Here is a 142,734-nt window from a genome sequence, read left to right as displayed (position 1 = left end):
ATAACGCTGGCTCTATTATTCTCCTTGTAGACTTAAAAAAAAATACCCATATCCAGAGGGAGGAAGTGACTTGCCCACAGTCACCCAGGTACAAGACTCGGCTTTCTGATGCCAGCGAATCCATTGTATAAACGTCTTGGTGGGCCACACCCAACACAGTTAGTGACTGGATGGAAGAAGAGATGGACAGACTATGAGCTATCATCAGCAGGCTTTCTTCACGTTGACATCCAGTCTGGTGTGTTTCTGGAATGTGTAAAACCAGGACGATTTTCCAGAGTCTGCTAAATCATAGCATAAGAGTTCCTGCCTCGTATAAACGGTTACAGGAATGACACGAGACCACTGTGTCAAAAGTGGCTGGTTGGGAGCTGGCCCCTTCTCTTCCTATCTCTCTACCCCACCCCCACCCTCCAACGTCAACATGAAAATTCACCCCCAAAACAGCCCTCTCCTCAATGATAGCGTTACGGATTGCAGAAGCACATTCCCACGCGTTGTCTCACTTGATCTGCATTGACTTGGAGCACCTGCAGAGACTGGGGGCCCAGGAGGGGAGTGCGGTCCCCCACCTCAGCCTCACGCTCCTCCCTCCACTGTGCACACAGAATTCTGCCTCGTTAGCATTGGAAGCCAGGCTTCAGCTAGCACCTGGCCTGCACAGTCTGCAGGGCTTGGTCTCCCTTCTTTTCCTCTGGAGTCCCTGGTTTGGGGCTGAAGCCAGGGCTCTTCCAGAAATATTTTTTTCCTGGATCCCTGAGCCAGGTCAAGGGTCTGATATGGTTGTTATTGTTGTTGTTTGTGCCTCAGACAAATGCTAGGGCAGGAAGTTAGAAATTAGCCTGTGTGTGTGAGAGGGGCCCAAGGCAAATAAGGTCCCAGCAGGAGCTCCGAAGCTCACCTTGGAAGCAGCCCAGGATTGCGCAGTACAAAGTCTCGCCCATACTCTGGCAAATTTCCTGGTGGTCTCAGCCCTTCCCCTTAGGAAAGCTTCCCAAGGAGGATCCTCTCTCCTCAGCACCCAATGGGTTACCTGGCCTGATAACACTGGGCCTCCTCTCCCCCCACCCCGCCCCAGGCAGGCACCCTAGGGGCAGTTCCTCTGCGCAGCGCCAGGTGGGCTCCCCAGTCTGACAGCACTGAGTAGTGAAACCTTGGGAGGAGTTCCATCTGATTCACACCCAGCAAACCCTTTGTCCTGGCGAAGGAGGAGGAGGAGAAGAAGGAGAAACAACTGAAGAACTGGACCCCTTTCCCTTACAATCGCCAGTTGTCTGAATACAGACCATACGCTCAGCTCTCTGCCCTCTGCCGAGCCGCCCGTCTGGCCTGCCAGGTGCCTTCTCTCTGTTCAACCGTGCAACCTTGCTTTCCCTCACTCTGAGCGACTGGGCTCCCGCCCTCAGGTTCTGTCGGGAGAAGGGTCCATCCGTTCACCCCATCAAAGCTTGCAGCCTTCCTGACCACTCCTGTCTCACCTCTGACTTCTTTCTTGTGTGAAGACCAGAGCCTGTTCCACCCATCTCCACTAGCAAAAGCACGGGGCAAGTGAGGCCGCTCTGTGCTCTGTCCGTGGCTGAGGCGACAGGGAATGGGCAGGTGCCTCTGGGAGAGGAATCTCCCAACAATCCGGCTGGCTCACCCCCCTGCATCCCGAATGACCGGGAGAGAGTCCAGCACAAACAAGAGATGCTTAGTAAGTCCGTGTTGAACAGATGAGAAGAGGGAGGGGAGGCAGAGAGACAGAAATGTTCTGGTTGATCATGCATTTCACTGGCTGCAAAATACGTGACTTGCACATATATTATCATCTAAAAGCCAGCAGAGCTGAACTTTCCATCATACCCTTTGTGTTAGAATCAGTGGCTTTAAAATACTCTTTGCAGGCAGTGCAATGAACAAACCCACAAGAAGTGCTAAAATGTTCAGTTTTTTTTAGGAATTCACTCAACACTTTACCTCAATGGGAGACATCCCCCTAGTGAATGGGTGGATCTAGGCTGGAGCATTGCCATTTGCTGCTGCCACCAATTAGAGAGATTTGGGCTTGCAATCACCAAGTGGATTAAGCCCTGGCTGGATCTGGCCGGCAACATGCAGGAAATACAGGGGACCGAGGAACATGCTAAAAGATGTCAGGGAATGCAGTCAGCAAAACTCACCCGAGGGGAGTTTTGTAAGACGAATGAGCACTTTTCTCTTTGGAAAAAAAATTGCTTGTAGAATTAAAGGGGCCCGCCCAGCACCGTGGCACAGTAAGTTAATCCTCTGCCTGCGGTGCTGGCATCCCATATGGACACTGGTTCGAGTCCCAGCTGCTCCTCTTCCAATCCAGCTCTCTGCTATGGCCTAGAAAAGCAGTAGAAGTTGGCCCAAGTCCTTGGGCCCCTGCACCAGCGTGGGAGACCTGGAAGAAGCTCCTGGCTCCTGGCTTTGGATCAGCTCAGCTCTGGCCATTGCAGCCATTTGGGAAGTGAAACAGCGGATGGAAGACCTCTCTCTCTGGCTCTGTAACTCTGTCTCCCAAATAAATAAATAAATAAATAAAATCTTTAAAGCAATTAAAGGGGAGACCCTAATACGGTTCTCAAGAGCATGTAAACAAATGGTGATGTTTGGATCTCATTTGGATCCCATGAAACCACGTGTTTTCAAGATGGGGGAGGGTGGAGGACAATCACTCCCAAGGGGGCAAAAGTGGCTTCTTGGAGAAAGGAAGAATCTTAGCAATTACCATTGTATGTGGTCTGTCAAGGTCTACATAAAGCAACGCACGCTGGCGCCTCATAGTCACAGGGCATTAGTCCCGGGTCCCCCTGCCACACACATGCAGAGACTCAAATCTCTGATACAAATAGGGCATGTGCACACCCTTCCGCATGCCTTAACTCATCTCTACACTGCTTACAACAGCCACCATGGTGTAAGTGCTGTGTAGACAGCTGGTGTACTGCACTGCTCAGGGAACAATGACAAAGGAGGAAAGCCTGCCTAGGGCCAGTAGAGACACAACTTTTTTTATCCCACATATTTCTGCGCACAGCTGGTTGAGTTCATTGTGGTTGGCCGATGTGCGACGGATGGGGAACCCGCGGACACTGAGAGCCGAGTCCAGTGTATCTGTGGTTTTAAAATTCCCCAGGGGGAGGCAAAATTATAATGGGGACAATGTCTCAGAGGGTCTCCAAATGGAGACCAGGTTGGCAAAAGGTTTGGAAACACTGAAGGAGAGCACACAAGCTGTGAACTATACACAAGAGACAACACCTAGCAGGTATCCGATGAGACGATGCAAATTTCTTAGGGGTGCTCATCGTGCGGTGCTATGTTTTCACAGAGCCCCTATCTTTCAGGGTTGACTTCTGACATATTTACAGTCGAAGGAGACAGCAGGGGAGAGATGCAGGCAGGGACAGAGCAGCCAAGAAAGGGACAGAGAGAGGGCCGTCGGCATTTCTCAGAGCGACAGGTCTCGCTCTTTTTGTCTTGCAGGGCCCGCCTTTCCTTGGCCAACAGCTGTTAACCACTGGCTCATGAGTCAGATTTAGCCCTGTGTGTGTTTTACTTAACTCCCACATTGTTATAGAAACCAATGATTTATTTAAAATTTTTAAAGATTAATTTTACTTATTTGGAACTCAGAATTACAGAGAGCCAGGGAGACACACAGAGAGAGAGAGACAGAGAGAGAGACAGAGACAGAGAGATCTTCCACCCTCTGGTTTATTTCCCCAAAAGGCCACAGTGGGCCAGACCGAAGCCAGGAGCTTCATCCGGGTCTCCCATGTGGATGGCAAGGGCCCAAGCCCTTGGGCCATCTTCTGCTGAATTCTCAGATGCATTAGCAGGGAGCTGGATCTGAAGTGGCGCAGCCAGGACTCAACAGCTGGGACTGGAACCTGTGCTCCTATGGAATGCCAGTGTAGCAGGCAGTGGCTTAACCCACTGCGCCACAATGCCAGCCCCAAGCCAACATTTTAAAATGAGAGATTTCATGTAAAATTCCCCATTCCTGGCATCTGGAGGAAGCAGGCTTTCCAGAACCCAGACTGAGCCCTCAACAGAGGCTTGTTTCTTCTGCTCACCGTAGCCGAGCCGGCTCCTCTTGGACACACCCACACTCACACTTGGCTCTGCCTCTGACCTCTCTCCTCCCCGTCTTCCCATGATGGTGAACTCCTGGGCGGGGCAGAGCTGGGCCATGTTGTCCCATTGAGCCCTCAAATCGCTCCCAAACTGGCGGGCAGATGCTGCTGCTGTCTATTTCATGGATGGGCACACTGAGGCTCAGAGAGGGGGTCTGGCCTTTCTGACCTCAAAGCCTGTTTTTTTTGTTTTTTGTTTTTTGTTTTTTGTTTTTTTGACAGGCAGAGTGGTTTACCGTTGGTTCACCCTCCAATGGCCGCCACGGCCGGCGCACCGCGCTGATCCGAAGCCAGGAGCCAGGAGCCAGGTGCTTCTCCTGGTCTCCCATGGGGGTGCAGGGCCCAAGCACTTGGGCCATCCTCCACTGCACTCCTGGGCCACAGCAGAGAGCTGGCCTGGAAGAGGAGCAACCAGGACAGAATCTGGCGCCCCGACCGGGACTAGAACCCGGTATGCCAGAGCCACAGGTGAAGGATTAGCCTATTGAGCCACGGCACCAGCCATAAAGCCTGTGTTTTCATTGTCCTACTGGCTGCTGTCTCCTAAGGTAGCCCCAACAGGCAGGCTCATGGCTCCCACACTGTGGGACAGACTTGATCTAAGCAGCGGGAGCCAGAAGCCACCCCAGCCCTCCCAGGGGCCTGGTCTCGGTCTGAATGGCTCCTTGGCAGAGGCCGTACCTACCGTAGTCAGCACACCGAGTGAATCTCTCTACAGGGAAGTACTCAGGTAGAATAACCTGAAATAAATAATAATCTAAAGGGAAACTGGCATATTTTATATATAAGCTGAAGTTTGCATCATCAAACCAAAGCATTCCACCTCACAGTGTGTACTATTCCATGAACGCAGGGACTGGCATTGTGGCTCAGCAGGGTAAGGGTCTCTTGTGACCCTGGCATCCCATATCAGAGCATCATTTTGGGTCCTGGCTGCTCCACTTCCGATCCAGCTCCCTGCTAATGCATCTAGGAATTCAGCAGAAGATGGCCCAAGTGCTTGGGCCCCTGTCACCTACATGGTAGACCCAGATGGAGCTCCTGGCTCCTGGCTTTGATCTGGTCCAGCCCTGGCTGTTGCAATGATTTGGGGAGTGAACCAGCAGACGGAAGCTCTCCTTCCCCCCACCCCATCTCTCTCTCTCTCTCTCTCTCTCTCTCTGTCACTATGCCTGTCAAATAAATAAATCTAAAAAATGTGAACACAAATAATAGCTCCAAGTGGTCACATAAAGTGACAGAATTGAAGATACCCTAACCCTCATTCCATGTTTTCACCCTCAGTGATTTCTTTTTTAAAAGATTTATTTATTTATTTGAAAGTCAGAGTTACACAGAGAGAGAAGGAGGAGCAGAGAGAGAGAGAGAGGTCTTCCATCCACTGGTGCACTCTCCAATTGGCTGCTACAGCTGGAGCTGTGCCGATCCGAAGCCAGGAACTTCTTCCGGGTCTCCCACGTGGATGCAGGGGCCTAAGGACTTGGACCATCCTCTACTGCTTTCCCAGGCCATAGCAGAGAGCTGGATCAGAAGTGGAGCAACCAGGACTCGACCCAGTGCCTATATGGGATGCTGGCACTGCAGGAGGCAGCTTTACCTGCTACGCCACAGTGCCACCCCGCCCCAAACACCGCAGTATACAGGACTCCAGGGGCTGTAGACATGGGGTTCTTCAAAAAGTCGACGGAAATGCATATGAAAAAAAAACTGTGCATGGATTTCAAAAGCTCTTTGCACCAAAATTACCCCATCTTTTAATTCCATTTTTCTGTGGACTTTTTGAAGTCTGCTTGTGAACTTCACCCAAAGTGACCTTGAATGAGTCCAGACTTTGAAGGGCTTATATTCTCAAAGCCAGAGCTTGTAGCTGAGTCTGGGTGTACCATGGTCAAAGGCTAACAGGAAGCCCTCACAATAATTTCCACATAAAATAAATATTTTTAAAGGATACATGATAACAATGTGCTAATTTGGGGCCAACATAGGTTACTAAGATCTCATCAAGAATGACAGCAATTGTTTAGAACTTAGACCAACAACAAGCATTCATTGGGGTGGAATTCTTGATGGTTGCATTGTGTGCAGTGGCATTTCAGATTGATTAAAAAAAAAAAGCAAACTGACTTCTAGTGGATTTGAGAATGGCGCTAAATTCTCTGTTGACTGGCTCCTTATTGCCCCAACTGGGTGGATGCTCCCACAGCCCCAATCTTGGCACCCCACTGTTGCCCACGGGCCCCCCACCCCTCCATCCTTGTCCTCTTGTGGCTGAGCCCTGCTGTGGCCCCACCTCCCTTCCGCCCTGAGCCAGAGCAGCCCCAGGACCCTGGGCTGTGAGGGTCCAGGGGAGCAGTGGAGGAGGGGAAAACCCGAAACATGGCGGGAGAAAAGTCCCCGGAAGTCCCTGCTCTGCGGCTTCACCCCCCAGCCTCAGTTTCCCCATCTGCCAGCTGAGGTCGAGCCAGCAAAGCAGAGGAGCTGGGAGAAGCAAGGGCGATCATCGGTGCGGAAGCCTGGGGAGGCTCCTCCGTGGAGGAGCTTCAGAAAAACCACCCGGGTCTGAAGCGCATTTACCGAGGTAAAAATAGCTGCCGCTTAGAATCGCTGGCTGTGCATCTGCCGCTTTGCATAGATTATCTCATTTAATGTCACCCTCATCAGAATTCCGCGAGGTTCACGCTGCCGGCCCCGTTTTAATGAGAAAAATGAGAAGCATGGACTTGCTCAAGGCATTACAGCCCAGCCAGGTTTCCAGCCTGGACCCTGGACATTCCCGGGGTCACCGGAGCTAAAGAAAGGACAGCTTCCTGCTGCTCGCCGAGGGGGGACAGGGGGACACACGAGCAAGGCGAGCAAGGCGGGCCGGGCTGCCCTGATGGAACGCGGGCTGTAGAACTCTTAGCAGGGAGCTGCCAGGAGTTTCAAGAGAGGGCGGGAAAGGGCGTGCCGCTTGCTTCTAAGCGACCTGGTGAGAGGGGGACCCAAGTGACCAGGCAGCCGGGCAGCTCCTCCTGCAAGGAAGAAGCCACCGTGGGCTCCAAGCCCCCAGGGCGATGGCCCAAGCCCTGGAGGAGGCATAGCGACAGGAGGACCTGCCTGCATCCCTGTGAGATTTTTGGAAACCCAGAGAGGAGAAAGGACTTGCTTAAAGCTAGGCAGCTCAAAGGCCAGCTGGGGGTGCTTCCGCCGCGCGTCGCTGCCCCGAGAGCAGCGGGAAGACCCAGGGTCCGAGTCGCTCCCGCGGGAGCCTCCGACTCCGGTCTCCCACCGCTGCAGTGGGGGACTCTGCAGTCTCTGCCTACCACGAATTCTATTCTGGGTGCCGGCTGTGCAATTAGCATACATCTGAATACATTTGTCATCTTGAACAGGAAATAGAGATGCGCGTGAGAAGCGGCTGAAAGCCGCGTGAAGGAGAGAAGCTGCGTGGCATCCTTCTGTGGGCGGCGCCTCGTGTCCGTCTCTGCCCACGGAGCCAGTCCTCCTCGCTGCCATCTGCCAGCCTCAGCCCCAGGTGAGGGCGGGCGGCTTCTTTCCCTTGCGCCTCCCTGGACAGACTGTGGGTACCCTCCCTCCACACCCCATCCCCCAGCGCTCCAACAACCCCAGAGGAGAGCTGTCTCGGGGTTCTTGCTTGGTCCAAATATTCTAGAAAGTTCTCCCAACATGGCAGGTGCGTTGACACTCTGCTTGGAACAACTACACCCAGCCTCCAATGAGCCTTCTAGACTCCCAAGGCTATTGGGGGTGATTTTGAGTTTCCTTTTAGCTTTGGGCTGTGTCTCAAGGGTTCACCCAGCTCACTCACTATTCTCTCCAGCAAAACGAGGACACTGTTGCTACCCCAGTGCTAGGTCAGTGGTTAGTGAAAGCTGCAAAGGATTGTCCACAGAGCCCCAAACTATCCCACGTGAGCTCCCTGACACAAGTCAGACACAGCCCCCTGGAGCTCTGGGTCCCTCCGGCCTGCCTATGCTGTGATGGTTAAATCAAAACAACCCCCACCCGCAGTCTAGGTGCTCCCTGCCTTTTTCCCATTCTGGACACTGGGTGGATAGCTCACTCCCCCAAAAGACCACGAGTCCAAGCTGCTGTGTGTCATAGATTTGTAGCTGGTGTTTGAGTGATGGAGGGTACACATCGCATCCTACAACCCCAGCGGCAAGCCACTAGTACCCAGCAAGCTACCTGCCATTTGCCCATCGCGGGGACCTCTGACTGGCCCCACTCACACTTGGGCACTGGCTTATTGCCCCATTCCCCCATCCCCACCTCTGCCACCTCTTTATGGATAGAGCTCCACCCCAGACTGGCTGAGCCACAGCTCAGTAAAGACAAGCGAGTGAGAAATAACTGGTGGTTGTGAGCAGTGGTGACTTGATGGGGAAGGGGCGTGGGTCGTCACCCAGCACCAGCTGACTACTTTACTCATATCCCAGCCTGCGCCCAGTGCACAAAGCCACTCCCCACCAGCTCTGCTCAGCTGAAGTCCGGTCTCAGCTTGCATACCTCCAGCGATGGAGAGCTCACTACTGCATAAAGCTGCCCGAGCCCTCCCCAGACAGTTAGGACCTAATTCATGCTCCACCCTCTTCTCTGACCTCACAAAATGACCCCACCCTGGGGGCTGAAGCAGCGATGATGTCCCTACCTTCTGTGTCCTCAGACCTCAGCTGTTCCTGTAGCACACAGCCCCCCGTGCCTTCACGTCTTTGCTTGTTCCCTTGCCAATTTCCTCCGCAAATGCAGGGGCTGCACCTGACCTCCATCCCCAAGGAGTGTGGCCAGACCCCACGTCCTGGGGGCTCCAGCTGGCTCAGTTCCCCAGAAAACAGCTGGGGAGAAACAGATGGACCTGGGGACAGACCCTGGCCCTGCCATCACAGCTGTGTCTCCCAGGCCCGGGCTGCTTCACTTCTTGAGACCTCAATGTAAAAATGAGAACACCAGTGGCTTCCACTGCACCAGCCGCGTGCCTCGCCAGCGCCTACCTCGCAGAAAGCCCGGAATCACAGTCACGCACTCACAAGAGTGTCTACTCCCGGCACCTGTTGATCTCCCTGTCACCTACACTTCTTAAAGGATGCCTTTAAAGTTCTTTTAATTGTACGAAGACACACAAATAATACAAGAGAGGACAAAGAAGAAAGAAAATCTGATCACGTGGAGACAATGCTGTTAAAATATTAGCTAATGCCCTCTGGACAGGGGCAAATGCCACACACACACACACAACTTGACCTTGAGGGAAGCAGCACAGCCGGAGGGGACGGAGTGGTTTGTGGGCAGACTAACAACGCTGGCTGGCACGTGACCCTGGGTCAGCAACTTCACGCCTCAGCACCCAGCTGCATCTTTGGGATGGGAAGGGATTTTGTTCAGAAAACAGCTTTCACGCACAAAGGAGGCATGCCAGGGCTGTGCAGACGCATCAAACCCTAGGTTGTACAGAATCCCTGTGCGTACAGCATTGTCTCCTGTGCATACATACCAGTGATACAGGTGATTTAGAAATCAGGCATAGAGGGCCGGCTCTGTGGCATAGCAGGTTAAAACCCTGGCCTGAAGCACCAGCATTCCATATGGGCGCTGGTTCTAGTCCCAGCTGCTCCTCTTCGATCCAGCTCTCTGCTGTGGTCTGGGAAAGCAGTAGAAGATGGCTCAAGTCCTTGGGCCCCTGCACCCACGTGGGAGACCCGGAAGAAGCTTCTGGCTCTTGGCTTCGGATCGGTGCAGCTCCAGCTGTTGCGGCCATCTGGGGAGTGAACCAAAGGATGGAAGACCTCTCTCTCTGTCTCTACCTCTCTCTGTAACTATGTCTTAAAGAAAGAAAGAAAGAAAAAAAGAAAGAAACAAAGAAACCAGGCACAGAAAGAGACTAACAATCATAACTAGTAATAAAATAGAACAATGCTAACAACATAGTATAGCAACATGTATTTAAAACACGAATTGCTTGTCTCTGGCATTGATCATTTAATATTTGCGGACTGGGGTTGGCCACAGGTAACTCAAACTGCAGAAAGCAAAACTGCGGATGGTTGGGACTGCTATGCCAGACAAGGTTCCCATGCAAAGTGTACAACTCGGTGGCTGGTAGTATAATTGGAGAGTTGTGTGTCCATCAATGCAGTCTATCCCAGGACCCCTCCCCACACACACTCTCCCACCTCGCCTTCACCCTCTCTCTATCCCCCATGCCTATACAGCCAGCAGCCTACTTCCTGTTTCTACTGGCTGCCCTGTTCCGGTCTTTCACAGAAATGGGATCCTATAGGCTTTTGTGTCTTCTCCTTTTCTTAACACCATGCTTTCAAGGTCCACCCATGTTGCCTGAGTGGATTCTTCTTATGTAAAAAAAAAAAAAAACCTGGGTTTTTAAAAAGAGATTTACTTATTTATTGGACAGGCAGAGTATCAGAAAGAGAGAGAGAGAGGGAGACAGAGAATCTTCCATTTGCTGGTTCACTCTCCAAATCACTTTAATAACCCGTTGCTGCGCCAGTGAGAAGCCACGAGCCAGGAACTCCAGCCTTGTATCCCACATGGGTGCAGGGGCCCCAGCACTTGCGCCATCTTTTGCTGCTTTCCCAGGCATATTAGCAGGGAGCTGGGTTCAAGTGGAACAGCCAAGACTTGAACCAGCTCAACCTGGGACACAGGTGTGGCAAGAAGTGGCTTAACCAGCACCAGCCCCAGAACCGGAATTTTTTGTAACTTCCCACGCCCACTCTCACGGAGAGTTGAGCTGGTTTTGCTTTCTCAGTTTCCCCGTTTTTGGGGAGCTTTCTGTGATCCAGACCAAGGAGAATGGACAAGGAAGAGACGAGGGAGGAAGGCCGGGCGTCTGTCTGGGCTCCAGGAGCAGAGGAGGACACGGCGTGATCAGCAGAGGCTGGGACTGAGGCTTCCTGAGGGCCTGGTGAGGGAGCTGCGGTGCAGTCAGCGAGGCTGCCAGAGGCTGGAGGGAAAACAGGGCCAATGAGTGTCCGATGGGCAGGCATTGGATCCCCTTCCGTGCCTGCGGGTGGTGGTTGTGAAATTCAGGATCCCCTTCTTATTACTCAGGCCCTGGGCTGCATGTCCCTGGAAGCAATTGCTTGCTTCGCTTGGCCTAGCCTGGACTCCCTGAGGGTTCCTGGGCAAGTTGGCCAACAGACCCCTGCAGGGTTTGGAGCGGTCAGGGCTTGTGGCGGTGACCCTGCCAGCCACTACTGGGCAGGTGCGTAGTGAAGGCCATTTGCCTCGCATCCTTTCTCACTGAATCCTCACAAGAGAGCAGGCCCATTCTGCAGATGGGAAAACCAAGGCTCTTTCAGTGGGGATGTCAGGAGTTCCTGGAAAGGATGCGTACTGCTCCTTTGCATTGCTCTGGCCACAGACTAAGTGTAAATGGTCCCGACTCTTCTCTCCAACCTGGCTGAGGCCATTTCACATGTTACCGTGTTTCTTTGGCTTTTATAATAATCCAGAATGATAAAGCTCTTAGAAGAAAAGGCAGAGGGAAAGTCTGATGATGTTCGATTTGGCCATGATTTCTTGACCGTGAGCAAACAGGCCAAAAGCAACAGGCAACAAAAGTGAAACAAGGTAACTTGGATTCCATCAAAACAGAAAACTTGTATACAGCAAAAGGCAATCAACGGGGTGGAAGGGCAACCTACAGAATGGGAGAAGGTATTTGCATTTCATATAAGGACTTAAAACCCAGAGTATATAAATAACCCCTACAATTCAACAACAAAAATATAACAAACAAGCAGGGGCCGGCGCGGTAGTGTAGTGGGTGAAGGAGCCTTGGATGAAGTTCAGGCTCCTGGCTTTGGCCTGACCCAGCCCTGGTCATTACAGCCATTACGAGAGTGAACCAGCGGATGGAAGACCTCTCTCTCTCTCCCTCTCTCTCTCTCTCTGCCTTTCCTTCTCTCTCTGTGGGACTCTGACTTTCAAATAAACAAATAAATCTTTAAAAAACATAGTGGAATTTCAAAAAGCCATTTGTATAGCTGTGTCCATGGCAGCATTAAGTACGACAGCAACCCAAATGCCCATCGGTGGATGAATGGACGCCCAAAATGTGGCCCACACATAGAATGCATCAGGATTCAGCCTGCAGGAGGGAGGAGAGGCAGCCAGTTAGCCTAGCACATGGGAGCTTTCTGTCTGTCTGTCTGTCTATTTCTGCCTTGTAAATAAGTAAAATTTTTAGTAACAGAAATTCAGATGCATGCTATCACATGAGCAGACCATGCGGACATGAAGTGAGGAGGAATGGGCCACTCACAGAAGGACCAAGACCATTGCAATTCCCTTCCTCCGAGCTTCCTGGAGGAGTGAGATTCGTGGAGACAGAGCATAGGATGGGGCTGCCAGGGGGCAGGGCTCGGGGGACCACGGGGAGCTGTTACTTGGTGGGCACAGTTTCAGTTCTGCAAGATGGAAATGGTTGGTGGCCGTGGTTAGGTAACGACGCGACTGCACCCAGCGCCACCCGGAGTCCTTGCTGTTTGTTCAATGGTTGCTGTGGTGGCCGGCAGCCAGCAGAGCGCGTGCAGAGCAGAGGCTCGGGGAGGGGAGGAGCCCTGTCCCCCAGTCGCTGCAGCTGGCACTGGCACCCGTGCCGCAGGCACTGATGGGACAGTCCCGGAGGCTGTGCCTTCCCGCTCTTTGTGTGGGCGGCACCCGAAATTCATGGGGGCAGCATGTTTTGCTTCAAGGTTGCAGAATCGCTGGTGTATTTAGCAAGCGGGGAGGGCAACAGCAGGAAGGAAGCCGACTGAACAAACATCCTGGCTGTGGTCAGAAGACCGTGAGCTTTCTGCACATCCAGGCTTTCTCGCTGGCCACGTGCGGATCCGCAGCAATCAGGCCGGTTTCCCTGGTTGGAAAAATACTCATCAAATGCAGCACAGGGCCTGGGGGAACTCAGCCTGTGGATACCAAGAAGGGCTCGGCCGCAGAGTAAGGTGTCTTTGGCTCTGTGGCTGCACACATCCTCCCAGCTCTGTGCTCGCAGCAGAGCGCAGCCCTGGATGGTAAGGATGGCAAGTGTTCGGGAGACGGACCGCAGGCTGCATGGGGTTCTGAGGCCGTGGTTTGCTGATGCCTGATAAAGCGCCTGGCCAGAGCCAGCAGCACACAGGGCGGCCTTGTGATGCCCCCCCCCCACACACACACACCACCAGGCCACGAGCGCTTGTGCTATCTGGGTCCCTCTCATGCTAAGGGATTTGTGTCAGCCCTGGAAGTTTTATATTTTGCATGTGAAAAGGGCTTTATTGTTTCTTTTGTGACTTATTTATTTATTTGGCAGGGAGATTAGAGAATGAGAGAGAGAGAGAGAGAGAGAGAGAATCTTCCATCCACTGGTTCCCTTCCCAAATAGCTGCTAATGGCTGGGCTGAAGCCAGGAGCCAGGAGCCAGAAGCTTCATCATGGTCTCCCATGAGAGTGACAAGGGCCTAAACACTCAGGTCATTTCCTGCTGCTTTTCCCAGGCCATTAGCAGGGAGCTGGATCAGAAGTAGAACAGCCGGGACTGGAACCGATGCCCATGCGGGAGGCCAGCATCACAGGTGGCTGCTTTACCTACTGTGCTACAACACCAGCCTCCTATTTTGTGACTTCTTAAGCATACATTGAAATCATTGGGGGAGGTTCTTTAAAAGTATTGTGGACCCAGACACTGTGGCAGAGTGCCTGGCTGGTGGATCGGAGCCCAGCCCCTCCCTCCTCATGGTTTTCCTTCCGGTGGGTATAACTGTGTGTCAGCCTTCTTCGGGCCGATGTAACAACACTCACGGTGTGAGTGACTCAAACAGGTGTCGGCATGGCCAGTTTCTAGAGGGACCTGCGTTTCTGGTTTGTAGGCAGCCATTCCACTGTGAGAGAGCGAGCGAGAGTGAGTGAGCTGGTGTCATCTCAGGTAAGGACACTAACCGTGTTGCACCAGGCGCTCTCTGCTGACCTCACTTAACTTGAACTCAAGGCTCCACCTTCAAAGTGAGAGTTAGGTTTCCACAGGAGTCTTTGGGGAATGACGTCAACAGCCAGTCCGTAATTGACCTGAAATGGGACTACGGGGCTGTAAAGTACCTCTGCTGGCAGCTTACAGGCCAGGGCCTTGGGGAAGGCTGGGCCCCCCCTGGCATGTATCCAAGCAGTCACAGCACTTGTTCTGTCCTCAGGCCCCTGATCTGCAAAACGGGGAGAATTCTAGTTTCTGATTCGCTGGGCTGTGTTGGCATGCGTGGCAAGCATTCAGCAGGGGATGTGGCAGGTGGTGAGCACTAGAGAACTGTCAATAATGCTGAAGGTGGTGATGGTGATGATGAGAGTGATGATGGTGGTGATGGGGGTGATGGGGATGGTGAGGATGAGGGTGATGGTGGTGATGGTGGTGAGGATGAGAGTGATGGTGATGGTGAGGGGGAGGATGATAGTGGTGATGGTGAGAATGAAGATGAGGATGGTGGTGATGGTGGTGATGGTGATGGTGAGAGTGATGATGGTGGTGATGGGGATGATGGTGATGGGGATGGTGAGGATGAGGGTGATGGTGGTGATGATGAGAGTGATGGTGATGGTGGTGATGGTGAGAATGAAGATGAGGATGGTGCTGAGGGTGAGGGTGGGGATGATGGTGGTGAAAATGAGGATGATGGTGAGGATGGTGATGGTGGTGGTGAGGATGGTGATGAGGAGGAAGAGAGGGATGAGGATGATGGTGGTGGTGATGGTGGTGATGGTGATGATGATGGTGATAGTGAGGAGGAAGAAGAGGATGATGATGGTGATGGCAAACGCTATGCTTTGAGTGTTTTAGTCTCTTCCAAAATTCATGTTGAAACCTCATCCCCAGCAGTCCTGAAAGGAAAGGCCTTTGGGAAGTGGCTGAGTCATGAGGGATTTGTCCCCGTGCACAGGACCCGGTGCCCTTATAAAAGGACTTCACGGAGCGAGGTGGTCTGGGTCCCCTTTTTGGCTCTTCTGTCCCTTCCAGCATGTCAGGACACAGAGTTCCTCCCCTCTGGGGAACAGAGCAGTAAAATGCCATCCCAGAGGCAGAGACATGAGCCTGCCGACACCTTGATGTTGAACTTCCCAACGTCTTGCACTATGAGAAATAAATTCCTATCGTCTCTAAGTTATCTAGGGTCTGTGGCCTTTTATCAGGGTGGCATGAATGGACTAAAAGGGTGGTGATAGTGTCGATGGTGACACGGAGACTCTGGTGGTGATGGGGACATTGATAAGTCGGTGATGTGAGCGTGATCTTGTAAGGAAGACACAGAGAGTGACTGGATGACCCCAGTACCGGGGGCCTTCCAGCTGAGCACGAGTCCTTCCCATTGCCAAGGTACACAAGACTCCCCCAAAGACGCAGATGCTGGCATCTCTGAGTGGGAACACCGAGAGCAAAGCCCTTCTTCTGCACTGTGGGCACCCATCTTTTCTATTCAGACTCTTCTCCCAGATGGACCAATGCTGAGGCTCCAGGTGCTTCCAAAGCTGTGACAGCAACTGGATGTCTTGGAGTTAGCATCAGGCCTCACAGGACTGAGAGCCCAGGCCTCCAGGAGACTCCCTCCACATCGGAGGCCAGCAGCACCCAGAGGGACCATGCACGCCGCTGACCAGCTGGTTCCCGCAAGCCCCTTGGGGTCCATCATTTCCCTAGAGTGACACACAGAGCTCACTGCAGGAACTATGCTCACGATTGCAGTTTTGCTATGAAAGATCCAGAGGAGGATCAGCCCAGGGAAGAGACAGGCGCAGCACAGTCTGAAGAGGGGGATGCTCTCTACGGATCCGGGCACATCACCAGGCTCAATGGTAGAGATATAATTGATTAAATTTCGTTGCCTTGTGTTTGAGCGTGGTCTGCATTGGTTTTCACTCCTTTGTTGTTCATTCTGGTGATCAGTCCCCATCCGGAAGCTACCTAGGGGCCCCGCTATAGGGTCACCTCATTAGCAGAACAAAGGCACACTTCAAACTCAGAAAACTCCAAAGGATTTTGCAGTTCTGTGCCAGGGATGGGAACAAAGAGAAGACATAGCAGGCCTCCCTTGAGCAAATGTCTTTCCCTCCTCCAAGCCTTGCCTGCATTCTCAGGCTCTGCACCTGTTTTCAACGTGGGAGACCTCTTCTCCTTGGCAATGACCTCTGGAAGAGTTGACCTCGTGTCTCCGCCATATATGACTTCGTTCTGCTCATCTCTAGATAACAAAGGCCCTTCTTAAAGCTTTTTCTGACCTACAGCCTCAGTTTCACATCTGAACCCTACTTCCTGGGCCAAGGCCGGAGCCCCTCACCTACTTATCTTGTCTAATGGATCAGCCCGGAGTCTCTCTTCTCACCTGGCCACCTCAGACCCCTTGCTATGGTTTATCGGTTTCTCCCGAGTGAAATTGCTTGCACATTTCCAACACCGCCATTTGCTCGTTGGATGACCTTGAACAAATCCACCTCAAGTCCAGATTTCCTGGACTATATATAGAATATATATATATATGTATATGTATATATATATGTGTGTGTATATATATATATGTGTATATATATGTGTGTGTATATATATATATATATATATATGTAAATGAGCAAAGTAATCCTGCATTAGTTAGGGTTAGTCTGGGCTTTGCTGGGGTCATGAATATACCCTGACATAGCAGGACTAACAGTGGCTCCCAGCCTGACCCCCAGCACTGCTGGAACTCACGGTCTCCGAGGTCCCCAGGGCAGGGCAAGGAAAGGGACAGAGGAGGCACACTGGCTGTCATTGGCCTTGGGCCGGGAGTGACCCACAATGCGCAGGCTACCAGCCAGAAGCTATCACACGGCTCCCACACCTGCAAGGATTGCTGGGTGATGTGTACTGCTATCCGGCAAGCATCAGCAGGCCACTGCACAGGGCCTGGGACTCAGCGAGTAGTCGGGAAATTCAAGAGAGTGCATGTGACTAAGAACTCCAGCCGCGGAACGGGTAATTGCAGAGAGCCTTAGCGGGATGTGGCAAGTTCTTTGGTGCTGATGAGAGAAGTGGCTTCCTTGCTCCCAGGATGGACAGGTCCCAGGGTTCTGGTTGCTCGGGACACTCGGGTTGGGCTGAGCTAAGAGCTGCAGAGACAGCAAGGGTCGGGGAGCCCTCACATCAAAGCCAGAAACAGAGCTTATCCCAAATACCTCCAGCCTTCGACCAGAAAGGCCAGAGGTCAACCTCTGTCCAATGAGGAGCCATCCCTCTCTGCTTTCTGGCAAAGCGTAGTTAACGCAGTTGTGCGTGAGTTGGTTGGTGGGACGGAGTGTGAGACAGGTGCAGAAGATTCTATTATCATCCCCACTATCCAGGTGGGGAAACTGAGGCACAGAATGGTGGGAATCCTGGGCCACAGCTAGTACATGGCAGGGGCAGGACTCGAATCCAGGTCTGCCACACTCCATGGCCTAAACTCTGGGCCACTGGATTACCTCTTGGGATCCAGTAGGATCCTTGCTGTCTCCCAGCAGTGAGTACACTCCCCACACACAGAGAATCCTTGCCTCTGAGGCTGTGTGGGGGTTAAAGTTGTTTATCCAAAAGACTTTTTTTTAAAAAAATTTTATTTTATTTATTTGAGAGATAGAGTTATAGACAGTGAGAGGGAGAGACAGAGAGAAAGATCTTCCATCCATTGGTTCACTCCCCAAATGGCCACAACGGCTGGAGCTGTGCCGATCCAAAGCCAGGAGTCAGGAGCGGGAGCCAGGAGCTTCTTCTGGGTCTCCCACGTGGGTGCAAGGGCCCAAGCACTTGTGGCATCTTCTACTGCTTTCCCAGGCCATAGCAGAGAGCTGGTTTGGAAGAGGAGCAGCCGGGACTAGAACCGGTACCCATATGGGATGCCAATGCTGCAGGCAGAAGATTAACCTACTGCGCCACCACGCCAGCCCCTATCCAAAAGACTTAAAGTACTCCTGTTTACAAAGTATGCGCTGTGTCTGAGGACCTGGCCCAGTTCTGGGGCTCAGGAGGTAAAGCCGACAGAAGGAGTCTGGCATCAGGCAGTCTGACATCAGCCGTGAGGATAGGCAGGAAGGAGCCTGGAAGGGGACGCAGTCCAAGAGAGGAAAGTTCGACAAAGAGCTGAGACTGTCCGAGTGAGCGGGGGCCAGAGTCAGCAGACCAAGACAGGGAGGTAGAGGCAGGTGCTGGGCTTAGTGGGTGAGCAGCCCCCAGCCCACAGCGTGGTACCAGCTCCCTGCAAATGCACCCGAGAAAGCAATGGAAGATGGCCCAAGTGCTTGGGCCCCTGCACCCATGTGGGAGACCCGGAGAAAGCTCCTGGCTCCCGGCTTCAGCCTAGTCAAATCCTGGCTGTTGTGTTCATGTGGGGAGTGAACCAGAGATCGGAAGATCCTCTCTCTCTGTGTCCCTCTGCCTTTTAAATAAATAACAAAATAAATCTTTAGAAAATTAAAATATAAAGTTACACACAGAGAGGAGGAGGCAGCACTGGCCTGCTCGGGCTCAGCAGGGCACCTGCAGGTCACCTCTCGTCCCTGTCCCCTGAAGTAGCCAGGTGAGAGCTTTCCACAGGCTCCCGCCACAAAGGAAGGCTCATCACACACATGCAGATATGCTAATCCACCTGACTTGGTCACTGCATAATGAATGCATACACACATTGAGCCACAGCATGGTGCCCCGCAAATGTGCAATTATTAGGCGCCGCTTAGAAAAACTTAAAGAAAAAGAAAATTGCAGAGTTCCAAATGCGAAGTTTCTATGGCCTAAGGTTACAGGGGACAGAGATGGCAGGAGCTGCAAAAGGACAGTCCAGGGAGACCCGAGCACAAAGTTTTGGGGGTCCGAGTTGGCAGAGAGAAGAGGGGACTCTGGGCAGCACAGAGCAAGGCTCTGAGTGCGGTGGCAGGGGTCCCAGAGCTGGGCAGAGGTCCTGGAGCTGAGCAGGGCTCGGGGGCGCAGGCCCTGGCCAAGAGTTTGCCCTGGACCCCAAGAAAAGCCCTGGAGGCTGCAAGCTGATTCATGCTCTGACCGAGGGACCGCAGCTGCATATGGGGACACATTTCAGAGACTCTGCTGGTGAGAGAGGACAGTGGCCCCGGGCTGGGGACAGCCTGGGGGATGGGGAGTAGGAGGCAGCTTCGGGCTGGGTCCAGCAGAGCGGACCCGGCAGGCGTGGCTGTGGCTGGGTGGGAAAGGGTGGCCTGGGAAACGTGGCAGGTGCTACCCCTGTGGGCCCCAGAACAGCTTCGCAAGGCTCACTCGCTGTGCAAACCAAGGCTTAACTGGAGTTGTTATAAAACCCCAAAGAGGAGAAGACAGACTCAGCAGGGCCTGGAAACCCTGTCCCAGCCCTACTACCGGCCACACAACCCCCAACAACTCACCTCACCTCCCTGGACAGAAACACCCACAGCTCACGGGATGGTGCAGGTAAGGACAGGGCCAGCTCCCGTTGGTTGGGTTTAAATCACCCCATGTCCCAGCTGCAGTGCCTGGAGCCTGGACCACACATGGCAGATTCTGTGTCCTGTGCTCAACACATGATCACGTTAATCCCCCCAACATGCTGGACCAGCCTTGTGGTGTCAGAGGTTACAGCAGCGCTTACGATGCCGGTTTCCCGTATGAGCACCGGTTCAAGCCCCAGTTACTCCACTTCTGAGCCAGCTCCCTGCTCGTGGGTCTGGGAAAGCAGAGGAAAGTGGTTTAAGTACCTGGGCCCCTACCACGCATGTGGGAGACCGAAAAGGAGCCTCCCCTAGCCGGCCCTGCTGGACTATGCCACGTCATGGGGCAGAGAGGAAGCAGGAGGGTCCTGGGGAGAGCTCCTAGCAGAGCGTGGAGCCCCGGGGACAGCCGCGACAGGGGTCAGACCAGATCCCAGCCAGGATTTGGAGAAGTCCCCAGCAGCAGGAGGGGAGGCTGCAGGTACCGTAGGGTGTGTGGCCTGGGGGCTGGAGGACCAGAGGCTCAGAGAGGGCTTGCTCAGAGTTAGGGCAGACAGGGACTGGACCGGGGTGGGTGGGGAGCTTCTTCTGGTGGTTCCAGGCCCCCTGTGACTGCCTGCTCTGTGTCCTCCAGGGAATGCCCTTGGGGGCCAGTCCCGTCAGCCTGTGAGCTGCGCCCACCACTCCCCCCACCAGAGAGCCTGGATGCGCAGGGCTCTCTCCGTGTGCTGCAGAGCCAGGCAGCGGATGGCTCCATCTGAGTGTGGTCCCGCTCCGGCCCCCCACCCCAGGGAGGGGCAGGTATTGTGGTATTTCAGCCAGAGCAAAGCCTGGACAGATGATGGCTGATATTTATGGAAGAAGGGAAATGAGCGCTCAGAGGCAGTAGCTTCGAGACCTTCCAATGGGAGGTGGCCGGGGGTCGGGGGCAGGCTGCCTGTCGCATTACCTGGTGCTGGCCTAAAGGCTAGGGCTTGAGGAGAGGCTGCAAGGCCAGCGGCCCTGACCACCTGCCCGGGGTCAGGGCTACTGATCCAGTCTTTCCGACAGTGTGGTCTGGTGTTGCTTTATTCCCCAGCTTAAAACAGCTTTCTTTAAACCCAGCTGCCATTAGAGGCCTCTGCACTCTGCTTGCATTGCTCTCAGATCCTAAAGTCTTAGTGCAAAGGGAGGTGAGGCCTTGGCGAGGAAGAAATGGGAGGAGTTCGCGTCATCCGCCAGGGCTGCTGCTGCCATTATTGCCACAAGGTGTCGCTGTGGTGCACTGGTCCTGCACAGCCCCGTGGACCCGTCTATGGAGGCAATTTCATAAATGCACCCTGGCTGGGAAGACCCTTCCCACATGTCCGCCCCCTTGGAGCACAGCCCTAGATGCAGCTCTTCCTTCTCAAGCACCATCCCGACCCAGGGAACACGGCACAGCTCTCCCCATGAACCCAGACTCTCTCCCTTACCAATGAATCATCTTTGGGGGTTCCTAGCAGACCCAGGTCAAGGACATCCCAATGACATTTCCTAATTTTAACCCAGACAGTATGCATTGCAAGGTTCCAATATCTTCCTTCCCAGAAAACCCTCATATATTTTGTTGCCAGAAAGGAATTGACTAAAGCCTAATGTTGCTAAATCTTCCCATTCGTTTTCAGTAGAAGCCATAAGCACTTATTTTTATATGGCATTTCCAGACCTTTTCATCACAAACCTGTCAATTACCAAAAGCAAGATTCATAAATCATTTGTTTAATTTCTGTCATCCATGCAACACCATACTTTTATATATAAGGGTACTTTAAAAAAGTGGTGGAAAATGATTTTTAAAAATAAATTTATTTATTTACTCAAAAGGCAGAGTGACAGAGAGGGAGAGACAGAGAGAGAAGAGAGCTCTTCCAGCTGCTGGTTCACTCCCCAAATGGCTGCAATGGCCAGGGCTGGGCCAGGCTGAAGCCAGGAGCCAAGAACTTCATCCAGGTCTCCCATGAAGGTGCAAGGACCCAAGCACTCGGGCCATCCTTTGCTGCTCTCCCAGGGAACTGGATTGGAAGTGGAGCAGCTGGGACTCAAATCGGCTCCTACATGAGACATTGGCATCGCAGGTGGTAGCTTTACCCACTCTGCCCCAATGATAGCCATGAAAATGAAATTTAAAAATAAGTTGATTTTTGTGCCAAAAAAAAATTGAAATGCATGTATATGAGGAGTCTTCAAAAAGTTCATGGAAACTGCATACCATGTAGAAAGTAGGCATGAATTTCAAAATCTTTTACATCAAAATAAGCTTATCTTCTAATTGCATTTCCCAGAAACTTTCTGGAAATTCCCTTGTATACTTGGGGCGTGTATGTGTGTATGTACACTTTTGGCAAAATTTGAAATGAATTTTTTTTTCCTGTTATCAACCAAAAAGTACCAAATGGCTCTGTGGCAGCCAGAACATGATATTTCCAGCTGAACATAAACACTGCTGGATGCTCACAGAATATAAACTGAGCCCCAGAGGTTCGGCCCAGCCCAGGCCCTGCTGCAGCTGCCTTGGAGCACAGAGACAAAGCCGATCTGTGGCCACGTGCCACGCTAGGAGTGTGGATGGCGCTGCTATGCGTTAAAATAAAACACACGAAAGCCCCCGGGAAAAAATGCAAGGAGAGATCCAATAGATTCCCGCGCTGCTTTCGCTCTTGGACAATATCCAGCCCACACCTTGCTTTCTTAATCCCACCTTAGAATCCCCCAGGGCAACCCCCTACTTCCCAAGAAACCGTCCTGAGCCTGCCACACCCTCTCACAGCGCCCCCCTGTGGTGCCTTGTGGCCAAAAACTCCATAATCTTTAAACAACAACAAATCTCATTCCACCCGCCCCCGGGGCTATCAGGGGTCCCAGCCTCTGATGCTTTCCATCATTAGGGCTTCCAGAAAGCCAAAGCCACCCCCTGACCATGCCAGACACAGGAGCACCCATCCCGGGCCAGAACTGAATCCACCTTGCTCGCGCTGGGAGGGTCCGGCTGAGGGCTGGTGGGATTCAGTTTGGAGCTGGGCTGGGGTAGAATCAGAGGAACACATGCTTTTCCTAAGTGTGAGATGTGAGGCAGAATTAGCGGGTGGGCAAAGAGATGTTTGAGATACCTGGGCCAGAGGTTCAGCTTAGAATTTTTGACAAGAGCTCCAGAGGGAAGTATGTTTGGAAATCCGCTAAAATTTTTTTTTTTTCAAAAGCTTCCTGTTCACTGAGGAAAAAAGTATCTCCCCAAATACCTGGCCAGTGAACTTGGCTAATAAATGCAAATAGGCAGCTGGGACGGGACGTGTCTATACGGGACTGAGTACCGTGACAGCCTGAACTGTCCGCCAGCGGCCCCTCTCCCCTGCCCGGTGCCAGTGGCTGCCTTTCCCTGCTGGTATTTCTGCACGTGTCTGCCTCTGGTTTGTGAGCTACTTGATAGCAGACAACCAATCCTCAGTGTCTCTGCTTTTGCAATGTCCAGGCCACTGTCTGAAGAGAGGGGAATAAGGGTGCAAGGTCTTCGAGCGGCTGGAATAGCAACGCCATGGGTAGGATGCTGTCTTCCCCAAGCCCTGAGCTCCCTGTTCTGGGAAGTGGCTTCGTCCACTTTGTGGACCTGAGGCTGGGCACTGTATAGACTCACTCCTGGTTCTGGAGGTTCAGGAGCATGGTGCCAGCATCCTGATGGGGGTCCCCTGGCCATGTCACAACATGACACGGTAGAGAGGCTGGAAGGGAGCTGGTCCCTTACAGAAGGTGCCAGGACACTGGGTGGCCTCCCTTTATAACAAACTGTCCTTGAGAGAGCTCATGCACCCCGAGACCCCAGCATTAACCCCTTCTGTGAGTGCTGCCCCCATGATCTCACCACCTTCCACTGGGCTCCACCTCTTTAAGGTTCCACCAGCTCGACAACACCACGCAGGACACCAACCGTCCTTAGCCACAGCAAGAGTCTTTGCCGATGACCAGCTGAGGTCATCAGAGTGGCCTTAACCATTGTGATGGTATCCTTATAAATGGGGAGGGGGGATCAGGACACAGAGAAGCATGGACAGAGAGAAGAGATGTGAAGACAGGGAGCTGAGAAGCGGGGAACAGGTTCTCCACACCACTCTCAGAGGGAACCTGTCCCATCCACACCTCGATCATGCAATCCCAGCCTCCAGAACTGTGGGGCAAGAGCTGTCCCCTGTTTAAGCCACCCAGCTGGTGGCATTTTGTTACACCATCCTAGAAACCAATTTAGAGAGAACACAGACACGAGAAGAAACATTAAAGGATGCATGAGCTCATTTAATTATTCTTTCTTTCGTTATGCAACTATGAGGGTGCTTTTAAAAGTGTGGGGGAATAGGATTAAAAAATAAGTTTTGGGGTCTGTGTTGTGGAGTAGCAGGTTAAGCCATCACCTGTGACTCAGGCATCCCATACAGGTGCTGGTTCGTGTCCCAGCTGCTCCACTTCCTGTCCAGCTCCCTGCTAATGTGCCTGGGAAGGCAGTAGAAGATGGCCCATGTGGTTGGGTCCCTGCATCCATGTAGGAGACCTGGAATAAGCTCCTGGCTGCTGGCTGCTGGCTGCTGACTCCTGGCTTTAGCCTAGCCCAGCCCCGACCATTGCAGCCAATTGGGGAATAAACCAGAGGACAGCAGATTTCTTTCTGTCTTTCTTTCTCTCTATGTAACTCTGACTTTCAACTAAATAAATTAATCTTTTTTAAAAAGATAAGTTTATTATGTTGCAAAAGTATTTTGAAATCCATGCATAATTTTTTCTTTATTTTTTTTAAAGATTTATTTTATTTATTTGAAAGAACTAGAGAGAGAGGTAGAAATGGCAAGAGAGTCGGCTGGCACTGAGGCTCACTAGGCTAATCCTCCACCTGCAGCGCCGGCACACCGGGTTCTGTCCCAGTTGCTCCTCTTCCAGTCCAGCTCTCTGCTGTGGCCCGAGAAGGCAGTAGAGGATGGCCTAGGTCCTTGGGCCCTGCACCCGCAGGGGAGACCAGGAGGAAGCACCTGGCTCCTGGCTTCGGATCAGCGCAGCGCACCGGCCATAACGGCCATTTGGGGAGTGAACCAACGGAAGGAAGACATTTCTCTCTGTCTCTGTCTCTGTCTCTGTCTCTGTCTCTCTCTCTCTCACTGTCTAACTCTGCCTGTCAAAAGAAAAAAAAAAAAAAAAAAGAGGTGGCAAGAGAGGCCTTCCATCCGATGGTTTACTCCCTAATTGGCCACAATGGCCGAAGCTGTGCCAATCCGAAGCCAGGAGCCAGGAGCTTCTTCCGGGTCTCCCACGTGGATGCAGGGGCCCAAGCACTTGGGCCATCTGCTACTGCTTTCCCAGGCCACAGCAGAGAGCTGGATCAGAAGTGGAGCAGCCGGGACTCGAACCTGGTGCCCATACGGGATGCCAGCACTGCAGGCTGGGGCTTTAACCTGCTGTGCCCCAGTACCAGCCCCCATACTTTTTTTTAATAATACACATTTGTCATGAGTTTTTGAAGACCCCTCATGCACATACATAGGGAAATTTTTAGCACCAAAATAAACTGAGGTTTTCATTGCATTTTCCAGGAACTTTCTGAAGTAGCCTTATTTTACTGAGCACCTGCTCAGCCCTGTGCAAGGCAACGGTCACAGCGTGCATCCAGCTTCCTGTCATCCTGCCAATGGTTTGTCCTCAGAGCTGTCCCAACTCGCTCCCCTTCCCTTGCCTTCGATGCTCTTAACTTGTCACATCCAAACATCCAACGAACCAGCTCTTCCCCACGCCCCTGGATGCTCCTCCACCTCCCCACCCCCAGAGATTCCGATTGGCACTATCTTGTGAAAACAATCCAGGTGGCTCCAAATGTGTGGCCCAAGGCTGCGACCCTACAATCCGAGACCTGATCTTTAGTAACAATAATAGAAGCTGGCGCTGTGATGCAGTGGGTTAAGCCCCAGCCTGCAGCGCCGGCCTCCCCTATGGGCCCACTCCTTCTCTACACTGCATCCTACCCTGCTTGCTGTTCTCTCTCCCTAAGAACCCCTTCCTCCCCGGCCCGGTACCTGCGCTCATCCCACCCAGGCAGCGGCTTTACCCGCTACGCCACAGTGCTGACCCTGCTGCTGGCTTTGACCGCTCTCACTGGCTCACCCAAGGGGATGTCTTGAGTAAGAGCCCACGCTGCTTGCAGCCCCAGCTCAATATTTGGATGCATCCCAGCCTTAGCACGTCTCACAGGGCAGGGGGCACAGAGGGGCAGCTCCCGCCCAAGGATGGAAGCAGTGGCCCTGCTGGCCTGATGCAGGTAGAGACAGCGGTAGGGTTCCCTCAACCTCAGACGTGAGGCCAGGGAGCCTGCGTCCAGGTCCCAGTTCTGCCTCTCAGAAGCTGGACAACCTGGGACAAGTGCCTAACCTCTCTGTGAGGGGCTCAGTTTTCCTATAAGCAAATTAGGGATGCTGTTTGAGATGAGCACCTGTCTCGAAGGGTTGTGGTGGGGAGTTCATGAGTTGATACCAACAACGTGCCTGCAATGGAGCCTGGCTGGCGAGGTCAGTACTGCGCACTTGGTCATTCCTCTCGCGGGGATGGACACACAGGGTCCGGCTGTGATGACCTCCACCTCTCCGCCTCAAAGCCTTGCTATCCCCAGTTCCTGGCTCTCTGCTGTGCTCCGCCAACGAGGAGCCTGCCCGGGAGGCCAGGCAAGGGGGGAGAATGGGGGCTGTGTCCCCAAGTTCTCCACTGCAGGGTGCTAAGGGTGGTTGCCTCCCTGCCTCAAAAGTGAGGGGATTGAGTACGTTCAGAACTTCTGAGTTTGGCCATGCAAAGGAGCAGGGGTGGAGGCAGTGGGAAGGGGAGCGGATTTCTCTCCCAAATCCCCATCACACTTTGCCCACTTCTCTAACTTCTCTACACTGCCTCCTACCCTGCTTGCTCTTCTCTCTCCCTAAGAACCCCTTCCTCCCCCACCCAGTAACCCCTACTCATCCCCCCCAGCATTAGATGCCCCATCCCCAGTCTCCACCAGGTCTTAGGTAGAGCAATATAATCAATACCCCCTTCTAGAACCCCCCAAGCATCAACAGACCAAGTACAGAACCTGAGTGTTTAGTAAAGAGAGCAGCCCCCTAGCTACCAAAGAGACAGAGCAGAGGGTGGGGTGTCATGTAATTTTTGCATATGGTAATAGCAGAATATTCAGCCTGATAAAACACTGCTTAGCGTTATAAAGTATGCATGCCCGTAACCTCACTCAGTAACCCTGGGAGCGGGCATTTCTTGCATGTTTGCACTCCTACGAGGCACCCTCCCGAGTTTCACCTACATCACCGTGTTGAACGTGATGGCAAGGCTGGGGAGCAGATGTCATTCTTGAACAGACACCGAAGCAGACTCCGGGAGGGAGTGTGATTTCTGCCTGCTGATCAAGTGGGTCCCACCCCCCAGATCCGCTGCACTGCAAAGTGAAAGGCTCACACCCAGCGATGCCGGCATGAAAGGATTCCTGCCCAACACCCTATGCGCTCAGCCACTACGCCGCCAGAGAAGAGGCATCGTTTGAAAGCACAGAAGGAAGTCAAGTACCCAGGGAATGTGTGTCCAGGCAGCCGGGCAAGGCCAACAGCGAGGAACGGAGCAGCTTGGGAAAGCATATAGGCAGGGCTGGGGAAATGCAGTGTCGATCGTGTTCCTGGGTCAGGGGAAGCCAATGCTCTTCAAATGATCTCCATTCATTTGTGGTAATGCCATTAGAAAGCCCATTAGCTCTTAACAGAAGATCATGACAATTAATTAAAATTAATTAGGGAGAAAAAAACGCTCAAGAGTAGCCAAGGAAATGTTGGAGAAATAGATTAAGGGGGGGAGTGCACATTGCTCATTTGCACCTCCAGGGGTTATTTATTGAGCACCTACTACATTCCAGGCACTGAGGATACACACACCACCCTTGTCCTCAGGGAGCTTACAGTCTAGAGGCTACTAAACTGTGCTCCAAAACTAAGGGGTTGTATGTAAGTGGTGTGTGTGTGGAGCAGTGCAGACAGACGGAACCAGGCACAGGTGCGTGGCGGGGAGGATAATTAGGAAATCATATTCATGAGGCTATTTATGGAGTGATTTGCATGTGGTCCATCGTTTCATTCCGCAGCAATCTCACGAGTCAGGAACCCGAAGATTCCCACTTTACAAAGAAGGAAACATGAGACCAGAAACGTCAAGAAACATGCCCCAGGCCACACGCCCATGAGAGGCAGAGCAGGGCCCAGAACTGAAGTCTGTGCCCCTCAAGATGGCCCTGTTGGTAGCCACTGCAGACAGCGGTGTGGTAGGACATCCAGGCACCTCAGCTCCATGGGGAAAGGCGTGCTACTCAGGTGACTGTGCTGGGAGCATTATTGGAGTCTGACTGATTAGGTTGTAGAAAAAAAGTTGGAAATTGATTTGATGATTACAGATAAGGCATTGTGGCATAGCAGGTTAAGCTGCTGCTTGCAATACTGGCGTCCCGGATCAGAGCACTGGTTGAAGTTTCGGCTGCTCTGCTTCTGATCAAGTTCCCTCTTAATGCATGTGAGAGGGCAGAAGGTGGTCCAAGTTACTTGGGCATCTGCCACCCAAATGAGAGACCTGTAAGGAGTTCTGGGCTCCAGCTTTGTCCTGGCCCAGCCCCAGCCACTATGGCCATCTGGGGGATGATTTCATAGATGGAAGATCTTCCTCTCTGTGTGTTACTCTGCCTTTAGGGGCCTGGATCAGCAGATGGAAGGTCTGTCTCCCTCTCTCTCTCTGTCTCTCCCTCTCTCTCTCTGTAACTCTTTCAAATAAATAAATTAAAAAATCATTAAAGTAAAAATAAATAAATAAATGTAAGGCAAAAAACATAAAAATAATAGAAAAAATAAAAGGAAATGGAGACAAATGATAAAATGGGAAAATATAATTTGCAAAATGTATGAGAGACAACACTTGATATTCAATGAGCTTGTATGAGTCAGTAAAAAGAAAAGGAATGACCTAATAGAAAATATAGAAGGACAGGAACAAACTATGCTGGAAGGAGAAGTCCAGGAAGGTGTTAGACTGCTTGTCTAATCCAACCCTTCCAAAGTCCCTCCTTCCTGCCAGCTCCTGGGAGAGGTGGCCATATGTGCTCACCTGCTGGCCTGGGACCCATCTGAGCTTCTTTTGGAGACCTAGATGAAGAGGTGAGTCACAGAGCTGTGAGCTGGTGAGGAGTTCAGCTGAAAGGTCATTCCAGCACAAGGCCAGAGTCACTGCCCCCAAGTCAAAGCCATTATAAGGCATGCTATGAGATGAGAGCAGGAAATAATGCAAGTGTCCATCAATGGAAGACTGGACATGAAAAAGTACAGTGCATCCATACATGGGACACCATTCAGTTATTAAAAACACAAATCTGTATGTAGATAAAAATATTGGGGGTATTATTTTAAATATATTGTTTAAAAGTATACTTACAGGGTGTGTGTTTGAGTTTAAGATCCAAATGGCCTAGAATTGAATCCTGAATCCAACCTTACTAGTTGTATGGTTAGGGGAAGGTAGTCAACCTCTCTATGCCTCAGTTCTCTCATCAATGAAGAAGAGTTGTTTTTTCTTTGAATAGTTATTTAAAGGAATATTAAAACATGTAATACTTCAATAACAATGCAAGAAATAACCTAAACACTCGGTACCTATAGCCACCACCACCATCACCATCATTATCATCACCACCAAGGTAACCATCATCACTATCACCACCATCAGCATTGTCACCACCATCATCACTGTCACCACCATCAACATCACTGTCACCACCATCAACATCATCATCACCATCATCATCACCATCACCATCACCATGATCAACATCACCAAAACCATCACCACCACCACCATCATCACCATCACCATCATCACCACCATGATCACCATCACTATCACCATCACCACCACCACCACCACCACCACCATCACCATCATCATCAAAACACCATCACCACCACCATCGTCATCACCATCATCACTATCACCATCACCTCCACCACCACCACCATCATTATCACCATCAACAGCATCACTTTTATCAACAGGGGAAAACACCACCTAGAATGATACACAATAAATTGTTCATTTTCAACATCTCTGACAGAAGCAATTAGGGTGGGAATTGTACTTTAACATTTCACTTCACATTAATGAAGTCTGTTTATTATGGCTGTGTTTTATATTGGAAACAAAAAGCAAGCTATCAGAAAGCTTGCTTTCTGAATAAGTGGAAAATCCTATCAGTAACAAAGGAAAGTGGAACAGATGGACCAAGAGAAATGGAGATAAAGCCTCTGGGGTCCCCAGAGAGGGAGGAATGAAGGGAGTGACTTCTGGGAGCTGGGATGGGTGTTGTGTCACAGCCCATAAAGCACAGCTGTGATTTGTTTCTGAAGCTGTTCTGTGTTCTTAGAAAATGCACTCTCTGCACTTCTTTTTGTTCTTAAGCTAGTTCCAGTAATTTTTTTTTTAATATCTGTTAATCGAATGATCCTAACCAAAACAAGTAGTTGGTAACAAGAAAACATACTCAATCTTACATGAGAAACAAAGAATTGCAAACTGAAACCAAGCTTCCAGTTTCCAGTTGTCACATTTAAAAATAGTTAACAGGCTATTAAGAGTTCACTATCAGAGAGGCAGTAGGAAAGAGTCTATACATTTGGTGTATATACATTTGGTCAACCTTACTCTGTTTATTCTTAGAATAAGAAATTCTACCTTGAAGAACTTTCCCCAAAAAAGTGTTCAATTGGTTCATCAAGAAACAAGTCCCGGGAAGATGACCTCACTGATGTCAATGAGAAAACTAGAAACCACCCAGTTGAATGACTAGAATATCATAAGAGAGAATGGTCCCTTGACCCCCAGCTCCTGGTGTTCATCCCCTTGTGCATGGGTGGGACCTGTAGCTTGCTTCTAGCTAATAGAACACCTCCATATTGAGAGAGCCTCAGTTCTGTGGTTAGACTACAAAAGATTCTGGTTTACCCTTGCTCACAGTGCTCTGCCCTGCTGGCTTTGATGAAGCGAGTGACCATGTTGGAAAGGAGCACATGGAAAGATGCCCGGGCAGCTTCTGGCCAGCAGCCACCAAAGGACTGAGGCCCTTGCTCCAGCAGCTCCAAAGGAACTGAGTTCCTTCAACAACTACGTAAGTGAGCTTGGAGGCGGGTTGTCTTAGTCCATAACACTCCCAGACCGGGTAGGTTATAAAGAGAAACTGGCTCACAGCTCTGGTCCAAGGTTGAGGGCCCAGATCTACTGATGGCCTTCTTGCTGGTAGAATCCCAAAGTAACACAGAGCACCATGGAAAGAGATAGTCTGTGTATCCTCTGGTCTCATCATGCCACCAGCATTCAATCACGAGGGCTCCACCCCAAGGATTTAATCTAATCCAATCACCTCCCCTAGGCCCCAGCTCTGAACATCACAGATTCAATATCTACTCTCTTAGTACCCCACAGTAGGGATTACATTTCAATTGGGGGGCACTCAAGCCATCTGTGTCCAACCACGGCACAGATCGCTCCCCAGTCAAGCCCTCAAATGAGCATTCAGCCCTGGCAGACCCCTAATTCAACCCAGTTTGGCAGAAACCATGACCCACAGAACCTGTGAAACAAGAAACGTGTGTTATTGAAGCCACTAATTTTGTGGCAATTTGTTATACAGAGAGTTAACACAGACACTATTCCATCATTTAAAAAGGCTAACTTCTATCCATTTGTATAAATATCAAAAACCGTCTATGCTATTCTTTAACTGAAAACTAGATAACAGATGGTACTGTGACATGACCCCATTTTTACAAATAAGTACCTCCGATATTTTTACATGTAGCTAAAATCCAGATGATCCACAGATTTAGTTGTTCATAAGGTTTTCTCATGTTCAGGAAACTCACTCCGTGGCAAATGGGATCTCTATTTTTACAAGCTTTATTTCTTTTAAATCAGAAAAAAAGTATTTAAATTAAAAAAAATATATCATGGTTAAAACATCCAGGGACTTAGTAAAATATTCCATCATTGATGGCTGATGTTGCCCAGTGGTCAACCCAACATTTCCATTTCCAGTCCTCTCTCCGTAGCCTCTTTGCACTGAAGGAGCTGAAAGGGTGACACTGCCCCTTTGCAAGTCTTCTTTGCAGCTAGGGGCATCTATGGGGGGTCTGGGCGATGAGACCCAAGCAGGGAGTCTGCTGAGGGAGACATAGTCTCCATCTGACCACATGGAAGGTGCCAGAAAGGCAAATGTAGGTTGGTGAAGGAGGCTCATAGGAGAGGCGTGCGATCCAGCCTGGCAACTTGAAGGCCAAATCTGAGCTTGTCAGGGTGTTTGGTGGAAAGCACAAAGAAAGGCGACGGCACTAAAGCAGAGTAGGCTAAGCCTCCTCCTGCAGTGCCAGCATTCCATATGGGTGCCAGCTACACCACTTCCAATCCAGCTCCCTGCTGATGGCCTGGGAAAGCAACGGAGGATGGCCCAAGTGCTTGGGCCCCTGAGCCCACGTGAGAGACCCAGAAGAAGCTCCTGGCTCCTGGCTTTGGATTGACTCAGCTCTGGCCATTGTGGCCATTTGGGGAGTGAACCAGTAAATGGAAGAAATCTCTCTCTCTCTCTCTCTCCCTCCCTTCCTCCCTCCCTCCCTCTCTCCTTCTCTCCCTCTCTCTGTCTGTAACTCTTCTTCTTAAATAAATAAATCTTTTTTAAAAGATTTATTTATTTATTTGAAAGAGCTACATAGAGAAGGGAGAGGCAGAGAAAGAGAGAGAGAGAGAGAGGTCTTCCATCCAATGGTTCACTCCCCAATTGGCTGCAACGGCCGGAGCTGTGCGAAGAGAAAGGAACTTCTTCCAGGTCTCCCATGCAGATGCAGGGCCCAAGGACTTGGGCCATCTTGTACTGCTTTCCCAGGCCATAGCAGAGAGCTGGATTGGAAGAGGAGCTGCCGGTACTCGAACTGGCACCCATACAAGATGCTGGCACTTCAGGCCAGGGCGTTAACTCACTGCACCACAGCACCGGCCCCAATAAATCTTTAAAAAGAAAAAAGGATGTCTCAATGGAGGAAAGTTGGGTTGCTGCACTCTTGAAGGGTAGCAAATTGGGGATGGGGGGTCATATTATGCACACATGCTACATTTCACCCTTGAATCAGGACACACTCAACTGTAAATGACAGATACTCTGACTCACGATGAGCCAACCACCAGGTGCTTCATTCATTCCTAAGCACAACAGTTGGGAAGCAGGTGTTTCTGGAGTTGGTCCAGGAGCCCTACAAAGTCTGGGTTCTAGGTCCGTTTCTCTTCAGTTCTCTTGGCCTTTCCCTAGTGGTCACAACACAACTAGCTCCATTAGAAGATCAAAAAGAAGAAAGGCAAATCAGAGCAGCAGGAAAAGTCCCTTGTTTCTGTCTTTTCTGTTGCAAGAGTGAATTTCTCCACCCTACTTTCCCATTGGCCAAATTAGGTCACATGGCAATCCCTGGTTGCCTAGGAGGGCAAGAAAGCAAGTGTCTGATTTTGTAGCCATCAAAGGCAAGGCAAAGGGGTTTGGAAACCCTTGTGGGGGACAACACACCTCCTAGACCAGCTTGTATTGCCCAGGTCTTCTTTGGCTGAGCCCTGGGCTCACCTCCTGACCGTTATCTCCAAACTCCTTGCTGGATGGGATTCTAACAAATGACACAGTCACACTATGCCAGGCTCAGCCCAGGGTGACTCCTAGACTGACTTTCCCTTCTTTCCCTTGGTTCTGAGCTCCTCTCTTCCTGGGGTCTCTCGTCCAGGGCTGCCTGTGTCAGTCAGGATGTCACCACCTGCCCTGCGTGTTCTCACCTATCTTGGATGTAGGAGATAGCTAATAGTTCCCACTCTATGTGTCGGTCTGGGCTCTCCAATACTGGAAACAAGGAAATGAAGGGATGAGTTCATTTTGGTACAAAGAAATTGAAATGCATGTATAGGTTCTTCCTTACACGCATTTTCTATGAACTTTGGAAAGACTTTCAAAAAAAAGTCTTTTGGAAATCCCTGCATGACATGTTTTCCACATATTATGAAAAAACATTTGCACCCAAATAAATTCATATTTTATTTCTATTTTTCCACCAATATTTTGAAGAACTCATGTGTGTGTGTGTGTGTGTAGCAAGAGAGGGATTTTATTTTAAGGTCTTGACTCATATGACTGTGGAGAATGACAAGTCCAACATCACAGGGTGTGTGGGCTGGGGACCCAGGAGAGAATCAGTGCTGCAGTCCAGGCCCAAATTCTGCTGGCAGAACTCCTTCTTGCTTGGGGGAGGTCAGTCTTTTTGTTCTATTCAAGTCTTCAACTGATTGGCTAGATCCACCCACAAGAAAAAGGCAAGCTGTTGTACTCAAAATCCACCAACTTAAATGAAAATCTCACCCAGAACGCCCTCACAGAAACATCCAGAACAATGTTTGACCAAACAGCTAGGTACCGCGGCCCGAGCAAGTCCACTCATAGATTCAACAATCGCGTTCAGCTACTTGCTTGCCCTGTGACCTTGGACAGGTCCCTCCCCCTCTCTGTAAGATGGGGCTGGGTTCTCTTGAGGTGATTGTAGGATTAAGGGAGAGGTTGCATAGCAAGCATTCAGGAAATGCTGCACCCCTCTCTCCTCAGCTGTTTTGCAAGACCCTTCCCTGAGAGCATTCTTTCTGGTGATCTCAATTAAGAGAACTAAGAACTGTAGCGTGCCCTTGGTGAGCCCTGGAGCTGTCAGTCATGAGGCCCACGCAGAGGCCCCAAGCAGAGGCCCAGAAGAGCAGTACCATGGAGGCATGAATGACGGAGCATTGGGAATTAGGGACAAGTGGCTGCTCAGGACGAGGAAGATGATGTGCTGGGATAGGCAGAGAGCAGGAGCAGAAGTCATCTGAAGATGGCCGAGGCCCCAGGGGACAGAGCTCTGTGTCTTAGCTGCTATTCCCTGAACACGGACAGTTTGATTTCCAGAAAGTCCCACCCACGTGAGCTGGTTTGGGGCATTTCTGCACCTTGTGATCAGAAGACCTGAGTGTCGGGGCTGGCCCTGTGGTATAGTAGGCTAAGCCTCCACCTGCAGCACAGGTATCCCAGATGGGCACCGGTTCAAATCCCAGCTACTCCCCTTCCTGTCCATGTCCCTGCTAATGCACTTGGGAAAACAGCAGAAGATGACCCAAGTCCTTGAGCCCCTGTACCTACTTGGGAGACCCAGAAGAAACTCCTGGCTCCTGGCTTTGGATCAGCCCCTCTCCAGCCATTGTGGCCATTTGCGGAGTGAACCAGCAGATGGAAGACCTCTCTCTCTGTAACTCTGCCTCTCAAATAAATAAAATGAATCTTAAAAAAGAAGAAGGCCTGAATCCTGAGTCTCTTCCTTTTCCTCTGAGCCACCAGGGAGATGTCCTCCCAGGAAGCATCTCCCCTGTGCGTGCCCTGACTCTCATAGGCCCTTCTTCATCCCACCAGGATGGAGTCCAGGCCCCCAAGCGAGATGTTGCAGGGCTTTTAAGTCCTTAGCCCGCCCCAGCTCCCCATCCCCATCCCCCAGTCATGCCACCACCCCCACATCTCATCAGCCCACTCTCCAGCCCACTAGTTGCTTTCTTTCCTCTCAACACCCCATGTTCACATCCTTCAATGCCTCATCTCTGCTTGGAACACCCCTCCCCACCCTTCCCACGAACAACGCCCTATTTGTGCTACCAGACCTGCTATAAAAATTACCTCCTTCTCCCTCCCCACTCCAGCTGAATCATTCTTTACCCTGAATTCCCACAGAAGAGTCTATTTTGCTAATGGAGTGGATCCAGAAGGCAGAGTGCTTAAAAGCAGAGACCGGGTAGAGCGAATCCCCCAGATCGCCGCGGGGCCCTCTGACGTTCACAGCTTCTGCTTTCTCCTCCGTGACCCGGGAGAAAGCTCTCCCACCCAGCGCCGTGGTGAGAATTGTCAGAGATGACATAGGCAGAAGACGGTAGAGTATCAAACAATCCCATGAGCCACACCAGGGCGGCAATTTCAGAGATGCCGGGGTAGCAGCTAGGAGCGGACTCCCCGGAGTGGCACTGGGACTGGAACCAGCTGCATCCATCTGCAGACTCAGCCCCAAGACCTTCCCCAAGGCCTCTCTCAAGACGTACAGTATACAATGGCCGGAAAATCTGGCACCCACACAGCCCAAGCCAAGCCTCGGCGGCCTCCCCACCAGTCCAGAGCTACCTCGGAGCCCAAGATGGAGACCAGAAATAACAGATGACAACGACGATGGGTTTCCACTGGAACTTTCCACAGACCCTCCCCACACCCCCGGGGGGAAATGTTATTGCCACCGCATATCACTCTGAATCTGCTTTGTTGGTTTCTGGAGTTTTTCTTCCTCAGTGTCAAGCAGTCAGACCGAGCAGTGATTACTCATTCCAAAGAGAGCACGTTCTTTCCCTATTTGGCCTCACAGTGGTTTGGGCTTCCTCAGATTGAGAAACTTCACTTCCTTTGAAAGATGGTTCTTTAAAAAAAAAAGAAAGAAAGGAAGATTTATTTTATTTATTTAAAGGGCAAAGTGGCACAGAAAGGAAGACAGAGAGAAAGAGACCTTCCATCTGCTGGTTCATTCCCCGACATGACCACAATGGCCAGAGCTGGGCAAGGAACCTGGAACTCCACTGAGGTCTTGTGCGTGGGTGACAGGAGCCCAAATGCTTAGGCCATCTTCCGCTGCTTTCTCAGGCACGTTAGCGGGGGCTGAGCAGAAGCGGAGGAGCCAGGATTGGAACCTGCGTGCCGAAGTGGGATGCCGACATTGCAAATGGTGGCCTCACCTGCTGCGCCACGAGGCCACCAGCCCCTTGGTTCTTTTTTTCTTTTTTTAAATTTACCTATTTATTTACTTGAAAGTCAGTTACATACACACACACACACACACACACAGGTCTTCCACCAGATGGTTCACTCCCCAGTTGGCTGCAACGGCCAGAGCTGTGCCAATCCAAAGCCAGGAGCCAGGAGCTTCCTCCAGGTCTCCCATGTGGGTGCAGGGGCCCAAGCACTTGGGCCATCTTCTACTGCTTTCCCAGGCCACAGCACAGAGCTGGATTGGAAGTGGAGCAGCCAGGTCTCAAACCAGCACCCACATAGGATGCCAGCGCTGCAGGCCAGGGCGTTAACTCATTGCGCCACAGCACCAGCCCCAGTCCCTTGGTTCTTAGTACGTATTCGGAGCAAGGAGAGATTTGGGGCAGTAAGATCTCAAAGCCCTCTTAAAGGGTAGGGAATCTCGATTCTGGCCATTTGTGACAATGACAACTCCTCATACGATGAAAGAGCTCAATTAGCTTCCAGAAGTTTCCAGATCTGGTATAGACCAGAAACTTTTAGAGCTGGGAGGGGTGGCAAATGCCATCCTGATCAGTTGCATGGCCAATCATGATTCAAACCCGGTGGGTGAAGGATACCACTACCTTGTCACCAACCTCCTCTGGTCTTCACATTGAGGATGAAGCCATGTACCACCCCATAGCCCCCCACCTCCTGTGCCAACCTTGTCTCTGACCACTGCCTGTCTCCCTCAGACACCTAGCCATGCCCCCCTCCATGCTCCAGGTTCCTTGTGGAGGCCAAACCTGTCCCTACAGCAGGGCATTTGCACTTTGTGTTCCCCACGGTGGCTGTTGCTTCTACCTCACAGGCCTGGCTCAGTTCCAGTATCACACACGCAGAAGAATCTTCCCCAAGGAGCTTCAGCAAAGTTTCACTCCAGGCCATTCTCGGTGACACGGCTGTACCCTGTTTCATGTATCTGGAGCCAGAATGATCTGGCTTGCTTCATCTGCCTCCAACTCAGCAGGTGTTTATCTGGCATAGTCATGGCTGCATCCCAGAGGAGACCCAGGGCCCGACACACACAGACTAGGGGGCTCAGTTAAGTGAATAAACTAACGAATTTCACATTCTGCTTTTAAAAATCTGAACCTCATCCCAACTCTATGTGGCAAGCATCGCCATTGTACCTATATTATAGGCAAAGAAATGGGCTCCAAGAAGCATTCCCCCAGGCCACTTACTTAGTTACAGACTGCTGCGTAACCATCCATCGCCAGCCACGCTGGTTTGCAATAATAGGGTGCATTATTGCCTTCACTTCCTTGGTTGGCTGTGTGGCTGTGCTGTTCCAGCTGAACTCACTCCTTTGGCTGCTGCCTGGTGTCTGCCGTAAGAGCTGGCATGGCATGGGATGGGGTGGGGACATCCTGCTCCATGTGTGTGGCTGTTCAGTTGTCCCAGAACATCATTCCAACAGGGCGACGGCTGCAGAGGCAAGGGCTCTCAAGGCCTGACCTCAGAAGTCACGCAGCATCATTCAATCATAGTGGTCCCAGTGGTCAAAGCAGCAGGGACATAGACCCACCTCCAGGTGGGAGGAGCCTGGGCTGAATTGTCCATCACAGCCTGGGAACTTGGGACCAGCTTGATGGAGCTTCTGACCCCCCACTGGGGACAGACCAGGGCACATGACCATCCAGCAGTGTTAGATGGTTCCAGAAACCATCACAACCCATGACATATTTACCTCTCACTCCATTCCATGTGCGCTGGGAGCTTGGGGGGCTCTGGGGTTCCACTCTGGGATCCCCAGGGATGGAGCAGGTGCTCCCTGGAGGAGTTTTAGTCCCATGGCAGAGAGGAAAAGAACGTGGCTGGAACTCACTGGCCTAGAGCCTCTGTATGGAAGGCACACAAACCATCTCCACCAATGCAGCAGGAGTCCAGCAACTTACAGACACCTCATCCACTTTCTGGAAGGGGCGATAAATCTGTGTGGCCAGTGGCCCCACCCATCACAGACCCTGTTTTTCTTCTTCCTCTCCTCTAAAGAAAATATTTTTAAAAAACATTTATTTATTTATTTATTTGAAAGGCATAGTTGTTACAGAGAGGCAGAGAGAGAGAGAGAGAAAGGTCTTCCATCTGCTGGTTTACTCCCTGGATGGCCGCCAACGGTTAGAGCTGTGCCAATCTGAAGCCAGGAGCCAGGAGCTTCTCCCAGGTCTCCCATGCGGGTACAGGGCCCCAAGGACTTGGGCCATCTTCTACCACTTTCCCAGGCCATAGCAGAGAGCTGGATTGGAAGTGGAGCAGCCAGGTTTTGAACCAGCACCTATATGGGATGCCAATACTGTAGGCAGTGGCTTTACCCACTATGCCACAGCACCAGCCCCTAAAGAAAACATTGTATACTCAGCCCAAAACCCCTCTCATCCCACTCGTACCATTGGTCCAAATGCCGCTCTCCTGTCTGCTGCCTCGGCCCAGAGTCCACCACAGGGACAGAGGTCACTGAAGCCCCCTCTTCTCCAGACATCACTGAGCCTTTTTAGCCACCCCTGCCTACCACCCTGCCATCCCCACTGCTGTTGGCCCCAAGTCGGAATCAAGTCCTTAGAGCCTCCTGTGAGGGATCAGGCTGGCGTGCGATGCCCCCTCCGCCCCTCTCCTGTGCCCTCTGCTCCTCACTGGCAGCCTCGCTGGCAGCCCTGCAGAACCAGTGAGCACTCCCTGGATGCCCAGGCTCTTTGAGTCTCAGTGCCTTTCCCCCCTCCCCCAACTCCTCTAGCTCCTCTCCCTTCTCTCCACCTTGGGCAACGGTGCTTCCTTTTATGATCTGCCTCTAAAGCCACCCCTCAGCATCACATCCAAAGAGAACTGGTTCTCAGACCCCCTGTAGATATCAAACTCTGAGACGCTCAAGTCCCTTACATAGAACGGGACAATATTTGCATAGAACCTATACACTGGCTGGCGCCGGGGCTCAGTAGGCTAATCCTCTGCCTGTGGCTCCGGCACCCCAGGTTCTAGTCCAGGTTGGGGCGCCGGATTCTGTCCAGGTTGCCCCTCTTCCAGGCCAGCTCTCTGCTGTGGCCCGGGAGTGCAGTGGAGGATGGCCCAAGTGCTTGGGCCCCTGCCATCCATGTGGGAGACCTGAATGGAGCTCCTGGCTTCTGGTTTTGGCCCAGCCCAGCCCTGGCTGTTGCAGCCATTTGGGGAATGAACCAGTGAATGAAAGATCTCTCCTTCTCCTAATTCTGCCTTTCAAATAAATAAAATAAATCTTTTTTTTTTTAAAAAAAGGGAAATAATGACAAGAAAAAAGAACCTGTACATATGCAGTACAGACAGTTTTTTTCTGGCATTTTCTATCATCAGCTAGATGGATGGTTAGATCTGCAGACATGGAAACCATGGATCCGGGGGTTCTCTCCTCTCTGGAGACCACTCCTTCCTCTTGGCAGGGTCAGTCTTGCTCTCCACTTCCTCAGATAGCGTTCATTCATTCATTCACTCAGTCAGCGAATGTGTGTTAGGCATGGACAACGTGCCAGGGCTGTTCTAGGCTCTGGGACTCAGGGACGAATCCAGACAGGGTCCTTGCTCCACTGTTGATTATAAAGCAGACGATACACATGCAAACAACATAATTTTTTATTTTATTTTTTTAAGATTTATTTATTTATTTGACAGGTAGAGTTATAGACAGTGAGAGAGAGACAGAAAGGTCCTCTCTCTGCTGGTTCATTCCCCAAATGGCCCCAATGGCCAGAGCTGCACCGATCCAAAGCCAGGAGCCAGGTGCTTCCTCCTGGTCTCCCATGCAGGTGCAGGGGCCATCCTCCACTGCTATCCCAGGCCATAGCAGAGAGCTAGACTGGAAGAACAGCTACCGGGACTAGAACCGGCACCCATATGGGGTGCCGGTGCCACAGGAGGATTAACCTGGTGCACCATGACCCCGGCCCCAAACAAAATAATTACAAAGGACTCTGAGAAAAACACTGGCAAAGCGGGCACTGCTTTAGAGAAGCCCTGGGGAGGGGGGTGATATTCAGGCAGCCATCAGAAGAAGGAAGAGCGTAGCAGTGCAAATGGCCGGTGGTAGGGTTGGCTTGGTCTGTTCCAGGAACAGGGAGGAAGGCACTGTGGTTGAGGAACGTGGAAGGAGGTAGACAGCAGTGGGAGATGGGATCAAAGAGATAGGTCTTGAATATCACTCTCAGCAACGATGAGAAGCTTGGACTATTTTTTAAAGATTTTGTTTATTGGCTGACTTATCTAAAGGCAGCATCACAGAGAGGAAGAACCATCTGTAACTTCACTCCCTGAATGCCCGCAACAGTCAGGGCTGGGCCAGGCCACAGCCAGGAACAAGGCGCCCCATCCAGGTCTCCCCCACGGGTGGCAGGGACCCAAGTACTGGGGCCATCATCTGCTGCCTCCCAGCATGCGTGTCAGCAGGAAAGAGAGATGAGCCTCAGTCCTAGGCACTCTGATACAGGACAGGGATGTCCCAAGGGTCAGCTTAACCCATTGCACCTTACCGCCCACCGTGGGGGCTTGGATTTTAGAAAAGGAAGTGGTGAGAGGGTTGGAAGCAGAGAGGCGGGAAGGCAATGCTATGATACTCACTTCTTAGAGACGACTTGGGCTGCTTTTTGAGTCACAGATGAGCAAGAGGGGAACCAGGACGGCCAGGCTGGGGCTCTGGTCATTTCAAGATGACAGTGACTTGAATGCAGAATCCACATACCAGATCCCCACCTGCCTCCTGTGTCCTGGGCTGCTGCCCCAAGCGTACCAAGTCCCTGGCCACCCTGCCCTCCCAGCACCCTCCACTGAGACCTGCGCCGTTCCTGCAGGAGATGGAGTCTTTTCTACTGAGCCTCTGTTTTCTCGTCTGGAAGGTGGGTGTTAGTTTCCCTGCCTAAAAAGCCTCTCTTCCCAAGGCCCCTGCCCTTATTTCTTTCCTCTCTCTTCATCCTTTCCTTCAAGCAGAACAAATACACTCTAGGGGAATTTTTTGGAAGTATTAATGATACTTGGGCTGATCTGAAGCCAGGAGCCAGGAGCTTCTTCCAGGTCTCCCACGCAGGTGCAGGGGCCCACAGACTTGGGCCATCTTCTACTGCTTTCCCAGGCCATAGCAGGGAGCTGGATCAGAAGTGGAGTAGCCGGGACTTGAACCGGTGTCCATATGGAATGCCGGCACTGCAGGTGGCGGCTTTACCGACTACCCAGCAACGCTGGCCCCTGGTTCACTTCCTAAAAGCCTGCAATGGCTGGGACTGGGCCAGGGTGAAGCCAGGAGCCAGGAAGGCAGCCCCGGTCTCCCCCAGGTGGTGACAGGGACCCAAATACTTGAGACCTCACCGCTGCCTCCAGGGGTCCACATCAGAAGGACACTGGAGCCAGCAGCCTCAGCAGGGAATCAAACCCAGGTGTTGTGCTGTGAGACTCCGGGGTCCCACCCTCCAGGCTAAAATCGGCTCTCTGGTTTTAATTAATAACCCCTAGACTAATTGATTTTTGTCCCCTGATCCTTTGTGTTTCTAGATTTCAGATCCCAGAATTGTCTAGACTTTCACCCCACTTCCAGCCTGGGGACCCAAGGCTAGGACAGCCTGGTCTCAGGTGGTCTAGCACCGGGACCCCCACCCCCAGGGCAGGATCTCCAACGCGCGGGGTGGGGCGGGGGGGGGGCGGGGGGGTGTCACCACCGGGAGTCTCCTTCCCACCCAGACCACACTGGCGGACACTCAGTCTCAGGCTCCCCAGTCGAGGGGGCTCAGGCATCACAGCCAGGATGGAGGGGGAAGGCTAGGGAGGGAGGGCGCAGCGTGAAGGAAAGAAAGCCAGAAAGCCGATGTCACCGGCAGAGGAGAACTGGGGTCAGTGTGGGAGACGAAGGCTGGAAAACGGAGGGGAAGGGGGGGGGGGAGGGGAAGGAGACGGAGATCGGAGTGCGGGAGGGAGGGAGGGAGGGAGGGACCTAGGGACGGAGGAAAGGAGGGAGGGAAGAGGGAAGGGAAGGAGTGTTGGAGAGCGAGGAGGAGCGAACCGGGGGCGGAGACGAGGAAGTGGGTGCGAGGCGCGGGGCGCGGGCCGTGCGCGCCGCCCGCTCCATCCCTGCCCGGAGCGCAGCCGGCGCGGGCGCGGGGCCGAGGCGAGCCCGGCGCGGAGCCCCCGCCCGCGGCCGCAGCACCAGGTAAGGCGGTTGCCGCCTCCCTGTGGGGGCCTCGGCTCGCGGTGGGGACTGGGACGGGCGCTGGTGGGGCCGTCCGGGGCGGCCGCTCCCGGGTCCCCGGCGGCCGTCGTGGCTCCGACCCCCGGGTTCAAACACCCTCCGGGCTGTGCCTGACCTTGGGGCAGGTGCCTCCGGCTGCCAACCTCAGTTTCCTTCTCCGAGGTTGTGCCTGCGCGGCCGGGTTAGCTTTGCGCCCCCTCCGACCACGTAGGTGGAGCTCGGTTTGGAGAGTCCCTGGCTCGTCCCCGCGCCTGGGAGGTGGCATTTCCCCGGGGCGCTGTGCTTGTCGTGGGCAAGGGGTGACTTTGTGCCTAAGGCGAGCCGGTGGAGAGCCCGGGGGTGGCGGGCAGGGCGCTTCCAGTTTCTCAGGGGACCGCCGGCCTTCACCCTCGGCGAATGGGACTAGGTGGCACGCGGGCCGGGCAGGGGGTCTTCCCCGGGGCGTGGTGAGAGGGATTGGCCCTCGGGGTGAGAGGGGGCAGTGGCCTCTTAAGTAGTGCGGTGACCTTGAACCTTTCCGCCCCCCCCCCCCCAAGCCAGCCGTGGGAGTGGGAGGCGCTCGAAAAAGTGACTGCGCTGTGGTAGCCCTCTGGGCACCTGCGGAACCCTGAGTCGGGGGAACTCATTTGCATGTGCCAGGTCCCCTCCTTCTCCTTGGTCAGAGATGGCCAATGGGTGAGGCCGGATGGGGGCCCAGGGGAGCAGGAGCCCCACCCCTCGGCCCAGACACATCCGGAGGCCCCACTGCTTCTCAGGTGACGGTGTGCATCGGGCAAGACTCTGGGTTCAGTTTCTCAGAGCCTGTTTGTAATGGGAAGCTATGAATTCCGACTAGCAATGAGTTCTGCTACCGGGAGTTCATCAAAGGCAATTGGATGGATTGGGTTTCTTGACATCGCTCACCCTAGGATATCAGGTGAATTGAATACAGTGAGAAAATAAGCTTCCCTCCCGTTCCTGCTCTGTGCGAGCCGGACACTCCGTGCCTTGGGTCTACAATATTGGCTGCAGTCCTCATGACGGTCCTGGGAACCCGGTGCCATCAAACCCCAATTTACAGATGAGGGCACTGAGGCTTATAGAGCTAAGTCGTTTCCATGTGGCCACTCTGAAAAAAATAATACTACTAATGCTGGGGCTGGACCTAGGTCTGCCAGCCTCCAGGGTGCTTCCAGCACCACCACCCAGGCCCCAAACTGTGGCAGCGTAAGGTGCATGCCACAGGGCACCTGGCGTGGGCCGGTCAGCCTGGCTTCTCGTCCCTCGTGTAACAGGAAGAGCTGCTACGTGATCCCTGGGGGAGGAGGGGAGTGCACCTGCGGGTTGGGGTCGTTTGCCAGGTGACTGATTCCCCCGGGGCCCGGGAGGCAAGAAGGTCATTCTTCCATGCTACACGGGGAGCAGATACCAGGCTGACCCACCCACACCCCCAAACCCCAGCCCACCAGCTTCTTTCCTTCCTGCATCCCCTTGTCCCCATCGTGCTCATCTCCATTCATCTCAGCCTCCGCCGGCTCTCCTGGTGCTTAGGTGGGCACTTTCTGCCCTCCACCCTCGGGCGGATGACGGGCCGAGCTGACCCAGGCAGCCCACAGCTCTGTGGGGGAAACTTGACAGCTGTGGTTCACCAGTGCCTCAAAGAAGGGAAAACAACATTAAGTTCCAATCCCAAGGACTTAGATGAGCCTTGGGAAAGAGGTCCCTGATGATGGGGAAAAGGGAGTCCCAGCGGGCCAGAGAGGTTCCTTTGCCAAAAACGCTTTAAAAGACGGGGAGTCCATCCAAAGGAACAAAGGTCCTTTCAAAGGCCAAGATCTTCCCAGTCCCCGAGGGCTGGAGCACGCCTGGTTGGCCGGTAATGGGGGCGGCCGTGCGCCCACTGCAAATGGGGAGTTTTTAACCAACAGGGAATGCGTTTGAATGCATGCAGATTCATGGCGCAGTCCCAGCTGCAAGAACTTAGGAAAAAAGACTAGAAGGAAGCGGACTGAGGCACGTGAGCAAGGTTTGCCCACAAGCGCTGGGAGTAGGGGAGATTGATTGGTTTCCTGTTTATTATGGGGGACTTTTCCGTAGTCTTTAATAACTAGCAGACACAAAGCTTTCTGGCTTCCAGTGCTGTGATTTTGTGGAGAGTGAAGAGAAGGGTCCCTGGCTGGGACAGTAAATGGATGTGCAGCTCCGAGGGTCTCTGGGAGACCGAGTTGTCTCTGAAACAGCGCCCTATGTGTGTACCAGATTGGATGTTTCAGTCTTGTTTCCTATCTCATCCCCTGCAATTCTGCAACACCCTTTGTCCCATCGCCAGTTTGCTACTACAGATCTGAAGAACGTGCTTCCTCTGTTAGAAATATCCCAAGGTGCCCCAATCCTGAGTGAGTCGTGTCCAGAACTTTGGACTGGCACGCATGGCCCACCCAGTGTGGGTTCTGCCCAGCTGCTACACCCCACCCCCATCCCCTGCTGGTCCATCTAGCCATCTACACCCAGTGGGCTGCATAAGCCAGGTGCCTGCGCACGCCTGAGGCTGAGCCCTTGCCATCTCTCCTGCCTGTGTTGCCTTCTTTTTGCTTAGCAACCTCCTTCTCACTCAGCTTTCAAGATTCCATTCAAGCCGGGCCTCCTTGGGACCCGTGATGTGCAGGCATGCTCCTTCCCCAGGACTCCTCGGAGAAGGGGACAATAGGATTGGCTCCCCCCTGCCTCCCCCTGCCAGCACCCAGATCAAGGCAGCCACGTACCTACTTATCAACAGCAGGGCTGCCTCTGTGTTGAGGCCTGGCAGGCCCCTAGAGGGTGATGCAAAATTACTAATGCCAAGAAAATCCGACATTTGTTGCATTCTTCCTATGTGCTGGTGCCCACCCGAGGAGGATAGCACCACCAGCATCCCCACTTGCAGAGAGGTAGACTAGAGTCGGATACATTCAGCCTCTCACCCAACGTCACACAGCTTTCAAATCCAGGCCACCTGAATCCACAGCCTATGCTCCTCACCTGAGTCGGGGAGAGCCGACAGAGTGAATCAGCCAGTATTTAAGTGCTCATCAGAGAGACCCTGTGAGAAGAAATGAGTCTCTGTGAGCACTGGCTCCATGGTGACATTGATGGGCAAAGGTTTGTGCCAGATGCTAGGGACCCAGATACCTAAGTGCCACCTTCACAGGGAACTCGCAGGCAGCGGGCGGGGGGGGGGGGGATGGAGGGGGTGTTGGGGTCTAGTGCAGCACTGCCCACGATGCACGGCCTGCCTCCCCATCCTCAGAGCATCATCCTGTCCCCGCGTGTCCATTGCACAGGCTTGAGAAAGCCTGAATTGGAGGAGAAGGGCTTTCCTGGTCAGGGGGCAGCTCTTAGGTGGCATCCGCAGGTGTTTCCCGAGGGCCTCCCATGGGCTGGGCGCTTTGAGCCCGGATGGGCTGCCCGGCCTCCCTGCTTGCCGACCATCAACCTTCACGGAACCATGATACTGTCAGATGCACCCATGGTTTTCAGTCTTTTCCCAGAGCTGTGCCTCCAGCCCCACTGTCTAATTTCAGAGCATTTCCCTCCTCCCCAAAAGAAACCCGCAGACAGGAGCTGTCCCTGCCTCCCCACTCGAGGCTGGCCAAACTGTCTTATTCTGGATATTCTCTGTAAACGGGATCCTGCAATATGCGGCCTTTGCTGATCATCTTCCGACCCCTCGCTGACTGTTTGCAAGGCGCAAGCATGGCTCGTGATGTCTGGATAACGCGGCGTGTATAGGAGATGCGGTAGCACTGTTCCCTTAACTCTTAGGTCCTCCCTGGGCACTTGGGTTCTTTCCACTTTCTGGCTATGAGGCATAGCGCTGCTGTGAGCGTTTGTGTACAGGCTTTTTTTGGGAAGCATATCTTTTCCTTTCTCCCGGGTAGTTACCTAGGAGAGAATTAGTAGGTCATATGGTAATGCGGTGTTTCACTCTTTGAGGACTTGCCAGATTTTCTCCCCAAGTGGTTGCACAGTTTTTATATTCACAGCAGCCAGCGTGCAAGGGATCCAGCTTCTGCAAAGGCCTCACTGATGCCATCCTGGCAAGGGTGAAGTGGCATCGTCCGGGTTTTGACTTGTGCACCTGCAGTGATGGGTAGTGAACTTGGACCCTGTGGTGTGATTGTGTGTGTCTTTGGAGGACTGTGCCTTCCTATCAGGATCCCCTATTTAAACTTCCTTCCTTAGGCTGAAATGCAAATGAGGCCCCGCCCCATGGGGCACCCCAACTTTGTCTCCCCCCCCACCCCGTCTCCCCTGCTGTGGGCCACTGGTCTGGAGCAGCCTCCAGTGCTTGCGCTCACCATCTCCTCTGCCTGGATCCCTTGCATCGGAGCTCCAGCTTGGGTCAGCCTCAGAGAGGCCCCCTCCCTCTTCCCACTTCCACAGGCCTCCCCCCAGGCCTGCTCCAATGAATCTCAACATTTCCTTTGATTTTTTTTTTTTTTTTTTGTCTTTCCTGATAAGATGTTGAAAACCTGGGCTCCAGGTATGATACTTGTGTGGCCCTGGGCAAGTCACTTCCTTTCTCTTGGCCTCAGCTGCTCCATCCGAAAACCAGAGTGGGGCGTTGGCGTGCATTGAGGCTGTGGGCCAGCATTGCTCTGGGAAGGTAATCTTCTCAGCCCTTCTCTGAGTGTCAGAGCTCTTCATTTGCGTAGTCAGTCATTCAACAAACATTCCCCAAGGTCCTGTTTGTGCTAAGTCTGGGGCAGTGTGCTGAAGACACAGACATGGATAAATGTAGCACCTGCCAAAGGAGTCCAGAGGGGTGCAGGCCTGGCACCATTGCAGTGAGAGAGGGGTGGCTGGAGCCACATCGGTCATGGATTAGAGCAGGCAGCGTGGCCAGTTATCACCAACCCCTGGAGCTGGTGGCAGCTTTGGCTCGACACTCAACCTGCAGAAGCACCAAGAACTGGACAGCTTGGCCACTTTCCGCTCCAGAATCGCCCAGTTTTCCTGGTAGAATCATCTTCCAACCACCAAACCCCCTCTGAGGATCAGAGCTATTCATTCAGTCATTCAACAAACAGTTTCCAGGATCCTTTTGGTGCCCAGTCTGAGGACACAGAGACAGACAAATCTAACCCCTTGTGGAAGGATTCCAGTGAGTGACGAAGGTGTCCCCCTGCGGTGGGACAGCGCAGCCCCTCAGCTGCGTGGGGAGACCCCGCGCCCCGTGCAATTCGCAGAGTCGGCTTTGCAGGGGAACGGGAGAGCAGCAGGTGGAAGAGCATGCGCAGAGACGCAGAGCGAGCGGCAGCACCGCCCTGCGTGCTCAGAGCATTGGCAACACTTGGGCTTCGCCTGAGGTCCCGGGCAGCGGCAGGAGGCCCTGGAGAAGCAGCAGGGCACAGATCCTGAGCAGCCTCCCGGCCAAGCCCAGGCATCTGGGCTTTGTCCTGCAGACTGCGGGAGCCGCAGCGGGATTGGGAGCTGAGGACAGAGGCCATCGGTTTGCATTTTCTGAAATGCTCTTTCTGCACAAAGGAGAGTGGGACTGGAGAGAGGGGGGGGAGAGAGAGAGAGAGAGCAGGAAACTAATCATGGTGCCCTGGCTCTTGTTCCTTGCTGGGACAGGGCTGAAGGCCAGAGCGCTGCAGCTGGAGAGAAGGGAACAGGTTCAAAAGCTGCTTGGGAGGTAAAGCCAGCTGAGGAGTGGATGTCACGGAAACAGCTGATGGCAGCCTCCTGGGCTCCCTGCGACCGTACAGGAGGCACAGGGCTGCAGGCAGCTGGAGTTTGTGTACAGCGCTTTCTAGGTGGCTGGAGGCAGGGGAATCGAGGCAGCAAGAGACAGTGGTCCATTCCCAGTGATGTGGATGGGGAAGGGCAACAGAGGTGCAAGGAGCAAGGGCGAGACTGCTGGGAGGAAGGCAGGGGAAACAGAGGCTGCCGGGGGTCGGGGCAGTGATGTTTGGCTTTGGGGAGCCAGGAGCGAGGGTCCTGGCTGCGAGGCCACTGATTTTGCTTCCAGATGCAGAGCGGGCAGCACCCCCAAGGAAGCCCACGGCCAGGGTTGGACAGCTGCTCCCAAGTCTTTATCAGCTCCCTGGGCCCACGGTCTATCTTGGGGTTGGGGTGGAGGTCCCTACAGGCAGGGGTGAGTTCTTGGGTCTCAGTTGGCTCTTTGGAAGCCCTGCCATCCACAGCCCCTGCATCACAGTGCCTGCTGGCTAGTTCGGTGAGGTCCACGGGGGAGACCCCAGTTGGTGGGACTCACCCCTGAACTCCAGCACAGATTCTGTTCCTTTAACAAACAGAGCCCTTGGGTGAATGCTGCTTCCTTCTGAAGCTTTATTAGATGGCTGTGTTTCTTTTCCATTCAGTTTTTCAGCGAGGTTCAAAAGTACACGACACAAAGGCACACAGAGAAAGGCCTCGCGCCACCCTGGTCCCCACCTGCCCAATCTCTCTCCCGCCAACCAACACAAGAGGGCCACTTTATTGGTTTGTGGTCACTTATCCTCACGCCAAGATGAGTGGAAGTGTGCAGTAGCACACCCTGTATCCTTGGGGGATAGGTTCCGAGACCCCCGTAGTGTGCCGGAAAGTGCAGAGTGTACCAAACCCTGAAATACCCAATGCTTTTCCTATACGTATGATGAAGTTCAATTTATACACTAGGCACAGTAAGAGATTAACAATAATAACTAATAATAACATAGAGCAATTATGAGAATAGACTGCAATAGTAGTTACATGAGTAGGACCTCCCTCCCTCCCTGTCTCTCAAAATGTGTCACTAAGCTAGCCTCACTTCTTGTGTGATGGGGTGAAATGGAGAGAGCCCCAGAGGCACTGCCAGGTAGCTTTGGGCTACTATGAAAGGGTTCCTTGAACACAAGCCCTATACTGTACTATACTATACTATACTATACTATACTATACTATAGACCTATACTATACTATAGACCTATACTATACTATAATCTATAATATAATATAATTATACTATACTATAATATAGACCTGATAGCTGAGAAGGCGCCTAAGTGGCTGATAGGTGGGTAATGTATACAGCATGGAAACGCTGGACAGTAGGAGGACTCATAGGCCAGGTAGGGCAGAACAGGACAGTGCAGAAGTTCTTAATGCTACTCACAACATTGCACAATTTAACACTTATGAATGATTTAGTTCTGGAATTTTCTGTTTGACATTTTTTGAATTTTCCGTGTGTGTGTGTGTGTGTAATGTACTTTCCTAGTTTTGACACAAAAAGGAGCATATTAGACACACTGCTCTGTTCCTTTCATATTGTTTTCTAGTCATCATAGAATTAATTTTTGAGGGGCTGGTGTTTTGGTACAGTGGGTTAAGCCACCACTGGCAATGCAGGCATCTCATATCGGGGTGCCAGGTCTACTCCCGGCGGCTCCACTTCTGATCCAGCTCCCTGCTAATGCCCCTGGGAAGGCAGTGGAAGATGGCTCTGGTACTTGCGCCTCTGCTACCCATGTGAAAGACCCAGATGGAGTTCCTGGCTCCTGACTTCAGCCTAGCCCAACCCCAGCTGTTACAGATATTTGGGGAGTGAACCAGTGGATAAGAAAGATCTCTTCCTCTCTCTGTCTCTCCCTCTCTGACACTTTGTCTTTCAGATAAATAAATAAATCTTTAAAAGACAGAATTAACTCTCAATGTAGAACATTTTGAATAACGAAATATGCAAAGACAACGACAATAACCAATACCAGTAGCCAAAGAAAATCACAGTATTCTTCCTTTCTGGGCATAAATTTTAGCTGTTGTTTAGTTGTTGTTTAGGAACTCACAGTTAACAATCATTCTCTGCATACAATTTGAATCCTGCTGTTTCTTTGACCTACATATAGGCATTTCCCAGTTATTGCCTCATAGTTTCCAAACTGTGATAGTAACAGCTATTCTAATTCCTGTGACACAGTCTACTCAATGACTCTGCTAGTTTTGAACATGGAAGGGCCATTTGTGGGGCCGGCGTTGTGGTGTAGCTGGTAAAGCCATTGCCTTTGACACTGGTATCCCACATGGAGGCCAGTTCATGTCCTAGCTGCTCCACTTCCAATCCAGTTCCCTGTTAATGCACCTGGGAAAGCAGCAGCAGATGGCCCAAGTGCTTGGGCCCCTGCCACCAATGTGGGAGGCCCAGAAGAAGCTCTTGGCTCATGGCTTCAGCCTTGCCTAATCCAGCCACTATGGCCATCCAGTGAGTGAATCAGTGGTTAGAAGATTCTCTCTCTCTCTCTCTCTCTCTCCCCCACTCTCCCTCCCTCCCTCTTTCTCTATAACTCTGCCTTTCAAATGAATAAATAAATCTTCATTAAAAAATAAAAAGTAATTTGCAACATCCAACTGTTGTCAAGACCACAGTTAAACCTGCAGCTTATTGTGTACTTGGAATTGGGCTGGGTGAGCACTGGACAGCCAGGCATCTGGTATAGAAGCTGAGAAGCCATGCTTTAGTTCTCCAGTGTGTGGACCAGGTAGTCCAGGTGTAGCATGGGAACAGGAGAGCTCCTAATAGCACAGCTGAAAGAGAGGGCATGGGCAGGGTCCTGGAGGGGGAAGCCGCAGAGCTCGACAGAGCGGGTGGAGGAGGCAGGTGCATGGTCTGGGTGCCCTGAGTGCGCATGCATCAAGAATGTGCGGTGTTTTCGCTCACTGAGTATGGACTCAGCAGTAAGTGCTGGGGCTTCACTCACAGCAGTCAGATAATCTGCTGGGGGACTTTTGTCATTGAGGGATCTAGTGTGGAAAGGCATCAAGCCACTGCTCAGCCACCAAGAGCAGCGGGTGCAGGGACAGAATGTGACCCCCTGGTTGGCTTCGGAAGTGCCCTGCTTTTAACCCCCGTATTCTTCTCAACACCTTGTGAGGGTGGGATTCTGGCCCCCACCTTGCAGGAGGGGGCATTGGGGTCGGAAGCAAAATCTCTTGTCCAAACTACAGGCTGAGATGAGAGTCGCGATGAGGGACAAGCTAGTTGTGGAAGGACAAGCGCTGGCCAGTGGAAAGAATTCCAGAGAGTGGTTTTGAGGGCTGACAAGGTTGAAATTGTTTGCTCGCTGAAGCAGAGTGAAGGCGAAAAGCATTCAAAGCAGCTAAAGAGGGAGGCAGCAAGGACATGGGCAGAGTTGTCCAAACTCAGAAGGGCTCTGGGAGAAGCCGGGGAGGCGGGATTTCCCGGGAGCAGAAGGGAGGTTGAAGCCAGCGCTCACTGTGGGGAGAAGTGGGATCCTGCTGGTGCAGAGGGGTTCGTGCAGACTCCCCGGGGGAGTCCCAGTCTTGTTAAGCCGCTCTGTTATTGATGTTCAAAGGATCCACAGCAGCAGGGAAAAGCATGCAAGGAGAGCTTCCATTCCTTTTTGCCGGCCAGTCTCAAGTGTTCAACTTTTTCCCAATGATCTTTCATCCATTTCCCACCACCACCTGTATTTTTGTTCATCCAGATGAGGACTTTAAAGTGAGCTTAGGGCAGCATGCACTGTGCCAGGAAGAGTTCAGTGTTGATTTCTGATGGATAAGCATACGACGACTTTTCCTGAGCGTGTGCTCAAATCAGGATGCACACAAGGTCCAGGTCGTGTTTGGATGCCCCGTCCCTGGAAGGACCCTTTTCAAGCTTCCAGAGAGCATGAACGCTGCACTAAAAGGATTTTGTCTTTTCTGTTCACAGACTGAGCAGAACCTTGGCGATCAGGTGTTTCTGTAACTTCACATTGCTTTTCTCCTTCTTCTTCTTTTTTTTTAAAGACTTGTCAATTTCTTTATTTGAAAGACAGAGTGAGAGTGAGAGTGAGAGTGAGAGTGAGAGTGAGAGTGAGAGCAAGAGAGATCTTTCACCCACTGGTTCACTCCCCAAATGGCCACAACAGCCAGGGCTGGGCCAGGCCACAGCCAGGAGTCCACAGCTCCATCTTGGTCTCCCCCATGAGTGGTGGGGGACCAGTATTGGGGACCATCTTCCACTGCCTTTGCAGGTGCATTGGCAGGATGCTGGACTGGAAGCAGAGCAGCCAGGACTCAGACCCAGCATCCCAAGCAGCAGCTCAACCACAACACCAGCCTGACAGTGCTTTCCTAAGGTTCCTGACTTTTATTAGCCTCCTGAGCACCTCCCTCAAGGTGACAAACTCTGATGCTTCAGCGGCTGGGCAGAGCACAGCACTGCCCACTGTTGTTTCCTAGTGGGTCCATGCCTATGCAGAGAGGGGCTCCTAGCACTGAGCCCCAGTGCGAAGGCGGCAGGAGAGATGTGGAACAGGACGCTTTTTTCTAAGATTTATTTATTTATTTGAAAGTCAGAGTTACACAGAGAGAGAGGAGAGGCAGACAAAGAGAGAGGTCTTCCATCTGATGGTTCACTCCCCAGATGGCCGCAATGGCTGGAGCTGCACTGATCTGAAGTCAGGAGCTAGGAGCTTTCTCCAGGTCTCCCACGCAGGTGCAGGGGCCCAAGGACTTGGGCCATCTTCTACTGATTTCCCAGGCCACAGCAGAGAGCTGGGTCAGAAGTGGAGCAGGCCGGCGCCGCGGCTCACTAGGCTAATCCTCTGCCTAGCGGCGCCGGCACACCGGGTTCTAGTCCCGGTCGGGGCACCGATCCTGTCCCGGTTGCCCCTCTTCCAGTCCAGCTCTCTGCTGTGGCCAGGGAGTGCAGTGGAGGATGGCCCAAGCGCTTGGGCCCTGCACCCTATGGGAGACCAGGAGAAGCACCTGGCTCCTGCCATTGGATCAGCGCGGTGCGCCGGCCACAGCGCGCCGGCCGCGGCGGCCATTGGAGGGTGAACCAACGGCAAAGGAAGACCTTTCTCTCTGTTTCTCTCTCTCTCACTATCTACTCTGCCTGTCAAAAAATAAAAATGAATAAATAAATAAATAAAAAGAAAGGGAGTGACTTCCCCATCTGAGGAGGCAATCGAGGAGAGGTAGCTTGGCCATGGATCTGGAATGCTGGACAAGTGTTACAGCATCCTCAGTGGCCACTGGGTTGTTTCCGTTCCTCCATGCTACTAGTAGATGACCCAGAGAGACCTCACACCCCTCCTCTCTCAGTCTCTCTGTCTCCCTCTCTCTCACTTTCTCCTTGGGCCATCAGTGTGCTGGAGAGCATTGCAACATCCAGGCTGCAAGCCAATCATCTGCCTGAGGCAGAACCCCAAGACCCTTGAGCCCACTGGGGACCATTTGAGGGTCTGCACCATTCAGATCGCTGCTTAGTCCTCCCCTCCACCAGTGGCCAAAGACCTACCATGTGGGGACAGCCGAAACCTCTGGCCGACGTACAGCCATGTGGGCTGGCTCAGGATGCCCTTTGCCCAGCCCTGTGTGGGCCTGGGCCTGGAGCAATGCTTGTCAATGCCTCCCCTACGTGCCGCGTTGGGCAAACAGAGGATCCCTGCCCTGTGGAAATTGCCCTCTCCCGTGGGGGGCGGGGGGCAACAGAGTGGCTCAGGGGATGGTAAGGACTGGTACAGTAGGTGCCGTGCAGGAAGTATAGGAGTGACAAGGACGTTTAACCAGGGCTGCCTACTGTTGCGAGATCTAGTTGGGGCTGGGGTGATGCTTTGGGGAACTGATAGGGCCCCTGTGGCCAGAAGCTCATGAGCAGGAGGCAGAGAAGTTGAAAATTCCTACTGGAAAGGCCACCAGGGGTTGTGTGGAAGGCCGCCTGAGAAGAGGGACGTGCAAGCAGGACACTCGGGAGACAGCTCCTCCCCGGTCTACACGGCCTGTGTCTGTGCCATCCTCTGCTGGGAGGGCGTGGCCACACCTATCCCCAGCATGGGCTCCCAGCTCTGGAAACAGCCCACCACCTCCCAGCCGCCCTCCGCCCTGTGTCCTCTGCCTCCTAACCCAAACACAGTCCATCTGGCACCCCCGGCACTCAGGCTGTTGCAACTCGGGTTTGCCTGGCGCATCCACTGCCTCTCCCAAAACCTGGTGACCTCGGGTGGCTTCTGACACAGGAGAGCTGGTTTGCCCAAGAGGAATCCATAGAGTAGCAGTGGGATGGTGTGGGCCATTTACCGCGGAGCCGCGATGTGCCCAGCCCCACCATCCTTTGCGGTGGCTGTCTGTGTGCTCAGCGCTGCGTGCTCACTGGATGTGACAGCCCTGGAGGGACAGATAAACAGTCTCTGAGAGGTCTGACAGCTGCCAAGAAGTGCACAGACCCAGGTTGGCCGGGGATGAGAAAAAAACTCCCTCCAGGTGGGGGCAGGCAGCTGTGGGGGTCCCGAGATGGATTCGGGTGGTCCATGACAACGGCTTCCGGTAGGCATGCAATCAGGCCGTGGCAACACACCCCATCCAGTTCTCTTCCGTGCCTTATTCTTTGTGGCCGAGAGAAAGCACGAGCCAATGTGAACCCCTGGGTATCACTGGCCCGGCGCAGGCCAGCTCCCCTTGTAACCAGGAGAGGGTCAGCGGGGAGCCACGCACAATCGTCTTTGTGTGAGGTCTGTGATGTTTCGGGAGCCGGTTTGAAGGAACGGGATCCCGGCGGCTGTTGTGATGATCACACAGTTCCTTGGGCAATAGATTCATCCACTTGAAAGAAAAATACATTTTAAAAAATAGTCTGGGACTGGTATTATGGTTGTCAAAGCTCACGCATGGGGTTTTGGAAATACAGGAGGCGACAGAGAGAGAGAAAGAGAGACAGAGAGAGAAAGAGAGAGAGACAGAGAGAGAAAAATCTCAGGAACTAAAAGCCGAAAGGGCTAGGCTCTTCGTGACTCTGACCAGCTGTGTGACACCAGCGGAGATCCTTGGCCTCTCTGTGCCCTGTTGGCAGAGTGGACGCTGGTGACTGCCCTGATGGCTCCCCAGAGCTCTCCCACAAACCTCAGATGCAGGTGATGGGCAGGATAAAACAGCCTTAGACAGTGGAGGAGGACAGAGAGGGTCTCAGAAGTACCCAGCAGGTCTAAATGATGCCAGCCAGCTCAGCTGTTTGCTATTGTGTAAGTATTTATTTATTTATTTATTTATTTGAAAGGCAGAGAAACAGACTCAGAAAGACAGAGAGACAGATCTCCCACCCTCAGATTCCCTCCCCAAATGTCTGCAGCAGCCCGAGCTGAGCCAGGCTGAAGCCAGGAGACCAGAACTCAAATGTGGGTCTCCCGAGGAGGGGTCAGGGATCCAAATACATAAGCCATCACCTGCTGCCTCCCAGGGTGTGCATTAGCAGGAAGCTAGATTGGACAGTGGAGCCAGCGGGGACTCGAATCAGGCACTGTGCCAAGTGCCTGCCCCAGCGCTGTTCTCGTTGAGGTGACCCAGCCCAGCGGTGGACATGCCCGTGAAGAAAATCAAGCTGTACCTTGCTGACAGAGCAAATCGTTCAAGGGCAGAGCGAGGAGGAGAGAGAGGAAGGAAGGCGTCGGTGTGGGCAGCTGGGTGTCCAGGTCATCGGGTAGCAGGGGAGGCGACAGTGATGGCAATTAGCATGGTGCTGATCAAAGTGACAGCGATGATGATGATGGTGATGAGACTGCGTGGAGGACCGGAAGGCTGTTCAGCATGGAGAAGAGCAGGCGGCAGCGGACATGGAGCTGTAGGGGACTGCCGGGACAAAGGGACTTAAACCTTGTTCTGCAGGGCTCAGCACTTTTCAAAAACCACACACACACACACACACACAGTCCCAGATCTAAAATGCAGAAAGCAAACTGCCAAATTCCCCTTGATAGATGCCCAGCTGGCCACGCACAAAGGTCGCAGCATGCCAGTGGAGGGGAGCAGCAGCTGGTGACATGACAATGGTGTCTGCACAAATCCTATTTTGTGGGGTATTTCCACGCTTGTATTAGTTTGCAGTGGCCACAGCCTCCTAAAGGAAGCGTGTGCAGGGCTCTGTAACTGTGGGTAAATGGCTGTGGCTGCTGGGTAAGTGCTATGGAAGAGAGTGAGTCCCCCAGCAATGGAGGCATGCAAGGAGAGCTGGTGGCTGCCTCTCCAGTGCGCTGTAGAAGGGATTCCTGAACACTGGGGGACTGCTCTGTTTCCCTTCTACCCAGAGCTCTCCTATGCCATTATCTGAGTCAGTACGCGTTCAGCCAATCCAGTGAGTCTTCATCCATCCCCAGTTAAGCGCCTGTCAGGGAGCAAGACGGTGCCTTCTCGCTCCTGACCCTCATGGAGCTCATATACCAATGGGGAGAGACAGTGAAGAAATAGAGAAACAAGAAATAAGGCAGGAAAAAAAATGTGCTCCATAGAAAGGAGACTGAGTGGAGGGGCTGTGATACCTGCAAATCGTGCAGCTTTGCTGGGTGGGCGGGGGCAAGGGGGTGTCAAGGTCTGCCCCTTTGCAGAGCGGATCATTGCATGGAGGTTTGAATGCCTGGCTCAGTGGGCTAGGACAGCAGCACCTCCAGCACATCCCCTACCCCCAAGATACATCAGTCGCCGTCCCCCCAGCAGCCCTTAGCTATCTATCATCTATCTAGCTATGTGAGGTATCCCCAAGAAGCTTATGGAAGATGCACATTGCCAAAATACTAGGCATGGATTTCAAAACTTTTTGCATCCATTTTTGTTTGTTTGTTTTTGTTTTCACCATAAAGAGATAATAAGTGGGGACCAGCACTGTGGTGCGGTGGGTTAGGCCACTGCTCGCATCCCTGGCAGTCCGTGAGAGTGCTGATTCGAGTCCACGCTGGCTGCTCCACTGCCCACCCAGCTTCCTGCTAATGCACTGGGAAGGCAGCAGAAGATGACCCCAAGTGCTTGGATCCCTTGCCACCTTTGTGGGAAACCCAGATGGAGTTCCTGGCTCGTGGCTTTGGGCTGGCCCAGCCCCAGCTGTTACAGCCATTTGGGGAGTGAGCCTGTGGATGGACGATATTTCTCTCTCTCTCTATCTTTCTGTCTGTCAATCTGCCTTTCAAATATATAATTTTTTTAAATTTTTTGTTTATTTATTTACTTGAAAGTGTTACAGAGAAGGAAAGACAGAGGCAGAATGAAAGACCTTCCATCCTCAAATGGCTTCAGTGGCTGGGGCTGGGCCAGGCCGAGCCAGGAGCCAGGAGCTTCAGCTGGGTCTCCCATGGAGGTGCAGGGGCCCAGGCATTTGGGCCATCTCCTGCTTCTTTCCCAGGCCATTAGAGGGGCACTGGATCAGAAGCAGAGCAGCTGAGACACGAACCCAGTGCACAAATGGGATGCTGGCATTGCAGGAGGCAGTTTTACTTGCTACACCACAGCCCAGCACCAAATAAATAAATCTTTTTATATAATAAATAAATCTTTAATAAAAAGATTTATTTATTTATTTATTTATTTATTTGAAAGGCATAGTTACAGAGGCAGAGGCACAGAGAGAGAGAGGTCTTCCATCCACTGGTTCACTCCCCAAATGGCTGAGGCTTGACCAGCTGAAGTCAGGAGCCAGGAGCTTCGTTAGGATCTCTTCACTGGGTGCAGGGGCCCAAGGACTTGGACCACCTTCTACTGCCTTCCCAGACCATGGCAGAGAGCTGGATTGGAAGTGGAGCAGCCGGGACTAGAACCAGTGCCCATATGGGATGCAGGCATTTCAAGCAGAGGCTTAACCTGCCATGCCACAGCGCCGGCCCCTAAATAAATAAATCTTGGGAAAAAAAAAAAGAAAGAAAAGAAACAATGAATGTTTGAGAAGAGAGATATGTTTACCCAGATCTGAATGCTATACAATGTGTATGGATATTGAAATATCACATGGTTAATTTTCATGGCAGTCAAATATAAAACTAGATGAGCATAGCTTGGGATTCCATTTTCCACTAACTTTCTGGAGCACATGTGGATGCGTCGTGTGCATTTCAGGGGCAGAAGGCCCCGGCCAGTTGATGGATTGGCCGTTGGGGCATCAGGGGGCTGCATCAGTGCTTAGCCCGAGCACACGAATGTCAGGCTGGGGAGCAGCGAGGCGAGCTGGGGGTTCCCCCTCAGCCCTGTTCTTCATGGCTTAGCAGTGCCTGGTGCCCCCCATATGCAGAACACACTTGTCCGTAGAGACAGAAGCAGGTGGTGGTGGCCAGGACTTAGGGCTGGGAGGAACAGGGAACACCTGCTCGTGGGGACAGGCCTCCTTTGGCAATGGATGAAAATCTTCAGGAAAAAAGAGCTGGTGGTTGTATAACATTGGGGTGGTACAAAATGGCAGAGTTACAGAGAGAGAGGGAGAGAAAGAGAGAGATCTTTTCATCTGCTTGCTCACTCCCCAGATGGCTGCAATGGCCTGGAACAGGCTGAAGCCAGGAGCCAGGAACTCCATCTGGGTCTCCCATGTGGGTGGCAGAGTCCCAGCACTCAGGCCATCCTCCACTGCTTTCCTAAGTGCATTAGCAGGGAGCTGGATTGGAAGTGGAGCAGCCGGGACTGGAACCAGCGCTCAGATGGGATTGCAGCGTTGTTGTAGGCAGTGTAACCTGCTGCCCCACAATGCCAGCCCCCCGAGATGCCACTATAAAGTCTATGCTTTACAGTGGCTAATTTTATGGGATGTGAATTTCAGCTCAGTTGAGAAAAAGTGAAAGAGAAATAAAAAGCTTTCTCAGGAACACGAAGAGCACTGGGACATCCTCATGAGATGGTGGAGAGACCGGACAAATGGGGTACTCCCCTCCCTCCAGCACCAGGAGGCGGTGCTGGAGCCCCAACAGGCTCCATGGCTCCTGGGTGCGTATGCAGTCACAGCCTCTGGAACCAGGCCAAGTTCAAAGTGTTCCCTGCCTCTTCACTAAGTGTGCAGGCTTGGACAAACGACTTGCTTCTCCGAACCTCAGTTTCACAATCTGCCAAGTGGGAATAGCAGCCATCATCTCTGCCGCCACCGGAGCCTGGCACACAGTAGGTACCTGGACAATGGGCGTGGTCAGTGTCCTAGCATCAGGCCCAGGTTTTCTGCTCCCTCTCTCTGACGCCAGGGCGTTGACAGCCATCATAGTAAAGTGTCGCCTTGGCTGCCAGCCTCCCGCTGGGCTGGAGGAAATCCATCTCCGAGATGCAGAGGCCCTTCCCAACCTGAGCCAACAGCAGCAGTTCCAGAACCCACCCCACGGTCGAGCCCTGGATGTATTCACCTTCAGCCTGTGCCGGGTGGGGGGTCCCACCTACAGGGCAAGAGGCTCTTAGGGACAGAAGCAAAAGCATGCAGGGCTTTGGGCCCTCCATGGCTCGGAAGAAATGAAAGAATGTGAGCAGCGCTGCTGGGGGCTGAGCCCTTTCTCCCTAGCGAACAGCCTCCAGCGAGCTCTCTTCCAGCTGTTCAGGCTTTGAACCAATGCCCAACCCGCTAAGAGGAATAAGTTAGAGATTGGCTACCGTGGAGATGCAGGACGGTTCTCGCGTGGGAAGAAGTGGCGTGTTGCTGCACACGCGCAGACAACAGCCCCATCCCTTATTTTAAAATATGTGGGGACTCTGGAGGCAGACAGACCTGGGTTCAAATCCTGACCTTTCTTCTCCCTGGTTCTGAGACTCCGGGCAAGGTCTGTAAATTTTCAGAGCCTCGGTTTCTGCACTTCAGAATGGCGGGGAGAAGCATCCGCTGTCCTCACAAAATCGTGGGAAAGCTGACGCAGGCAGCATGCTCAGAGCCCCAGACCCGCCGTGCAGTCAGCATGTGATGTGCGCTGGTTCGTAGTCGCGGTATCCGCATTAGCGTGAACTAGCTGGGACCGGGAGTCATGGGTTCCCACACCTGCTGCCTGTTACCTTCTTTGTGCTCCCTGATGGTGGCTGCCTGCCAGGAGCTGATGTGATTGATCCTCCTGGCCTGCTCCCGGGCGATCTTGAAGATGCGGTAGTAGGTGACACACATGATCAGCAGAGGCAGGTAGAAGGTGACCAGGCCGTCCACCAACCCATACACCTCATTGACCTGGAATTTGCACTTGGGGCTGGTGTGGTGGCCCTCGCTGGTCGTGTTCCTGCTGTTCCAGCCCAGGTGGATGGACAGGAAGGACAGGGTGATGGAGATGACCCAGATGGAGACCAGCGAGATGGTGACCCGGCCAGGGGTGACGAGCACAGGGTACCGCAGCGGGTCCGTGACGGCGCAGTACCGGTCGATGCTGATCATGAAGAGGTTGAGGATGGAGGCCGTGCACAGCATCACGTCCAGGCTGATGTAGATATTGCAGAAGACCTTGCCGAAGCTCCACCTGCAGGACAGCTGGTAGATGGCCGAGAAGGGGAGCACCAGGAGGCTGAGGAGCAGGTCGGTGATGGCCAGAGACACGATGAAGCAACTGGTCAGGCTGCGGAGGTGGCCATTCAAGCCCACGGCCAGGCACAAGACCGCACTGCCCCCAGGCTAGTCTGATTGCAAAAGCAGTGAGGAGAGAGTGCTGAGTCCTGTGAACCATGAAGGGACTTGTGGACCGAGCAGACCAAGCGCCGGTGCCAGCCGGGAGCCCATTCCCACCACGTGGCTCCGTCCCACAGGTGGCCACTCCTTTGTGTGCTGTCTTTCCTCCCAGCACACCCCGCTCCTTCCCTTCATCCAGCAAACCACGTGGCTAGCAGACTTTGAGTAGGTGAAACCCATTCAGGATGCAAAGATTGGTCAGGCCCCAAAGGGAACGTGGCGAGAAAGAAATCCCCCTGCACCCATGACCTGGCTATGTCAGTGCTCCCTGGAGGTGGCCACCAATGCCCTGTCCGAGCCAGAGCTGCACCCCTGGGGTCACGTGGAGTTGGTCCACACACAGGTGCTTGTTCCTCTTTCCGAGTGGCACTGGACACACCCCAGAGCCCTCCCGCATCACCCTTGACTGTAACGTTCTGTTCTGCCTGGTGCAGTTTTGCTCTCCCTCCAGACTCTGCCGGTGCAAGCTGGGCTGTGGAGAGATGCACAAGACAAATTCTTAGAAATGCAACTGCTTGGGGCCGGCGCTGTGGCCTGCAGTGCCGGCATCCCATATCAGCGCCGGTTCAAGCCCCGGCTGCTCCACTTCTGATCCAGCTCTCTGCTATGGCCTGGGAAAGCAGTAGAAGATGACCCAAGTCCTTGGGCCCCTGCACCTGCTTGGGAAGACCTGGAGGAAGCTCCTGGCTCCTGGCTTTGGATGGGCACAGCTCCGCCTGTTGCGGTCATTTAGGAAGTGAACCAGTGGATGGAAGATATATATCTCTCTCTGCCTCACTGTAACTCTGCCTTTCAAATAAATAAATAAGTCTTAAGAAAGAGAGAGAGAGAGAAGAAGAAGAAGAAGAAGAAGAAGAAGAAGAAGAAGAAGAAGAAGAAGAAGGAGGAGGAGGAGGAGGGGGGAAGGAAGGAAGGAAGGAAGGAAGGAAGGAAGGAAGGAAGGAAGGAAGGAAGGAAGGAATGCAATTGCTGAGACCTTGATGTTCCAGACCAAAATGATGCCACCTGCTACAAATGCATGCATGGCCCACAGGGCTCGTTCCTCCTCCCAGGCCCCATGGACTCCAGACACCTGCCCACAGACCTCACTACACATCTCCTGACCCTGTCCGAACTGGCTTTTCCATGTGTCTCCCCAGCCCCTCAGTTTGTCTGGGCTCCTGAGTGAAGAGAGAGAGAAGTCTCTGACTGCGGCCATCAGTGTTTCTTCCCGGGGAGGCTGGGGGTCATTCAGGTGTGACCATGGAACCTAAGCCACCTTGGTCAGCACCTGTGGCAGGGCATCTGCAGGGGCTCGGAAGCGCGTCTCCTTGAAGAACATTAAGGGGCAGCATCCAAATTGCTCCCAGCTCCCTAGGCCCACTTGGGACAGCTCCGCAGGGGTTGATGCCGGACAGCTTTCGGGTGCCCTTGGCACGCGGGTGTCTGGGACGTTGGAAGCGGCTCACTTGAGAGGAGTCCTGAGAATTCACGGTGCATGGAAATGAGGATCTGCCTTCCAGCCATCCAGGGACATCAGTGCCTTGGTATTCACAGTCATGTCTGGGGGTGGACAGCAGTGTCCCTGGGGGGGTCCCACCACACCCCCACCTCCTGATGTGCAGCAGGAGCACAGGTACCCTGGAGTTCTCTTGCTGCCTGCCGGTCACATGACCTTCCTCTCAACCGCCCCCTGCACCTGCCAGAGGCTTCCTGGGTTACAACCCACGCCTCCCTCCTCCAAGCTTTTGCCGAGCTGTTCTCGATTGGGAGTCTGTTAGCTCCCCTCCCCCATTTTCATGTAGTTCCCTGCCACTTTCCCATCGAACACAACTCACACGGCACCTCCAGGAGAGGCCTTCAGAATCTGCAGGGCTGGGTCCCCACCCTCCCCCCGCCCTCCCCCCGCCCCCGCCACCAGTGCACATTTGTGTCTCGGCCACCTTCCCCTTCACCGGACTCCAGCCAAGGGGCAGTGAAACGCACAGCACCCCAGCAGCTCAGTCTTTGTCATCTCCCCCAGCCTGAAGTCAGGGCTCCCAGCCAAGTCCGCCCTACCCTGCCCCCTGCTGCACCCCCAGAACCCACCCTGTGCCAACACCAGGGGTCTTTCATGCCTTACTCTCTGCATGTTCATAGCCACAAAGTGAAGACAGACCCATCATCATCCCCATTTGGCAGAGGAGAAAACCGAGGCTCAGAGGAGCGAAAGGGAAGCGCCTACTGAAGGAGAGGGAATTACCAGAGTCCCTGCGTTCCGCCCCGGGGCTCCCTGCATTCTCCGAGTGTTCCAGCAGAATAGGACTCCAACCTCCCACACCGTGGGGCTGCTGCGCGGCTCGCCGGGAAGGGGCCTCGCACCCCGACTTGCTCGGGGAGGCTGGTGTATTCACCTGCTGCAAGTGAGTGCCTAGAGTCAGCTTTGCCCTCCAGGCCCCCCGAGAAGCCCGGTCAGTTCACCGAGTCCCCCAGACGGCTGGCTGCTGGCGTCCATTCACGTCTCCACATGGCCGGGTTTCGGGACTTGCACCTCTAAAAGGAGCTCCAACTGACTTCCCACAGAAAAGAGAAGGGAAAACTCCTGGGCTGGGATTGCTACAACTCGAGGTCCCCCGGCTGGATGCTCTCTGGGGAGGCCTCGCCCTCGGGAGGGTGGACACGGCGCCTACCAGCGGCGCTACTGGGATGGGACGGTGGGAGGGAGGCTGTGACCAGGGCACGCCCCGTTTTCATTGCTGTCAGGTGGAAAGATGGAAGCAGGGAATTGTATTCCAGATCTCCCTTCAACTCAACTCCCAGGGAGGTCTGTTCTCATGGTGAATCACCAGGGACCCCCAAGGAGTTCACCTGAGGCCCGGGAAACTCAGGACTCTGCCCAGAAAGGATAAAGAACCCCACTTCCTCTCACCCCAAGAAGCATGAGCCTCTGACCAACAGGTGGAGGATGGGAGTGAGAGATGATAGAGAAACTATCCTGGAAGGCTTCCTGGAGTAGGCACCAGAGGTGGGCCAGTGCTTGAAAGAGGAATAAGAGCCCACCAGGCACGGAAGGGAGGGCGTTCCAGGCCATGGAAACAGTGCGTGCAAAGGCTCAGAGTCAGAACAGGCTCTTCTCAGGACTGGGAGGAATTAAATGCCAGGCCACTAAAGGGTACTTATCAGGCAGGAGTCGAGGCTCAAGAGGGAAGACAGGACCAAGTCACAAAGAGCCTAGAATGCCAGGCCGAGGATCTGTGCTAAGAGTACTGAGGCTAGGAGAGGGGAAAGACCAGGGCACAGAGCCTGGCATGGCCAGGTGCATTTAGCCCAGAGTGCACCAGGGCCTTGGCTGCGCCTGCTCCAGAGGACAGCGCCCCAGGCGGCTGCCGTGGGAGGGGCACTGGGGCCTCAGGGCTGGCCAGCTGCCCCCTGTGTGCCTGTGGTGGCTTAGTGAAGATGCCAGGTAGAGGCTCGAAGCCTCCATGGGCCGAGTGGGCTGAGGGGCATTGCCCCCCATGGTACATTCTCCCCAAAGGGCCTCTTCCCAGGCTGCTCAGGCCAAGAGGAGATGATTCGAGAGAAAGCAGTGCATGTGTAACTGAAACATCTGCGGTCAGCCTGCCGGGCGGCGAGAGGAAGTGGCTGGAGCCTGTGTTAATGAATTTCATCTCCTTTCCACCTACGCGCACACGCACACCAGAGAGGGAGAATAGGAGAGGTGGTAGAGCGGCTGTTTAATGTGGGCAGGAAGACAAGATGTCATTTATGTCATACTGTTTTTTCACCCCTCTGTGAGTGATTGAAAAACATTCATCATGAAATGTTGGGGGGAAATAGTGCCACCCTCGCACACCCATTCGGACACCTCTCCAGGCCCCAGGGAGCACATCTTAGGCCTCGGAGGTGGGAGAGCACATGCACCTGCTCACGCATGCAGGCACACGATCCACCCAAACCTCTCCTTCTACACGGAAAACAAGAGGTGTTCACTGGAGGAATGGATGACGGGTGGATGGACGGATGGACAGGTGGATGGATGGATGACGGATGGATGGATGGACAGGTGGATGGATGGATGACGGATGGATGGATGTTTGGACAGGTGGATGGATGACGGATGGATGGATAGATGAACAGATGGATGGACAGGTGGATGGATGGATGGATGGACAGGTGGAGGGATGGATGACGGATGGATGGATGGACAGGTAGATGGATGGATGATGGATGGAAGGATGGATAGATGAACAGATGGAAAGGTAAAGGGATGGATGGATGATGGGTGGATGGATGGATGGACAGGTGGAGGGATAGATGGATGGATGGACAGATGGATGGATGGATGGGTGAAGAGAGGTCCAGTTAGAAAGTCAAGTTGAAGCCTGAATACTGGGCGGGCATTAGAGGCACCAGAGGAATTTGGATTGAGTTTGGATCCTGCTCTGCCCCTTGAGGTATGACATCATATTGACCCCTTGAGTCCTCACCCACCTCGACTTTCCTCTGTGTTAAAAGGGGACAGTGACTCGCTTGTCCTGTGAGGTTGTTGTGAAGACACAGGAGCATTTCACTGAACGCGTGTGTTACTCCAGGACTGCCCCCGTGCAGAGGTGAGCCATCACCTGCTGATGGGCGTTTATTTGCCATGTCCTTTCCTGCCGGCATAGACATCCTGGTCCATGCATCTTCCCATGAGGGTGGTTGCACTGCAATCGGCTGGGTTCCCAAGGGAATTGTGTCTAAGTGCCTAAGTTCCCAAGGGAGTTGTGCCTAAGTGACCAAATGGGGCATCCGTTATGTATTGGGAATTTTTAGAGAAATTAAGGCTTAAGGAGGTTGTGGAGTTCTGTGTAGGGTTATGTATAGAAGGGAAATTCAGAAAGGCGCCATCACACCAAAATGTCACCCAGAGCCGCCTTCCTGACATGAGGGCTTGGGTGTGTGAGGGCTCCAACAGTTGGCCCTTCCTGTATACCTCAAGGAAACTAGGTTTTCTATAAGCCTATAATCACTATGGAAGTTGGAAAGACTGTTCAAAAGAGTGTGTCTTTCTTTTTTATTTCAGAGAGAGAGAGAAAGAGAGCTCCCATCCATCAGCAACTCAATTCACGTCTCCCATATGGATAGTGGGATCCCAACTACAGGCCCACCTTGTGGTTCAGGGCGTTAAACTGTCCCTTGTGATACTGCCATCCCATATGGGTGCTGGTTCCAGTCCCAACTGCTCCACTTCCTTGCTTGTTCACCTGGGAAAGCAGCAGAAGTTGGCCCAAGCGCTTGGGCCCCTGCCACCCACATGGGAGACCCGGAAGAAGCTCCTGGCTCCTGGCTTTGGCCTGGCCCAGCCCTGGCCTTTACGGCCATCTAGGGAGTGAACCAATAGATAGAAGATCTCTCTCTCTCTCTCTCTCTCTCTCTCTCTCTCTCTCTCTCTCTCCCCCTCTCTGTACCTCTGCCTTTCAAATAAATCAATAACCAAAAGGAACTCAATGACTTGAGCCATTACCACCACCTCCTAGGGTCTGCATCAGAATTGAATTAGAATTAGAATTGAACTCAGGTAGTCCAATATGACACAGGAGTCTTAACCTCTAAGCTAAACATCTGCTCCCAAGAGCGTATTTCTTAGATTAGCTGTAATGCTGACAATGATTCCTTCTTATAGGGAAAAAGGGACCATTGGAGGTTGCTCTGCAAGGCAGTGACGTGGCTCTCTAGGGCCATCATTCTGTCCACAGGGTACAGGTTGGAATGAGCTCCACACAAGGTGTTTGTCATCAGCAAAGATAACCAGAATCCTCTAAGAGCCGCACTTTAGGCAGAAATACAACAGAAGTGATTCTTCTTTGGAAACTCCATGAAGCAAGGGACCACATCCCCTCCTCACTGTACCCCAGCACCTGAGACAGCATCTGATATATTGTACTTTTTAAAAAAGATTTATTTATTTATTTGAAAGTCAGAGTTAACAGAGAGAGGGGGGAAGACACAGAGGGAGAGAGAGAGAGAGAGAGAGGTCTTCCATCCACTGGTTCTCTCCCTAGAGGGCCACAATAGCCAGGGCTAGGCCAGGCCAAAGCCAGGAGCCAGGAGCCAGGAGCTTCTTCTGGGTCTCCCACGTGGGTGCAGGGGCCCAAGGACTTGGGTCATCTGCTGCTGCTTTTCCCAGGCCATAGCAGAGAGCTGGATCAGAAGTGGAGCAGCTGGAGCATGACCCGGTGCCCATGTGGGATGTTGGCATGGCAGGCGGCAGATTCACCTGCTACGCCACAAACGCCAGCCCCACAATGTCGATTCTTTCAGAGATATTAAGAGGGCTGGCGTTGTGGTGCAGCAGGTTAAGCAGCCAGAGACACTGGCATACCTTATCAGAGTGCCGGTTCATGTCCTGGCTGTTCCACTTCTGATCCAGCTCCCTGCTAATGTGCCTGGAAAAGCAGTGAATGAGGACCCAAGCGCTTGGGCCCCTGCACCTGCATGGTTAGAGTTCCTGGCTCCTGGCTTGGGCCATTTGGGAAGTAAGCCAGCAGATGAAAGATCTCTCAATCTCTCCTCTCTCTCTATTACTCTGCTTTTAAAAATAAATAAAATAAACCTTAGGGGAAAAAAAGAGAAACATTTGTTGAAGAGAGCAGAGAGAAGAAAGGGGAGGAGAGGGGAACCTAATTAGGTAAGAGGCTGGTTCATTCAGATTTGAACCCCTCAACCCCCGAACACCAGCTAAAATGTCAGCCCCATGCCAAAATGCCTAGACCCGGCTGCTAAAGGAACTCAGACAATTTTGATCAGAAATAGAGATTCTCAAAAAAAATTTTTTTCCCTTGTTGCTACCCCCTCCAAAGTTAATTAAGTGTGGTGGAGAGATTCATGCTGCTTGGGCTATTTATGTAATGAAAAGATCTTCTAAAAATAATACCCAGAGGCTCCGCTTGCTCGCTGGAGGGCCCGGCGGCAGAGCCAGCTGGAGCGGCAGAAGGCGATGGGGAGCCCTGATCCTTGCTCCAACGCGGTCGTTCTGAGTGAGTGACGCTTCTCAGATTCGGCTTTGCACAACTGCCCCAGGCAAGAGCCTGGGCGAGGCTTCATTCACATCCCGCGGGGGGAGGGGGGGCAGCTTGCTCCTGAGCCCCGGGAGTTCTGTCTCTGGATTTCTGCACCCTTAGACCTTGGGGGATGCCTGCCGGCTGCGCTCTGAACATTCTGGAGGGAGGAGCGTGTGGGAGAAGGGCCCCCGGGAACCCGGCAGGGCCTCAGCTTGTCTCTCATCAGGGGTAATCACAGAATGTCATCACCAGGAGGGAAGCCTGGAGGTGACCAGCAGCCCTGATGCAATCACAGGCATGGTGTGCGCAGCTGTGTTAGCAAAGCCGTGTTTGCGGTGGGGCTGCGAGGCAGACAAGTGCGCCCACGGGGGGGATGCAGGAACGGCCCGCCCCTCCCCCACAGACTGCCCCGCCCACGCGCCGTTCGGCACCAGCTGACCACAGGAGCTGCTAAATAAGACCAGCGTGAGTCAGGGCTGCGCTGTGCGCTAGCGCGGGGTGGACGGACCGTGGAGACGCCAGGTGGAGACCCGCAGGCTGAATCTGGCCCTCTGTCTGTGTCTCTGACGCCCGTGAGCGGAGAACGGGCTTCCCATTTGCCTCCTGTACTGAGCGCTTGCAGAACTCCGTGCAAAGCTGAGCCTCGCAGACTCTCACCTGTGGGCAACAATTGCTGGTGTCACCTGAGAACTCGGCGGCGAGGCGCTGTGGAATTCGCCGCGCCGTGTGAAATGAGACACACGGAGCCTGCAGTGTGTTTAGGATGCAAAATGAGGACTCCCGGCATCTATCTATGGCTGCTCCCTCAATTCTCAGACGGGTTTTGTAGGCGGTAATCAGTCTTCCAACATCAACTCGATGACGCTGCCTGCGGTTTTTATTTTAATTTTAGAAGTGGTTTAATTGACATACAATATTTGTACCTATTGATTGGATATGATGTAATTTGATACGTGCACACAGTGTAATGATAAAATCAGGGTAACTCAGTAATTCCAGCTCCCCAAATATTATTTCTATCTGTTGGGGACCGTCAAACTCTTCTCCGCCAGTTATTTGGAAGTGCATAATTAATTGGTGAGGACTATAGTTTTCCTACTGTGCTGCAGAACATTCAAGCCAATTCTCCCACGTCGTTCTATGTCGGTACCCTTTAGCCAAACCTCTGTTTTCCCCCCTCCCTTTCCTAACCTCTGATAACTTCTGTTGGTTTCTATATTTTTAAACTATTCTTAAAATTTCTTTGAAGGAGAGAAAGAGTGTGTGCACAGAGAGTCCTCCAGTTCTCTGGTTCAGTCTCCCAATGCCCACGAGGGCTGGGGCTGGGCCAAGCTGAAGCCCGGAAGCTGGAATTCAATCCGAGTCTCCCATAGGAGTGCCAGGGACCCAGTCACTTGAGCCATCACCACTGCTTTGCGGGATCTGCATTGACAGGAAGCTGGGGTCAGGAGCCAGAGCTGGGACTTAAAACGCAGGTATTCCAGTGTGGGACACATATATCTTAACCACTAGGCTAATTGCCCACTCCTGATTTTTTTAAATAAAGATTTATTTATTTATTTGAAAGGCAGAGTTACAGAGTGTGTGCGGGGTGTGTGTATGTGGGGAGGGGGGAGACAAAGAGAGAGAGATCGATCTTCCATCTGCTGTCCACTCCCCAAATGACCACAACGGCGGGGGCTGGGCCAGGATAAATCAAGGAGCCAGCAGCTCCATCTGGGTTTCCACATGGGTGGCAGTGGCTTAAGTACTTGAGTCATCTTCTGCTGTTTTCTCGGGTACGTTAGCAAGGAGCTGGATCGGAAATGGAGCAGCCAGGACTCTAACATTCATACACTGGCATGGCAAATGGTGGCTTAATTCACCATACCACAATGCCAGCCCCACCACTCCTGGTTTTAATATTTTTAAAACATCAGAGAAAGGGCCAGCACTGTGGCGTACTAGGCTAAACTTCTGCCTGCAGCACCAGCATCCCATATGGGCACCTGTTCAAGTCCTGGCTGCTCCACTTCCCATCCAGCTCTCTGCTATGGCCTGGGAAAGAAGTGGAAGATGGCCCAAGTGCTTGGGCCCCTGCACCTTCGTGAGGGGCCCATGAGAAGTTCCTGGCTCCTGGCTTCGGTCCAACTCCAGCCATTGCAACCATTTGGGGAGTGAACCACTGGATGGAAGATCCCTCTCTCTGTCTCTCCCTTTCTCTATGACTCTGCCTCTCAAATAAATAAACACATCTTTTTAAAAAAAAAATTGGAGAAAATCAAAATAAGAAGATTTTGTGCCATGTGAAGATTGTATGAAATTCGCATGTCCACGTCCACCACTGCGTTCTGCCTGGGGCGCAGCCACGCTCACGCACTTGCGTGTCACTTCACAGTGGCCATAGCACAGGCAGCAGAGGCATTGCTGGCTGCACAGCAGACTGTGTCTGCTCCCGGGCTCTCTTCTGGAAACCTCTGCCGGGCCCCACTGTAGAGTATAGGGACACTGCCTCAACAGCGGCAGGATCTCAGCCTTTGAGGGGGTGAATTTGCATGTGTGTATATTCACTTCTGAATTTTATCATTTACTCATTGTTAAGCATCATCAGATGCTTCATGTCAGCCCGAGGGCCAGCCATGAACAAACAGCTGCAGCCCCTGTTCTCCTGGAGTGTGGGGTCTGTCTAGAAGGTTCTTTATCCACTATAAAACATTCCTGGCCCTTCCAAGTGTTGTCCTACAAGACAAGGTGTTCTTGCCTCTGACATCCTGCCTCTTCTTGTGTACCCTGATTTTGACAGTCTCTCCTAAGGAGGGGTACCCACAGTGGCCTCCACCTGCTGGTGTCCGGGCGGCAGGTCAAGATCTAGAAGGATCCATCTTGAATCAGGCCATGCTCTCGGTCTGGTTTCCCAGTGCTCAATGCTCAACCCTTGCATTTTCAGCTCCTGCTCTCCAGTGACCTCAAAGGAACACCATCAGTCTGGATGCCGGCTATGGAGGAAGACACGGCCACAAGGTCCCATGATCCCTCCCGCATAAAACCAAAGCCACCTCCGGACATGCGCCTCGGTGCCTCAGGCTCTATGCAAAACCTGGAGGGTACAGGCCTACCCCAGACCCAGGAAGAAGCCGGCTCAGCAGGGGACCCTCTCGGGGCTGGAGTTTGAGCCCCAAACTTGGCTTCAAGGCTTTGTCTTGCCCTCTTCTTTATTGAGATCCACGCCAACAAGTTCCAGACGACACTGAGTCAGGGACCGAAGGCCTTCCGAATTCGCACACTTGCCTCGGCTCCACTGGGAGCCCAAAGCCCAGGGGTTGGCATAACTGACACACTGGGAGGCTGGAGGAGAAGGCAGCCAGGGATCGTGGGCTAAGGGAAAGAGCTGGAGGGTCCCAGGATGGAGCCCAATGACACAGCCAATGACACAGCCTCTTCATCTTGCCTGGAATCTACTGCGTTCAAGGTCACCCTCAGTGTGGTCCTCACCGTCCTCATCCTCATCACTGCAGCCGGGAACGTGGTCGTGTGCCTGGCCGTGGGCTTGAACCGCCGCCTCCGCAGCCTGACCAATTGCTTCATCGTGTCTCTGGCCATCACCGACCTGCTCCTCGGCCTCCTGGTGCTCCCCTTCTCGGCCATCTACCAGCTGTCCTGCAGGTGGAGCTTCGGCAAGGTCTTCTGCAATATCTACATCAGCCTGGACGTGATGCTGTGCACGGCCTCCATCCTCAACCTCTTCATGATCAGCATCGACCGGTACTGCGCCGTCACGGACCCGCTGCGGTACCCTGTGCTCGTCACCCCCGGCCGGGTCACCATCTCGCTGGTCTCCATCTGGGTCATCTCCATCACCCTGTCCTTCCTGTCCATCCACCTGGGCTGGAACAGCAGGAACACGACCAGCGAGGGCCACCACACCAGCCCCAAGTGCAAATTCCAGGTCAATGAGGTGTATGGGTTGGTGGACGGCCTGGTCACCTTCTACCTGCCTCTGCTGATCATGTGTGTCACCTACTACCGCATCTTCAAGATCGCCCGGGAGCAGGCCAGGAGGATCAATCACATCAGCTCCTGGCAGGCAGCCACCATCAGGGAGCACAAGGCTACTGTGACGCTGGCAGCCGTGATGGGGGCCTTCATTGTCTGCTGGTTCCCCTACTTCACCGCCTTCGTTTACCGGGGGCTCAAAGGGGATGACGCCATCAACGAGGTGGTGGAAGCCGTTGTTCTGTGGCTGGGCTATGCCAACTCAGCCTTGAACCCCATCCTCTATGCTGCCCTGAACAGAGACTTCCGCAACGCCTACCAGCAGCTCTTCTGCTGCAGGCTGGCCGGACGCGGCTCCCATGAAACGTGTCTGAGGTTTAACAACGCTCTCCTGCCCAAGAGCCAAAGTCAAGAGCCCAGGCGGCAGGAAGAGAAACCCCTCAAGCTCCAGGTGTGGAGTGGGACAGAAGCCACAGCCCCGCAGGGAGCCACAGACAGGTACCAGCCCTCACCGCTGTTTGTACGCAGGACGGAGGCATGGGGGGGTGGTGGTCGTGTGCCCTGAAGGGGCTGTTGTGGGGTTAAACGAGGAACTAGAGCTCGTGGTAGCCTTTATGGAGCACCTGCTGTTATGCGTCTGCTCTCAGCGTGGAAGTGCTCAAGTCAGTGGTGAAGGAGAATGGCTGAGTTGAAGAGGTGGGGCCCAGGGCCAGGCTAAGGGGGTGGGCCATGGTCGGGAGAGCCGCAAAGGCGGGGGCAGCCTCAGCACACCTGTGCTTTGGAAAGAGCGCTCTGGTGGCCCGGGAGGTGTGGACCAGCACAGGGTCAGTCTAGTCTGCAGGGGGCTCTGGTCCATCAGAGAGGGAACGAGAAGGAAAGCCAAATCTGGGAGGCTTAAAAAAGCCATAATAACAGAGGCTTGCACACTCGGATGTTCGAGAGATGCGAGAGGAAGCCCCGGACTCCAGCGCCAAGAGACGTCTGGGCTGACAGTCAGAATGAGGTCTGCAAGACTTCACGGGGGATTAGGGCCAGTGCAGGGTAGTAATGGAAACCACACCAAGGGCCTGAATGTCCCTGGGAAGGCTGGCCATGTGCAGAGGCGGCTGCTGGGCTGGGCTGAAGCTGGCGAGGGCGGTGAAGGCAAGAATGCTCATGGAACACCTGCCACATAGAAGTTGCTCAATAAATGTCACTTTCCTTTCTCTCCACACAGACCATGCCTTTGCCCCCCAGAATGCTGGTTTGTTCATTCATTCATTCCTCTGGTCCATCATTCATTTGCAAACATTTCTCAGATACCCACCACATGCCAGGAACCATGTTAAAAGTCAGGGGTGTAGAAACAGCATCTAGGGTGGTGACTGTGGTGAGAAGATACGGGTAACCTGGGCCTCAGCTCTGAGCAAGGCCCTGCCCCTCCGGGACCTCCGAGTGTTGCCTCTATCTTCATGCAGCCTGCCCTGCTCGCCTCTCAAAGTTGCCTGCAGCTAAGGGGTGTGAACAGGTGCTACAGGCTGAGGAAGAGATGCTCCCCCGCTGGGATACAAATCCTCTCTCCAGCACTGAGTATCAGATGCAAGAAAAAAAACTTGGACAGCACTGCAGATCCACACCCTGGGGCCCTGGGTTCTGCCTAACTGGACCCCGGGGCCTCATATCCCCTGGTCCTCGTAGCTGACCCCAGACCCCCAGCTGTCCTAGGTCTTCCTCCACTGTCTGTCTGGGGTGAGCTCTTGCTCCTGCACGTGGCCTCTTGCCACAGCCTCCTCCCTGGCCTCCCTGCTGCCACACTTCTCACTTCAAAGCCATCCTCCAGGCCAGCCCAAGGTGTTCTTCCCACACACACTTCTAGAACCTTCTACACCCAGTCCTGATGGATGGAATGCCCATCAGTCCACATCCATCCATCATCCCTCACTGAGAAATCAGCCCTGAAGGCAAAGCCAATTTAATTCACAGAGAGAGAGAGAGAGAGAGAGAGAGAGAAGAGAAAAGTACGGGATTATAGATAGAAAGCCATTGACCTGATGCAATTTGGTCCTGCGAAGCACTTTGCGCTGCTCTTCCCTGTTTGGCCAGAGTAAATAAGCAGCCTTTTAACTCTGATCCTTAAGGAAACTCACTCAAGCAGCGCCTGGCAACGTGGCTGACATTCAGGGAGCACGCACTCTTCGCCAGTCCGACGCTCTGACGTGGTTTCTGGGCATTAATCGGGGTGTAAGCCCTCCCACTGCCAGCCCTTGCACCAAGTGCCAAGAGTGCACGAGGGCATGAAGCCTGCACCACTCCCCAGCCCGTTCACCCCTTGCAGCTGCTCTCGTCACCTGCTAAGAAGCAGACTGGTCACGGTGCAGGGCAGCAAGTGCCAAGGTTGGAAGTCCTGCACCCCTGGCGTCCAGAGGGGCCAGGGCATGGGCCCTGGAGGGGAGCACTTGGCAGGTGAGACCTCTGTGCTGAGCTTTCCAGCACAAAGGGAATGACCCATGTGCCAGGGCAGGGCTGGGCTCTGGAGATTAGGGTCTCATTTCAGTCCCAGTGCAGCCCTGTGAAGAAGGGGCTTTGCTTAATCTCCACTTCACAGATGGAAACTGAGGCCCAGGAACCCCCAAGGGACATGGCCACTCAGAAGAGCAGCTCCCCTATGGGCTGCTGCCTGGTGCCAGGGACACCACGAGTCAGCCGTCCCCTTACGCCAGGGATACTGGGAGTCAAGCCCACCATCTCTTCTGACCTCCTTGGCCACTCTGCGGCATGGGGGCTGTGACGAAGCCAAGGCCAGCTGGAGGCAGTGCTCCCTGGGTCACAGGCAGTGGCCACAGAGCCCAGCTGGAACACGGGGTCCATGCATCCGTCTGTCCCCTGCTGTGGTCTGTCCTCCAACCCCCAGTACCAGGGAGACCAAGGGTTTTGGTAGGGAACAATGAGAAGCCAGTTAGGGCACATCACCCCAGGGAGTGAGCGTGTGGACAGGCAGCAGGCCAAGAACAACCAGAGGTTAATTTCCCCTCAGAGGCTGCCACAGAGGTCGGGGCCTCATGGGCCCCTTGATAAGCTGGCTCCTGGCTCTCCGCTGGCTGATAGCACAAAGCTGCTGCTGACCCAGAGCCCTGTCGCTGCCAAGTTTGGGGTGTCTGCCTGAGCCAAGAATTCCAAAGGGAACTGATCCAGCCTGCCCTGGGACAGACGGGGACGGGAGCCCATCAGCCAAGAGGAGGTCCTGGGAGAGAGAGTGGCCAAGCTGGCTGGTCGGTCCTCCTTTCCCTGTGGCCACCCAGCTGCCTCCCCCCACCCCAGTGTGAGGCTCTGTCTGTCCCTTCTTCAGCCCCTCACCCCATCTCAAGTCCCTTAACTGGATCCCATCTGCAAGGTCCCTTTTGGCATGTAAGGTGACATTCTCCGGTGATGAGGTCGTGGACCAATTTGGGGGTGCCTCCTTCCACCCATGTATGAGACTCACGCCCCTGGCCTGGCATGAGAGGCCCTTCATGGGGTGGCCCGTGGGCCCCTGATTACTTCATTTCCTGCCCACACCCACCCTCTGATCCTGCCAGAATAAGCTGCTTGGCGTCTGTTCACTTCAAAGGCATTCGCCAAGGACTTGCAAGACGCAACCCTGTTTAGGGCTCAGCAGTGAGCAGAGCACGCCCTCCCCGCATGGCAGTGTTTTCTAGAACATTTGGTTCCCCAAGGTCGACTCCCAGGCTGGCAGCAGCCCTCCATCAACAAACTGGGCTCTTCCCACAGAGGAAGGCTGCCTAGACTCGAACTTCACCCTGGGACTGACCATCATCTCAGTGCTAGTCCTGTAGATCCCAATGGGGAAACTGAGGCACGAGGAAGCAGGCCAGCTCTCTGAGGCTCAAAGCAAGGTGGGAGTAGAACTCTGTACCTCCAGACCCCTGTGCAGGGCTCTTCAGGTTCTTTTCCCACCCACTCCCTTGCTCCGGGCAAACTCCAGAGGCACCTGGACTACCAGCAGCTTCTCGCTTCTTCATCACTGTAGATGTAGGGGCACCTGCGCCCATGGCCTCCATATTCCCAGACTCCTGAGGGTTGGATCAGAGCTGGGGGAGCCTCCTCTTCCTTCCCTCAGCTCTCCTCCTGCCAAGGGACCAGTGTCGTCCCAATGGACCCCTGGCTCGCCCCTTGCCCCTGCAGCCAGAGAGAGCATCTCCCACACTGACCACACAGCAACTCCTGTTGCTGTGAGAATAAAAGTTCCAATAGAAAGTTCTTATCCCAGCCCCCAAAGCCCTGCATTGCCCGGTTCCTATCAGGGCCCTAACTTCCTCCCAGGCCCCTCTGCTGTGCCGCCCCACGTGGCCTCACCCTGGCCCAGACCCTCTTCTTACCCCTTCAACACATTCTGCCAGTTTAATGGGTTTGCTGTTGGGTCCTGACACTGTGGCAGGCATGGAGCAGGCCCGGGAATATTGCTGAATGCATGAGTGAATTGATGTCTGTACCTGGTCCCCAAGAGCCCTGGGAAGTAAGGCTCAGCAGGGGAAATCCCCGGAGCCCAGTGAGAGCTCCGAGACGCCTGGCTCCCTTCCAAGCTGCGGCGTTACAGGGGGCCTCTCTCCCAACCCAAGCTTCAGGAGCAGAATCCTGAATTCCCACATCATGCATGCTGGGGTGGGAAGAGCCCAACCTGTCCCAACAGGTGAAGCACAGAAAGTGATTGGCAACCAGAGGTGCCCGCTGCCTGGACCATACCTACTGTGTCATCTCGGAGGGGACAAAGCTGGCTCTGACTTGTGCTCCCTGTGCTATCTGGGGAGCTGAGGCCCCTTGAGGCTGCCTGGGCGCTCCTTCCCCGGGGTACTGAAGGGTAGGCAGAGCCTGCAGGAGTCACGGCTCCTCCACTTGCTGGCCACTCCGTCCCAGCTGCAGGTTCCTTCCCTGCAAAGCAGTGCTGCTATCGGCATGTGTGAGAAACGCAGGAACAGGCACAATTCCTGGCATGAGGCGGGGACCTGGACAAATGCAGCTTTTTGTTCTCCACCATCAGGCACCCTCTCTCTCTCTCTCTCTCGCTCACTCTCTCTCTCTCTCATATAAGTTTTATTGAGACATATGTCACGTACTGTACAATTCATCCACTTAAAGTATACGAGGGGACTTCAAAAACATCATGGAAGATGGAATTAAAAGACAAGTTTTTTCCAGTGCAAAAAATGTAAAAATCCAGGCAAATGAGGTTTCTTCAAAACATTCATGGAAATGCATATTATGAAAAAACTATGCGTAGATTTCAATTTTTCATGTCAAAATAATTTTTTAAAATTGTCTTTTCTATAGGATATAGTTTTTTTTTTATCTCTGTGTGTGTTTTAAGATTTATTTACTGGGCCAGCTCTCTGCTGTGGCCTGGGAAGGCAGTGGAGGATGGTCCAAGTGCTTGGGCTCCTGCACTCACGTGAGAGACCTGGAAGAAGCTCCTGGCTCCTGGCTTTGGACTAGCCCAGTCCCAATGGTGACTATTTGGGGAGTAAACCAGCAGATGGAAGATCTCTCTCTGTCTCTCCCTCTCAGTGAACTCTGCTTTTCAAATAAATAAATCTCTAACAAAAACAAGTTTATTTATTTAATGAAAGGCAGATTGAGAGACAGAGAGAGAGAAACTTCCATCCACTGGTTCACTCCCCTAATTCCTAAAACAGCCAGGGCCGGGCAAGATCGAAGCCAGGAGCCCAGAACTCCAGCCGAGTCTCCCACGTGGGTGGCAGGGACACAAGTACTAGGGCCATTATCTGCTGCCTGCCCAGGCACATTAGCAGGGAGCTGGGTCAGAAGTAGAGGAGCCAGAACTCAAACCAGGCACTCTCACATGGGATGCAGGCATCCCAAGCAGTGGCTTAACCCACTGTACCATGATACCTGACCCTACAATAAATAGCTGCTTGACTTCTATTTTTCCATGAGCTTGTCAAAGTCCCCTCATACAATTCAATAGTTTCTAGTACATTCAGAGTTGTAAGGCCATCACCCCAATCCATTGCAGAACATTTTCATTCCCTCCTAGAGAAACCCTGAACCTACACCCTGCACCCTGCGGCTGCCACCTGCCAGTCCCTGCCCGCTCCCCACCCCCAACCTCTGACCTCCCTCCTGTCTGCATCCCTTCGCCTACTCAGGCATTTCATAGGCCACCTGCTCTGTCATGCCTGGCTTCTTTCACTTGGCATAGTGTTTTCAAAGTGCCGCCCTTGTGTTGTGCCTTTTCAGCCTTCGTCTCTTGCTTCCACTCCTCCTGGTCATCTTCTTCCCTGTGCCCCTCCTCACCTCCCCTTCCCCCCACCAACCCGCCCCTCCCAGGCCCTACTCCTCTCCTTCCCCAGGTGCTCGGCTGCCCTTGGCTGTCCTCAGCCTTGGGTGGAGAACTGCAGGTGTGAGGCTGCGCCGCCGTGCACCGCCCAGGGGGGCCTGGAGCGCCCCACTCCTGGGGCCTGCGCCCTGCTCAGCTGCCCAGCCCGGCGGATGGGCTCCATCCGGGAGTTAATCCTCTGTCTTCTGTCTCTCCAGAGTGTTTGGGGAGTGAGCCCTCCCCCGCCCCCACAGGAAGGCAGGGGAAGGAGAGCAGAGAGAGAGGAGGAGGGAAGCCCTTCACAGCCTCAAAAGTCAAGGAGAATAAATCGTGGCCCCCCAGTCACTTGAAAGGTAGAGAACCTCTCCATTATGGGTCTGGGGGTCGCGCTTCAGAAGCCACCTGCAGGCCCCGGCTTGCACCTGTCTGACTCCCCCTGCGCCCCCCAACCTGCACCCCTTCTCCCCAGGAGCCTCCCCAGCCCCTCTGATGCAGATCTGAAGGCCCTGCCTCCCCAAGGGTCCTGGCAGGGAGGGAAGAGACACTGTACCTCAAGGCCACTGCTAGTATTTGTGTGCCCTTAATTGAACAAAAAAGAGGTGAACACACAAAGAAAAGGCCCTTCCTTCAGGGGACCCAACCTCTAGGCACACAACTTGGGGAGCAGAGGTAGGGTTGGGTCTCAGCCCCTCCTCACCCCTTTTCACCTGATACCTTTGTGCAGTGAACAACACGTGCAACCATACAGGGGCTGTGTGGCTTCCTGCCCTGCAAGAGATACTGTGGCTTAAGGCAAGGATCCTCAAGCTTTTTCCACGAAGAGTCAGCCTGTCACTGCCTGAGGCTTTGTGACACTAACTGTGCCTAAATGACTGACAAGGCAAAGAAATCACGCCAAGCCCCCCTCCCCAAACCCCACCTCCTGCTGGGTCGTGTCAAGAATCTCAAGCAAATGAGTCACACAGAGCATGGAGGCAGTGCAGGAAAGTGAGTCCTTGTCACGACCTGAGTTCAGGTGCAAGAGCCGGGGGCCTGGCGAGGATCTGCAGAGAAGCCCCGCCTGGGGTGGGGGTGGGTGGCAGGGAGCCTGGGTGTTTCACACCTCCACCGCAGACAGGCTGTGTGACCTTGAGAAGGTCACATCCCTCTCTGAGTCCCAAGGTCCTCATCTGTAAAAGACAGGACAGCTAAGGATGCTGGCAGCTGGAGAAACACATGGAGTCTGTCTCTGGGTTGTGTGCTTCGGGGCGACGCTGGCGTGCATCAGACTCCAGCAGTGAGCTGTGGCTGGGTCAGGGGCAAGCATGGGGGGGCCTGACACCAGCTGTGTATTGCAGGGTACTCACAGTCCCCAAGGCTGTCCCGCTCCCTTCCTGCCTGGAGACAGGACATGGGCTGGCCCAACTGCCCCAAACTGGCCGACAGTGCTGCAAAGCCACGGTGTGTCTGCCCCTCCTGTATCTGATCCGTGCAGACAGCTTCAGGGTGCAGGGAGAGCCGTGCAGACCAGGCGTCACAGCCCGCGCATGCGTGGGACTCGGCCGCTCCTCGCTGGAGGATGGGCCACGTGTGTTATCATCACCCAGGGAGAGTGGCTGGCCCCAAGGCCGCCCTCTGAGGCAAGCGCCTTCCTGTCTCTGAAGCTCTGGAAAGTGGGGTTGAGCGGGAGGGACCTCCCCTTGCTGGCCAGAGAAGGACCCACTACATGACCGCTGTGGCCCGAGCAAGACCACACCTGGTGGAGGTGCTTGGTTTCCTTCTGCTCAGGAGCTCACGGGTGGTCGGAAAATGTGAATGACCCAGGTAGTGGGCACAATGTCCCTCCAGGAAGCTGGCTCGGCCACTCCCGGCCTGTCGTGCAGGCGGGTCTCTGTCCAGGCCCCCAGTGGAATGCTTCAGCCTACTCCTGGGCTCCCCCCAGGAGAGTCGGGAACCAGCCACAGCCTTTGCCACAGGTCCCCGTGCCCCAGGACTCCAGGTTCAGCTCACTGTAGGTTCAGGGAGATTTGGGGGCTCCCTTGCACCCCCCGAGGGAGAGAGAAAAGGCGTGCAGCCATACCTCCTTTCCTTGCACATCAATGTTCCTTGCAAATGTTGCGTTTTTCCAAAGGGAAGGTGTGTAGCGACTCAGCACAGAGCAAGTCTGCGGGTGATATTTTTCCAAGGAATCAGGTGATGTGAGTGAAAACTTGTAGCAAAGAAGGATTTTTAAATTAAGGCACGATGCTGTTGTACAGTTAGGAGACTTGCGTGCAGACACAACTTTTATAGGCACCGGGAAACCCAGCACCTTGTGTGGCTCCTATAGGGCAGTGGTGTGGCGTCAGGCCCACGCCATCCGAGGTGCACCTGTCCTGGGCAACCTGAGACCCCCACCCACCACCTCTGCTCCCCTGCACGTGCCCCTACCCTGGATGCAGCCCTGTGCTGGGCTTCCAGGAGGGAAGCCTCTGCAGACCACTCCACTCCTCCTCTGCCGACCCCCACCCTTATCTCCAAGCAGGGTTTCCATCCCAAAGGCAGGGACACAGGCAGAGCCCACCCAAGCCCAGCCTCCTGCCCATCCCCCATGGTGCCGCCTCCTCCCTGGATGGTAGGGAATTAGGAACTGCTCTCTTGGGTATTTCCTTTTTAAGGTTTATTTATTTGGAAGGCAGAGTTACAGAGAGAGAGAGAGAGTGCACTTCCATCAGCTGGTTCACTCCCCAAATGGCCACAATGACCACAGCAGGGCCAGGCCAAACCCAGGAGACAGGAACTCTATCCAGGTCTCCCACAAGGGTGCCAGGGGCCCAAGGACTTGGGCCATCTTCCACTGTTTTCTCAGGCACATTAGCAAGCAGCTGGATAGGAAGTGGAGCAGCCGGGATTCGAACCGGCGCCCATATGGGATGCTGGCATCGCAAGAAGCAGCTTAACCTGCTGTGCCACAGTGCCAGCCCCTCTCCTGGGCTCTTGAAATCCAGACAAACTGTGCCTGTCTCTCGCCTTCATCTCTGTCTCTGCCTCATCTGTGGTTGCTGCCCGAGAGGTAGCGAGCAGTGCTGATGTTGACAGGCAAGGGTGAGGGGCTACATCGAACCCTCGCATGTAAAGCACCACCCTGCCTTGCCCCGCCCACCGCACAGGCACCATTGAGTCACCTGGAAATGGTAACCAGCTGGTAACAGCTGAGCCTGGGACAGTCACACCCAGCCTGGGAGCTGGCTGACCTGCGATTTGTATCAAAGGCCTTGCTTCTGGGAAGCCACGTCACCAGCAGGGGCCTCAGGGAGGAGGGGCCACAGGCATTTGAAGATGGGAGTGGGGTGGCTCTGAAGGGACTGAGGGAAAGCCATGTGAGAGGGAAACCCTGTTGCATCCAGAGAGGGTCCACAAAGGCCCCACCCAGGAGACCAGCATTGGCGGTGCAGGCAGCTAAGCTCAGGGATGTGGCGCCTGGCGGGCCTGGGTTGAGCCTCAGCTCTAGTGCTCCCTGCTAGATGACTGCGGGCAAGTGGCAGGCCTCTCCCAGCCTCAGTTGTCCTATAACCCCAGGGCTCTGCAGCCAGGCCGACCTGGGCTCTCTGGACTCCAGGTCCAGCAGCAGAAGGAGGTGTGGAGCCTGGGTGGGGAGGGAGGCAGGAAGTAGTGCCTCTCATGCCTCACCTCTCAAGCATCATGCCCCAGCGTGCTGGGACACACCTCGCACCAGCTTACTGGCTGTTGTGACCTTGGGCAAGTTTCCCTAACCTCTCTGCGGCACAGAGAGGGGGAAGAACGGTACCTACTCCATGGGGTTGGCATGAGAATTCACTGAGTTGATACAAAACGCCGAGGCAGTCCTGCATGCAGTAGGAGCTCAATAGATGAGGATGGGTGGCTCCCCTGTGGTTGCACCTGTGGCTCTGAGGACAGGCTCTAGCCCTAGCAGACGAGGCACAGGGCCTGTTCCCTCACCCTCCAGCCGAGTGTCCTTGGTCAGGACACTGAACCCCATGGAGGGTGCGAGGTTCTGAGTTAGGTAAAGTCCTAACATCATAAAATGGGTGGTAGCAAGAGCGTGGAAATTTCATCCAAAGGTGGGGCCTGGAAGAAGGTCTCTAGGTGATCAGGGGCGTGCCCTCGGAAGGTGGCTCTCCCGAGAGGACTGGGTGTGTAAGAGCCTGCGGGGGGCCGCTCTCTCTCCGGAGGGCCCTCTTTCTCTCTCTCTCTCTCTTCCCCCAGAGGGTCCTCTCGCCCTCTCTCTCTCTGCTTCCTGGCTCCGCGTGTGACCCCTCCTCTGCCTGTGCTCCGCAACTGTCAGCCTCTGGCCTTGCCACGGTTGAACTCCGGTGGGGGTGGGGGGGTGGGGCTGCCCAATCTTGGACTGTGAACCTCCCAAGCCAGAGCCAGAATACACTTCTGTCCCTCCTGAGTAGACTGTCCTGGGTATTCCGTTGCAGTGATAAAAAGCCCATGGCTACAGGAGGCCACACAGCATAAGCTCACCAAGTGCCCCATCACACATGTCTCCTGGAGTTTGAGATTAAAAAGGATGTCAGCGAAATCCGCCCAGATGCACCTGCCTACAGCCCTGACTCTCCCAGAGGTGGGCGAACGCTTCCTTCCCCGTTCCTGCCATGGGCGGAGACCACGCACGGTGGGTCCTGACACGCCTCTGCTCCAGGCCTGCCCGCTCACACACAAACTCCTCAAGCCGGGCCATCCTATCCGGCTACAGACTCCCTTTCTGCCTCCGTGTCCCTCCTTCCCTCGATGAGCTAAACCATCCCCCCACCCCCACCCCACAGCACTCGCGGTGAGCCTGGTGCCCGAACAGCTGTCCCCGCTTCCCCAAACTCCCCTGTGAAATTGCCCACTCAGATGCCACGTGCCCCATGGAGCTTCCCTGCTGCCTAGAGCCAGAAATGGCTTCTGGGTCACACCACGCTGCGGGCTCCCACCCGGGCAATCCCACACGTCCTCTTGTATCCCTGCAGAGCTGCCTGTGTGTGCCCACGCTCGTGCACACACACCTCCCCACTCGCACGGGCTCACGTGCAGGCTCACATCCGCACACACGTGGCGTTCTGGGGCTGCCTTTCTTGGAGAACGTTCACCGCGTTTGGCACAAAAATGAACCCAGGGCATTTGCAAAACTCTCGCAGGAAGTCGCTAATCCCCTTCACTTTCGATGCCGACTACTGTGGGGCAGGAAGCAGGCTCCGCCGTGCGGATTGGGTGGCAGCCATCACCCCTCGCCCTGAGCCCGCCTCCCCTGCCCTGCAGACCCTGGGTGCTGATGCACCCTCTGTTTACTCCCAGGAAGTCACGAGAGTGCCCTGGGGGGTGGGGGGACACTGCGTTCACGAGCTGCAGTTTGGTCATTGGGCGAATTCGGTAACATTGGTTTGTCGTACACAGGCTCCAACGAGAGCCCTCGTGCTGGCTTTGTGGTAACCTGGTGGCCCGACACTTCCATCTCATTTAATAGGTGCTAAGTAAACATCCAAAAATTAGATGTGGCTCGGGGAGGAGGACCGTCTCTGATCACTGAAAAGCCGCGAGGCGACGAGGACCACCGCCCGCAGGGTGAGGCCGGCTGAGGGCCAGCGCCACCCCTTCCTGTCTAAGCCCCGCCTTTTCCGGTTCCGCCGAGGAAGCCAGGCCCTCCCCTGACCCTGTTCCCAGAGTGCGCGGGAGCCTGAGCGAGGCTGAGCACAGGCTAAGCAGGTCTTGCCCTGGACCTTCAGCTCTTAGCCCTGGCGGGATCCAAAGCAGGAAGAGGAAGTGGATCCCTTGGAATTTAAAAATTAACCCCCTCCCATCTCATCTCCTGGCTCCAATGGCCCTTTCTTCAGGATTTACCCCCATTTTCCACATGAGGAGGGTGTGTAAGGATGGAGACGGCAGAGGAGTGAGGGGCCGACACCAAGGGCAGGACTCCTGCTTCCAAACCTCCCACCTCCTCCCAACTGCCCTTGCTGCTCAGATAGGGCTCAAGGTCCCCGCAGGCTCTCCAGGTTCGCTGCCCACGAGGCTCAATATAAGATTCAGATCCAAGTAACATGTGTTTAGGAATATTCTTCATCTGGACACTTTTAGCTGCAAGTGGAAGAAACCCCGTTAAAAGAGAGGGAGCTGGTGGGAATAGGCGATTGACTCAGAACTGGGGAGCCCAAGACTAGCTTGAAGCATGGCTGGATCCAAATGGTCAAATATCATTAGGAATTGGTCTTTCTCCAGCTTCCAACTCTACTTCTGCCCATGTTGATTTCATTCCCAGTCAGATTCTCCCCAGGGAGCCACCAGCAGATCCAAGCCCCTGTCTCACCGTTTTTGCGGGGCCAACAGAGAAGTTTCCCACCACTCCAACAAATAGTTTGAAGCTTCACAGTCATTGGCTGTAGTGAGTTGTGTGTTTATCGCTGAACCAACTGTCACGGACCCAAACCTGGAGCCAGAGGCTCCTTCACATGGACAGAAAGTGAAGAAGGTTGTACCCTAAAGAAAAACCAAGATGCTGTTCTCAAGAGAAGGGGGCTTGATGATGGACAGGTGACAATGACAAGTGTTTATCACAAGCACCGATTCTGTCAGGCACCGTGTTATGTTTCCCCCCCTGGAACCCCACTTGGCATCCCCTACCTTCAAGCAGTACCACTCAGGGCAAAGATGGGCCACTGGGCCATGATGCTAAACCTATTAAGTATCTCTGCATGTATCTAATCCAGTCTACACCATGCAAGAATCCCAGCTCGGTGTCTCATCCCAGCTGATATGTGGCATGGAAGGGCCACTAAGTAAAGAAGGAAAGGGCTCCATTCCAGGAGACTGTTTAAGATCAAATGTGCCTAGGCCGGCGCCGCGACTCACTAGGCTAATCCTCCGCCTGTGGCGCCGGCACACCAGGTTCTAGTCCCGGTTGTCCCTCTTCCAAGCCAGCTCTCTGCTGTGGCCAAGGAGTGCAGTGGAGGATGGCCCAAGTGCTTGGGCCCTGCACCCCATGGGAGACCAGGAGAAGCACCTGGCTCCTGCCATCGGATCAGCGCGGTGCACCGGCCGCAGTGCGCCTACCGCCGCAGCCATTGGAGGGTGAACCAACGGCAAAAAGGAAGACCTTTCTCTCTGTCTCTCTCTCACTGTCCACTCTGCCTGTCAAAAAAAAAAAAAAAAAAAAAAATCAAATGTGCCTGTGAAAACGCCTCCAATAATCACTTTTTCAAAAATATGATAGAAATTCCAAATGGCAGGGAGAAAAGAGCAAATGGAGTATTTAATTTAAAACAAGGTATGAAAAAAAAAACGGAGGAAATTGAGGAAATCTGAGATGAGCATAAACACAAAAACAGATGGGAGAAATTACAATGAATGCTGCGCGATAAACCAGTCAATTACAAAAATGAAGATGGTCAGATTTGATTTTTAAAACCCAAGTAAGTATTTTTGAACCAAAGAAAGGCCTAAAATATAAGGAAATAAGATTGTAAGATTGTTGAAAGTATATGGGAAAAAGTCATACATAACATTACTTCAAAAAATTCATAGAAAATAGTTAGAAGATAGGTTTATTTTGGTGGGGAAAATTTGAAATTCTTCCAGTTTTTTTTTTTTTGTTTTGTTTTTTGGTTTTTTTAATCCAAATTTCCATGAACTTTTTGAGGGCACCTTAATTCATGGATTTCAAAAGTTTTTTTCACCAAAATAAATTTTAGTCCAATGTTTCACAAACTTTTTGAAACACACTCATACTAGTCAAATATTAATCAAAAGAAATCTGAATAGCTATATTAATGTCAGACAAAGTAAACTTCATGTAAAACTTATTATTAAAAATAGTAAAGATGGCCACCCTATTTGGAAAAAAAGGTCAATTCACCAGGAACATAATTATTCTAAACTTGTGTGTGCTACATAGCCTAGCTTTAAAAATATGTGAAATTGACAGAACCAAAAAGAGAAGCTAGCCAACAATCACTCTAACAGAAAACATAATATCAGTTATCAACATTTGAAGATCAAGAATATTTAAAAATCAATAAGGGCCTATAATAATTAGAAAACACAAATAAAAAGCTTAACTTAATGAACAAATGAAGCAGTACTTCTAACAATGCAACTGCCAACACATATTCCATTTAAACATCCCTGGAGTATTAAAAAAGCTGACTGAGAAACAAGGAAGCCAGAATCAATATATTTAAAAGAATTATCTTACCATAACAAAATTAAATAACTACAATGAAAAAACCCTCACTTATGTGCAAACACATTTTTAATAGATCATGGGATAAAGTAGTGATGGATATTAGAAAATATTTTAAAGTAAATGACAATGAAAATATTGTACACCACAACTTATGCTGTTAAAACTGTATTCAACATATTTAGCCTTACATGCTTTTATTTTACAATACGAATTTGAAATTTAATGATCTAAACATCTAGTTTAGAACTTAAAAAGAACAACAAAGGGGCCAGCACTATGGCAAAGTGGGTAAATCTGCCACCTTTGGTGCCAGCGTCCAAATGGGCACAGGTTCATGTTCCAGCTGCTCTACTTCAGATCTCGCTCCCTGCTAATGGCCCGGGAAAAGCAGCAGACGTTGACCCAAATGCTTGGGCACCTGCTACCCACGTAGGAGACCCAAAGAAGCTCCTGGCTGCTAGTTTCGGCCTGACTCAACTCCAGCTGTTGCAGCCATCTGGGGAGTGAACCAGTGGATGGAAGATCTTTCTCTCTCTGTCTCTCCCTTTCTTTCTGTAACTCCAACTTTCAAATAAATAAATAACTCTTTTAGAAAAAAAAAAAAAAAAACAAAGTCAATCCAACAGGAGTTCTTAAAAAGGAAACAGCGGAAACAAAGACAGAAATGAACGGACCAAAAGACAAAGGTTTAGTAAACAGAAAAGCAACAAATCCAAAAGTCTGTTCTTCGGCAAATTCTGGCATGAAGTGAATTACATTAATAAAACTGATTATAGTAAATTAAAGAAGAAAAAGCATATAATCGGAGCAGAAAAACATTGGACAGCCTTAACATCGATTCACAATCTGAAACACAAAGCAAGCGAGATTGCAGAGCACAGTGAGAGCAGGAGAGAACCTCCTGGCCCTGGAAAAATGTAATGAAGCTTTTCTGCTAGGAGAGGCACGAGGCTGGCGAACACACTCCTGATTCAGGGTTTTCCTGGAGATCAATGCAGTAAGTCAAGAAAAAAGGTAATTAAAAAAAATAAGAATGAGAAAAGAACAAAACTCGTGTTATTCATGGCTGATAACTATCATCTATGTAGAAATCAAAAAGTACCTACTAACAGATGAATAAGAGAGCAGTGCAGCGTTGGCAGACATAAAATCAACGTACATCGTTGCTATAGTTTGAATATGATTTGGCTACCCAACACATGCAGGCAGCTAAGCCCCACAATCATCAGTTAGTGGTATTAAGAGGGTAGAAACTTAATCCACTCATCATGCTTAGAAAGAATGTGAACCTTGGGGCCAGCGCTGTGGCGTGGTGGGTAAAGCGACTGCCTGCAGTGCTGGCATCCCATATGGGCGCTGGTTTGAGTCCCAGCTGCTCCACTTACAATTCAGCTCTCTGCTACAGCCTGGGAAAGCAGTAGAAGATGGCCCAAGTCCTTGGGTCCCTACACCCATGTGGGAGACCCGGGAGAAGCTCCTGGCTGCTGGCTTCGGATCTGCACAGCTCTGGCCATTGCCACCATTTGGGGAGTGAACCAGTAGATGGAAGACCTCTCTCTCTCTCCCCCTCTCTGCCTCTGCCTTTCTGTAACTCTGCCTTTCAAATAAATAAATGCATCTTAAAAAGAAGAAGGAGTAGGAGAAGAAGTGCCTCGTGGAGGGCCCTTAGGTTACCGGGGGCTTGCCCTTGGAAGGTAGTTCTAAATGAGGGCTTGCCACAGGGTCCTTGCATTGCGCACACTGCCATTGTCATCTGCCACTGTCGTCAATGGCCAAACCAATGGAGTCACCCAATCCACCCAAATGGACTTGGACTTCCAAAATTATGAGCCAAGTAAGACTTTCCTCTGTACCAAATTAGCTGTATTTTTGTTTTTGTTTGTTTGTTTTTGACAGGCAGAGTGAACAGTGAGAGAGAGAAACAGAGAGAAAGGTCTTCCTTTTGCCCATGGTTCACCCTCCAATGGCCGCCGCAGCCAGTGTACCACGCTGATCCGAAGGCAGGAGCCAGGTGCTTCTCCTGGTCTCCCATGCGGGTGCAGGGCCCAAGCACTTGGGCCATCCTCCACTGCACTCCCTGGCCATAGCAGAGAGCTGGCCTGGAAGAGGGGCAACCGGGACAGAATCCGGCGCCCCGACCGGGACTAGAACCTGGTGTGCCAGCGCCGCTAGGCAGAGGATTAGCCTGTTGAGCCACAGCACCGGCCTAATGGTCAACTTTTTAAAGTGCCATTTATAAAAACAATTAGAAAAATAGATGTAGAATACCTAAGCAGAGATCCTTCTATCACTGTGTATTTTTCTTCATAAAAATATTTTGTTAGATTAGTACGTGGGGGGGCCCTGTGAGTTTTGATATTGCCCAGTGGTGTCGCTTCATTGAGTACATTATCTTACTGTGTGTTGCTGGCACACAGACAGAAGGACTCCAGCAGTAAAACTGAGTCTTGTGTGTTTATCTGTTCCAGTCACCTTGTTGTGCCCTCATTAATTCAAATAACTTGTAGATTCTGGATGAAAAGATTCAATGTTGTAAAGAGGTTTATCCTTGCCAAATTAATCTGTACCTTTGGGAGTCTCCCCCATTAACATTCAAAACCATGTCTTCATGGAAATTGACAAGCTGATTCTCAAATTTATATGGTTAAGAACGGGCTCAGAAATAACCAAGAAATTTATACAGGAGAAAAAATAAGAGCAATTAAGTCCTTGTGTTAGTGCTGCAAGGGCAGACAAGCAGGCCAGTGTAAAGGAATATAGCATCACTTAGCACGTAGCTCAGTGAGGAAAATCAGTCCTTAGATACTGAAATTGGGGACAGAGAGAGGAGCAAAGTGACATTGGATCTTACATGGAACACAAAAGCCAACTCCACTAATGGGTGAAATATAAAAAACAAAATTTTAGCTTTTAGAAGAAAATACAGTGCTCTTCTATGACATTGGAATAGGAAAGGGTTGCTTGAGTAAGGACCAATAAACCAAACCATGAAGAAAAAGGAGATAAAAAGGAATGTTAAAATTAAGAAATGCTGTTTTGCAAAAGACACCATGAAGAGGGTGAATAAAGCAAACCCCACCTTGGGAGGAGATTTTCAACACAAATCAACAAGCTGGTATTTAGACAGACATAAAAACCTCTGTGCACCAATGATAAATGGGGAGAGGGAAGAAGGGGAAGGTCAGAAGAGACAGGAAAAGAGAGGCAGGCATTAGGGGAAGCAGTCAAGACACCTGCTTTTATATGGGCGTGCCTGGCTGCAAGTGCTGGCGCCATTCCTGACTTCAGTTTCCTGCCAGTACAGAACCTGGGAAGCAGGAGGTGGCGACTCAAGGAGCTGGGTCCCTGCCACCCACCTGGGACACTTGGATCATGTTCTATCCCCTGTCTTCAGCCTAACCCAGCCCCAGACACTGTGGGCATCTGGGGAGTGAACCAGCAGATGAGAGTCTGTCTGTCTGTCTGTTTCTCTCTCCCTTGTCTCTCTCTCTCTCTGTCTCTGTGCCTCTCAAATAAATTAAAAAGAAAAGAAAAAGAAAAAAAAAACATTGGAGGGAAGGAGGGAGGAAAGAACAGAGAGAGGGAGGGAAGGAAGGAGAGAGAAAGAAATGTGTAGAAGACTTGAACAGGCGTTTCACAGAAGAGAAACAAATGTATATAGTCAGTAAAAATAAAAAGGGGTGCAGTCTCATACGTAATCAGGGAAACATAAAGACCGGAAGATTCTATTTCACAGCCAGCAGACCGACAGCATCTTCAGAGGTCCGACAAGCCCAGATCCCGGTGAGGAGGTGCAGAGGTGACACCTTCTGCTCTGCCGCCGGGAATGGAGTGGGTCAGGCACTTTGGAAAGCAGTGTGGCCGCACCAACCACGGCTGAAACCACCAACACTCATCACTTAGCATCTCAACTCCAGGGTGCACCAGGGCAGGTCCAGGGATGCTCTGAGCAGCACTTCTTGTGTAAGGATAAAAATCTGGAAACAGCCAGATGGCCATCAGCAGGTAGAGAGCTAAATAAATCGGAAGATGCTCAGACATTGGAATACTCTACAGCAGTGCAAATTTAATCAGAGGTTCACCCCTCACCCAACCCAGTTTTAATCTCAAAAATATGTTAAAGAATGACAAAAAGTGAGCTGCAGAAAAACTTCTAAAACCTGTTCAATTTATATAAAAATAAAATACAAGACGAACAACATAGCATATCATTTAATCATTTAGGGCTACAGAACTATTTTGGACACTAGATTTCATCTTCATATTCTTTAAACAGTGTATATGTGTATTATGTAGAGTCTCTTTGGAAGATGGACGTATTTCATGTAAGCGTATTTAATAACCAAATTGATATGTAAGCAAAAGGTGTGGCCATTAGGGGAATTTATTTTCTTCTTTTCGTTAATCTCTATTTTCTGCTATTCTCTGATGAGCATGTATCTCCAGAAGACTCCTCAGTGTGATTTTTTTCAAAGAAGAAACGTGGTTACTTCCTAGGCTAGGGTGAGCTCTTCCTCCATAATTTCATTCATTGCGGTGGGAGTTGCTTTCTCAGAGCCAATGGCTCCTTCTGGAATGTTAACCCAAGGGCAGACACCTGTGTGCTTGGTCAAATATGTACACTGCTAACACAGAAGGAGACACTGCCGAAGTGCCAGACGTGTGACCTTGATGTCCAGGTGAAGGTGCAGTGTCGGAGGGGGAGGAGGGGGGAAGGCTGCCCAACTCCTGGGACAGCTGGAGCTGGAATGCGTCGACGCGGGGGAAGGAAACTTGGAGGCTGGCCGTGTCCTTGCTCACGGAGCCTGACAAAATCAAGGCTGCAAATCCACAGGCACCGTGTGATGCACTCTAGAGGAAGCCCCATGCGCCTCCCTCCCTCTCTCTGTGCGGGGGAGAGGGTGCAGTGAACTTGATCTCCTGATGCCAGGCTGCTCGCTACCGATTTCCACGCAAGGCAGAATAACTCTATTAGCTTCTCCCAACCTCCCTGACTCGTGCAAAGCATGCCAAGGGCACGCAGGAGTGATCTCTGTTAAGATTTAGAAATGGCAAACATGAACTAGGCTCCTACTATGAGCCAGCCTGTGTGTGCTATAGGAAGGGACTTCAAAATCATTTATGGACTTGAAAGATAAGCTATTTGGGTGCAGAACAATTTCTAAATCCATGCACTCATAATAGGCAGTCTCCATTTCTGAAGACCCTGGGCGTGGCACATGTCTAGGTAGAGCTAACAACAGTGGCTGTACTTACCCCCATGTGAGATTCAGAGGCTAATATACTTGACCCAGGGCACAGAGAGTTGGGGTTTGAAAGCAAGTTTCTGGAATGATCCTCCTTTCGCGTTAAAGGAAAGAAGTCCCTGGTGCACCCGGGCTGCTCTGGGTTGTAAAAGGGAGGTCCCCCGGCCCACCCCACCCTACCCTCCTGAGGACCGGGCTTAGGAAAAGCCGCGGGAGTCTTGCCCATGGCCGCCAAAGCCCTGACCTGTGCTTGTATCTCCTCAGGAAGCCGGCGCTGCCCCACCCGGTGCGCTCCAGCGACCTCCTGAGCTGCTGCAAGAGCCTGTGGGGGCTGAGGTTCCCTCAGAGACACGCGGGAGGCCCCCTCGAGGAGCAGTCCAGAGAGCCACTGTCTGAGGGGCTGCTGAGGACACTCAGATGCTGCTCCTGGTCGCCAAGGTCGAACTCCTGGAACCTCTCAGGACCCAGCTCCCAGGATGCACCCGAGCCCGAGTCGGGGGGCTCCCAGAACACACAGCAGAGTGCTGGGGTGCTTGCTCCTCTGGCAGAACACCAAGTCCCACGCCCGGCCTCCCAGACTCATGCTCAGGATGCCTCTGGGCCTGAGCATGCTGAATCCGATGGGTTCAAAACTCAACGTCGGTGCTGGCCCTAGGAGTCCTGAACAGAGAGAGCAGGAGGCGCGGTGGGCGTGTGCGCACCTGTGCACGGCTGTGTGCATGCAGGAGCATGTGTGTCCTCTGGGCAGTGGGGAAGGTGCTGCCAGCCAGGACTGTCCTCGCACTCCCTCATGGGAGCTACAGAATGAACCAATGGGGAAGACAAAAAAAAGGGGGGCAGGCAGGGAATTAGCCTGTAACAAGCACCTACTATGCACCAGGTCCTCCACCTGTGTGAGGTCCCGTAATCCTTAGAACCACAAGTACTCAGAATAAAGATCACCATCCCAACATTACAGAGGTGGAAACGGAGGCTCAGGGACCTAAGGGGATGCCCCAAAGCCGCTCAGCTAGGAAAATGTCCCTGGCACGCAGGAAGCATTCAAAAATATTAGTTGAATGAATGAGTGAGAGTGAATGAGTAGGAGGATGGGTGAATAGTCAGACATCAAGCCCATGTTTTTGACACGACGGGACACTGACTCCCTGGAGACAGGTCCAGATGTTTCTTGGACTCAGACTGCCCTCCACCCAGCAAGGTTAGACCCCCAGAGCCCAGGGATCCCATCATGCTATAGCCTGACCCTCTCTGGCGTTTGTCCACAACGAGAAGTGATATGCAATGGACTTGCTGGGGAAAGTGTGTCTGTCTGTCTGTCTGTCTCTGCGTCCTGGAAGAAGAGGTGGAGTTTGGGGGAAATCCCAGGGCTGTGACTAGGTGAGGTTGACCCACCAGCGCCTTCTGCTGGCTGGGTGACCTTGGCCACATCACCTGGTCCCTCTGAAAGGCTTTTTTCTCTCCTCTGGCTAAAGGGGTAAGTTCCCCTTTCCTATTTACAGGATTGTGGAAGAGACCCCCAATAAGATGGGACCCTCAGGGAGGTGAGAGCGTCTCCAAAACCCCAGGGTTCCTCAGTGGCATGTCTCCTCGCTGACCGCCACCCCTCCCAGGCACTCTCTCTTCCCCAGGCTTCTAAGACCCTCCCCTGTCCACCCATGACTTCCAGGCCAAAAGGATGCAACCCACCATCCCTCCATCCAACAATTAGATACAGCCTTTCCCCCAGGTTCAGTCCCAGGCCTCCTCTGCACTCCAGTGTCCTCCCTCTGTGACCTTGCCTTGACCGCAGTTGGGAGGCACAAGGGAATTACGTAGAGCCTTGCAGCTGTGGGCCAGACTCCTCAAGGAGCCACTGCTGCCTACTTGATGCCTCCACCTGGGGGTTGATAGGGGACTGCACCTTTAACATGTCTGTAGCTATACTCTCCACCCTCTCCCAGCTCCTGCACCTGCTCCTCTCCCAGTGTGGATTTCAAAGGCTGAAGGTCAACTCCAGCACCTTCCTTTGCCCCAGTTCTCGTGGTTAACCCTCTTGAGTCCACTGTCTGCTTGATTTTCTCCACCGTCCGTGTTATCACGCAACCCAACTATCATGGTCTCCACTGAGAGAACTTCCAAGCCCTCTTCTCCACTCTCGTTCCCCCTGCCCAGTTCCCATTCAATAGCCAATGTGGATTGTGCAAAATGCAAGCCTGATCACATCACACACATGGAAAGAAAACCATGGTCCACACGAAGCTCAGGCCCTGTGTGGTCAGCCCCTACCTGTCCCTCCATCCTCCTCCTATGCCATGCTCCCTCCTGCTCCACGCTCCAACCCTACTGGCCTTTTCCTTTTCATTTATTTCATTCACTCTGCTCTTCCCAGCTCCCAGGCCACGTACAATGCTGTTTTTATGCCTTGAAATGTTCCTGCTGCCCCTTAGACCACTTAACTCCAGGAGATCTGAGCGAAAATGTCACCTCCTTGAGGAAGACCTCTTGGGCCCTCCATTGCCTGCCACACACACACCTCAGAACTTTGGATGGAAGTCATTGGCATGCTTACGGATGTCACAATCACTCGTGCGACTCCTCGAATGTCATCTGTCTCCCTACACAGGGGGCCACGGGGCCTGCCTGTTGCCCTTGGCCGTTGTCTATTTGGCCCTTGAGGAGTGTTTGGCACATAGTAGCATTTCAATATTGGTTGTTTGAATGAGCAGAGACGATTAAGAGCACAGAGAGCAGGCAAAGCTGATGCTTTAAGCAATTTACCTTCCAAGTAAGCCCTGATGAGCTCCCAGAGACATTCAGTCCCTAGACTGAATTCCTTTTGGAAGCCTCCAGAATACCCTCCCCTGAGGTTTTTCCAGGATTCTGAGGGCAGGTGGCTCTCTCAGTCACGGCCAAGGAGTTGAAGACAGAAGACCTGCCTGGTGTGCCTGATTATAGGCTCAGATGGTCGGAGCTCCAACTCACATGCCCACACGCCACCTGCCCCTGCACAGGGCTCCCACAAGTCTGTCTCAGAGCCACCCCCGCCTTTCTGGAGGCCTCCAGGTGCCTCTGCAGGCTGCAGAAGCGGGGTGCCTGCTGCCTGGGGGAGGAACATCTGTGGTGGGACCCCGAATCCATGTTCTGCGTTACCATCGTGTTCCAATAAAGCTATGGAAACACGCACTGCCTCACAGTTTTATTTTTAACTTCCTGGCGAGGAACTACTTCCCCAATGTCATCATATGGTATCTTGATTTAGAAAGAGTCACAATAAGATACTTGGATAGAGGCCAGATTGAAAATTGCCTTCCAAGGTAAGCTAGATTTCAGCTTCAAAGACCACACTGAGAAGCAAGGCACGTGCTGGTCAGGGAGGAGAGTAGGCGCTTAATCAATATTTCTCAGATGAATGAACAGAGAGGATAGAGCCAGCAGATACTCCAAGCAGCTTGTCTGCCAGGAAACCTGAAGGTGCGGTTTGCTCAGAGTCTTAAGCTCTTGGCTTAATTCCCTCAGAGAGCTGCTTGCTGGCCACGCCAGGTCCATGGCAGGTCCCTGGGAGGACTCACTCTGAGAGCGTGGACAGAAATACTTCCGAGTGGTCGGAGAAACAGATCCTGTGCTCATCAGATGAAAAGGACATCTGAAAGATGGAAAACCTGCCAATCAGATTCAGTGGGTGTGAGGGGTACAATAAAAAAAATGCATGGACTTTATGCAAGGAGGGAATCCCGTGAGAGGTTTCTGAAAAGGAAGGAACTTGCCTGAAAACCTCGCCTTCGGCCATAAGCAGTGTGGCCTGCGCTGGGCGGGGGAGGGTGAGAAATTCTGACCTTTAGCCCCTCTGGAGACGTCATTAGGACATCCCTTGATGGGTTTTCACAGGAAGCGGAGAAGAGATGGGAAATAAAATCAAAGCACAGCAGAGCTGCTCTGCTCGCAATGGAGTCCGGTATATTTCGGGAAAAATACAGAGGTTTAGGGAAGAGGAAGGTAGCAAGCTGAGCTGCCTGGTGGTGCTAAACAGTTCTTCACCAAACTGCTCTCTCCTGGTCAGCCCTCTGGACCCAGGAGTTCTGTAGCTGGGGATTCAACCAACTGAAGATCAAAAACACTAAAAAAAAATTTTAAAATACATACTGAGCATGTACATATTTTTACTTCTTGTATCTAGTCCCAAAATCATAGGGTGTAACAGCTATTTATATAGTATTGACATTATATTAGGGATTGTAAGAAAGTCACCGTTGACTCAAAGTATTCAGGAGGGAGGGAGCAAGTGGCAGAGCAGCTGGGTCCCTGCTTGGGACACCTGCATCCCATATGAGAGTGCTACTTAAGGTCCTGACTCCTCCACTTCCAGTGCAACTTCCTGCACTTGCACGCACACCCTGGAGGGCAGCAGACGATGGGCAAGTACTTGGCTCCCTACCAGCCATGTAGGGAGACCCAGACAGAGCACTGGGCTCCAGCTTCAGTCTGGCACAGCCTTGGCTGTTGCAAGCATTTGGGGAATGAACCAGTAGACAAAAGGTGTTTTTCTCATTCTCTCTCTCTCTTCCTTTCTCTCTCGCTTTCAAATCAAATGAAAAATACATTAAGTTTACAGGAGGATGTGCACATGCAAATCTTATGCCACTTTATCTATGGGACTTGAGCATCCACGGTTTGGGTCACTGCTGGCATCCCAGCACCAATCCCCCATGGATGCGGGGGACAACAGTGTATCTGGGGTATGCCGAATGCTTAGCCACTTCATTGGCCACCAGCTGGGGCTGGTGGAGTCTGGGAGCTCGGTTTCCAGCATCCTGTTCTAGCAGCTTCGGATTCCACCAGTGGGAACGGGAAGAGACCCAAAGCCGTCATTGCTAACTTGGGGGAGGAGCCGAAGACCAGAGAATCTGGCGGGAACTTCTGCAGCAAGTTCAGTGCTAGATGCCAGAGTGGGCTGGGTGAGCAGGCTGGGGATGGCAGGTGCATTAGGAGCTGTGTCAAATTCCACAGGTACAGGAGATCTTTGTAAGGGTTAAAATGCTGAGGTCTGTGGTATGGAAGAAGCACTCAGGCTCCAGTTGATTTTCAAAAAACAAAACAACAACAACAAAAAAAAAGACTGGAGGGATAGAGGGACAGAGTCACCCAAAGCAAGGGAGGGTAGACAGTCACATTTTGTGAACATCTGCTTATACCACAGACCCTCCCCCAACTCAGCCACCCCACCCTCACACCACTCCCCCCACTCCACTATGGGCTGGGAACCCATAGGAGTCAGGCACTCCCTGCCATCCAGGGATACGGGCTTGTACCTGAACATCACAGGGGAATTTGGGAAAGGAATGGGATAAGAGGGTAAGGGGGCGAGACAGGGAGGTGGTGCCCAAGGCAGGGAGGTGCAGTATGCAGGGTGTGGAGGGTGCGCTCTCAGCAGACAGGAAGTTCTAAGGGAAGCCTTCCTGGGCACACAGGGCCAGGCCGGGTTGACAGCCATCTCAGTTGAGCTGTGAGACAGCGACTCCCATCAAAGTGAGCATGCCTGTGGCCCTGCAGGTGCCTGGGAGCACAGTGGGTTCCCCTGGTCTAGCTTCAGAGGGAGAGTTCATCATCCTCATGGTGCAGGTGGATCAGGAGCTCACCCAGTGTAGGTGGCTAGCCTGAGGTCCCTGAGCAGAGGACACACAGCTTCCACCAGAATCCCAAGCACTGCAGTGAGGGTGCAGGAGCCCCCAGTGTTCCCTCACAGCCTGCAGGGTGAACGGGGAAAGGCCCCTTCACCGTGCCCACAGCCCCAAGGGGCTCATCAATCAGCATTTTGGAGGATCACAGATGTCAGCACTACATCCCCGACCTCCTGGCTCCAGTCACAGAGCACAGTGTGTTTCTCACGCCCCGCCATGTCACCGTGCTAGCCGGAGCACCGGCCTGGCTGGCTGGCGGCCCACAGCCCACAGGGGTGTTGCCAAATTTCTCATGCGCTCGGTGGGGCTGGCAGGGCTCCCGAGGAAATTGGGCCCCAGAGGGACATGCAGTCTGGGCCGGGCAGCTCCAAAAACAAAGTCCTTCTGTAGCTTTCAGCTGACACTGAGGGGGCCCCTCCCTTGGCCAGACGCTCTGTCAGCCCCTTCTGAGGGCATCAACTCATGTCTTCCAGTGGCCACTCTTTGAAGGAGAGGCCAGAACCCTGACAAACCAGAGCCTGGAGAGCAGAACGACAGGCCCTGGGTAGGTGACACAGCTGGGACTCCAAGCCTGGTCTCCTCTTGACTATTCACAGTTTAAAATTCATTTTTTAAACATTTTTATTTATTTATTTGAGAATCATAGCTGCAGAGAGAGAGGAAGAGACCAAGAGAGGGATCTTCCATCCACTGGTTCACTCCCCAGATGGCTGAAGCTGGGCCAGGCCAAAGCCAGGAGCCAGGAGCTTCTTCCAGGTCTCCCATGTGGGTGCAGGGGTACAAAGACTTGGACCATCTTCTACTGCTTTCCCAGGTGCATTAGCAGGGAGTTGGATCAGAAGTGGAGCAGTTGGGACATGAACTCCCTACCCATATGGACTGCCAGCAACCAGGTGGTGGCTTTACCGGCCGCATCACAATCCCAGACCCTAAAGTTAATTTTTAAGGCATACGGAATAATAAAGTTACAATATCTTTAAACATTGAGACTTTCAAGGCAGGCATTTGGTCTAGTGGTAAAGTTGCCCACATCCCACATCAAAGTGCCTGGGTTTGACTCCTGCCTCGGACCCCTGACTCCAGCTTCCTGCTAACGCCCACCTGGAGGGAAGCGGTGATGGCCCAAAAGACGGGGTTCTCCCACGTGGCAGACCTGGACTCTTTTCCTGTTCCAGCTCCAGCCTCTGGGTCCTTGTGGGCATTGGGGGAGTGGACAAGTGGACAGGCTCGTGCTCTCTCAAATAAATAAATAAAAACTTGAAATAAACAATTTGGAACATTACAAAGAAAACTAGAGTTCACTTGACCAACCCCTGCCCCATCGTCTTTGCTAAGCAATTTCCTCCGAGGAGGCTGTGACCCCAGTCGCTGTAAGGCGTTTTGTTCCATTTCACTTATTTTGTCCTTTAATATAAGAGCTATGCTGTCCCTAGCAACTGAACTCAACATTATATATCAACCATCTATCTACTATCTATCATCTATCTACCTACCTATCAATCATTATCCATCTATCATCTAGCTATCTACCCACCTATTTATCTATCATCTATCTACCCACCTGTCTATTTATCTATCATCTATCTACCCACCTATTTATCTGTCTATCGTTTAGCTATCTAGCTCAGCCATCTATGTATCCTTCCTTCCTCCCATTTACTTTAACGCTTATTCAGCATTTACTATGCACCCGGCACTATTCTCAGACCCTTACAAATATTAACTTGCCCAATCTCACTAACAGAAATCCATATTTATGTCTTCTCTTAAGAAACCAAATTGGGACCCACATTCCCAGATGGCAGCACCCGGTTAGCAGAGTTGCTGCAGCCCCTTTGGGCCAGAGTGATGTTCACAGTATTGGTAGTTGGCATGGCTGGGGTACAGACCCACCCCAGTGGTGTATTAGTGTTTGGTATTCCCTGTTCTATTGTCTCATGCCAGTGAACTCTGGTGGCCCCTGAAGGTGTCTGGGTGTGCAATGAGGACCAGGAATGTCCCAGCTACTTGGGGTGCATATCTGTTAATACTTTTACCTTGGGTACATGTGCAAAGAAACACTGTCAGCTGATCCACACATCGTTGTTTAAGCAGCAAGCAAAAAATAAATAAATAAAAAGGACTCAACTGCCCATGGCTAGGGAGAAGGTGCAATAAACTGGGGCAGAGACACCATGGGGCTACCTCCAGCAGTTCGAAACAGTGAGGGGAGCCTCTATGGACTGTTGGGGTTGATGCTCAAAGCCCTAATGTTGACAGACTAACAGGAGAGAAGCCATATTGAACCATAGGCATCTACAAACATTGAAAAGAGCCAGCTGATTGGAGTTCAAGTAACACCATGAGCTACAGACAGGAATCAGGGTCTGGGGCCTCTCCAGGGAGACAGGGACAAACTGGCGGGGTAGTGAGGAAATATTTGGTGAATCAAGGTTGTGTGGCTATGCAGGTAAAAAGTCTCTCAGGCAGAAAAGTTGTCTTGGGGATCCAAGTGTGATGGCCAGGGCGGTGGCGTCTCCTCCCCTGATAGTTAATCTCCTTGGTTGATGAGATTCCTGGCAAGAGCGCTCACAACACTGAAGTTCCTTTGTGGACAGACAACCTGCCTCCAGACAGACATAGGAAATTCAGAGACAGAGCCCCTCCCCACACGTCAGGGGAGGAAGAGGGGCAGGGGGCAGGAGGGCAGGAGAGGGCTGGGGAGACAGAGACTCTAAGGCTACTCCTGAGTCTCTCCAATCTTCTTGAGTTCACGGTGCCACAGCACGCTGAGTGCCACCCGTTGGAATCCTGCTTGCTGAGCCTCAGGCATGCTATTGATAGTTCAAACTGCCTTCACAAGAGAAGGCCCCTTTATTGCTAACTGGAGCCCTTGGTTCTACTGAACACCTGGATGAATCAGAAAGTGTTTGTAGAGGGGGCTGGCACCGTGGTGTAGTAGGCTAAGCTTCTGCCTGTGATGCTGGAATCCCATATGGGCACCGGTCTGAGTCCTGGCTGCTCCTCTTCCGATGCAGCTCTCTGCTATGGCCTGGAAAGCATCAGAAGATGGCCCTTTCTGGGGACCAGCACTCATGTGGGAGACCAGGAAGAAGCTCCTAGCTCCTGGCTTCAGATTGGCCCAGCTCTGGCCTTTGCGAACATTTGGGGGGTGAATCAGCAGATGGAAGACCTCTCTCTCTGTCTTTCCCTCTCTCTCTCTATAACTCTGTCTCTCAAATAAACAAAATCTTTAAAAGGATAAAAAAGAAAGTGTTTGTAGTCTGCATAATGATGGGAGAAGTACAGACCGGGGTGGCAGGTGGTGACGAGAAGGGCTGAGAGAAGAGGAAAGAGACAGGATGATGTTAATCATGCACATTCCCAAAATAAATGAGTCATTCCTTTCACAGGTGTGTGCCCTGAGGGGTATAAATGCTCCACCTCCCTGCCCACACAAAGATCTCCAAGAGGCTCCACAGCAATCTTGTGTGTTTTGCACAAGAGGCTTCTGAGGGGACTCTGGCAAGAGGGTGGAGTTTCCTACCTGGGTCCACGTAGAGCACAGCAGAAGGGGGCATAGAGGCAGAGGAGACCATGAGATCAGAGAGTAAAAGACCCTGAGACACCAGCAGACTCTCTGGGAAGACCATGGGCTTCCCAAAGGGTAGCGAGTGGGTGGGATCAAACCAACCTTGCCCAGATCTCAAGAGATCAGGAAGTCGCAGATGTCATTTTGATCCACAGGCTCCATCAACCTACCTTGTGCATTGCAGGGAAGACAAAGAGATGAAAGATAAAAGCATGTGTTGGATGCACAGTAAGTGCTCAACGAATGAGAGTGACAATGGCTGTTTGAAGTCCATCCTTCTCGTGATATCCACCTCTGGAAAATGAGCCCCCTCACAATGCCAGAAACAGCATGATAGAAATTTCCGGTCTGAGGACTCAGGTCTCATGCAGCACAAAACGCAAAAGCACTGCTTAGATGTAGGCAGGTGTCTCAAATGATTTTTTTTTGACAGGCAGAGTTAGTGAGAGAGAAAGACAAAGAGAAAGGTCTTCCTTCCATTGGTTTACCCCCCAAATTGCCGCTATGGCTGGCGCGCTGCACCAATCTGGTGCCAGGAGCCAGGTGCTTCCTCCTGGTCTCCCATGTGGGTGCAGGGCCCAAGCACTTGGGCCATCCTCCCCTGCCTTCCCAGGCCACAGCAGAGCACTGGACTGGAAGAGGAGCAACCAGGACAGAACCGGCGCCCCAACTGAGACTAGAACCCAGAATACTGGCGCCGCAGGTGGAGGATTAGCCTAGTGAGCCACAGTGCTGGCCCCCAAATGATTTTCAATCGTTAGACTCACGTTACAGTTCAAGAAACGGAGGGAGGCAGACCCTCTCAGATCTCGGAGTCTGTCTCTGCGGAAGCGTGCTGCTAAAGACAGGCCCATTCCAAGCTGAGTTATGGTTGCAGCCAGCCAGGCAGGACGGGGAGCCCTGAGACATCACACTCATGTGTCAACTCTACCTTCTGGAACCATCCTTCTCTAACTGGCAGAACATGCGCCCATTCCCACACTGGCAATAAAGTTGCTCGTGTCCTCTTAGGGAACTTTTGAAAAACCCCTTGAGCTGCCCTTCTTCTGCAGTGTTTTGTCTTAGTTGCCATGTAAGTCGTATGTCATAAAATTTCACCCTTTTAAAGTATACAATTCTAGGCCAGTGTTGTGGTGCAATGGGTTAAGCTGCTGCCTGCAACTACCGCATACCCTATCACAACGTGAGTTCAAGTCCCAGCTGCTCTATTTCTGATCCAGCTCCCTGCTAATGCACCTGGGAAAGCAACCGACAAAAGCCTAAATACCTGAGCCCTGCCATCCATGTGGGAGACCCAGATGGAGTTCCAGGGCTCCTGGCTTTGGCCATTTTACTCATTTGGGGAGTGAATCAGCAGATAAAAAATCTCTTTCTCTCACTCTCTCTCTCTCTCTCTCTCTCTCTCTGCCTGTCAAATAAATAAATATATAAATACATATAAATAAATATTTTTTGAAAAAATAAAGCATTCTATTCAGTGTATTTAGTATATTCCCAAAGCTGTTCAACCATCACCACAAATTCCAGAATATTCTCACCATCGCAAAAGTCATACTCATTAGCAGTCACTCCCCCGGCCCCTGGCAACAGCCAGCCTACCCCCTACTCTGTGCACTTGCCTCTTGGGCCTTTAGCTACACACACACCTGCAGTGCAACGTTCACAGTGTCATCTGCTCAGATTCGGACACCCAGGAATTCATGCCATCGATACAAAGAATCTGCAATCTCACACTGCAACTCTTTCCTACGCTTTCCACGAAGTCCTTTGACTTGGCGACTCCCTGAAGGAAACTGGAGGAAGGGACAATAACCACTCCCCACCCCCACCCCCATGGGAAACTTCTTGCTGTTTTCAGAAAACTGACTCTGCTGTGAGTGACCGAGTGACTGTTTCTGTGTCCAACTGTCCCTTGGAATCTGGAGGTGGAGCTTGGTTCCAGGACTCCTGTGGACACCCAAATCCACAGCTGCTCAAGTCCCTTCAATGAAGTCATGAAGTTTTTGGCCCAGAACCCTGGCACATCCTACCGTCTACATCGTCTGTAGATGACTCGCGATACCTAACGTAACGCAAAAGCTCAGTGAACAGCTGTTCTCTGGGCTCTGGGAGACCAACGACTAGGAAATCAGCTACACAATGTTCAGAGCAGACACAGCTTCTTCCCTGGTGTTTTTGTTCTGTGGTTGGCTGAATCCATGATGCAGAACTCGTGCAGACAGAGGATCAATTGCTTAATTATTAACAGAAAAATAAGTGCTCCTCTGAGCCCGCTAAATGAACGTTCAACAAAGATTGAAGGAGCAAACAGAACCGTTCACCTGCCTGAGCCACCTGGGCCTTTAGCTTCAGCCTGAGCCCAGCAAAGCCTCGCCCCCTTTTCTCTCCCCCTTCTGTGGTTAAGAAGACTTATCCGGCACTCGGGGTGACAGCGCGTCCTTTGAGTGCCATTGCAGGGTCACAGCGTGCAGGGCTACCTGGGATTATCTGACTCCCAGGAAAAGGCGCTTGCTTTGCTTACTGACTGCTGATTAGAGCCACACTCTGCCAAGACACATAACTTGTGGACATTCGATAAGTGGCGAACGTTCTCCTTGTGGCCCAGGAGAAACGCGACTGATTCCAGCCCCGTGGGAAAGGTTACAGTTTATGGTCCTGCAGGACACTGGCCAGTTTGCGTCTGACTTGGCAATCCTATGTCAAGACAACCTCTCAGCAGCGGTGTGGCTCAGAATCTCGGGTACTTCTTTGAGTCAGCTCAGCCATCCTGCTCACTCCCTTACAAATGAGTTAAATTAATCCGTGGTGCGTGCTGACTGTCCCTTTGTAGGTGCGGAATCTTTCCAACACCGTGCTTCGACAGTCTGAGCAGGGATGCCCCCTGCTGGCAGGGACATTTTATCCCTTAAATGCTACAATCAAGATTTCCAAAAGCCTGCAGAGATAAATCAGGGAGTGGGGGATGGGATGGGGGATAAGGGGGACTGGGGGGGGGGGGGGGAGAATCCAAATCCTCCAAAGTATGGAGAGAAAAGTGTAAATTTGAAAATTTACCAATGCTTTGTAAAAATCCAGAGAATACAGTATTTTCAATGTCTTCCAAGTAGAACTTGTAGCCTAGCTCTCAATTCAGTTACATAAGTGACTTTCAGTGTGGGCATACCTTCTGATGTTGGGACTCTCTGAAGATCAAAGGAGAAGGCCCCACATCCTGGCTCAGAACCCCAAAGGAAGCTAAGAGCCTGGATTTGAACTTGACGTCCCAACTGATTCAGAAAGCCAATTTTGTCAAGGTCAGAGGATAAAAGGTATTTAACAGCTCGTGCCTTAGGTACCTATCGTTGTGTAACAAGTTACCCCAGTCACTGCAACTGAGAATGATCCTCGCACAGAGTTTTGCACTCAGGAGTCCCAGAACGGACTCACTGGGTTCACTGCTGCATGGTCGCCCAATCTCAGCCCATGGTCTCCGATGGCATCCGTGGACTCAAGGAGGGCAGGGTGGACAGCCAAGCTCACGCAGCCGGTGCTGACAGCATCCTGGTCCTCAAAAGTCACCCTCAGTTCCTTGCCAGGCAGGCCTCCCCACTGGACAGCTTATTCACCCAAGCGTGCAACGAGAGAATCTTCTGGGACAACAGAACCACCTTTGTGACCTTCTCTGGAAAGGATGCACTGTGATATTGGCCTCTTTCACCTGTTACTGTTCCAACAACTGCTAACTCTTGGGGTCTCGGCAGCAGTGAGAGTCCCTTGTTTGGCAGTGAGCTGACCGATGGCTGGCAGCCTCCCTCGGGAGCTTTAGGATGGCTGCTGATCTCTGGGAAGAAGGCAGGATTAGAGATTTGATTTCAGCTCCAGCCCCCAACTTCAGGGAGGTGAGAAGGAGAGGGGGACTGAAGATTGAGTTCTGCCCCAGTAGCCTGCACAATGACATCTCTGTAAAAACCCAAAGGGTTTCAAAGGTGTCCGGGTCTCAAGGAGGTGACACACCCATACCTCACCCTGTGCATCTCATGATGCGGACTTCATTAGTATCCCTTGCTATATCCTTTATAAGAAACCAGTAAAAATCAGAAAGCGTGCCCCTGAGTTCCATGAGCCACTCCAGCAAATTAACCTACCCCAAGCGTCAGGTCAAGGGAGTTCTGATTTCTAACCAGAGGGTCAGAAGCACAGGCACCAACCTGCACTTGTGACTGGCATTGGAAGGGGGGCAGTCTCGTGGGACCGAGTCCTCAGCCTGCAGGATCCGATGCTGTCTCCAGGCACCCAGTGAGTCAGGGGACACCCAGTGGGGCCCGTTGCACAATCCCACTGCCGAGTCTGCAGGCTTGCTGCAGGAATACAGAATTGCTCACGTGGTTGAGAGAAACCCACACACATTTTGGTGAGCAGAGGGAGGCCCCAGAAGCAATTTTGTGATCAGAGAGTAGAACACAGCAGTTAAAAAAAAAAAAATCTTGATTTTTTTTTTTCCCACACAGCCCTTTGCCTTGGTCTTGGTTATTTTTCTGTTCTCACTGAATACCACAGCCCCACCCCCATACCCCGCCAAGGGCCCCACCTCCAAATATTAATGGATGTGAATGTGGGGATTAAATTCTCACCCCATGGGTTTGGGAAGACACAAACCATAGGCGCCCTTGCATCATCCATTGGTTGTAACGGAGTCACTTGGCCAGCCTGGGCGCAAGGGGCAGGATTAGAAAAGGAGTGACTATTGTAATAGAACACCCCCAAACTGGTTGGAGGGACTGCTATAAGCGCCCCCTCCCTTCCAAACTGGGTCCACTGGCCTAGAGCACAGTAAGCTCATCACTGAACAAAGTAGCATTTTATTTGCAGTGCACCCAGCAGGAGTCAACAGAACAAACGCTCAATTCCCTGACTCCCTGATGGATGGAGGGCAGAGAATCTTAGAGCTCCAAGCTGAAGATGAGCAGGGCATAACCACACGCGTGGATCCCTGGTGCGCATGGCCTTCTTTGACTGGCAGTGGCGGGGACCAGCATGCTGCCTTTGGAATGGCAAAGACGGGCTCCCTTCTGTGTGTCAGGGGTTAAGAGCAGATTGGGTGTCACTTTGCGTGATCAGGGTCTGGGCGCTCTGCAAAGCTCCCACAACAGAGGCTGGTGTGCAGAGTTTACCTTTGGGACAATCTAAGTCTTTGTGATTCAGGGTCCTGGCTCTGGCTTGACCCTGTGTCATCCCCCTAATCGCATGAGTCCCTCGCTACAGAAGCACTGCAGGTCGAGGAGCAGGTACTGGCCTGATGAAGTCTCCTTCAAAGGCGGTAGGGATAGGGACTCACCGGGGACACTGTCAGGGGCTTCCTGCCCCAGTTTGCATGATATGCGACCTCTTAGTGCCTAGAGCAATGGCTTGGGCGCCTCTGAAGCCCACAAACCTTCAGAGCCGGCCTCCTCTTTCCTGTGAAAACCACAAAGCATCTCCTTACTGTGCTCAAAATGTCCCACTGCAGGGGCTCCCGGGGGTAACCCAAACGCCTCGCCTTCTGTCAAGCCCAGGGCTGTGGCCATAGAGTTGTCACCCATGAGCCCCCAGTGATGCCGGGGGCACTGCCATGGGCATCCTGGACAGATGACTAAGGGCCAACTCAGAGGGCGCTTCCATGAAGGACAGAAATTACCACCTCCTGTTCCAATTACCAGCTGAGCTAATTGCAAAAGTAATTGCAATTGAAGGGTCTAATTACTAGGCTGGGCCAGAGAAGCATTTCCTCCCTGCCTGCCTTTGGGGGCCTGCTGTGCCTCCTGGGGGCTGCAGACAGCGTGCAAATCCCATTCCTACGGGAGCAGGACATCTGGCCCGGGTCTCAGAGAGTGGAGTCAGGACGGTCCTCTTCCCCTGCTCTTCCCACAAGGGGCCTCTCGTCCTGGGCTCTCAAACCAAGGGACCCACTCCTTTGCAACCAGGAGCCGAGATTTAGGAGCAGTGGGTTTCCTGGTCCTGGGTCTTGGCCTTGGCCATGGCCAAGGCCCTGCCTCTGGGTTGGCCCCCCACACACTGCCCCAGATGTCTCCAGCCAGGCACTGTCAGCCCAGGGCTTGCATTGCCTGCCTGCCCAGGGTCCCTACTCCCCTCTGTGCCTGTGCACTCCAGCCCCCAGATGCCACCACCGACCACAGGACCCGTCCACTGCCAGCGCTTCCTGCCAGCAGTACCCAGGTTGCCCGGCACACCTGGCCCAGGACACCCAACCCCAGCAAGCCTGGGTAAGCACCTGGACAGCGTAGGACAGGAGCTCATAGGTGACTGCGGAAAGAATAAGGCTCACTTAAGGGAGGCCCCTGAGGCTGCCATCCTCTGCTGCCTGATGACAGCTCCAGCTGCCCACTGCCTTCTATGAGACCACCCAGCTCGCTCCCTGCACCATCTAAAATAGCTCCCCCTAAGCCACACACCGTCAGCATGGCCACCTCTTCCTGGCCCCAGGCAGCCTCGCCCCATTGGGAGCTGACAGCTGGGTGACCAGGACAGGGTCTTTGAAAGCACAGGACCTGGGACAGGTCTCTCTCACCTGGGCCTGAGGGTTGCCCCAGGGAGCACGCTTTGAACACAGCCCGTTAGCTGCTGATTCATCAGACAGCGCTCTCTGCTCCCACTCAGAGCACCCTCGGCAGTGACCCTCAGGACAAGCTCCCATCTCCAGCAGGATCGCCTCCCTGCTGTGTGTTCCTATCATGGTTGCCCCACCCCCAACACCCCATCCCAGAGGCCCAGGGTTCTTAGCCACCTCCACCTGTGCCCCTTGTCTTGGGAGCCAGGCCCCCAGAGCCCCTGAAGCTTACACTGCCATGTGGGTCCGATCTCCTGTGGGAGAGGAACATGGAATGATGTCTGCACTGCGGAGCCCAGAGCCCCGGGATGGAGGGGGCTCCCTGCAGCCTGGGGGACATTCTTTTTTGTTTGATTTCATTTTGTTTTAATAAATTTGCTATTTTTTAGTTTTAAAATTTAACTTTTTAAAAACTATTTATTTATTTATTTATTTATTTGAAAGTCAGAGTTACACGGAAAGAGGCGAGGCAAAGAGAGAGAGAGAGAGAGAGGTCTTCCATCTGATGGTTCACTGCCCAATTGGCTGCAACGACCGGAGCTGCGCCAATCCAAAGCCAGGAGCCAGGAGTTTCTTCTGAGTCTCCCACGCGGGTGCAGGGGCCCATGGACTTGGGCCATCTTCCACTGCTTTCCCAGGCCATAGCACAGAGCTGGGTCGGAAGTGGGGCAACCGGCGCCCATCGAACCACAGGGCATTAACCCACTGCACCACAACACCAGCCCCTAAAATTAAACAATTTTTTACGTCACATTCGCTTCCAATGTAGACATTATATCTGTATAGCATTCTTTTCTTAAAAGCAGAAATCTTAGTATCCCAAAGGGAGGGAGGCACAAGAATGACCCCAATATGGAGAAAGAAGGACATAGTGTCACATACATGGAATGACACAATGAAGCCACGTTTATAACTCGATACCAGATGACGGGACATCCACATGATTTGTATTCTCTCTTGCTCACTCTCTTAACTTCCACAGATAAGAGAAAACACATGAGGTTTGTCTTTCTGGGTCTGGCCCAATTCACTCCTCATAATGACCTCGAGTTCATTGGCTTTTGACCCAGCTGAGTCCCAGCTCCCCCTCCTCTCACCACCCTTCAGCACCTTTCCCAGGAGCCTCCCTTCCCCTCCCCCTACTCCTCCCCCCTCCCCCACACTCACACCAGACTGAAGGCTCCTGCTCCAGCCTAGGGCGGCCTGGGCTCCCTGCGTAGTCGGCGTCTGTGGGCCCGACAGCGCAGGAATGAGACTGCTTCTGCAAGCGAGCCAGCACGTTGGAGATGTGCTGTGTGTTCTAGCAGGCCAGAACTTGCAGCTGTCCAAAAGCCAGGCCTCCAGCAGGGTCTCCTCTCAGCCCACCCACAGCTACCAGCCTGAAACTCCCAAGGAAGCTGACTCTGCCCACCAGGGGGCAGTGTAGGACTGTGAATGCCCGTCGGGCCAGCACCTGCCAAGGTCTGCCCTACCCTAAACCCTGTTGGAATCATCTTTGCCCAGCTCCACTATCCTGGGGCCTGGGGTTTTGGTCCTTGGAGGAGACCGAACAGATCCTGGACCAAACCCCAGCTCTGCCAGCTCCATCTTGGCTGTGTGCCTTGAGGCAGGGTCCCTCCCCTGTCTGACCTCCAACTCCAGGACTGCTTTCCACACCTGCAGAGGATTCTCTGGAAATGAAGAACCACTAAAGACAGCTTGCTTCTTTCGGGTTCATTCATCACTAACCAGTTGTTGCTGCCCATTGTCTGACTTCCAGACAATGCCATATTAACTTTAGGAGGAAAACGTTAAAAACGCCAGCTCATAACAAGGTGATGAAAAGCTGGGATTTCATCCGAATTAAAGATGTCCTGAACAGCTTGCTGATTTCATTTGTAAGGGAGATGAGTGGAAGCCGAGTAAAGCCTGCTGGGTGCCAATTGAATGAGCAGTCGGGAGCGTTACTGCACAGGAGACACCGGTGCAGCAGAGTGCTGATTCGGGCTGTGGGCTCCAGCCCCTGCCCTCTGCCATCTCCTCCCAGGGCTCCCAGCTTGTGGGACAGATGCTGCCCTGCAGCCCCAGTGGCTAGCACATGGAGCTAGCTCCCAGGCAGCACATAATAAACATGCACTTGGGGACTGGCACTGTGGCACAGACTAGCACAAATCCAAGTCCTGGCTGCTCCACTTTCCGATCCAGCTCCCTGCTAATGCACTTGGGAGAGCAGTAGAGGATGGCCCAAGTGCTTGGGCCCCTGCACCCATGTGGGAGACCAGATGGAATTCCTGCTTCCTGGCCTTTTTTTTTTTCAGGCAGAGTTAGACAGTGAGAGAGAGAGAGAGACAGAAAGAAAGGTCTTCCTTCCATTGGTTCACCCCCCAAATGGCCGCTACAGCCGGCGCACTGCACCAATCCGAAGCCAGGAGCCAGGTGCTTCCTCCTGATCTCCCATGCAGGTGCAGGGCCCAAGCACTTGGGCCATCCTCCACTGCCCTCCCAGGCCACAGCAGAGAGCTGGACTAGAAGAGGAGCAACCGGGACAGAATCCGGCGCCCCAACCAGGACTAGAACCCAGAGTACCAGCACCGCAGGCGGAGGATTAGCCTAGTGAGCCGCGGCACTGGCCATGCTTCCTGGCTTTGACCTGACCCAGTCCCAGCCATTGCAGCCATTTGGGGAGTGATCCAGCAGAGGGGAGATCTCTCTCTCTCTCTCTCTGCCTTTTAAATAAATAAATAAAAATAAATGAGCACACAAGGAAAACTATAGGGAGTGATTTCTCCTGCGCTACCTCTTTGCATTTCTGTTCACGGCTGCCAGCTGTGAAGACAGACTAGAGTGAACTTAACCTTAAGTAGCTCAGAGAGATGAAGGGAAGGTCCTGGCCGCCCCGGGGGCAGAGAGCGCTTCTCCTCACTGCCACGCAGCCCTGTGGGGAGTGACCTCGCTCTCTCTCTCTCTGGGGTCAGGGCACCCCCTGACCTGGCCTGGAGCACACAGGAGTCCGCCACAGTCAGCCCAGAACAGTGTCACATGCAATGCAGTGGGGACAAGGCCCTCCAGGGAAGCAAGCACGAAGGCTGGGTGGCCAAAATCCAGCCAAGGTTCAGGACGCAAAATCCAATACAGCAAGTGCTGGCTGGGACTCAGGCCCTGTACACCTCGCTTCCAGTGTCCCTGGGCCCTGCTGAGGAAGGTGGGGGCATGGGAAGGAGCAGGTGTGAGAGCCAGAGCTCAGCCCAAGGCCGCACCCCACTCTCAGGGAGCCAGGAATCCGGAAGGAGAGAAAGCAGATCCAGGGGATACAGCCAGCAAAGAGGGAGTGGGGAGGAGGGAGGAGGGGGCAGGGGGCGTTGTGACACAGCGGGTAAAATCACCGCCTGACACACTGGCATCCCATGTGAGCACTGAGTCGCCCCGACCGCTCTGCTCCCAACCCAGCTCCCTGATGATGGCCTGGGAAAAGCAATCAAAGAAGACCCAAGTGCCTAGGCTTCTGCACCCATATGGGAGGCCCGGATGAAGTTCCTGGCTCCTGACTCCTGGCTTCACCCTGGCCAGCGCTGGCTGTTGCAGCCATCTGGGCAGTGAACCAGCAGATGGAAGATCTATCTCTCTCTCTCTATCTTTCTCTGTAACTCTGACTTTCAAATAAAAATAGGGAGGCCAGAGTTGGAGGCCCAGCAGCATCTTTGGAAGGATCTCCTCTGACCCCCTTGGCATTCCTGGGAGTCATCCATTGTCACCCATTCCTATCGGATCCTGTGCTGGGGCCAGTAACACCACCACATGGACTGTGAGACCAGAGAAGCAGGTGAGTCCACCCAGTGTGGCGCAAGCTGGCTGGGGGCATGCCCAGACAAGGGCTAACAATCAAAGGGGTGCCTGCAAGCCTCCCCGGGGGCGATGGCCTTGAAGCTGAGACCCGCAAGCTGGGGGGGGGGGTGTCCATGGGAGTGGGGCCATTGCAGAGAAGTCCCAAGCGATGACAGCTCTCAGAGGCAGCCCCATCCAGCCATGGGTGCTGGCCTGGTGCTAAGGAACTCTGGGAAGTGAACGAGAAGGCCAGTGCAGAGTGAGGTGTCCAGAGAGCGAGACACGGCAACTCGGGGCTGTATTAGCTTCCTGTTGCCGCTGTAATGCATCGCCAACACGCAACAGCTTAAAGCAGCACAAGTTTATGACCTGACCATTCCGGAGGTCAAAATCAGCAGAGATCCCTCCTTCTGGAGCCCCCAGGGGAGGAGCCTCTCGCCCCTTTCCCAACCTCTGGAGGCCACGCTCCCAGGCAGCCACTGCCCCCTTCTGCCATCCAGGTCCCCTGCTCTGACTCTCCAGCCTTCCTGGGGACAGTTATGTGACACTTACCAGAGGGGACAGGTTCTGAGAGTGCGTCTTCGGGCAGTTTCAAGGCTATGCAAACTTCATACACTCGAAACACGACACTCTAAGATAATCGCACAAAGCGGAATCCATCCCTGCACCAGTGACGTAGCCACTGAGCGCTAATACCCAGAGTTCTTTGCTGTTCACAACTGCAGGTGCAGAATGATTACAAGCTTGGCAGGGCAGGTGGGTGTTTATACCGGCATCGCCACGCACACGCTACGACAGCTATGATGTCACTGGGGAATGGGAGGTTTCTGGCTGTTTGGATCTTCCAGGACCCTGGTGGGACGTGTGAGCTGTCACTGACTGGCGCCTGCAAGGAGAAAGGCCCGTGTAGTTACATTAGGCCCACCAGCTAATCCAGGATAATCTCTTGATGGTAAGATCCTTAACTCAATCACCTCCACACAGCCCCCTTGCCGTGTAGCCGTGGAATGTGGTCCCAGGTCCTGGGAGGCAGGCTGTGAATCCGGCCGGCTGCAGCTGGCCATTGGCAGCAGCAGGCAGTGGGAAGGCACTCAGACAAGACAAGGAGCAAGTTTCGCAGATGGCCAGTTGCAGTGACAGGAGCCTGGGGGGCCCAGGGGTCCAAGGCTGTCGGCAGGACCTAGCCACTGTCACAGACACCAGCTTTGGGCTGTGCTAAATCCACTCCCTCTCTCCTGGCCCAATTTTCGTTATTTCATAAATTTTTAACCCAGAAATCAGCCCATGACCCAGCTGGAGCTAACCAGGACCTTCCATGCCCTGGCTCAGGGGTGGGTGCAGCCCAAGCCAGGGAAATGAGACATCGCTTGGAACTTACCTGGAGCTGTAGGGGGCAATGCTGCTGAGGGCCGGCCTTGGGAGCGCCCCTCCAAGGCAAGATGGCAGAGACGGATTTGAGTCAAGAGGTAGCAGCATGGAGAAGCCGTGTCAGCTGTGCTCACAGCCGGCTCTAGACTTCTCGACTGTGCAAACCACAATAAACCAGGCTCCTCCTTTCTAGCTCTTGCTAGCACTTGCGAGTAAGTGTTGACCAAGCCAGCATGCGGCACCAGTGCTGGGTTTCAAGGCCACTCGCAATGGAACCAATACCAAGGCTTGTACCCAGCTCCAAACAGCCCTTGCGCCCTTCCTGCCTCTGGCCCCCAGCACGTGCTCCGTGAGTGCTGAGGAGGGAGGAAGCACATCTGATTACATATCGAATTTCACGTCCCGCCATGCTTGCCTTGGCAGGGCCAGACCTAGTGATCTCACAGGCCTTGCACAGCCTGTGGGTCAGACGTTCCCTGCCCTATTGGGTGCTGGGACATTTGACGGACACCTTGCTCACGTGCTCCCCCTGGAGGCCAGTGTGGGTGTGACCTGGACAAGCTCTCCCAGCCACTGAGTGCCAGAGACCCAGACAGGAGCCCAGCGGCTCACCACCCGAGGCAGCCCAGCCTGTGCCTCCCTCAGCCCTTCCTTCCTTTCTTCCTCCACGTGGTGCACAAACACCCCAGTGCTGCAGGGGCGGCTCCCAAGACAACAGGTGCAGCCACTGTGGCTGCTGCTTCTCACAGAGGAGAGGCTGCTGCTAAGAGGAGGCTGCATGGAGACCATGGCGGGGAGGTGTGGGGCGGGGAGAACACAGTGATGTCTCCAGAAGAGGACACTGGGCTTTGGGAGTGCAGCTGCTTCTCGGGACAGGGTGGGGAAGGCCTCTGTTCTGCTCCTTCCAGAAGCCACCATTAAACCTGGTGTATGACGCCTCTCATGCTCTCTTCCCGGCCAGCCATGGTCCAGCACCCAGCCGGGGACACCTCCCCAGGGATGGCTGGGGTGGCAGCATGGACAGGAGCACTTGGTTCCATTGTCCATGTGAATGGTTTGGTTTCCAATGCCACTCACCAGCTCCCTCTGTGACACTTTGGGAAGTCAGTCTCCTCTCTGCCTCAATTTCTTACCTGCGAAACATGGGGATTCTAGCATCCACCTTGATGGACGCTTGGAAGACATCCATGAAATGAGGCAACCCCAAACAAGATTATGCCACCACTTAGGATCCTGATGACAGCACAGCTGACAAGGCACTGCCTCGGGGCCCCAAGCAGGGGCCATGGTGGGAGGATCAGGGGTGAGACCGGCAGCTTCTTGTCCACTGGCCATGGCCCCTGTGTTTGTAGAGCATCATGGACACCCCCAGCAGCTGCCCACCAGGGGCCAGGGACTCAGAGATGCACAGGCCTGATCCTGTATCCAGTGGGCAGACCCGCTCATGGACAGCTACCATTCCGGGAAAGAATGGCATTAGAGGATTAAAGGGGGCTGGGGGAGAACAGAGGACGACACTGCTGTGGTTTCAGTGTGTTCCCCAAAAGTTTATGTGTTAGAAACTTAATCCAGAGGCCAGCACTCTGGATTAGCAGGTAAAGCTGCCACCTGCAACTCCAGCATTCCATATGGGTGCCAGTTCGAGTCCCGGCTCCTCCACTTCTGATCCAGCTCCTTGCTAATGCACCTGGGAAAGCAGCGGAGGATGGTCCAAGTCCCTGGGCCCCTGCACCCATGTGGAAGACCCGGATGAAGTTTCTGGCTCCTGGTTTCAGTCTGGCCCAGCCCCGGCTGTTGTGGCCATCTGAGGAGTGAATTAGTTCATGGAGGATCTCTCTCTCTCTCCCTTCCTCCTTCTCTGCCTCAACTCTGACTTTCAAATAAATAAATCTTTAAAGAAAGAAAAATACTTAATCCCCAAATTCAGAGGTTGATGGCATTTGGAGGCAGGGCCTTGGGGAGGTGGTAAGAGGCAGAGGAGGTCGCGAGCATGGCAGCTGCTTCTGTCTCCCCACGGGACACTCTCAGCTCTGATGCAGCACAGGGGACTTCAGCAGGTGCCAAGCAGATGCCCCTGAGCCTCTTAGCCTTTCAGGAAATTAATGCCGCGCTCTTGAACTTCCTGGCCTCTAGAACCGTTAGCCAAATAAACTTCTATCCCCTATCAATTACCTGATCTCAAGAATCTTTTATAGAATCAAAAAAAAAAAAAACAGAGTGGGACAGGCCCTAGGTCAGCAGCCTAGGGGCCAGGCTTGAAGGACAAGGGCTCTTTAAGATGCAGCCTTGAGGCCAGCACTGTGGCATAGCAGATAAAGCAGCCATCTGCGGTGCCAGCATCCCTTAGGTGAGTTCCAGCTGCTCCTCCTCCCACCCAGCTCTCTGCTATGGCCTGGGAAAGCAGTAGAAGATGGCCCAAGTCCTTGGGCCCCTGCACCTGTGTGGGAGACCCAGAAGAAGCTCCTGGCTCCTGGCTTCAGATCAGCTCAGTTCCAATTGTTGTGGCCATTTTGGAGAGTGAACCAGTAGATGGAAGACCTCTCTCTCTCTCTCTCTCTCTCTTTCTGCCTCTGCCTCTCTGTAACTCTGCCTTTCAAATAAATAAAATCTCGAAGAAGAAGAAGAGGCCTCCTTGTTCCTGAGGAAGCACCTGGAACTATGGTGAGGTGGGCTCCAGGCCTGGCTCCGCCCCTTCGCCGTGTGCTCCTGGGGAAGTAAGCGTGTGACTCTGTCCTCATCTCCATTGTAAGACTCGGGCTCAGCAAGGACGAGAGCAGATCACGGCAGAGAGCGGGCCTGGCGCCCAGGCCCTGTTTCTAGTTCACAACGTCCTCTCTCCTCTCAGTCTCCAAACTCTTACCCTGCACATCTCACCGGGGATACAGGATTATCACGGGCCCATTTTACAGATGAAGGTGCCCAAGCCTGGGGAGCTGAAGTGCCTTGGCCAAGGTCACCCAGGCCCTGAGTCAACTTTGCATCCGCTGAGCACTGGCCGGTGCGCCTTGCCTCATGCAGTCCCACCCGCATCTCTGGCAGGATGACACGATTTGCTTCCTTTTCATGGTAAAAGGGATTGAAGACCCAGAACAGGACCTAAACCCGCACGAGGTCATCGGGGCCCCCCTGACAAGGCTCTGGCAAGGGCGGACTTCTTCAGTAGGCCTCATCCATCCCCGCCCAAGCCCAGTGCCACCGCCCCGTACATGCGCCTGGATGGATGCACCCAGGGATGAACCTGGTTCCAAGAGGGTTTTGCAAGCTTTGATGGCCATGCGCCACTTTTCAGAAGGTAAGTTCATCAGAGGGCATAGAGTGAGCCGCTCCTGGCACAAGCGTGGACACAGGTTGCTTCCTTGCAAAACTGAAATAATGATCGTCCTTTTGTCTCCTTCCCCTACTCAGATGACAGAGCCCCACACTGATGGCACCCCGGGACCTGCTCCTCCTTGTTTGGTCTGGGAGGTTTGGGTAGGAGTAGCCCCCACCTCAGCTCCAGGTGTGGAGGACAGGCCAGCATGGCACGTATAATGGCTCAGCAGCACGTATAACAGGAAGGAAAGGGTCTTTCAGGGAACTGGTAAGAGGAGTGGATGGAGCTGACTGCTGTGTGTGTGAGCGAGGGCCACCCCGGGGAGAGCAGAGCCGGGCATCCAGTGCAGACCCCTGAGCCACCCTCAGCCTGTCTGCACGCAGACTTGCCTGGCAAATGCAGCCCCCTCCCCCCACACACACAACGTTTGGTTCCAGGAACCGATAAATCCTCCCCTTTTCCTGAAGCCAGCTTGGCTCAGCTTTCTGATCCTCGCAACAGCAGAGCCTTGACAAACACAGTAACCCCAAAGGGAGCTAAACTATCACACGTGCCATGAAAAATACAAGAAGCATTAACATTGTAATGGTAGTAATTAACCAAACAGGAAAACAATCCAATTAAATGAGTGTTTTACTTATCTTGAAGGCAGCACTTGAGGGGAAAATTATTTATTTAAGGAAGAATAAGGAAGGCTACAGTCAAACTCCTAGCAGCACAGAGCAGATTGGAGGTTGCCAGGGCCTGGGGGAGGGGGCAGTGGGGGGCTTTGGCTCTGTGGGTATAAAGTTTTAGCTCTACAGGAGGAGTAAGGTCCAGGGCTCTCTCTCCTGAACAACATCCGGCCTACAGACAACTAAAAATCGAGGAAGAGGGTAGATCCCATGTTAAGGTGCGGGGCTCGGGACACTGCTCGGGACCCCACGTGCCATGTAGGAATAAGTTCTGGTTCTTATGCTTATGATTCAGCACCCTGGGAGGTATCAGGTGACGGTCCAATACTTGGGTCCCTGACACCGTCATGGGGCACCTGGATTCAGTCCCAGGCTCCTGGCTGCAGCATGGCTGTGACAGGCATTGTGGCGAGTGAACCAGCAGATGGAAGCCGGTTAAGACACTGCTTGCTCTGCTGGCATCCCAAGTTGGAGAGCTGGTTCAAGTCCAGCTCCCTGCTAATCCACCTAGGAAAGCAGTGGAAGATGGGCTAAGTCCTCGGGCCCCTGCACCCATGTGGGAGATCTGGATGGAATTCCTGACTCCTGGCTTTGGCTTGACCCAGCCCTAACCATTGTGGCCATTTGAGGAGTGAACCAGTGGATGAGAGATTCTCTCTCTCTCTCTCTCTCTCTCTCTCTCTCTCTCTCTCTCCATTTCATACTGATTTTCAAATAAATAATAAAATAAATATATTTATCTATTTTTAAAAAAAGAATCCGGAAGAAAGTAGAGGTGTTTGAAAATCCGGGCACCCGAGGGCGGGAATCGGGGGTCAGCACACTGCGTGCTTCCCTGGCAGGACTGCGTTCCAGCCTCACATACCCAGCACATCACAGGTGAAGCAGTGAACAGACACTTGACAGAGCATGCGTAAAATCTGCGTCAGGCTCCATCTCGCCCCAAGTCCAAGGCTACCTCCTCAGCAGGTAATTCATTCAGCAATCATTTATGAAATACCTTCAGCCTTCCAGCCCCTGGGATGTCTCAATGCCCACATCTCCCTGGCCATCATGGAAACAACACAGGTGCTCTTCCAAAGAGGAAATCTGCAGGGAAACTCAACCGCACCAGTGGGGACCGGGCTCCAAAGGCTGCCTCTATCCCCAGCTTTTTCTGGGGTCTCCAAGCACAAGGTGGGAGCCCAGGACCACCTCATCATAGAGCTGTGTGTCCTATAATTCCAGCACAGCCTTTAAGACCACAGCCAGTGCATCCTCAGCCCCCAGCACACCCTCTGTCTCCAGGACCAGCACAACTCCTGTCCAGGGACTGACACAGCCTCCGCTCTTGAGAAAAACACTAATGGTCTTGCCCGGAAATCCCTTCAACTCCTCCTGTACAAAAACAAGAAGAAATCCCTGGCAGATAATTATGCAACCTCTACCCACTGGTTCAAGTGATAGCAAATCCTCTGCAAATCTTTCCAATTCCACTTAGAGACTCTGCAGCTGGTGGGACGCTCAGGGAACTCAGAGTGGAAGCCAGCTCGGCCTGGGCGGGGCGTGGGAACGCCCATGGGAGCACCCACCGTGTGTACCACTGTTGAGCTTTCTGCATCCCTGCGGTCCCCAGGGGAGTGGTGCTGGCCTCCATGGAGCGGATGAGAAGAGGGTGGCCCAGGAGGACCCCCAGCAGAGAAAGACTCGAACCCAGGACCCCCCTGTCTCTGGAGACCACCCTATGTCATCTTGCCACCCTCAGCAGCACACTGAGAAGTGGGGCCAGGCAGGAGCAGAATGGACCCCAAGAAGTTCTGACTGCTGTCGAAAGAGGCGCACAGCCAGTCCCTGGGGTCTGCAGAGTGAGGCTGCAGGAGCACCTACTCAGTGCCATGCCCAGACTTAGCAGGTGGAGACGTGGAGATGGCCTGGACGCAGCCCTGCCCTCCAGGAGCTCAGACCCTGAGGAGGGCAGAGGCTTTTTGACTTAGATCCTTGGAATTGCCACAATATAAATTACTCACCTGGAGTGTGGTGGAGGACATGGGGAAGTGGGGAAGGCAGGAGGTAAGTGTCGAATGGACTGTGCTTTGCAGGGGCAGGGAACAGGAGGAGCGAAGGGAGTGAGGAGCTGAACTCTACTTCCCTGAGGCTGCGCCGGCTGCGAGGCTGCCCTAGGAACAGGGTGAGGACAAGTAGGGAGGCAGCCTCATGGTGGAAGTCTCTGCTGGGAGCTGTTGGTTCCTCAACCAGGAGTGGGGGACCTTTACTCTGTCAAGGGCCAATTTGGACATTTACAGCACCATTAGGAGGTCATACAAAATAATCAACTCAGAAATTAGCCTGCTATGGATTTATTGACCTGCCTGCCGTTGCCTTGGCAGAGCCAGATCACATGATTCTGTAAGCCTGACATTCCCCACAAAGCCACCTGTGAGATAGCTGTGTGTGTGCACGCACAGGTGGTGGGGTAGCAAGGTGTGCATGCCTGTAGCCAAGGGGCCAAGCTGAGCTGAAAGGCACAGAGACAAGAGACAAGCCAGGGGTGCATGGAGCCAAGGAAGGCACTGAACTGGCTCAGGCTGTGACACTGGGGAGGTTAGCCAAGCTCATGAGCATCTTTGAAAGGTACCTGGCCCCAGAAACACCTGGATCGTAGTGTGATGGAGTGGCCCCATCAAGGAAGAAGTGACTTCCTCTGGGGTGAGGGAGGGGGCGTGGAGGCAGGGCTCTAAAGGTGGAACTTGGAGATGGGGCAGGAGTTTGCACAAGGAGGGGAGTAGTGTAGACAGAGGAAACTCGGAGTGGGATTCACTCTATCTTGGCGTCCCAGTCTCTGTCCCTTGCTTTCTTGGTCCCCACCTCCCTCTGGGAAGTCCCCACTCACAGTCTCGGCACTTTCTGCAGAGCTAGCCCCACCCTCCTGGATGCAGCGGTGGGTCTATGATCCAGGCTTGGCCAATGAGACCACTCCCTCCTGCACAGCCATTGGTTTCATGATGGAAACATAGACCAAATCACCCAATGAGAGTCTTCCCTGGGACCCTTGTTGGAATGCCCAAGAAGAAGGATTTCTTTTCCCCTCAGCGTGGCCAACAGTCAGCATGAGGGAGTGCCTGGAGCCAGCAGTGGACAGCATATTTAAAAGCATTCTTTCAAAAAAAAGAATTTGTTTTATTTTATTTGAAAGGTGGAGGAGGGAGGGAGAGAGAGAGAGAGAGAGAGAGAGAGAGATTCCATCTACTGGTTCACTTCCCAAATGGCCACAATAGCCAGGGCTAGGCAAACCAAAGTCAGAAGCCAGGAGCTTCTTCCAGGTCAAGCACTTGGGCCATCTTCTGCTGCTTTCCTTAGGTGCATTAGCAGGGAGCTGGATCAGAAGTGGAGCAACCGGGACTTGAACCAGCGCCCACACAGGGTGTCTGAGTTGCAGGCAGTGGCTTAATCTGCTGCGCCACAACCCCCAGCCCCAAAAGCATTCCTCTTCAAGTACCTCTGCATGCCTTCCCTTCCCGTGCCATTGAACATGCAGTTACATAAGCCAGCAATTTTCCATTTTTATTTAAAAGTATTTGAGCTGCCTTATCGCACTTATGACCTCCAGGGCTGTCACAGAGGGTACAAAGATCTATATATGGAAGACAGGCTGTGTGTCCAGGCGAGGTGAGCTGCTCACACTGAGCAGGCTGTGTCAGGAAACGGAGCGGCATGGGTGGAACGTGGCCGGGTCGTTGGGGCAGGATGTGGAGCGGGCACAGGCTGCGGGAGCTGGGGGAGTGTTTGAAGCAGGGAGGGGCTCCTCATGGCTGCGTGTGTGGACTCATTCTGCTTATTCAAATGTGTTGGAAACCTAGAAAGAAGCCCCAGCAGAATGAGAGCCAGACATTTTTCTTCTGCAATTTGGCAGCACCAAGGTACTGAGCTCCTCGGAGATCTCTTCCAGGAAAAGGAGCAGGCTGAGTCCTGTGGGAGGAGACTGGCAGGCCGGCTCAGGCACTGGAAGTGCCACCCGGCTCCATTGCGTCTGAACAGGTGCAGTCAGCCCCATGCTGCCCTCCTGCTCTCACACACCTTTCATGTACTGAGACACTCCCCCGACCTGGAAACCAACCTGAGGACGCACACGAGGCTTCTGCCCTTGCCTTCGCCTGGCCTAGGATGACAGGGGACAGACAAAGCTGTGGACAAGCACAAGCCAGTGAGCACCAGGGGGCGAGTTCTTGGAGACTGGAGGTGTCCCAACAACCAGAATGACTGACACGCTCTTACAGGGTTGGAGATAGGTTGCATCATGAGTCCCAGTTCTCCACTCCTCCCCATAGCTAAGCTGTCTCGGTCAGCTTTTCATCACCATAAAGAAAGACCTGAGGTGGCCAGTTCTCGAGGAAGTTTATTTGTTCACAGTTTTGAACATCATAAGGGCAGGGCACTGCACTGGGTCAGTTCTCGCGAGGGTCCTCTTGGCTACATCACAGCATGGTGGAGGACAGCAGTGGGAGGGAGGCAGCGTGTGCAGGAGTGAGTGGTTATACCACTATATGGGAGCCAGAGAGAGAGAGAGAGTGGGTGGGTGGGTGGGCCAGGCTCAGGCTGGTACAGTGGCCTTTTTGCGAGCACTACCAGGGAACTTCATAAGAGCTACCTTAATTCCTTTCGAGGCAGTACCCCTAATTGACCTGAGGATCTCCCTATGGACCCAACCTCTTAAATGATGCACCACCCTGACACCAGCAGAATGAGGAGCATGGACTCTCGGGGAGCAAACCACACCCAAACACAAAGCACAAGCCTTTTGCCGTGGGATTTTGGAGTCACTGCCGTTAAAGGAACACGATCCATTTTCTGGATCCTAGGCATGGCTGTGTGACTTGACCAACAGAACGTGTGCCTAAGTGACAGTCAGCCTGCTCCAAGCCTAGACACCAGGAGGCAGCGGTGTCTCCTCCACCCCCTTGCATCTCTGCCATCACCTTGGAATGGAAATCGCTCTCCCTCTCTCTGTGCATCCCAGGAGCGGAGGCCAACAGGAGCCCTTGCTCAAAAAAATGGTTAAAATTTCCGACACAGCTACAGCAAAGCTTTTGACCAAATAGAGCCCTTTCTTTCTGCAGGACCCCGTGTGACTGTGCAGGTCACACAGCCCCGCAACCAGCCCTGGTGGAGGCGGTGACCACGGTCGCTCCCAAGCAGGGGTCAGTGAACGACTCAGGTGCAATGCAGCTCACTGCCCGCGTCTGGCCCTAGAACACTCTTTTCATTTTTAAATGGTTGGAGGGGAAAAAAAATCAAAAGAAGAAAGCTATTTCATGGCATGTGAAAGTGACATGAAATCTGAATTTCAGTGCTCAAAAGTAAAGTTTTATTGAAAGCCAGCCATGCTTCTTCATTCACGTCTCGTCTGCCTGGGGCTGTTTTCACACTACAGATAGCAGGGCTGAGTCACAATGATGGAGACTCTGTGGTCCACAGTGCCTAAAATATTTACTTTCTGATCTCTTGCAGCAAACACGCACCAACCTTGTGAGACAGAAGGTTCACCCCACTCAACCAGCCCAGCCCTGCAGAGCACAGCTGAGCCATGACCTCTGAGAGCCAACGCCTGCCCTGCTCTCCTGAGGCTGCAGCTCGCCATGGAGTGCGCCAGGAGCCAGCTGATCGGGTTCAGCCTAAGTTAATGTTTCTCAAGGAGCGCTGTGTGGGATGGCTTCAGATGTGCACAGAGTAGCCTTAGATGACATCGAACGGCATACTTAGAAAGCGGTGTTCTTTCCCGTTCTGCACCCCTTCTCACTTCACCAGGGGAAGCCCGAGCTGCTGCCTGTCCTCCGTGCTGTCCTCTCCCCTGGGCATTCCTCAGAGCTGACCCCGGGCAGCCTCTGGCTGTCTGGGCACCGGCATCTCTCCAGACTGGAACAAGGATTTTCATTACATTTGTTTTAATGCTTTACCTAGTATTTCTGGCAAGTAATGCTAGTTTTCCGTTTTAAGTCAGGGTCTTTCCTTTCCTAAACACTTTTATGTATTGATTTTCATCGGATTTTAAAGGAGAGAGAGAGAGATCGATCTTCCATCTGCTGGTTTACTCCCCAAATGGCCGCAATGGCCAGGGCTGGGCCAGGCCAAAGCCAGGAGCCAGGAGCTTCCTCTGGGTCTCCCACATGGGTACAAGAGCCCAAGGACTTGGGCCATCTTCTACTGCTTTCCCAGGCCATAGCAGAGACCTGGATCAGAAATGGAGCAGCCGGGTCTTGAACTGGCACCATTATGGGATACCAGCACTGTAGCCAGCAGCTTTATCTGCTATGCCACTGTGCTAGCCCCCCAGGAAATTATTTATTTATTTATTTGTTTGAAACATAGAGTTACAGAAGGAGGAGGAGGAGAGAGACAGAGACAGAGTCTTTGGAGCTTGGATCTCTCTCTGCCTCTGCCACTCTGTAACTCTTCCTCTCACATAAACAAGTAAGTCTTTACAAATAAATAGATAATAATTTTCTTCCAAAAGACTGCCATTTGGGAAACACTGATAGAGACAATGTCTACACCCCTTCCACCCAGGTCTGCGGAGCACTAAGCATGTCACATCTGGGGTGGTGTTCTCTGAGTCAGGATCTGTCTGCCACTTCTTGGCTGTGTGACCTTGAACAAGCGCCTTTGCCTCTCTGAGCCCTCGCTGCAGAATGGCCATGACAGTGCTCGCCCCCCAGGCCACAGTGAAACACTGGCTGCCTGCCAGCCTGCTTCCTCTGTCGGCCCCTCACTCCACCACGTGGCTACAAGCCCCAGGGGTGCCAGTCCCAGCTCCAGAGAGGGTCCAACTGCCCTTGCTTCTTGCCAGAGATGTGTCCAGGAGTAGATGTGTTATCCAAGGCTGGCCATTGAGGCGTGGAAGGATTTTGCAAAATTTCCATAGCTTCTAAGAGCCTCACTGGGAATTCTTTGCCTTGGAGTTACTGGGTGTAGCTGAGAGCCTTGGGCCTAGTGCAGCCATTGGCCTCCAGCTGGAGGATGAGACCAACATCAAGTGCACCAAGCTGAGCTGCTGCACTCCCCAACCCCAAGGGGAACTCTTGAAATGTGTGGGCTATTCGGTGTCCTGATGTTTCAGCCACTTGGAGGTGGAGTTTCTGTTAAATGCAGCCAAAGACTGCTAGGTGATACCGATACTGGGATTTTGAGTTCTAGCTCAAGTCGCTACTCTGCTAACAGCTATCATTACACAGACTGCCCTCTGGCCTGAGGTGTCTGTGGCAGGCAGGACTCCCAGTTGCTGGCCAGTGTTCCATCCCCTTTTCTTCCTAAGGAACAAAACTCGGACTTTATTCGGGATCGCATGTGCCCAATAAAAAAACTGTATTTTTCATAGCCCCCCGGATGGCTGAGTGTTGGCTAATCGCGTGTAGATGGAAGCGGGTTGTGGGAATTCCAGGAAGGACGCTGAAAGTAGAATCAGCCAGAAGCGCACTGCTTTCCGCCTGTTCCTCCTCCTCCTGCCTCAAGTGGCGCTGTGATGGTTGGAGCTCCAGTTCTTCTTCGACCTTCTAGTGACCTTGAGGACAGAAGTTCTGTGCAGCAGAGCACAAGGCTGGAAGGAGCTTGGGTTCTTGACGAGCACCCAGAGCTGCCATCCCCAGCTCCCTGTGTGTGTACAATGAAGCCAACCCTTGCGTGTTTAAGCCACTGTTGCTTTGGGATTTGGCCTGCATACAGAAAAACCTAATCCTGATACTGTAGCTGGTTGGAAATTCCTTGCTCTTCCTCAAGAGTCTGATGTCTGGGAATATATAAAAGTGTAGTGGGGCTGGTGCTATGGCGCAGTAGGCTAAGCCGCCACCTTATCCCAAATGGGCGCTGGTTCGAGTCCCGGCTGCTCCACTTCTGTTACAGCTCGTGCTAATGTGCCTGAGAAAGCAGTGGAAGATGGTCCAAGTGCTTGAGCCCTTGCCACTCATGTGGAAGACCCAGAGGAAGCTCCTGGTTCCTGGCTTCAGATCAGCTCAGCTCCAGCCATTATGGCCATTTGGGGGAGTGACCCAGCGGGTGGAAGATGCAGAAGATGCACATATCTATCTCTCCCTCTCCCTCTCCCTACCCCCATTTCTCTGTAACTCTGCCTTGCAAATAAAATAAATAAATCTTTTTTTAAAAAAAAGATGTAATATGATCTTTGTTGACTCTCAGACCAAAGAAACTTGGTGACAAAGTCTCCCTAGACATCTGCACCCCCTCTAGGGGACCCCCGTCGCAGTGAGTCTTCTGCTGGGCAGCCAGAACTCAAACTGCTTCCAAGTTCAGAAGTGCACAGCCCGTTCAGGACCAGAAGGGGAGGGGAAGGTGGGGCGTCCTGCTCATTCTCACGTTCCTGTTTCCCTGTCTCTGTCTCTACGAGCAGTGTAATGCATGATGGAACTAAGTGAGCAGTCCAAGCCCCCAGGCTCTATCCAGAACCCAGAACAGAGAGTTTGAATGCATTCCCCAACGTTCACGTGTTGGGAACTTAATCCTCAATGCAGCAATGAGGTGGGCCCTTTAAGAGGTTCCGCCCTCCTGAATGGGCTCCAGCCATTATCACAAGTCAGCTGCTGATGGAAGATTGAGCTCAGTGCCTTTCCCTTCTCTCTCGTGTGTGCGTCCTCGCTCACCCTTCTGCCTTCTGCCATGGGATGAGGCAGCAAGAAGGCCTTTGCCAAATGCTGGTCCCTTGACCTTGGCATTCCCAGCCTCCAGAACTGCAGGACACAAATCTCTACTCCTTAGAAATCACCTGCTCTCAGCGCTTCTGTTAGAGCAGCACAAAATGGATTAAGACGGTGGCCTGTGTCCTTCCTTCTTGGGGGTCTTTACTGGCCTGCTTTCCAATTTCCCCAGCTCCTGTGGGGGAGGTGGGAGCCGTATGGCAGCAGAGTGGCTGATGTAGCCACCGAAGGGGATCTGCAGGCACCTGAGCTCGCTTGGTGACCAAATAGGGGAGACTCTGGAAGCCTGCAGAAGTTGATGCTGCCTCCCCGCCGGAGGAGTATCCGTCATTGGCAGAACCTTATCTACGTTTTCTTAGTGCTGTTATTAAGGCAGCCAGCTTGCCCCAAGCTGATGAATTTTAAAAGAAGCAAAAAAAAATTTTTTTTTCCACAAACCTTGAAGCTGAAAGAGTAATGAATGTTTAAAAGCTTGGCTCGTTTGAAGCTTCTCTCTGGAGCAGATGAACTCATTCACTGATTACAGATTCTGGGGGAAAGATGATTAGCAGACGGCAAGAGCCTTGTCAGACATGAGAACATCTCTGACCATTTAGTTCTTGGGGGAACCCTGGGAGCTGGGACCTGCCCCACGCTCAGCCATAACGAGGGGAGCTGCACGCCACCTGCACCTGTGCAAGTGTGCGCCTCACTCGGCCTCCGCACTGGGCCCAGCCACGGCCAGGTCCTTCACTGTGGACCCAGCCAGCACAGATGGCCCATGTTGCCTGTCCAAGGATGAGGTCTCCTGCTTGCCTGCCAGCTCTCAAATCTTCCAGCCTGGCCAACAAGGTCAAAAGCTCTTCAAGGAGCAGGGGAAGGGGAGGCCGTGGGGCAGCTGCTTGGGTCCCCAGCTCCATTCTGGTTCTCCTTGGCCAGGAGGAGCAGGCGGCCATGACCCTAGAAAGCAGAGGGAAATCTGGCCCTGGGGACACAGAGGCTAGAACTAGAGACTCAGGAGAAGCAAGTTTTGGGGCCAGCACTGTGGCATTGCCGGTTAAAGCTGCCACCTGCAGGGCCGGCATCCCATATGGGTGCCGGGTCAATTCCCGGCTGTTCTACTTCCGATCCAGCTCTCTGCTATGGCCTGGGAAAGCAGTGGAAGATGGCCCAAGTCCTTGGGCCCCTGCACTCACATGGGAGACCTAGAGGAATCTCCTGGCTCCTGGCTTCGGATCGGCGCAGTTCTGGCCGTTGCAGCCAATTGGGGAGTGAACCAGTGGATAGAAGACTCTCTCTCTCTCCCTCTCTCTCTCTCTCTCTCTCTCTCTCTCTCTCTCTGCCTCTCTTTCTCTCTGTGTGTGTAACTCTGCATTTCAAATAAATAAATAAATCTTACAAAAAAAAAAAAGAAGCAAGTTTCAATTCCATCAGAGCTCCACTACTAACAGAGCCGTCCGACTAGGCAGGAGTGAGTTTCCTGTCACCAGAGGTATGCAAGCAGTGGCCAAACTGTAACCTTACAGGAATCCTTGCCTCAGGTGACTCTGGTACTCAACAGCACTGAAGTAACCCTTGCTCCTGGAGAATTTCACAAAGCAAACAAGCCACGCACTGCACACCTGCTGCCGCAGCCCACTCCATCAACCACAGCAATCCTGCAAGGTGAGGACCATCGTCCCCACTCTATGGATGCTTGGAGAAGCTAAGTGGCTTGTCCAAGATCCAAGATCACACAGCTTGACCTGTGTCCAACTGCCCCCTTCCCCCAGCCTGTGCTTGTACCCTTCTGCATCCTGCTCCAAGCCAATCCCATTTGTGGCAAGCAAGGTCAGAGGCAGTCTGTCATCCACAGTCACACAGATCACCGCTCTTCGTTGTTTGCTGTGGACCACGCACTTTACCGCAGTTTTCCGACTCCATCCACCCAAGTTATCTTTCCCTCTCGTCACAGGAAGGAACTGAAGCAGCCAGGGCGAGCCTGGCCGAGAACTTGAACTCTGCTTCCCCTTCTGGTGTGGTTTTCTATTCAGACAGGGGTAAACCTAGCCTCAGGCATGAGGGGGACGGCTGGGGGCAGTCAAGTCCACCGGCCGAGTTCTCGGGGATCAGGGGCCTGGCTGCAGGATGGAGGAGGTGGCCCCATGCTTGCATGGTTTGGGCAGCTGGCTGTGTGGTCTGGGTGCAGGCACTGCTCTTCCCTGACCTAGGAATAAGCCATGGCTTGAAACAGAGCTCCAAGCTCAGTAGGCTGGGCAGGCAATTTGAGAAACCAAGGCAAGTGGAGTTAGAAAAAGAATGCGCTTCCCTCAGCCCAGAGCCCACCCTCCAGGCCCACTCAGCAGTTTTCTAGCTAGGGGGAGTGAATTTACTCCCCCCCAGCCCTGAGGAACTTGGGGATGGAGACTCCCGCTGCCTGCCAACCCTTGGGTCCCAAACTCTTCGGAGAAGGAGCTGGCGTGGACCTTGGAAGCTGCTGTCTCTGCCTCGTGCCCTCCACTTCCATTTGCACCCTTTGCATTTTTAGAACTAGGACTTGCAAGGGTCCAAGTTCCCAGCCAGCTTCCAGAGTGGATCTTCTAAAATCCCCCCTCATCTGTTTGTTTATTCATTCAACAAACATTTAGTGAACACCAGCAATGGACCCACCCCCAAGCTAGGAAAGGTCAAGTTCACAACCCTTGATGCTCGGGCATGGGACTGATGACTCCCATGAGCCCAGAGAGTGGAAACAATTGAGACATGCTCCCCGGCTGTGCCTCCACATAAGCCCCTGGTCCTTGCTGTTGGCCAGCCAGCCATGGCCCATTGTGTCTGAGACAAACCCACAACCTGGAGCCTGATGCCCGAACCATGTGCGTATGTGTCTGAAGGTCCCGGATTTCCCACAGTCCTGGCACCTGTCACAGTTTAGCAGGTTACCATGGTATCGCTCCCCAGCACCCCGGGCAGCGGGGACCACCATCTGTTTACACGGCTGTCAGAGGAATTGATGTCATGCGATGTTGTCAGCTCAGCGGAGTGGGAGGAGGAAGAGTGGGCGGCTCTGAGAGCTTCCAAGCCATCAAAACTCATCTCGATCAAGACTCACTGCTCCCCTGGGGAGGGAACAGAGAACAAGGGGCGGAGGGGGGCAGCTGAGAAAGAACATTTCCTGAGAGGAAGAAGCAGGTAGCAATAGTGATGCTATTAATGACAGGATGATTCTTTCTGGGTTTTAAAATCACTTACCGTGGGGCAGGCACTGTGGCATAGCGGGCTAAACCTCCACCTGCAGTACCGGCATCCCATATGGGTGCCAGTTCGAGTCCCAGCTGCTCTACTTCTGATCCAGCTCTCTGCTATGGCCTGGGAAAGCAGTGGAAGTTGGCTCAAGTCCTTGGGCCCCTGCACCCACGTGGGAAGACCCGGAGGAGGCTCCTGGCTCCTCCTGGCTTCAGATCGGTGCAGCTCCAGCCATTGTGACCATTTGGGGAGTAAACTAACAGATGGAAGACCTCTCTCTCTCTCTCTCTTTTTCTCTCTCCTCTGCCTCTCCTTCTCTCTCTGTGTAACTCTTTCAAATAAATAAGTCTTTAAAAAAATAATCACTTACAGGGTGGTGCTGTGGTGTAGCAGGTAAAGCCTCCGCTCGCTTGGTTCATCTTTCATCCGGGATGTCACAGCCTTCCACATTCACACCAGAAGGGCTTTGAGGGGAAAGTTCTTCTCCCTTTAAAAATAGACCCGTCCTTACTTATTAAAGACATAGACTGAAATATTTATGGATGAAATGATACGATGTCTGGAATTTGCTTCAAAAAAATCATGGAAGGGGAGAACAGCCAGGAACTATGGACTCTAGGGTGATGGGCAAATGACTTCTTTTTTTTCTTTTCTTTTTTTTTTTTTTTGACAGGCAGAGTTAGACAGTGAGAGAGAGACAGAGAGAAAAAGTCTTCCTTCCATTGGTTCACCTCCCAAATGGCCGCTATGGCCAGCGCTGCACTGATCCGAAGCCAGGAGCCAGGTGCTTCCTGTTGGTCTCCCATGGGGTGCAGGGCCCAAGCACTTGGGCCATCCTCCACTGCACTCCCAGGCCACAGCAGAGAGCTGGCCTGGAAGAGGAGCAACCGGGACAGAATCCGGCACCCCAACCGGGACTAGAACCTCATGTGCCGGCGCCACAGGTGGAGGATTAGCCTAGTGAGCCACAGCGCCAGCTGGCAAATGACTTCTTATCATTGCTTCTCTCCTTCTATCTCAGCTTGAAATTTCCATAATAAAATGGCCAAAAAGAAAAGCCTCTGGCCACCTCTCGGTGCGGGCTGCTCTGCCACGTTTCAGCGCACTACAATCCAGAATCTGAGACAGGCAAGAAGAAACGCACCAGAGTAACGGATGGAGAGAATACTTCGAGTTAGTGCTTCCTGTGAGTTTTTTTTCCCCCTCTTCCTTTCTCTCAAATAAGCCCGCAGATCCAAGCTCCCTGGACTCCAGGGTGGCTGTGGCAGGGTGGAAAGCAAAAAGTGTCTGAGTCTTCGCTGAAGACTCTTCCCTGGGAGAGTTTGATGCAGGTTTGGCAAGAGAGGAGCAGAAGAGATGTCCCTGGAGTTGGAGACGGGTGTCTCCTTACAAAACTCCTGGAGTCCCAGGGGCAACAGAAAACCCATAGAACTGGCACTTCCGCAACCTAGGATGGCTGTTGGAGCAGGGACTGGGGACATTTCCATGGTGATGAGTAGACACTGCAGTCCAGCGAGGGAGGGGCCTCCAGGAGGATCTAGCAAAGGCCAAACCACCAGGACTGCCACTGATCTTCCGGCCTCTCACGTGGGATGCAAGTTGGGACTTCAAGTTGCTTCATAGAAAGCAAAGAGATGTCAGTGATGGGCGAGAGAGAGAGAGAGAGAGAGAGAGAGAGAGAGAGAGGAGAGAGTAGCAATTCTGGTCCTGGATCTGCTCCTTAGGAGCCACGTGGCTCTGGACAGATCTCTTCACCTGCCCAAGACTCAGTGTCTCCATCTGTGGAAGGAGAGCAACAAGACCTCGTGGAGAGGGTGAAAACAGGGGTGGTGCGCCCCCACTGCCCGGACCAGGGCAGTCTCCCACTTCTACTGCCTTCTCACTCAACCCCTTGCGTTCGGAAGGAACCATTTAAGTGGAACTGTAATTACTATGCAGTCAGCAGAGGCTAATTAAGAATTTATTTTTGCTCCTTGATTAAGTGACAGTTTAAAGTCTGGTTTCTCATTTTCCTGGTTGGCTACACGGAGTCCCCTGGGGTCTTCTGCACGCAGTCAGGAGGCCCGAGTTAAATCTACAAACAGAAAGAAGTCATCTCCAGAGCCGCGTGCCCAGTGGGGGAGCACCCTGCCCAGCGCCTCGCCGAGGATGAGGCTCCAAGGACAGCTCGACTTCCTGCAGACCCGCCCCTCCTCCAGTCTGCGCCATCTCAGGGAGGGAACAGCACCCCTGACCCCTGGAACCACAGGTGACTGTCCCTGTGCCTCCCACCCCCACCCCCACCATCTGGCCACTCCTCCCCACCTGTGTCCCCTCCTAAGCTAAGCTGCTCTCACCCACAGCCTCCTCTTTGGTCCCCTCCTCCCTCACATGACAGCCTGAAATCCAAATATAAAGCAGAATGTCTAAAATATTCATCAAAACCCTCCGATGACTTTGTATTGGGCTTAAAATAGAAACTCACTCCATATCCCGGATACCAGCACCATCCAGCCCCTGCCAATCTTCCTGTACCATCTCCTTGATCATTGTCCTGTTCTTGGTCCTGTGGCCCCAGCCCTCCTGGCCACATGTCTGTCTCTTGGACACACATGCTAAGCTTTTCCCTCCATTCAGGCCCCTCAATCTTCCCACCGCTGCCTCTTTCCCTCCCCAAGGTGTCCGTTTAAACATCACCTCTCCAGAGAAGCTGTCCCACCCGCACAGTCTTCTCTCCCCATCCATTTCATTATATAAATGAGTCAAACACGGCCCCTGTGCAATGGCCTCCATGTCATATCTTCTCACCAGCCTGGAACCAGTTAGCTCCATGGTCCACTGGTGCCAAACTCGAATTTTCACTCATCTCCTTGTTTTAGAAATAGCCCACAGATACACAGCAGACTCATAGAATGGCAGATGTCCTAAACAGCACTCTGGCCTCAGAATCAGCCCTTAAGGCATTCGGATCTGGCTGAAGAGCCCATGAGAGTATTTTAGGCATGGAAAGCCAAGACACTCTGGCAAAAAAAAAAAAAAAAAAACAACTAAATGAAAGATCTCTGCAAGTGAGATCCCAGTGGAAAGAACGGGGCCATCAAAGAAGGAGGTACCTTTCTCTGAAGGGAGGAGAGAACTTCCACTTTGACTATGACCCTATCGGAATAAGATCAAAGTCGGCGAACCCTAAAGGCTTCCAATAGCCTTGGAAACTCATGACTAGAGCCTAGGGAGATTACTGACGCCATAAACAAGAGTGTCAAATTGTTAAGTCAACATCAGGAGTCACTGTGTACTTATGTCTCATGTGGGATCTGTCCTTAATGGGTTGTCCAATGTGAAATAATGCTAGTACTAAACAGTATTTTTACACTTTGTGTTTCTGTGTGGGTGCAAACTGATGAAATCTTTACTTAGTATATACTGAATCGATCTTCCGTATCTAAAGATAATTGGAAATGAATCTTAATGTGAATGGAAGGGGAGAGGGAGCGGGAAAGGGGAGGGTTGCGGGTGGGAGGGAAGTTAAGGGGGGGGGGGAGCCATTGTAATCCATAAGCTATACTTTGGATATTTATATTCATTAAATAAAAGTTAAAAAAAAATCATGAAATTTTCACTCCCCCCACCAAAAAAAGACTAAATAAAACTATACACAGAAAGAGGGGGAAGAAAAGAAATAGCCCACAAAGCAGAATTCTTGAGTCACGTGGAACCTATTGGCTTTGCCTTCCCCACAAAACAACACTTTGCCCTGACCATCAGTAAAACTGAACCTTATGGTTAGAAGAGCCCAGGTCTCCACTGCCCTTCAGAGACATCTGACCCAGAGGGTCCCCATCATGGTGCTGAGTGACAGCTCCTGGACATGCATGTCCCGCCTCCTGCACTTCCTCTCCCAGGAGTTGCTCCCCACCCCTTCTGGATGGGGGCTCCCTTGCTGGAAGCTCCAGGCTGTCTCATGTTGCAAGAAATGTGTCCTCTCACACAGCCCTTACCAAACATCATCCATCAAAACTTTGTCAATAAAAATGTGTTGTGTGTCAGTGCCTCTCTGGCCATTTTTCCTTGATTAACCCCTAAATCCCTCAAACCCCGTAAACTCTTTATCCACAACCCTGTTTTTTTTTTCTTCACAATGTTTATTACTCTCTGAAATGACTTAATTTGTTTGCTTACTTTTTGTCTTTCCCTCATTAGACTCTCTAGTTCATGTAATCAGTCAATAAACCTATCAAAAAGATATTTGCCACACTCATAATGAAAGAAATTGCAAAGTAAAAGCAAGCCTTGTCATTTTGCATCCAAGGTGGCAAGTGTGTGTGTGTGTGTGTGTGGTGGGGAGGGGCAGGGAAAGGAGCTCACGCACCCATACTGTGCTAGTGTAAGTATAAACTGGCACAACATGTTAGAGGGCAATGGAGATCTTAAAATACACTTAGCTATGGCCAAGCAATTCTATTTCTCAGTGTCTACCCTACAGAAGTATTTCCACATTTGTATAAGGAGGAATGTTATAAATAAATAAATAAGAACTTGCACCACCAGAAAGATGAGCAAATACACTTCCCTCTGTTCTTCCTGTAAGTATAACTTAAAACCGTGAGCACTGCCTGTAAAGCAAGCATCAAAAGACTCTGACAGGTGGGGAAAGGGAGGCAGATTGGCTGGGGACCTCAGAACCCAGGGATGACACAGTTCCCTGGGTTTTCTTTTTGCTTCGTGTACCCCAGACTTGAAGCTGAAGAAGACAGTAACCTATAATCTCAATGGGCACGGAAGACAAGGTCCAAGAAAAGCCTGATGCTGTGCGTAGGCATTTGGCACAGTGGTTAAGACACTGCTGAGACATACACACTCCGTCTCAGAGTGCCTGGGTTTGAGTGCCAGCCCCGCTTCTGGAGTCCGCTTCGGGCTAATGCACACCCTGGTAGTCATCAAATGATGCCTCACGTAGTTGGGTCCTGCCACTTACATGGGAGACCTGGACTGAGTTCCAGGCTCCTGGCCTCAGCCCGGTCCAGCCTTGGTTGGATCACAATAAAAATGCCTTACAAGTGACCATGAATATGCTTGAAACAAACAAGCAAACAAAAAAGGTGAACAAAGAAATACAGCAAAGGTAAAAGCAGAAAGGAAAGCCTAATGGAAAATTTGGAATTAAAAACTACAATCACTGAAATAAAAAGGTCATGGGTGGGCTCAACCAGAGAATGAAGAGGACAGAGGAAAAATCTAAAACTTGGAAACAGCACAATAGAAATTACCCCATCTGAACAACAGAGAGAAGATAGACACAAAATAATTGATGTGATCTCCAGGACATATGGAACCATAATAAGACCTAACATTTATGTCACTGATGTCCCGTAATGAGAAGAGAAAGAGGGCACGGCTGAAAAAAGTACTCAAATAAAAAAGAGTGGAGCTTCCCAAACTTGGCAAGAAACATGCGCCTATAGATTCAGGAAATTGGTCAAGGGGCCAGCATTGTGGTACAGCAGGTTAAGCCTCCACCTGCCACACCAGCAACACCTATGGGTACTGGTTCAAGTCCTGGCCTCTCCTCTTCCAGTCCAGCTCCCTCTGATGCACCTAGGAAAGCAGTGGAAGATAGCTGAAATCTCTGGGCTCCTGCCACTCATGTGGGAGACCTGGATAGAATTTCAGACTCCTGGCTTCAGTCTGGTGCAACCCTAGCCATTGCACCAGGCCATTTTTTAAAGATGTATTTTGTTTATTTATAGAGAGAGGTAGAGACATAGAGAAAAAGAAGTCTTCCATTTGCTGGTTTACTTTCCAAATGGCCACAATGTCTGGAGCTGGGCTGATCCAAAGCCAGGAGCCAAGAGCTTCTTCTGGGTCTCCCACGGGGATGCAGGGGCCCAAGCACCTGAGCCATCTTCCATTGCTTTCCCAGGCACACTAGGAGGGAGCTGGATAGGAAGTGGAATAGCCAGAACTTGAACCTGTGCCTATGTGGGATGCTGGCACCTTAGGCCAGGGCTTAAACCTGCTGAGCAACAGCTTAGGCCCCATAAACAAATCTTTAAAAAAAAAAAAAAAGCTTGTCAAACTCTAAACAAGACATTTACAAAGAAATCTATACCATAGTCAAACTTCTGAAAACTGAGGACAAAGAAAAATATCTTGAAAATCATTAGAGAGAAATGGCACTTCGTCGATGGAAGAAAATCAATTTGAATGACAACAGATTTTTCATAAGAAGCTATAAATGCCAGAAGGCAGTTTTCAAGTTCTGGAAGATGAGAACGCCACATGCCCTGTCCTGCACACCGTTTCAGGACAGCAGTCCCGTAGGGTGATCCCGCCACCGTGACACTGCAGCCGTCCTGGTCTGGGCAAGCGCCTTCTGTGACGGTCACATGAGGACCAAGTCATCCAGCACCCCGAGCTCCTGCCATCCACTCAACACCTGCTACTGGAGTGAAAGGGAAATCAAGATAGCCTCGGGCGCAGGAAACTCGGGAGAAATGTCTGCCCTCAGGAGTGCTCTAAAGGTGACTAAAGGGAGTTCGCTGAACAGGAAGGAAATGACAAAAGGGCCAACCTTGGAGCCTTGGGAGGAACAGCATGGTAAACAAAATGTCAGTAAACAGAAGACATTTTCCTTCCTCTCGAGTTTCCTGAGTTGCATTTACTTGTTGCTGCAAAAATTACAACACGGTCTCATGTGGTCCTAAATATATATAGAGGAAATATTTAAGAAAATTATGTGATAAATGGGGAAGGCCATTAGACATAAGAGGTTGCTACACTTGATGAACAAATGACCATAGACTGTGACAAGTTAAGTATATATAATTTAATATATAAAGCAACTACTAAAATATGTCTATACAGGGATACAAACTCAAAATTCTATAAATAAACCAGAGTGAAATTCTAAAGAATGCTCAAATAACCCACAGGAAGAAAGGAAGAAGAAAATAGAAATACAAAAAAGTCTAGTAAACAAATATAAAACAAAAGAATATCATGTTTAAGTCATACATATTAATAATTATAGTAAATGGGCCAGCGCCATGGCTCACCGGCTAATCCTCCACCTGCGGCGCCGGCACACTGGATTCTAGTCCCAGCCGGGGTGCCGGATTCTGTCCCGGTTGCCCCTCTTCCAGTCCAGCTCTCTGCTATGGCCCGGGAGTGCAGTGGAGGATGGCCCAAGTCCTTGGGCCCTGCACCTGTATGGGAGACCAGGAGAAACATCTGGCTCCTGCCTTTGGATCAGCATGGTGAGCCGGCCGCAGCGGCCATTGGAGGATGAACCAACGGAAAAGGAAGGCCTTTTTCTCTGTCTCTCTCTCTCTCTCACTGTCCACTCTGCCTGTCAAAAAATAATAAAAATAATAATTATTATTATAGTAAATGTAAATTGTCCACACCACTTAAAAGACAAAGATTGGGAAAGTGGATTAAAAACCAAGACCCAAGTAAATTCTATCTACTGGGAGATCACTTCAGATATAATGATATATGCAAGTTGAAAGAAAATATATCGGGGCTAGTGCTGTGGAGCAGCGGGTTAAAGCCCTGGCCTGCAGTGCTAGCATCCCATATGGGCACCGGTTCTAGTCCTGGCTGCTCCTCTTCCAATCCAGCTCTCTGCTATGGCCTGGGAAAGCAGTAGAAGATGGCCCAAGTGCTTGAGCCCCTTCACTCATGTGGGAGACCCGGAAGAAGCTCCTGGCTCCTGGCTTCAGATCGGCGCAGCTCCGACTCTTGTGGCCAATTTAGGGGAAGTGAACCATCGGATGGAAGACCTCTCTCTCTGTTTCTACCTCTCTCTGCAGCTCTGTCTTTCAAATAAATAAAATAAATCTTTTTTAAAAAAAGAAAGTAAAAATATAGACAAAGGTACACTGTGCCAAAAGCAATCACAAAATCAGGAGTGATAATATCAATATCAAAGTGACATGAGAATGAAGACAATTACCAGAAGCAGGGAAGGACTCATAGAGTGATACAAGGGCCAAGAAAACACAGCAATTGTAAATGTGTACGTCCCCAAAAACACATGGCTGCAAAATGTATGAAACAAAAGCCGAGAGAATGGAAAAGAGAAAAAGGAAAATCCACAACTGTGTTTGGATACTTTAACGCCATCTCAATAACTCATGGAATGACAACCAGACAGAAAATCAGCAGACACTGAAGAATGTAATACCATCAACAAATAGGATCTAATCAGCCTTTGTAGCACACTGCACCCGACAACAGCAGAATACACATTCTTCCCAACTTCCCACAGAATATACGCCAGGGCACTTCAGAATGTTCATAGAAAAGTTAAATTAAGAGTCAAGTGTAGGGCCGGTGCCGGGGCTCACTTGTTAATCCTGCGCCTGCGGCACCGGAATCCCATATGGGTGCTGGGCTCTAGTCCCGGTTGCTCCTCTTCCAGTCCAGCTCTCTGCTATGGCCTGGGAGGGCAGTGGAGGATGGCCCAAGTGATTGGGCGTCTGCACCCGCGTGGGAGACCAGGAGAAACACCTGGCTCCTGGCTTCTGATTGGCGCAGGGCCAGCCATAGGGGCCACTTGGGGGATGAACCAATGGAAGGGAGACGTTTCTCTCTGTCTCTCTCACTGTCTAACTCTACCTGTCAAATAAGTTAAAAAAAAAAAAAAAGTCAAGTGCAAAAAAGTTTTCTGAAATGTACATGCAGTTTTTGCCATGAAGTCTTTGAAACCCCCTTGTACTAAGTCAGATCATATTGAGCCATTGAAGAACAACACAACAACAGAACTCAATGGATCTAAAAGAATTGAACTTGTACAGAGTACAAAAATTAACTCAATGTATATGAGTGAAATTGACATCTTGTGCTTCGCTTATAGTTTATAACCCTTGTCTTTAGTCTTGCAGAAAGTGGTCTTTCTACTTTTTCGCTTGTTGAACTCTTCATTTAGAGGAGTGTTAAGTCTGTGATTATAAAGCAAATTGAAAGCATGTTATCCCCGCCCCCGCCCCAAAAAAGAAAGAAGGAGTAGGAAGGGAGGGAGAGAAGTATTGTTATATTATTAGAAGTATATCTATGAAATACATGAAACCTATTCTCTTTATGATAGTAAAATTAAAATGTGAAAAAATTATATATATATATATATATATAATAGCAGATCAGGTAAAACTTAAAATAAGACATCACACAAAGTATGCTTTTATAACACAATGGAATAAAACTAGGAATCAATAATAAAAAGATAAATGCTATACCTCTAAAAAAATCCATGGATCAAGCGGCAGTTTCAAAGGATGTAAAGAAACGCATTGAAGTGACTGAAAATGGAAAGACAATATGTCAGCATTTGGTCACAAGTAAAACAGTGCTACAGAGAAATTTATAGCACCAAATGCGCTCACTCAAGAAGAAGAAACGCCTCAAAGCAGTAATTAAGGTCCCATTTCAAGAACCCATAAAAAAGAGAGTGAAATAAGCCCAAAGAAAGCAGAGAAAGGAGATCATAAAAATAAGAGCAGAAATCATTGGCATTGAGAACAGTGAAGCAATAGAGAAAAATCACAGAAGCAAACACCTGGTTCCTTGAAAAGATCCGTTTGATTGGCAATCCTCTGGCCAGGCTGGCAAAGGAAAGCAGGGAGGCACAGCTCAGTAATAGCAGGAACGAGGCAGGGAGGTGGCTGCAGACCCTGCAGCCTCTCAGAGACAGGAGGGCAGTACTGCAGCAGCTCCAGACAACGTGCGCAGGGTGGATAGAACGATCCATTCCTTGAATCACACCAACTACCCCCATTTTGCCAGATAGGAAATAAATGGATAGCCCCATTCAAGACACTGCATTCATAATTTTAAATCTTCTAAAAGAGACATCTCCAGGCCCAGATGGCCTGAAGTCTACCAAATATTTATAGAAGAAATAACACCAATTCTGTACAATCTCTTCCAGAAAATAGAAAAAAGAGGAAATACTTTTCAATTCATTTTTTGAGGGGCTGACACTGTGGCATAGCGGGTTATACCTGCAGCACTAGCATCCCATATGAGCACCAGTTCAAGTCCTAGCTGCTCCGTTTTCAATCCAGCTCCCTGCTAATGTGCCTGGGAAAGCAGTGGAAGATGGCTCAAGTCCTTTGGCCCCTGCACTCATGTGGGTGACCTGGACAAAGCTCCTGGCTCCTGGCTTTGGCTTGACCCAGCTCTGGCCATTGTGGTCATTTGAGGAGTGAACCAGCAGATGAAAGACCTCTCTCTCTCTCTCTCTCTCTCTCTGTGTGTGTAGTTCTGCCTTTCAAATAAATAAAATAAATCTCTAAAAACTTCTTTTTATGAAGTTAGTACTCTACCATGATACCAAAACCAAAGATTAATACAATACCAAAAAATGAAGAAAGTAAGAGAAATATCTCTTATGAATATCAACATAAAAAATCCTTAACATTAGCAAACAGAATTCACAATATATGAAAATTATATACTTTAACCAAATACTGTTTCTATATTTGAAATTCAATCAATGCAACCCACTATATTAACAAACCAAAGAAGAAAAATCACATGATATATCAATTGATGCACAAAAAAATAGCATTTGGCAAAACATAACACCCATTCCTAATCAAACTCTCAGAAAAAAATCAGGAATGGGAGTAAACGTTCCCTTTTGATCAAAGCATCTTCACAAAATCTACAGCCACAGCATACTTACAGCTGAAAGTGTGTTTTCCCATAAGATCAGAAAGAAGGCCAATATGTCTGATCGCTTCATCCTTAGCCAACACAGTGCTGGAGGCTCTACCCAGTGTTAGAAAGCAAGACAAGGAAACAAAAGACATACAAACTAGAAAGAAAGCTGTCAGCATTTGCAGATGATGTGACTTTATACATAGAAAATCCCAAGGAATCTAAAAGACAAACAAAGTTTAGCTCTCAAAAGTGAATTTGGCAGGATTTTAGGATAAGATAAACATGTACAATTCAATTGTATGGTTATATCTAGCAATGCACACCAAGAAGCTGAGATTCGTGACACAATACCATTTAAAATGACTCCAGAGAAAGAGAAATGCTTAGGTATACATCCAACAAAATACGTAAAGGACTTAGGTGCTGAAAAACTATACAACGCTGATGAATGAAGTCAAAGTTCTACATAAGCAGAAAGACATTGTGTTCATAGATTGGAAGTCCCAACAGAGTGATGGTGTCACTTTTCCCCCAAACTGAAATACAGGTTTAACACAATTGTTATCAAAATCCAAGCTCTAGACAAGGTTATTCTAAAGCTTATATAACAGGAAAACAAGGGAACTCGAACAGCTAATGCCACTGTAGAAAAAAACAAAAATAAACGAGAGGAGTCAGCCTACCTGATGTCAACATGTATCATTTGGCTACAGTGATCAAGATTATGTGATACTGGTGCGGGGGTAGTCACACAGATCAACGGAGCAGGTGAGGACCCAGGGGTACACCCACACACACTTCCCCAGTTGATTTTTGACAGCGGTGCAAAAACAATTCAATGAATTTCAGCAAACGGTGGTTGGATCAACCAGACATCCATGGGCAAAAAAAAGAGAAAGAAGAAAAGAAGTACAACCTAAACCTCACATCTTCCACAAAGTTAACTCAAAATTGATCACAGACTTAAAATCTCTTGTTACAGTAAAAAACCCTTTTGAAAAAATATAGAAGAAAATCTTCAGGGTCTAGAGCCAGAGCTAGGAAAATGCTTTGGCTTGACCCCAGTGAAAGGAAACTTTGATAAATTGCACTGCATTAAACATTTAAGTTTGTCTCTGAGAAAGTCTCTATGAATAGGCCAGAAAAACAAGCTACGGACTAGGAAAAAACATGGCCAAATGAGAACCAACAAAAGACCAGTGTGTAGAAAGGTGATTTAATATTAAAATAACTAAACAGTTATTTTAAATTATTATATGTATGTATATATTAGAACTTCTCAAACTCATTACCTGAAAATCATATGTTTTATTGCATGTAAAATTTTACTGCAGTTAACCTAATCAAAAATCTCTCTAAGACAGACTGGCATCGTGGCATAGCAGGTAAAGCTGCCACCTGTAATGCCAGCATCCCATATGGGCTGCTTCACTTCTGATCCAGCTCCCTGCTAATTGCCTGGGAAAAATAGCAGAGGATGGCTCCAGTGTCTGGGCCCCTGCCACCTACATGGGAGACTCAGATGAAGCTCCTGGCTCTTGGCTCCTGGTTTTGGCCTAGTGCATCCCTGACAGCTGCAACCATCTGGGAAGTGACCCAGCAGATGGAAGCTCTCTCTCTCTCTCTCTCTCTCTCTCTGTCCATAATTTTGACTTTCAAGTACATAAACACATATTTTTATTTTTTAAAGACTTATTTATGAACTGGAAAGAGTGACAGAGAGGCAGAGGCAGAGAGAGAGAGAGGGGTGGGGATGGGTCTTCCATCTGCTGGTTCACTCCCCAGATGTTTCCAATGGCTGGAGCTGGGCCAATCTGAAGCCAGGAGCCAGGAGCTTCTTCCAGGTCTCCCACACAGGTGCAGGCGTCAAACACTTGAGCCATCTTGTACTGCTTTCCCAGGCCATAGCAGAGAGCTGGATCGGAAGCGGAAGAGCCAAGACTTGAACCGGCACCCATATGGGATGCTGGCACTGTAGGTGGCGGCTTTACTTGCTCCACCACAGCGCTGGCCCCATAAATAAATCTTTTAAATATGTATGTGTTTTAAAAGTCCCTTTAGGGGCCGGTGCCGTGGAGTAGTAGGTTAATCCTCCCGGCATCCCATATGGGCACCAGTTCTAGTCCCGGCTGCTCCTCTTCTGATCCAGCTCTCTGCTATGGCCTGGGAAAGCAGTAGAGGATGGCCCAAGTGCTTGGGCCCCTGCACCCACGTGGGAGACCTGGAGGAAGCTCCTGGTTCCTGGCTTCAGATCAGCGCAGCTCCAGCCGTTGCAGCCATTTGGGGCGTGAACCAACAGATGGAAGACCTCTCTCTCTCTCTCTCTCTCCCTCTTGCTGTCTCGTAACTCTAACTCTCAAATAAATAAAATCTTAAAAAAAAAAAGTCCCTTTAAGAACGTAACAATAAAATCACAAATAATACAATTAGGGAAGACATGAAGATTTCACTAGAGAGGAGAAGGCGCGTTCAGCATTGTGAGCCACAGGGAAACACACACTGCGACCACAATGAGCCATGGCTGCACAGCTGTCAAAACAGCTAAAACCAGAAGCGGAGACAGCAGCAAATAACGATGAGGATGCAGAGAAACCGGCGATGGCAACTACACACGCAACTACTACACGATCCACGCATCCGCTGTTCCTGGGCACCGACCCCAGAGAAAGCAAACCTTACATTTAAACACAAAATCTGTATGTGAATGTTTATAGTGGCTTCGTTCCTAATAACCCAAAACTGGAAACAACCCAGCTGTCCTTCAATGACTGAACAGTTAAACAAAGTGTTCCTTTTTTTTTTTCCCCTCATACCATAGAAAATTGCTCAGCAATTAAAAGAGAAAAAAAGGAACCGGCTATTAAAGCACACAGCAACCTAGAGAATCTCTGGAGAATTCTGTTGAGTGCAAATGGACAATCGCCCAAAAGTGCATATGGTAGGATTCTGTATGCAGCGTCTTTGGGATGAGAAACCTTTAAAAACGGAAAACAGCTTAGTGACTGCCAAGGGTTAAGATGTGGAGAGGAAGGACACTGATGTGGCTATTTAAAAAAAAAAAAAAAAAAAAAGGCAGCCAGCGCTGTGGCTCAATAGGCTAATCCTCCGCCTGTGGCGCCAGCACACCGGGTTCTAGTCCTGGTCGGGGCGCCGGATTCTGTCCCGGTTGCCCCTCTTCCAGGCCAGCTCTCTGCTGTGGCCCAGGAGTGCAGTGGAGGATGGCCCAAGTGCTTGGGCCCTGCACCCCATGGGAGACCAGGAGAAGCACCTGGCTCCTGGCTTCAGATCAGCGTGGTGCACCGGCTGCAGCGTGCAAGGGTGAACCAACGGCAGAGGAAGACCTTTCTCTCTGTCTCTCTCTCTCTCTCTCACTATCCACTCTGCCTGTCAAAAAAAAGAAAGAAAAAAAAAAAGG

General features: G+C 52.2%; 1 protein-coding gene and 1 pseudogene across 1 annotated transcript; one reads left to right on the top strand and one right to left on the bottom strand.

The window, feature by feature from the left end:
* The first annotated feature begins 42,685 nt into the window (after positions 1–42,685).
* On the top strand, positions 42,686–94,949 carry HRH2 (histamine receptor H2). The gene is made up of 3 exons (XM_062189633.1): positions 42,686–42,721; positions 71,055–72,598; positions 92,091–94,949. Exons 2-3 carry the CDS (start codon positions 71,511–71,513, stop codon positions 92,479–92,481), a joined length of 1,479 nt encoding a protein of 492 aa, XP_062045617.1. The 5' UTR covers positions 42,686–42,721; positions 71,055–71,510; the 3' UTR covers positions 92,482–94,949.
* Positions 56,177–61,178, bottom strand: LOC133758750 (histamine H2 receptor-like; annotated as a pseudogene).
* Positions 94,950–142,734: the final 47,785 nt, after the last annotated feature.

The sequence above is a fragment of the Lepus europaeus genome, chromosome 4, assembly GCF_033115175.1.
Source record: "Lepus europaeus isolate LE1 chromosome 4, mLepTim1.pri, whole genome shotgun sequence".
Classification (NCBI taxonomy): domain Eukaryota; kingdom Metazoa; phylum Chordata; class Mammalia; order Lagomorpha; family Leporidae; genus Lepus; species Lepus europaeus.
The sequence above is the reverse complement of the archived record's forward strand: the minus strand, read 5'-3'. Positions and strand labels throughout refer to the sequence as shown.

Coding starts and splice junctions, on each gene's coding strand:
- HRH2 (XM_062189633.1), top strand. CDS start 71,511: ATGGAGCCCAATGACACAGCCAATGACACAGCCTCTTCATCTTGCCTG. Junction 72,599..92,090: donor CCGCAGGGAGCCACAGACAG/GTACCAGCCCTC, acceptor GTATCTCCTCAG/GAAGCCGGCGCTGCCCCACC.